Here is a 144,179-nt window from a genome sequence, read left to right on the forward strand (position 1 = left end):
AATATTGGACTCTGTTCAGTTTTCATTTAATTCAAAGCAATTAAAAATGTGGTAAATCCTTGATCAATTTTTTTTATCCTTTAAACAGGGTCAGTATTGAAGTTGTTGTCACATTTTAATGGGTTCAGGCTCAGTTTATGCAAGAGACAATCACATTTGCTTTTAAAAGCCCTATAAAACCTAAGAGCTTTTAACCTTTTGGATGCATTAATAAAATGCTAATGACATCATGGCCAAGACCACATTTGGAGGTCCCCAAAACCCCAAATGACTGTTGTGAAAAGAAAACAGAATTTTAATCAAATCATCTGTTATTTTAATGGCCACTTACAAAACAGGAGATTTATTGAGAAGCATAAAATTTGTTTGCATGAGTGAAGGCAAAGCTTTTAAGAATTACCTTCCTCTGGCTTTTCCCTCCCAGTTTTTTTTTTTTTCAACATAATACCACTAAATATTTGTGAATTGTGACTAAGGTCTGAAGTCTCCTCTCTCACAGAATATAAAAGGAGAGAAAAACACTGGTGCCAATTTGTCTGCCCAGACTCTGATTTTTGGATGGAGAATTTTTTTTTCCAGAGAAGGATTTGGTGGGAATGTTTCTCCCTTCAGGGTGAGTTATCTGATATCCATCCTGAGACCAGTCATAAGGCCATACTTTCAAGCAAAACTGTGCAAAGGGGAAAAAAGTTAAGTCTTTGGGTAAAATTCTCTCGTCTAATTTACAGCAGATCTCTACCAGTTTCCGCTGGGCAATTAAGGCTCTTTTTACCATTTCTGATTGCAAAACACTTTTTTAAAAAGTTATTTGTGATAACTTGAGAACCTTCAAAAAAAAAAAAAAACCTGCCCCCTCCCCCAATTTTTCCTTCCCTTTGAACCTCTGTTGCCCATTTTTTCCTCTCCTGGCTAGAAGTGCTATCCAATGACCCCTGGTGCTGATTAAAGTTTCTAGTGTGACCCCTGAATGCATTTTATTACATGGCTGCTCATAAAAACCTGCTTAAACTACTGGCTTATCCAAACTCCTGCCTTTCCTGTGGAAAGCCCATCGTCAGTCTAACCTCAGACAGGAAGAATACAAACAAGCAAACCAAAGGGCCCAGAAGTGTGCAAATGTCTTTGCCAACGCCAGAGAGCTTCCCAGCACACATGGGAGGGATGACAAGGCACAGGGAAGGAGACACTTGCAAGTATTGAAGAGACAGTCCATTTTTAAAACACCGTAGGTGAGAAGTGGGTCTGTGGAAACAGGAAAAATAAGAGAAATGATCCTCTTTGTTGGGCTTCAAGTTTCCCAAAAAGAAAGTGATGATATTGAAATAAGTTACAACGAATTGTGCCTTGAATCTAGAATATCTGCCAATTGCTTGATGCTAAATGAAGGCTGCATCCTCAGGGTGGAGCTACTGGGAGGTGGCTTCTGGGGGAAGGTCTTTAAGTTATTGAATATTTGCCTTTGAAGGTGATGAAGTCCCTAGTCCCATGCTCAATATCATTTGTTTTAAAAAATAAAAAATCAGTTATTTTTGTGTGTGCATGATGCATGTGTATGGGTTTGTATACCACACTGTACAGAGGTCAGAGGATAACTTTGTGGAGTTGGTTCTTTCTTTCCACCTTTTCAGGGTCCTAGGGTCTGAACTCGTGTCTCCAGACAGTACAGCAAGCATCTTTACCTGTGGAATCTCTTGCTGGCTTCCACTACCATTTTTACTTCCCAATCATGACGTGAATTTTTTTGTTCTGTCTTGTGTTCCTGCCATGATGTCTTGTGAAACCACTTGCCCAAAGCAACTGGACCAACTGATGATGGGGCTGAAATTTACAAAACTCAAAGACCAGTGAACCTTTTCTATTGATCTCTTGTGTGTTTCACTGTAGTGATAAACAGCTGACTAGATTAAAACACAAGGTAAACGTCAGGGATAGTCCATTCAAGTTAGTGCAAGATATCTCTGAAGACAACATGCTGTAATGTGACAAGTAAAAGGACCCAGTGACTGATATAGGGTTCAAGCTTCAAGCCGAACATCAGAAAAGCAAATCAACTGGCCACTAGCTCTCACCTCTAGCTCAGGCTGAAAGGGCAGATCCACACAAGAGCTCTTCACCAAGTCCCAGACTGTAACCTCTCCTCAGCATGGCTGGAGGATGAATGCCTCTACTGACTACTGAAGACCTTGCTTCTATCTTTTTCCCTCTAGTGCTGGGATTAAAGGCGTACGATCTGTTACTCCTTTAGACTGATTCAATCTCATGTATTCCTGGGTGGCCTTGAACTCAGAAAGATCATCTACCTCTTAATCCTGAATCCTAGGATTAAAGGTGAGTATCATCACCTGTGTGTCACCACTGCCTGATCTGTAGAGCTTGAGGCCAACTTTGCTTTTCTGATTCCTCAGGCAAGCTTTAATAAATAAATCATAAATAATATATTACTACAACATGTTCCCAAGATTAACCCCAGGAAAACATTTACTTGGCTTCCAGAACAATAAATTACCAGAAACACACACACACACACACACACACACACACACACACCTGGAAAACATCAATTTATTTACATGACTTAAAAGATGAAACCAATATAGTTAGCCTCAATTTTGCTGCCTATTTTCCTGGACTGCCATTTGCTGAAGGAGACAAAATCCACTATGTTCCCAGTACTTTGTGGATGGACTTTCTGAGGTAGCATAAAGGATGGTAGTGTTCACAGGGAGGACCAAAGGAATTAGTGTTTGAAGGGAAATAGATGTAACTGGTGACCAAAAAGTATTCAATCCTGGGCTTTCCTGGGGACTGGGACTGAGGGTATGTACGCATATTAAATCTAGTTTAACATTTGGAAGAAAGGGTGTTTAAAATTCAATTTTTACTCACAAAGTATGAAAATAACTCAACAGGGCCAATTTTGATCCCTGAGCTAGAGTATAATATAGGTTGAATATGTGCTAAGTGATACTGAACTGTTAGGTTTTGATGGCAAGGTATGGCCCATTGCCCCATAGGCCATAGGAAATGATCCTACGCACCAAAACACATCCTGGAAGTATCTAGCCAGCCCCAGCTAAGATTAATCGACATAAGGATTCACCTTCAGCACTTTCCTCTGGTCAGGCCCCTATTTCTGTAGCTGTAAAGCTAGCCCAATTCATACCCTTCCCAGAACTGTTGGCACCTTTCATCTCCACAGTAACAGAATCCCAGAGAGTTCAGCATTTTTTCCTTACTACCTTAGTCCATAGCCAGGATCATTCTTATATCCTGGAATTGTGAATAAAGTAATTCAGGTGCATCAAATGAACCATGACATTAGATTAAAAGAGCAGCAATAATTGTGGTAGTTACTCTTAGAATAACTTCCTTTACGTTTGGTTTTGAACTGTTTAAACTGTTTGAACTGTTTAAAAGTGATACATGAATTGAACAATTAGTCTAGAAAAGGGCCCCTATATGTGTTTCTTCCTTTTTTTTTGCTATATAAAATCAAGCATTCTGTCAAAGATACTGTTAGGAGAAGCTGCTGTCTTTGTACATTCCTAAAATGAACTGTCAGGCTAGGTTTCATTTGTTTCACTCTTAGCAATTTAATTCATTTAGGGACTCTTCAATAATGGATGAAATTAGATAACCAGTGATATTCAATGGCTATTTTAAACATCTTATCTGTAACTATTGACTATAAATGGCATATTTTTAGATGGAAATGCAGAAAAGGCTATAAAATACATGAAGGCTGAAGAAGACATATCTCACATTGGGATTTTAACAACTTGCTGCTGTTGTTGGGATATCTACTGAGTTAGGTAATTACTGATGTAAACATGTCGTTTCTTACTATAACCATATGCAGTATGCAACTATTCCCTTTTTATTGACAAGGAGACTAGGGAAGTTAAGTCTGTACTCACATACACACATTTACATGACTTTAAAGTGATAAAATTGAGAGTTTCATTCTGAACAATTGGATCCAATGTAGTACTTCGAGCTGAAAATACTCCTTAGTCAACACACGTTACTCATCCTTGTGAATTCCCAGTGTGAACACTCAGAAGAAAAAAATTCACAGGCAACAAATGAAGACAGAGTTTCTGTCCTGCCTGGTCCTGCAGCCGTTTAGTCCCAAATAAACACACAGAGGCTTATTTAATTATAAACTGTTTGGCCAATGGCTCGGTCTTCTTACTGGCTAAATCTTTCTTAATTATTAATCCATTTCTATTAATCTATGTATTTCCATGTGGTCTTGGCTTACTGGAGAATGCCCAGGCATTCTATCTTCCCACTGGCTACATGGTGTCTCTCTGGCGACTCACTCTCTACATCCCTCTTCCCAACATTCTCCTAGCCTGGTAGCCCCACCTATACTTCCTCCCTGGCTACATCCTGCCTGCCCATTGGCTGAAGCAGCCTTATTCATTAACCAATAAGAGAAACATATTCACAGCATACAGAAGGACATCCATCATCAAACAAACAAATGCACACTTGGTTGCTGTCTTAAGCTACATCACAAGGTAATTCCTTATATGAAGAGTTCCTGGATGAGTTAGCTAGTCAGATTTCTATGACTATAACAAGAGCAAGTCAAAACAAAACAACAACAAAAACTTAATAAAGAAGGTTTTTTTAGGCTCTTGTTTTCAGACCATGTCATTTTCCCATGTTACTTTGGATCTGTGACAACACGGTCCATCATGTGAGGAGCATATAGCAGAGAAGCATTCTGTTCACCTTGCAGAATGAAGAAATAAACAGCAGGAGGCTGTGGCTTCCAATACCTTCTCCATGGACCTCTTCCCAGATGTTCCACCTTCTCAAAATAGCACCATGGGCTAGAGAGCAATCTTTCAACACAATGGTCCTCAAGGACCAGTCAAAATCCAAGCCAAACACACATGCTGCTAGCCAATTCTCTGTGTAATGCATCTACTTCCATTTTTTATTTACTGTACTTTTAATTTTGAAATTTTATAGATTACATATACACATACATTTACTTGATAGCATGCAATATATCCCCTTAAAAGGAGCAATACATGTTGTAAATTTGAATTGATTTCTTAACGTATACAAATATTTATACATTTTCATGAAGTAATATACCCAAAGCGCTTGATGCACATATACGTATACAGTAATGTTTACATAAGGGTAGAGATATGCATGTCTTTAAATATTGAATATTTCTATGTGATAAAAAATTGAAATCCTTTCTTCTAGCTTTTTGAAACACACAATACTCTGCCATCATTTATAGTTGTGTTACTATGTTATGAAAGAACAGAAGCTGTCTGCTGTTTCAGCTTCATGTTCCTCCATCTACTTTTCCTATCTTTGCATTTGCTTACTCTTCCTAGCATCTAACACTACAACCCAATCTAAGCTTCCATGAGATTATATTTGGAATATACTCTTCATACAAGTAAGATCACGCAGTACTTGTCTTTTAGTGGCTGGCTTATTTCACTTAACATCATCATCACAGTTCAATCCATGATGTCACAAATGAAAATCTTTCCTTCTTTTTATAACCCAGTAACATTCCATTACATATAAATACATCACTTTTTTTATTCACTCACCAGCTGAAGGATATTTTGGTTGTTTTCAATTCTTGGCTGTTGTGAGTGGTACTATAATAAACATCAAAGTGCAGATATCTCTTTAACATACTGGTTTTATTTCCTTTGGATAAATTCCCAGGAGTGGGATTGCTGGCTCATATGGCAGTTTGAGTTTTAATTTTTGAAGACTCTCTATTATGGTTTTCTGTAATGACTACACACAGTTTACATCCTCCCCAACAGGATGCAGGAATTCTCTTTCCTTTGCAGCCAGCCCTTGCCATCTTTTGTCTTTTTTTATAATAGCTATTCAGTCTTCCAAAGATGATACCATCCCAATTGCAGCTCTGCTTTGCGTTTCCCTGATGACTTGTGATGCTGAATATGCCTTTCAGCTGTCTAGTGGTCTTCTGTGTGTCTTCAGAGAAGAATCTGTTTAGGTCCATTACCCACTGCTTAAAATTATATTAATACTTTTGTTATTGGATTTATGGAGTCTCTAAGTATTCTGAATATTAAGTTTTGTCTGATGTATATTTGAAAGTTTCTCCACTTATATAGATGCTTTTAGCTTGCTGTAATTTCTTGTGTATTTATCTTTGGTTTTATTTCTTGTTTTGAGGGTCTTATCTAAAAATATAAATCCATGTACAGTCCAGTGTCCTGAAGCATCCCTGTGTTCCTCATGCTTGTAGTTTCATAGTGTCAGGTCTCTGGTGTTTAAGACAGATCCAGGTCCACCCTTTTGCACCATTCATTGAAGGCTATGCACTTCTCTAACTCATGTCTGTAGCAACTTTGATTGAAAACAGTTGCTTACAGGTGCATGTAATAGCTTTTTCTCCTATCCAAAGATCCATACATCTGTTTCTATGCCAGCATCATGCTATACTTGCTAGACTTTCTAGTTCTGTGAAGGATTGATAGGTATTGCACTGTAAATTACTTAGAATAATATGGATACATTACTTTGTATAATATGTATCTGTACATTACTTTGAATAATATAGATAACTAGACAGTACTGTAACTTCTTTTTTATAGTTTTATATCTTCTTTGTTTCTTTTCTTTTCTTTTTTTGTTTTTGAGACACGGTTTCTCTGCATAGCTTTGTAAACCAAGCTGGCCTCAAACTCACAGAGATCCATCCGCCTGCATCTGCTTTCTGAGTTCTGGGTTTAAAAGCATGTACCACCACAACTCAGCTTAAGTACCTCTTTTGATAAAATCATACCACCTACACACAGTGCCAATTTGACTTTCCCTTTGTCAATTAGTATGACATTCATTTCTTACTCTTGCCTGGTTGCTCTGGATAGAACTTCCAGTGTTATGATGAATGAAAGTATTGAAAGTAGTGAAATCTTCTTCTAGACCTTAGGATATTCTGAGCTCTTCCCTGCTAAGAATGTTAGATGTGGGATATATGTTTCTTTAAGTAAACTTGTCACCAGTCTTCAGGCAAGTGTAAGCTAGGAATGAGTGCCTGGCCACTGGATGTTCTGGGATTCCAGTTGAAGCAAGGAAAAAGAGAAGGTACATGGGCCAAAATAAAAAAAATGATGAAAAGATTATGGTTTTATGCATTTTGTTAAATAAAATAATGACTAGGTAAGCTGGTATGAGAGATCCAAGATCATTAAAACACAAATCAAACCAATAAACACATTTTAATAAAGTCTGGAAAAATAGTACATGGACAGCTACATGCAGGAAGATATTCACAACAGCAAAGACTTGGAAACATTAGATATGTCCAAAATTAGAAAAGTGAATGCATAAATGATGACATTTACACACTACAAAATGTTCATATTATATTGGTTGGGTATCCTTAATACAAAGACCTAGAATGTAACACAATGCTTAAATATTTTCACAATTTGAAAAATTTTAAATTATGGATCTCAGATTTTCAGGTTTGGAATGCTCAATTAGCAAAAATCTATATAGATATTCCACAATTTAAAAAATCTTCAAAATTACAAAAACTACTGGTCCCAAATATTGGCAATCAAGAGCATTTAACTTTAAACAAAATGTCAAGTGAATAAATTATAACAATGTCTTTACAAGTTAGATGAAATATGTATCCAAGTAAACAAACCTGAAAAGTAATGCATAGAAACTTTCAAAGTTGCTTTGACATGTCCATATTTATTTATACATTTCTTGAGAATTTCATGAAACACTGTACTAACATTTTCCCCTCCCTCTTCACTTTCCAATAGCTGCTATATTCCTTGCCCCATTCCCTTTCAAATTTGTGGCTTCTTTTTATTTAATTATTGCTGATTTATATATATTTATGATATATATATATATATATACATATATATGTATAATTGTAGTATTATGTGTAAGTATGACCTGCTGATTCTATTTACTCTTACTTGTACATATATTTTTAGAGCCGACTACTTGGTACTGAAAAACCAGTTAGGGAGCTCATCCCTGGGGAAGACTAGTTCTCCATCTCAATAATCTTTAATTTCCTATGGGTGGAGCCTTATGAGATTTCCCATATCAACACTAGCATGTCAATTAGTGTCGTCATCATTTAGGTCTTGTTCAGTTAGCTAGATTGTTGAGATTTCATAGTGAATAAAATTTTCAATATCAAAAAGTCAACAAAGTTTGGTTAGCGTAGCATACACCTCTAGAGTCTGAGGCAGGAAGCTCAGAGCTTGAGGCCAGCCTTGGCTATGATAGTGAGACCCTATCTCCACAGGCAAATAAACCAGCAATCAATATGCAAAAAAAAAAACAAAAACAAAAACATAGCCGGGCATTGGTGGCGCAAGCCTTTAATCCCAGCACTCGGGAGGCAGAGGCAGGCAGATCTTTGTGAGTTCGAGTCCAGCCTGGTCTCCAGAGAGAGTGCCATGATAGGCTCCAAAGCTACACAGAGAAACCCTGTCTCGAAACAAAAACAACAAAAAACAACAAACAAAAAACAAGGCAAAACAAAAAAAAATCATGTATATAAAAAAACCCACTGTTACCTCACTGGATAGCAAATGAATAATTTTCCTTTAACATTAAGCAGGAAAACTCACCTTTTCTTTTTCCTTTTTTTAAAATTTAAATTGTAAACAAGCTTGTTTTAAATGCCATTCCCAGTCCCCTCTCCCTCCCCTCCTCCCCTACCCCCCATCAACCCACTATCCCATCCCCTTTTCTGCTCCACAGGGAGGGTGAGGCCTTCCATTGGGGAATCTTCAAAGTCTGTCATATCATTTGGAGCAGGGCATAGGCCCTCCCCCCTGTGTCTAGGCTGAGAGAGCTCTATGTGGAGTGGGCTCCCAAAGTCCATTCGTGTACTAGGGATAAATACTGATCCACTACCGGAGGCCTCATAGATTGCCCAGGCCTACTCACTGACACCAATGTTCAGGGGGTCTCGGTCAGTCCTATGCTGGTTTCCCAGCTATCAGTCTGGGGTCCATGAGCTCCCCTTTGTTCAGGTCAGCTGGAAAACTCACTTTTTCTACTTCCATTCAGCATACTGTTGGAAGCCCTAATTAGAGCAATGAAAAAAATCAATTAGAATGGAATAAGTAAGATTATCTCTGTTTGCAGGTGGCATGATTAGATAGGTGAGATTCCTAAACACTGTACAAAAATAAAACTAATAGAACTGACAAGTTCAGCCAAGTGTTAAGACATGAAAGAAGTACACGAAATAATCAGAAATCAAATGTTCCTCAACTCAGTGACAAGAACAATCCAAGTAGAAAGTCTAAACAGTTAAGTCCACCTGCAGTTCCGCAAGAAAGAATAAAACACTTAGAGGTGAACTAATGAAGTAAAGGAGACAGTAGAGACACCATGCTCCTGGGTTGGTAATGGTTTCTTATGTATGACACCAAGGCACAGACGTCAACTGAAGTAGACAAATTGGACTTCATGAAATTTTATGTATCTAAAGAAACTATTGACAGCAAAGGGGCAACCTACCAAACAAGAGAACATATTTAAAAATATGTGTGACAGCAGATTAATACCAGGTCTACAGTGAACTTCTAAAACTCAACAAGAAAACAGACAGCTCATTTCAAAACCCCGCAAAAAAAAACTTTGTGGTGACACACACACACACACACACACACACACACACACACACACACACACACATATAATATATATATATATATATATATATATATATATATATATGTCAATGTCAAGTGAGAACATGAAAATATGCCAACATCCAGTCACAAAAGAAGTCAAAACTACAAGGAGACACCACCTTACTCCTCTGAGTGGCTAATATACTGAACAGAACAACAAGAAAGAAAAATGGAAAAATAACAAATGTTAGAGCATCAGTTCTTAGCCTATGGGTCATGACCCTTTCGGCAAACCTCTATCTCCCAAAATATTTACATTATTATTTGTAGAAATATAATACAGTTAAAAAGTAGCAACAAAAATAACTTTATGGTTGGGGTACCACAACATGAAGAACTTACTAAAGGGTCCAAAGCATTAGGAAGGCTGAGAACGACTGTTTTAGAGGTATGTGGAGAAATTGGAAACTTGGTGCACTACTCATAAAAAAGTAAAATGGTATGGCACTAAGGAAAACAGAATGGCACTTTAAAAAATAAATAGAAATACAACTGCCACATGATGCAACAATTCCATTTCCGGGTTATGTCCCCAGAGAATTATGATCAGTGTCTTTCCAAGTTGGAAGGACATGCCTGTAATTGCAGCATTTGGGAAGATGAACAAGGGTGCTTCCAAGTTCTAGTTCAGCTTGAACATCATAGCAAGAACGTGACTACAGATAAATACTGGGCATGTCCTCAAAGAATTAAGAGCAGAGACTTACCAGGTGGAGTATCACATGCCTGTAATCCTAGATTTGGGAGGCTGAGGAGGACACTATCAAGTTCTAGTCCAGCCTGAACAAGACATTGAGAACTTGTCTATGAATAAAAGATGTCTCAAATAGTATTAGAACCCCAAACCAGAGTCTCATAGAAACATTGGGTATAGACAAAACCATGAACATAGCCCAAGTAGTATTATCAATAAACTCATAGGTGAGAAAACTGTGGTATGCACATGGTCAAATGGACATGGAAAAAATTCAGACTTTAAAAAGAAATTCTGACAGAGATGACAAAAACATTTTGCTAAGTAAAATAAGTCAGTCATACAAATGGTGTATGAGTCCTCCCATATGAAGTATTTATGATCATTAAAACAAGGCAGAACTAGGAGTGGGTAGAATCTGAGGGGAAACAATGAAGAGCTGTAGCTTACTGGATAGAGACAGACAGAGTTCAGGAGCTGGTGGGATTGCTTACCTGGCACACATTCACCAACACAGTGGCATGTGCCTATAATCCCAGATCTTAGCACCTGGGAGATAGAGGCAGGGGACTCTGAAGTTTGAAGGTCTATCTCAGTTACTTAGGGAATTTGAGGCTAGCCTGGTCTAGAGACTGCCTCAACAACAACAATAACAACATAAAAGTTTTATGGAGGATAGTGGGGATGGTTATAAGACTATGACTATAGTTAATGCCACCAAATACTTGAATGCCTACAAGTCAATTTTATGTTTTCCATAAGAATTTATCTTTTTCTCATTTTTAAGATTATTGATTTCTAGCTAGGTGTGGAGGCACATTCGGTAATCCCTGCAATCATTCTGGAGGCTAAAACAGCTGACATAGTATACATGAAGTGTGACTAAAATAGTGCCCGAGGAGGGAATGTACAAGTTTGCAGTCCCATATCAAAGAAGGAGAGGAATTTCTCAACACAATGACCCTGTCCTACCTTAAGATCCTAGATCGTAAAGAACCAAAGAAAACAAAAATGGCAGAAGAAAGAAAACAATGAAAATTAGAGTGGTAATCTATGAAACAGAAAATGAGTTAGTGAAACTAGAGGCTGATTCACCAAGATCAACAGAGCTAATAAAAGCTCTATAGACAAACTAATAACAAATACACATTACCAATAGCAAAAAAAAAAAAAAAAAAAGAGTGACTTCCTTCGAGAGCTGACTGAAAGTACCTGGTGTGAGCCCTCTCCTACAGAGGAGAAATAGAAGAGTAAACATGGCCACTTCACTGGAACATTTGAAGACCATCATTGAGTAAAGTAGGAATGAAACAGACTCTGGAACACTCACAGCAGAGTCAAGTAAAGAAGCACAGCATGGGGCTGGAGAGATGGCTCAGAGGTTAAGAGCACTGACTGTTCTTCCAGAGGCCCTGAGTTCAATTCCCAGAAACCACATGGTTGCTCACAGCCATCTATTGAGACCTGGTGCACTCTTCTGGCATACGGGCAGACATGCAGGCAGAACACTATGCATCACAAATAAATACATTTAAAAAAAAGAAAAAAAGCACAACACATGTGCTGTATCATCACTCCAGTCCATACCAGACAACCAACGACAGGCAGCAAGGCCCAAACAAATGTGATTCTATCAAATTAGAAGCTTCTATAAAAATGGAATGACAGAATAAGTAAAATGGAAGCATCTCACCTCTAGTGGATGGAAGACAGAAGGAAAAAGAGGCTAGGGCAAGTTATGTTCTTCTAAGGCAGGCCACCACTGGTCTACAACCTGACAACAAGGTCCCACCTTCTATTAGCCTATTCTTCTAGGAACTCATCAGGTGGCAAGGGTTACTGTCTGCAGGATTCAATCACCTTTCAGTAGTGTCACCACTGGAGAACAAGCCTTTCATTCACAAAGCCTTCATGTCCCCCCATGGCTTACACAGTAAAATGAAATTGTAACTATCTGTTTTGTGTGGTTAGATGCACCTGCTTTCAGCATTCTTTTTAATGTCTGATGGCTCCTGACCATTATAATGCTCACACTACTTCTTTAACCAAAGGAGTTTTTGCAAGAATCTTTACTTTAAAAAGAATAATCTGTCTTTGGAGGTTTTCTTCCTCATCAGTCCTTTTAATTTTAAGATTAGACCTTTATTTAAACACCATGAAAACCTATAATTCTGTTTTTGTCTCTTCATCCTCCTTTGCACCTTCTAGAAGTCCCATCATTCACTCAAATGACTTCTGCTTTATCTTTCAAGCTCCATATGGTATGTATTTGTGCATGTGAGTGCGTTTATGTATGTGTGTATATGTAGGTGTATGTGTGTGTGAGAATGGGGGAGAGTGTGTTTATGCTGTGTAAGGCCCTGTACGTGGCCCCATGTATGAGATACTATGATTCGATTGGAGATAATTGCCTTTTCTTGATATTCTAGACCTTTGGTTTGAGTCTCGGTGATAATCATATAATCCATCTATTAATTTACTGAACTGTTCACTTTGGAAATTACAATTTTAGACGTAAGTACTTTCAGGCTGCCTTCTTGTCCCTTGTAAAATGTCATCCATCTCCAGCAGCATTGTAAAGTTTTTTTCTCATGAGCATATTGTTTGTTATCATGAGGTATTAGTGTAGGTGTTGGAGTTGCTAAGTGTCAGGTCTGGGGGAGGTAAAGGGAATACAGTAGACCTTTACTTCTGAGAAAACAAATGGGATCCCTTTACTCTCTGAAATCCCTGCCACTTTCCTCTTGGGTCAGTGAGAACCCAGCCTGTGTTGTTCCCTCCATAAGCCATGAAGACTAGAACAGTGGGTGTCTACATCAGTACTAATACTGAATTTCTTCCAAGGATCCATGCTGTTTGGGAACAGGGAATTTTCTTTTAAGGATCCTGTTTTTCAGTCTTCATCTTAAAGATCTTCTAATCTCAGGCTCTCACAGACCACACAGAACACAGCTCCACACAGTTTCTCTTCTGGGTGCTCTGCAGCTGAACAACACTCACACATGAGTGTGAGTCTGTGGGATTTAGTTAAGCAGAAGACAGGTAAATTAGAAGGAGATAAGACAAGTTATATTTAACATTTTTTTTCTGGAAAACTCCCAGTATATTTTGAAGAAATTGTTGTAACCAGGAGAATACAGTAGAAGTGTGGTAATGATTATGAAGAGTTAGGGCACTCTATTTAAAAGTTACCCACTTTTCTCCATTTTTTTTAAATCTTAAGTCCACACCTATAAGAAATATATTTCCACTTCAGAATACTGATGATTTTCCAAATTATGTTTGACAGTACTGTATGACCCGAATCAAATATGTCTGAGGAAGGAATGTAGCTAGAAGGGTCCTAGGTTTACAATTTATAGAGTGGGTATTACTTTGGATGATGAATGACCATCTCTGACAAGGACATACTATATTGTGGTAGGCAACCCTCACCTTTCCTGTTGGACAAGGCCCATGAAGGGACAAGCATGTCCTCCACTTAATTTTGTGACATCCAAAGTTTCAAATACTCCAAACAATATGCATGGGACATTTAATGCATATTTTATGGGATGAAGAAAGAAAACCTTTGTGAACACACACAGTGTTTCAGTAAAGGAAGCAGATGATGTAGCTATTGAAAATGAGTGGATCGGACTGGGAGGGAGGTGAGTAGGAACTGTGAGGAGAAACAGAAATCAGAATATATTACGTGAAAAAAATGTATTTTCAATATAAAAGAGTATGAGGAATAAGGCATGGTGTCTTTAAAAGATAGACCCTTAAAATTGATTTCAGTGGAAGTAATAAAATGTGCATTTGTTTGCTTTCTGAGATCTCAGCTGTGTGACTTTTCTATGACAAATGGCTAGCCAGACTGTGGATCTTGTTTAATGCGAAAGCAGGAAGTTTTGTCCCAAGGATGTAAATGTGAAGATTTCATAAATGCAAAGCATTGTCTACTAAAGTCTGAGGATGAATTAAAAACATTGATTTTCATTTCGCCCTTATTTTCAATGCTTTCTAAGAGAGTCTTGCAAAGAAGGGAAAACAATGAATTCATTGTCCTGTTCTTTACAAACACAGTCTGAATATTATAATGCTGAAAAAATAACTGCCTACATTGAGAACTAAAATACGATTTCAAAGTCAGAGAAACAAGGGCCCAAATCAGGTTTTGAATTGCAAATCTACTTAGTGGTTTAACTGGACTCTGATGGATTCTTCTCCCTACTGCTGTCAGAATAGGAGTCTTAATTACAACCTGCTTTTAGTTTTCCTAGATGACATCAAGATGTGTGGGATTATGCAGACAGTGCCAGGCACACTGTGTAACAATTATAGCAAACACTGTGTTTCCTCAAGAGTAGGAGAGAATGATTTCCTGGGTCAAAATATTAGTGTCTAGATTTTCAAGGCAGCTATTATTATTCTGAAAATAAACTTGTTATTCTATGATGTCATGCACCTATTATTGAACTCAAACTATTTTACCCCCTAATTAAAATTTTTATTAATCTAAATGCTTAATTCGAAAAATAGATACCAAAATAGATTATTATGAACTATCATGAATATTATTGGGCTACTTACCAATGATAGCCATAAGAGAATATAGTAACACTACATGTTTCTTTGCAATCCATGTGCTTTCAAATAAAGAATTGGAAGTACACCACTCAGAGTCAGTGAACAAAATTCAATCAGCTCTATTTTTCTGAAAACTCAAGGCTCTACCAAGCATGTCCACAGAGTACCAAACATGGCAATTTTCTCTAGGACTGTCATAGCATTCTGCTTCCCAAGGATCTGACATCCAAAGAGCTCACAGCTGTTCTGTCATCACAAGTTTAAACTTGACACTAGTGATATCATAACTGTGGAATATAACTTTTTAAAAATATCACAGCTGAGGTTTTTGATTGCAAAGGTTGTCCTTAAGAAAAGCCCTCCATGGGGTCTGCCTTCAACTGCTAACACATAGGGGCACACAATGGAGGGAATTGACCACAAGAGTCTGCTGTCACATGCCATGCTTAGTCTTTATGTCCATTATGTCAGTCTCATAAAACAGAAGTAATAATTTCTTCTTATTTGAAGTGTCTTTCATACAATATATTTTGATCATGTTCCCACCTCCCCCAACTAATATTTCCTTTATTCTGTAAATTAGCAATGAGACTTAGAGAGGTTTGATACCTTCGCCAAGATTGCTCGACTGGCAAGGGCTGAAGGGGACTCACCTAGGACTCTCTGATTCAGAAGCATGCCTTCTTTCTGTTACATCTGGAATGCTTGGAATTCAGATTAACTTTCCTTTAGTTCTGCATTAAGGATTTTCTCTGGGCATCTCTGAGAAGCTAAATAAAATAGAATACAATGGAAGCAGTTGATTTATCAACGAACCAAACGAGGGACCAGGTCTCACTATTGGAGTACCCATGGTGGCAGTATTGAAAGTCCTGTTCTCCATCACCCCTTCTTTTAAATCACAGGATCCCCGGGTCACTACACATGCTTATGTTGTACCTTTCTATAAAAACATTGACAAAAGCTACTGTCTGGAAGATGAGAAATTTGCATATGATATAAATGCACACTCAGGTATTTTATGACTACTCGAAGAGACTTTCTTCTGAGAAGAAAGGCAGCCATGTGCAGCAGGTGATGGTGATTAGACACAGAAAGGAGCTCCAGCAAGAAAATGAAAGAATCCCCTATTTCACATACTGCTTAGGTCACGCCCTACATAGTGTTCGAGGGAAAAGGAGAAAGGGAGACTTTGGTGACCTCTTCCCCCTGGAGTCTAGATATTTGTAATGGGTTTGAAGTTTATAGAGCTGTTCTTGTCTGCCTGAAGATAACCATGTTATTTTTGCCCTATGCTAGTGTACACTGGTTATTATTTTATCATTTTAATGATCAAGCTTTGGTATCAGGGTCAATTCTGAATTAGATACTTTCATTTTGATACTACAACATATGGAAACTACACTTTAGGGGTTTCTTTTTATTCTTATATTTATCCTTTGAGCTAACAGGAACTTTGAAGTATAAATTAAGAATATGACGAAGACCAGTACTAGACAGATAATTGTACAAAAGAAAGGGGGAACTCCATGAATTATTCTCCATCATTGACTTCCCTGCTCCCTGAACAATGAAGAGTACTGTTTAAATGACTAGGGAATGTACCACAGCCTGTAAGGGTTAAAGAAGCAAATTCCTGCCCTTAGTTAGTAAAACACGGAGTTCCATTTTTAAACAAGGTTCTTAAAAAAAAAAATTACCCTGCTCTTCAGGAAGTAGTGTCGAAGGCTGTCACAATAAGACAAACCAAGGGACTTGGCAGCCATCTTGTGCACTGAAAGACGAAGTGTCTGGCCCTGAGCCAAGGAAAGCCAAAGTGATCAATATTACATTCTGAAAGCACCAATGGGCCCTTTGTCCTAAAACTAGCACTTCTGGGAGATGTGCCAGAAGATTCTCGTGTGCATATGTGCACACACCGAGAGTAACATGATGATCCAGGAAATTTAGTCATATGGGAAGATCAAAAGCACAGCAGGGTATTCCTGTGACTCTGGCATTGGTCAGCAATACTTCAATGTCCACATCCAAATATGAAGGCAGTTTAAAGAGGCTACAGATGGAAGAGAAACAGACTTGAAAAAATGTACCAATTTATTTCTCTCCTGTTGTCCTTCCACCTACCATGAGCAATCCGAGCGGACTGCCAATCACTCCCTTATACCACTTTGAAGTATGACTCTTTCCCTGAATCCTACAGAGTGGATGCCAGCCTGGCCTGAGTTCACCTCTTCAAGCATTCTTCCCTCCTGCACTCAAGTGTTCGGAACATAGATTGGGGGTTGAAGGGAATATGATCCCAGATCCAAGTCCAGACAGCTACTAGGACATGTCATGTGTCTGGCACTGAGCAAGATTGCATTGCCAATTTAAAATCAAATAAGTGACCTCAGTGTTCTTGGGAAAGAAAAAGGACATGTGCCTAGTGAGAGAACAGTGAAAAGATAATGTTCCCCTGTGCAAAATTTATTTATCTGAAAATCAAGGTCATTTTTGGGGCCAAATACATGTTTAATTCATGAATGGCATTAACAGAAGGGCCTAATCAGGCATTCTTTCTTTTCTTGTCTTTACATATAAATTTTAAGAATTCATGGAGCCAAAGAGGAAATGAATATTCAATTTAGAACTTTTTATATATTTAATATCTGCTTTTCATGATGTTTGCAATTTTGACAATCTTTGTTATGAATAGCTTCTCATCGCATTTCTGAGAGGGAAATCATTGTAATTACAACCTTATGTTATAGTGGAGCAGAAGGGAGTGACTTGGCAAAGGTCATGTGGCAATGCAATGTCCAAGACAGGAAGGGAACATATATATATATATATGGAAACCGTTGCCAGTTGTAGATTCCAGTGTGCATGGCAGAAACAGCTCAGGGTGCCCAGCCAAAGCATAGAGCTTATTCACAGTCATGCTTGGTCTATGCTGTTGCCAAGAAAAAGCAAACTCTGGTACTAATATCTTGAATAAAACCTTCTTAGAAGCTATGTCCCAATTATCACTAGTCTTGTGATGAAGCATGAGAAATATGACAGGGAAAGAATGAATTGCTCTTTCACACTGTGGGAGCTGACTCAGCATTAAAGGAGCCACACAATCTATTCTTAGCTGACAGCCTATTCTTTGCCAAGGTGTTATAATAACGCAGGTAATTATGGCAACTCTTTTCTCAGAGTCTCCAGAGAGCTTCATCCCAGTGTCCTTGTGTTGTCTACATGGCTATGTGATGAGCTAATAACTTATATTCTAGGATGCTTCTGAGCAGTATGAATTAGACATTAAATACTTTTAGAGGTGAAACATCACAAAGTTCCTAATTTCTGTGTTCCGTACGACAACTGAGCCATTTTCTCTGATGTTACCCAGACTCATTGTTTCTCCATCAAACAAAATAATAATAATAAACCATATGTCACGCTGTATTTGTCAGGCCTGCCCACCACACAGCATCAACAAGAAACATGTATTTCAGCTGCTTCACTTTACTTTTTTTTCTCAACTCCATTCTTTCTTATTTTTAATTTGTATATGTATGGGTGTCTTACCTTCAGTGGTATCTATGCACCACATGAGAGCCTTGTGCTTGTAGAGGCCGAAAGAGGGTATTATATCTACTGGGACTGGAGTTACAGGCAGTTGTGAGCAGTCATGTGGGTGCTGGGAATCAAACCAGGGACCTCTGGAAAAACCAGCTAGTGCTCCTACCAACTGAATCATCTCTCCAGCCCCACAACTCCATCTTGTTTAATGGCAGGTATACATTGCTTGTGACATTTGCCTTTGTCTCTCTCTCTCTCTTTCTTTCTTTATTTCTCTTTCTTTCTTCCTTTCTGTCTGTCTTTCATTCTTTCTTTTTTTCCCTCCCCTCCTCTCTCTCTCTCTCTCTCTCTCTCTCTCTCTCTCTCTCTCTCTTTCTCCTTAAGTCCAATCATTTATATAATATTTGAATTTGGGTATTACAGTTTGATATTCTGTGATTCCTAAAAATGTTGTCTACCAGTACATTTCGTCACCCTCTCTATTGTTTTCTTCATGGTACTTTTAGACAGCAAATGACTTGCTTCCTGTGCTCTCGCACTTCTGAAAAGCTGTATCTTTTGTTCTTCTATGGTATTTCCTATCAAATGCAAATCTCATTGACCTGGGCTTCATTCTTTGTGTGACTATTTCCATCCTTAATCATTTCATCCATGTTTTTTTATTCCTTCTCCATCACTTTTCTCTATTCCCTATCCTCCTGCTCGAATTTGAACTTTATAAACAGCCCTTTAAAAACCTAATTGTTTCATGTTACTAAGGTTTCAATGCATGAATGGGTCCAGATAATGCTCTTTGCAAAACCTGCAATCTTTGGAAATTTGACTCTAGCATAGTTTGTTTCCAGCTCATTACTATTCCCTTTTAAATGGCAATATACAGCTAGCCAATCATAGTGAGCTTTTAGTTCTTTCACTTTTACAATACCAGTCATAAGTGTAGTTCTTTTAAAACACAATCTTCTCATAAATAGATCAGATCTCTGCTCTGCTCCTTGGTTTGGGTAACATGATGGCTAGTTTTATTTGAACTTAATACTAGCCTGTTATTTGCAAAAAAGTAACCTCAACTGAGAAAATGGCCCCACTAGGCTTCCCTGTGGGCAAGGTTAGTGATTGATATTGGAGGGTCCAATCCATTGCAGGTGGTCAGGATGGCATAAGAAAGCAAGTTTAGCAAGCCAGTAAACATCATTCCCCCATGGCTTCTCCAGTTCCTGCCTCCAGGTTCCTACAAAGTTTATGCCCTGGCTTCCTTAAGTGATGGACTTACCATCTGTAAGGTAAACTAAACCTCCTCCTCCCAAGTTATTTTTGGTCATGATTTGATCAGAGCATTAGAAACCCTAACTAAGACAGGTAATTTATGATGCTGAGTTATTCAGAAGCTAGAGAATGCAAAGTCCACTATTTCCTGAGAACATTTATCTGTGGTGTCCTGAATTATCAGATTGAAAAAGCAAACCATACAGGAAGGTCCCATGGCTGCATGTAGATCACATAGTCACATGTAGTTCTAGCAGATAGCTGCCCTGATTCCTGCCTTCACTTTATGCCTGGTTAATTGTCATACATGTAGCAAACCTATAAATGATTGTGTCCTTCAGCTGTTCAAGTCACTCTGGAACCTTCCATCTGGAGCCACATACATAGTAAAGCAGAGACAGCTCCGCTAAATGTCATAAGACAATGGGCATGGCAATTCAAAGACTAGATAAATCACACCTTTAAGATGATTAGGTGAATTTATCACAGGTTACAACTCACATCCAATGTTTGGAGTATCTAAATAAATAGAACTTCCTTCCTTCCTTCCTTCCTTCCTTCCTTCCTTCCTTCCTTCCTTCCTTCCTTCCTAGCTATTTACACAGCTCAAGAGAGATAGAAGAAAAATTCATAAACAGAAGACTTCAGTGAGTGTGTTTCTAAGACTTCAGATTTTAACAATTTACTACAAAGAACACTATATCAAGTTGATGAACATAATGGCACCCATTAGATCCAAAGCAATACATAAAAATACATTATTATAATCATAGGACCTATTGTCTATCAACACCAGAATACCTAGCAAAGACCCTTAACCTATAAATGAATGGAGAGTCAACACAAATGAGCCAATATTAAGGGCATTTTTGTTCATCCTTAAGTCAGCCTCTAAAACCAGTGTGACATTATTAGCCCAGCTTTATAAATTCATTTTTAAGATTAGTATTAATTTTTCATATATATATATCACTCTCTTCTTGGAAACCTGTGATGCTATTCTTTAGCACTTTGCATAACAACTGTCAGATTTACTGTCTCCCATAAGGTGTCTCTTATTGGTGAGACTTTAAATGCCATTCCCAGCCTTGTGTTCTTCTCAGTGCTCTTCATGTGCGTGGGCTATTCTATCCCCTACAAGCTGATGACTCTCCTGTGTCTACCTCTAATTCATCTTGCTTTTGAAACTGGATACATAGTCTTCATGGGGGGAATAGCATGGACTTTCTGTCCAAGGGTGGTTTGCTGATCAGTTTGGGTGTAACCCTGACGTTTTCTATGAAAGTCAATCTTCCTAGAACATGGTAGGTAAATCAAGTCCAATATTTCATGATCTGATTCTGGACTAGACAACGTGAAGATCTAGAAAAAGGTTCTGTATCCAGTAAATCTTCAGTAATCAATGGGTTGGGGAAGGTAGAAATTTCTTTAATTGTGATTAAATTTCTCTTAGAAATGTCTCTATAGACACTTAATTGTAGTGAGAGGGGAAGAGCTTGCAAGCTTCACTTCTTCACCTGGGGATCTACAGGTGCTTTGGTGGTTGCTGAGGGCAGAAGAGACATTTTCTTCAGTAGTATAGCCACTGGAGAGGTATCCATGCTTGAATACATAAACTCTCATCCAGGCCCTTTATCCAACCCTAGTGCAATTCATTGAGGCATCACACAAAAGACATAAAAGAAGAAAATATAAATCTTTTAAAAGAATAGAAAATTAGTCTGGCAGTGGTGATGCACACCTTTAATCCTAGCACTTAGGAGGCAGAAGCAAGTGGATCTCTGTGAGTTCTAGGCCAGCCTGGTCTACAGAGCAAAGTTTCAGGACAGCAAAGGCTATACAGAGAAACCTTGTTTCAAAAAAATAAAACAGAAAATTTTGTCATTACTATTCATGATTAGGAATAGTGAATTAAAACATACAAGATGATTTTTGAGTAGTCCCTTCAGTCAGTGACATATTTTTACCTTCATCTATTCCTACTCTAATCCTTTATTACTTTGCCTAGGAACCAAATTTCTGGCGTATCATTTTCCTTCTTTTTGATGAATTTCTCTTTAACATTTCTTGCAGAACATCTACTGGCTATGAATTCCCTCAATCTGAAGGATAATTTCGTTTGGGCAGAGAGCTTGCTCTGTGGGCATGAGGGCCTGAGTTTGAATTCCCAGTGCTTTCATATTGCAAGTGGTAAGCCAATATAGTTTTTTTAATGAAATATAAGTGATTAAATATGAACTACTGATATGAAAATGCAGTGCTTTATTTTGCATGTAAAAGAAAACAGTGTGCACATGCCTTTGTAACCCTTACATAAGTGGAAAAAAAAAACCTGTGATTTAGACTTTTTTGTGGTTTTATTTTTCATCTTTCTGCCCCAAAGAAAACAAACATATACACAGCTGTTGTAGCACTTGCTTTCTGCCCCTTGAAGGGTGACTGCGGAACAGAAATAGTCAGTGCTCAAACATCCCCTAATAGATGAGCTGTGGCAAACAGTAGTCAGTCTCTGGACTCTCAGCATGAAGGCGATGAGTAAACAGAGCTGCTTCTGTATTTGTTACTGTGTTCTTCCCTCTTTCATTCTTTTTTGGCAGAATTAGACAAGTCAATCATTACACTGAATTCTATATGAATCCGTCAATTCTTTGTAGTTTAAAATTTTCTCAAGTCTATACCCATGACCAACACTTAGTAATGCTTTACACGTATTTTAAGCCCTCTGCAGATACTACCATGCTGAAAATATTCCTCTGTATATTTTATATTTAGTATCATTTTCAAAAGATATGCTGACTGATTAAGCTGTATATAAATTAGTATAGGTGTGTAGACATAAGTTAAGGAGAGACCATTTGATCCTAGCCTCTTAGCTGCCATATTGTATTCTATCATAGGAGTAAAGATGGTTTGTTTGTTTGTTTGTTTGTTTTTCTAGACAGTCTCATGTGTAGCTCACTTTGTAGCTGAAGATGACGTTGAACCCTTATCATCTTTCCTCTACCTCCCTAGACCCGGAATTATAAATATGTGCTAATAGGCTTATACATGCTGCTGGAGACTGAACCCAGAGATGTGTGCATACAAGGCAAGCATTCTACCATCTGAGCTACATCCAGTGGCTGACTAAACTGGCTTTAATCCCTTCCATTATTAACAGTCTGCTCTCTTGTTCTCTAGTCTGTTGGTGCTGTTCTGCTTTAAATGAATCATTTGTCGGTTCTACAATGCTGTACTTTTCTTTCAAATATTTTCTAACCAACTTTTACTTTTAATGATGATCTTAATGTGTGCAGTAAGTACTGTGAGTATTGGCATGTTTGGTTTCATGTTTTATATTTACTATACATCTATCTGTGGTTTGATTCCGATATCTCTATTAGTTTTTTTGATTTTTCATAATGTATTATTTTCCTTCAGTGGTTTTTAGATTGTATATTCAATTGATACTTTTTATTGGTTAACCTCAAATTTATAATACATGAACTTAATTTAACTTAATTAAAAAGTTAAAGATTAAACATTTAATTGTCTTCCTCCCAAAGAAACTAACACAAATGTCTTAAAATTATTTAAATCAATGCTCCATTCTCTGCATCATTTTCTCTAAATTTTTAGACTTTAGTTTTTAATTTTCATAATTTTCAGTTAATCATTAAAAATGACAAATGTCACAGCTAAACAATCTTAAGAGAAAGTGAGTGAATACACAAATAGTAAAATTTTACATTAAGTAATGATGTCAGTCTTAAAGATATACATTAAATAAATACATTCATAATATTAAAGATAAAATGTAATTGCAAATCATTAAGTAAAAGTAAGAATAGTACTTAAAAGAATCAATATAGATGGCCATTGAAATAAAATAATTGACTAGGTGGATTAAACAAAAGATCAGGTCCTACTAAAGACATACTGAATAAGTTAGAGAATAGATCTGAGAAAGTCATTCAAAAAGTCAAGGCAAAAAGACAGAGAAATAGAGCATATGATGGACTTTTGGGAGATGTGAAAGATGGTCATCCTATAATCAACCAATCACAGAGGCAAATAGAACACTTTGACAGTGTGTGAATTGTCTAACTTTCATAAATACAGTGGTACCCACTCACTAAGAGGCAGTCCACACTTGCTTGAAAAACAGAGACAGCCAAACACAAAACAAGTAGCACTGTGGTGCATATTATCTGTACATATTCTCTAATATTTGGCAGTATTGATTCTCTTTTCTATACACAGACATAGCATTCAAGACAATTTAGGGTTGTAATCTTTATCGGTGTGACAATATTTTGCTGTTCAATTTTGGGTCACTGTTCTTTCAGAAGCCTATAGACGAATTGAGTTGACTTGATGCTTCTATGAGAAAGGGCAGAATAGTGTCATCTGGGCACAGTAAGATGTATGTATCATTAGTGAATCACCAAAACCATTACCTGGAACGTCAGTGCATGGCCCTTTGTTCCTAGGCTGTTTCTTTGTTATTGTTGTTCTCCCAAGTCTTTTCTAAAATATTCCATGAGAGTAACAATGTTTGATTTCTATTGATTTTAGGATGATAGAGCAACTGCCTTTTTGTTTGTTTGTTTGATCTTCTGTAATCAGTTGACAGATTTTTTTCATTTCTCAATTGACTTTGTGTGTGTGTGTGTGTGTGTGTGTGTGTGTGTGTGTGTGTGTGTGTGTGTGTGTGTGTGTGTGTGTGTATGTGTATGTGTATGTGTGTGTGTGTTGCTGGGGATTGGACCCAGGGCCTTATGAATGTTAGGTAAGCATTCTATCACTAATGCTGTAGACCCAGCAATCTCTAACTTTTTATTTTGGGACAGAGTCTTACTAAGTTGCCCAGTCTGGCCTATGATTCACTCTGTAATCCAGACAGCCTTTGAGTTTGTGATCCTCCTCCCTCAGCCACTGAGTAGCTGTGTCACTATGCCTAGCTTAAATCTTCATGACTTCTTAAAATGGAGTCCACATCTCAGACATTTGCACAAAAAACCTGTGTTCTGTCACTGAAAGCTCTAAGAAATCTTAACAGGAAGGAACTTATTTGCATATCCTACACCAGATTATCAGAGAGAAAACAATTCCAGCAATTCAATTAACTCTGTTTCTGGTTGTCTATGCTGTGTCATATGCTACTTTTTTGCTGTTTCCATTGTGGTTTATAAACTTACAATGAGATAATGTATCTTAAAAGTGTAACAGAAGCGGGGAGAATGGTTCAGTCTACAAAGTGCCTGTCTTACAAGCATGAGAACCTGAGATTGATCATTAAAACTCACATGAAGATATTGGGCATAATGGTATTCTGGGGTAGCAGAGACCAGATACCAGAGAATTTCTGGGACTAGCTGATCAGCCAGTTTAGCCAAGTTGGTGAGCACTGAGCTAATAATAGACCCTGTCTCGAAGGAAGTGAATGGCATTCCTAAGAGAGTCTTCTGAACTCCACACATACCTGCACTTGATACATACAACCTGCACATACACATATGTAAACATGCAAAAACAGTATCAAACAAAATCCAAATCTACATGTGCAATTTTAAGTACAAGATATGACAAATAGGTCAAAATACAGTAAATCCTATAATGTACACTTTTTAAAAAAACTTATGTACATGAAACTAGTTATTCAGAAATAGACATCTGCATAAAGGTGGAAAGTAAAAACAGAAAAGAAAGCAGCTGAGAACTCAACAATTGACCGAACATGGGATGGACTTTGAATCATATTTTTATGATTACATTCCTAGAAGGCAAGCATTGGGAAAAACAAAACACATTTCTAATTTTTAAGCCCCTATATATCATTAGGAATTAGGACATACTATTTCAATATCAGCTTTCCAATAGCAGAGAAATTTCACAAAACATAAATTGTGTCTGTACAGATGAGGGTGACACTGCCTCACCAGCCAACTGAACTGAAAAAGGGGGAGAGAGGAGGAGTGAATGTTTAGCCTCAGACATTCTCTTTACAGGGTGTCCTGCCAATTCCAAGGTCTTTTCAAAAACCCTCTTTCCATTCAGATCTTTGAAAAGTCATGGCCTTACAGAACTCTATCCTGAATCACAATAGAGTTGGTGGGAAGAGCTGGCTTGTTTATGAGTCCTGAGTTACCTATGAATGACTTCCTCATCTCCAGAGTATGAGAAAGACCCAGAATTTTGCATTCTCTGTGGTGCAGAATGAGGTTAGGGGTGTAAGGAAGACAGCTAGGCTGAGCTATTAGACCTGCATGGTGTGTTTGTGGGAGGAGTTAGGAGACCTGCAAAGATCTGGTTGCAGGGAAGCAGAACCCAGCTGGCTGAGACTGAGCAGTTCTGGATAAGATTTACCAACAAGCCTGAATATTAAGAGAGAATTTGAAACACTCCTTAATCAATAAAATTGTCAAAGAGGAGTCCAGGAATTGAGTCCCCAAAAGCATCTTGTCACAGAGGATCTAAAAGTCAACACAGAACTTTCATATATGAATCTTAGATTTACTCCTCCAGTCCCTGTGAGACTTGAGACACCCTCCACAATAGTCTAAAATGCCATCCTAGAGGAAGTCAAAAGGAAGCAAGCAAAGGAAGAAACTGCCAGGAGACAACGGACATAACATTAAGTTACCTTTGAAATACTTCAGTGTCTCGGAGTCTGAGGTACCATGAGATATCCATATAGGCTTTCCTTTGGTACTGCACACAGAAAATCTAGAATAGGTCAATTATAGAAATTGTAGACATCGCTTCTCTTTTCTTTAAACTTGAGAAGTAGAACATTCAATTATCAGCCCTGCAACATAAATCATTTTACAAATACCAGTTTGTTTTTGTCTCTCAGCAGTGAGTACACTGTGGGCAATCAGATTTCTTTACTTCCTAGGGACAGGGGATATGCATACTAAATGCCAAAAAGGTCTGAGGAGTTGTTTCTAAAGTCCATATGTTGAGGGTTACAGACAAACCAGCATGAGAAGTACACTGAAGAAAGGGCAGGTATCTTGCTCAGAATGAAGCTGTGGATACTCAAAATCAGCAAATAGAGAGAAATCAGGCCTGTCATTTTTGTGCAAGCTGATTCTTTCTGAGCTTTAATCTCAAATATCATTAAAAGCAATATATGCAATAAAGGACTCTGGAACTTCCAGTGCCGCCTCACTCAGTAGTTATACTTTTTAATTTGATCTTCAATAAAGCCCTCTTTTTTCTGATACATGAGTAATGGGTTCAAGGTTTTATTAGCTCCTGTGCTGCAGCAGGGAGCAGTAGCTCAAATTCTTCTTCAGCCTGTGGAAGTACAGATTTATTTCGAAATTGTAGCTATTATCTCCAAAAGAACACATTTCACCAGGCCAGCACAGAGGCAGTCATGATAACAGGTCTCCCCTCTGGGCAAGAACAGGCAGCTGCCTCCTGGATGCTGAGGCTCCTGACTAAGATGTGTGCCCTTTCAAACAGAGGGTAAGGAAAAGATGCAGGGGAGCATGGTCAGGTGTCCTCTGACTTATAGGTCAGTGTATGTTTTGCAATCCCTTTAATCTGTTTTACCCCCAAATTCCCAGCAAATCTAAATGTTGTCCTCTCCTCCTTTATTCTGACTGTAAGAGAAGGAACCAGACAAGTTCTGAAGCATTCCTTGGATCTTTTGTTGACATAAATACAGGTATCAGTGTTATTTTGCTCTTGATATTTGGTTTATTTTTGTGTTCCTGTGTGTGTGTGTGGTGTGTGTGTGTGTGTGTGTGTGTGTGTGTGTGTGTGTGTGTGTGTGTGTATGTGTGTGTTTTCCTAGAGCAGTGGGACTCAAAAGGAATGGGCTCAGGAAGGGAAACAGCAACTCTCCAGGACAAATGTATTCGGATCTTACACTTACAGTTTCACGTCCCTGGATGAGTACTTCTTTACATTGTAAATGCATTAATTCCCGTGTAGCACTTCAACTGGTGTTTCAAATCATGGGACTGATCATCAGTGAGGAACAGATTTTAATCATGGCCTGATGACTGGCCTGGGGAATCTGCTTGGTTTTGTTTTTAAATCTGTAAAAGAGAATAAAACTTCCATTATGTGACTATTGAGAAGACCATGTAAAAGAGTAGGTAAAAAAGCATCTAATGTGTTGTTTGACACACTGCTCACACTCATATAAAGATGACAAAGTGCAGTTACTGAGTTATGGAATTGAGAGCAGTGTGAACAACTGTACACCTGGTAGAAAATTATCATGAGCACTTGTATTTTAGACATCTGGGTACAGTGTAATCTTCTTGGTATGTGTCCTAGTTAGGGTCTCTATTGCTGTGATCAAAACTACATGAACAAAAACAACACAGGGAGGAAAAGGTTTAATTTTGTCTTACAACTTTTGGGTCATACCCATCTTGGGAGGAAGTCAGGACAGAAACTCAAGGCAGAAACCTGGAGGCAGAAACTGAAGCAAAAGCCATGGGAAAATGCTGCTTACTGGCTTGCTCCCTATAGCTTACTCAGCCTGCTTTCATATACCACCCAGAGAAACAAGTTAGGGGTGGAACTACTGCCCACAGTGAGCTATGGCCTCCCATATCAACCACTAATTAAGGAAATATCCCCAAAGACTTTCCTACGAGCCAGCCTTCTGGAAGAATTTTCTCAGTATTCTCTCTTCCCAGGCACATCTAGGTTTGTGTCAAGTTGACAAGTATCAACCAGCACAATGTGTTATTTCACTGGGCACAGAAAAGCATGGCTAAAATCCTTCCTATTCAGTATTGGACTGCAACTTACAAAAAAATTTGCTACTCATTAGACCATTTATCATTATGCTATAAACATTTTATTCTTGCTTCAATTCACTCATATGGAAATCTTCTATGGTAGATAAATGGTATCTTGATAGAAAAGTAAACCTTGGCCTTTAATTTCCTGCTTGAATTATCATTTCTATGAGATGTGTGATATGAGATCTTTTTGGTTGAGGAAAAGAATAGGCAAAGAAACAGATTTTTCATTCTAAATAAATGATATGTAAACTTAATGCTGTCCATGACTGCTGTTTTTCAAATACTATCTTTGAGAAAATTGTTCCTATTATTGCTAATATTCCATTTAATTAGTATACAAATTTTCTGTCTATAATACTGATTTGGGGCATTTATGGATTTGGGTATTTGTTCGCTTGCTTGGTTGGGTTTTGTTTTAAATATAGGTTTTTGTTCCGTAGCCCAGGGTAGCCTTGAATTCATCATCTTCCTAATGCTTAGATTATAAGCATATACTGTTGTTTTTAAGCCCATCTATTTCTGTTCTATATCTACTTAGGAATAGAATATTTGGGTCATAGCATGTATTTGATAATATCTTTCCAAAGTTGTATCTGTGTGTATTCCCCTGTGTGTTACAGATACAGTTATGTGTACTAATTTCCCAGCAGGGCATGAGTGCTCTAGAGCATGAGAGTGCAGTTCCTATTGTTCTGCATTTCTGGATATACCAGTTTAGCTAACCATTTTGGTAAATGTATTATGTTATCTTAATGTTACTTTAGAATAGGTATATTACTCTGCTCTTTCACACAAAGAGAACTTTCAGAACTTTCCTGTCCATTATATTTTTCATCTTATTGCACAGCCTGTACCTTCAGACAAGGTTATATAGAAATATTAGTTGTAGGTTCCGTTAGAGAATGCTTTGAGTGCCTATGTTTCAATAGGCTTTTCATAACTCCTTTTGATCAGACCAAAGAAATTGTTTCCTATTCCAACTTTGTTAAAAAAAAAAAAAGTGTATGTGTCTGAGCCGAACTCCTGGAATCCAGTTGCAGAGAGGGAGGAGTGATGAGCAATGGTCAAGACCAGGCTAGAGAAATCCACAGAAACAGCTGACCTGAACAAGGGGGAGCTCATGGAACCCAGACTGATAGCTGGGAAACCAGCATAGGACTGACTGATCCAGACCCTCTGAACATGGGTGTCAGTTTGGAGGACTGGGCAGTCTACAGGCCTCTGGCAGTAGATCAGTATTTATCCCTAGTATATGAATGGACTTTGGGAGCCCATTGAACATAGAGGGATACTCTCTCTGCCTACACACACCGGGGAGGGCCTAGGCCCTGTCTCAAATGATGATAGCCTTTGAAGATTCCCCATAGAAGGCCTCACCCTTCTTGGGGAGCAGAAAGAGGATGGGAATAGGGGAGTGGGGGCGGGCAGGGGAGGGAGAGGGAACTGGGATTGACATGTAAACAAGCTTGTTTCTAATTTAAATAAAAATATATTAGTATGATTCAGATAAAACAATATTTTTAAAAAGCGTGCACACGTGTGTGTGTGTGTGTGTGTGTCTGTGTGTCTGTGTGTGTGTGTGTCTGTGTGTGTGTGTCTGTGTGTGTGTGTGTCTGTGTGTGTGTGTCTGTGTGTGTGTGTCTGTGTGTGTGTCTGTGTGTGTGTGTGTCTGTGTGTGTGTCTGTGTGTGTGTGTCTGTGTGTGTGTGTGTGTGTGTGTGTGTGTGTGTCTGTGTGTGTGTCTGTGTGTGTGTGTGTCTGTGTGTGTGTGTCTGTGTGTGTGTGTCTGTGTGTGTGTGTCTGTGTGTGTGTGTCTGTGTCTGTGTGTGTGAGTGTCTGTGTGTGTGTGTGTGTGTGTGTGTGTGTGTGTGTGTGTGTGTATGCACATATGTAGGCTGGAAGTTTGAAAAGATCTTCACCAATCCTACATCTGACAGAGGACTGGTTTCCAAAATGTGCAAAGAACTCAAGAAGCTAGTCACCAAAACACCAAACAACTCAATTAAAAAGTGGGGTTCAGAACTAAATAGAGAATTCTCAATAGAGGAATCTAAAATGGTTGAAAGGCACTTAAAATACCATCTTACACTGACCAAAATGACTAAAATCAAAAACACCAATGACAGTCTATGCTGGAGAGGATGTGGAGAAAAATGAGCACTCCTTCGTTGCTGGTGGGAGTTCAAACTTGTGCGGTCACTTTGGAAATCAGTATGGCAGTTTCTCAGGAAAGTGGGAATCAATCTACCTCATGATCCAGCAATTCCACTCTTGAGCATATACCCAAAGGTTGCACATTCATACAACAAGGACATATGTTCAACTATGTTCATAGCAGTGTTGTTTGTAATAGCCAGAACCTGGAAGCAATCTAGATGCCCCTCAGCTGAAGAATGGCTAAAGAAAATGTGGTACATTTACACAATGGAGTACTACTCAGTGGGGAAAAAAACACAATGAAATCTTGAAATTTGCAGGCAAATGGATGGAACTGGAAGAAATCACCCTGATTACCTGTGAGGCAACCCAATCACAGAAAGACAAGCATGGGATGTACTCTTTCCTAAATGGATATTAGACATAGAGCAAAGGACTACCAGCCTACAATCGACACCACCAGAGAAACTGGGAAACAAGGAGGACCCTAAGAGAAAAATGCATGGTCCCCAGAAGAAAGGGAAAGGGACAGATCTCCGGAGCAAATTGGGAGCATGGAGAGGAAGGTAGGAAAAAGAGAAGGGGAGAAGAGAAGTGGGGAGGAGAACAAGATGGATCAGGAAGACTGAGATGGGGAGGAATAGAGGAGAGCAAGAAAGGAAATACCTTAATAAAGGGAGCCAGTATAGGTTTAAAGAGAAATCTGGCACTAGGGAAATGTTCAGAGATCCACAAAGATGACCCCACCTAAGAATACAGGCAGTAGTAGAGAGGCCACCTTTGATGCCCTTCCCCTATAATGAGATTGATGACTACCTTAATTGCCATCCTAGATTCTTCATCCCGTAGCTGATGGAAAGTAGAGGCAGGCACCCACAGCTAAATACTAAGCCATACTCCTAGAATCCAGTTGTAGATAGGGAGGAGGGATGAGCAAAGGAGTCAAGACCTTGCTGGAGAAACCTACAGAACCAGCTGACCTGACCTAGTGAGAGCGCACGGACTCTGGTATAAAGCTGGGGAACCAGCATTGGACTGAACCAAACCCTTTGTATGTGGGCGCCAGTTAGGAGGCCTGGGCAGTCTATGGGACCTCTAACAGTGGAACCAGTATTTATCCCTAGTGCACAAATGGACTTCCAGAGCCCATTCCCTATGGAGGGATACTATTTCAGCCCATATACATAGAGGAGGGCCTAAGCCCTCCCCCAAATTATGTGACAGACTTTGATGATCCTCCATGGAAGGCCTCACCATCTTTGAGGAGTGGGTAGGGGGGTGGGTTGTTGGGTTTGGTAGGGGGATTGGGAGGTAGAGGGAATGCCCCCCCGGGGGAATTGATATGTAAAATGATTGTTTCTAAAAAAAAAACATGTAAAAAAAAAGAAGCATTTCCTCTTTATTCTTCACTAGTGATGTTACCATCATTAGTTTGTTTTTTTACATTATTGGAAGAATTCACTTAATGACAGCTGAACCTGAAGATCTCTTTGTGGAGAAAATTCCACACTCATTTTCTTTAAAAGGTGCAAATTTACTCATACTTTCTAATTATTTTTATGCCAATTTTGGTGAATTATGTTTACTTATGGGACTTTCATGTCCTCTGAATTTTCAATTTTATTGTAATCAAAGATTCATAATGTTACATTCAGACAGAGCAGGGATTCATTTCAATGTCACAATGCTTGCCTGGCATATATGCGCCATAGTTGTGACTTCCAACATCACTACATTCTTTAAATGTTTACTGTAGGGGATTCATAGCTCTGTTCCCAGCATCAGCAATTTCTCCTTCTTTACAATTCTTTCTTATCCTTGCTATGGGCTTTTCATAGTCTAATAAGGTATCTGCTTTTATCTTTGTGGATTTTTATTATACTTTTCTACTTTATCAATTTTGTTTTGTTTTGGTTCTTTTTGAGACAGCGTCTCTCTCCATAACTCTGGTTTTCCTGAAATTCAATATGTAGGCAAGGCAGGCCTCAAACTCACAAAGATCCACCTGCCTCCAGAGTACTGGAAATAAAGGTGTATTCTGTCATCCCCAGCTTCAAATACCCCTATATGCTGGATACATATGTGTTATATGAGTTATATGATCCAAATTGTTTGTAATTTGCATTTTAATTTCTTCCTTGCTGAACAGTCTATAGGACTGAATAGCTTAATTGCTAATTATTTAGAGATCTTCTGGTTACCTTTTTTATTGTTGAACAGGTTAATCTCATTTGAATTCTATCTAACTTGAAGATTTAATTGGCTTGTTTCAATGTTGTCAGTAAGTTTGAGACTTGATTAAAAGCTCAGATTTCTAGAAATCCTGACATATACTTGAATGTGTTTTATGCACTTTCTTCCTCAGCAAATCATAAACAACAATGATCTTCTTGGAACTCTCAAGTCATCAAAATATGTGCTCTGATTTTTATCTACTTAGTAGACTGTAGCCCCTTACCTGTGCTTCTTTATTGGGAAATACCTTTAGGGGAAATTGGTGGGAGAACTATTCTCCTTTGCCTCAGCTTCTATTCTCTTTGAGTTCAGAATCATAATCTCTATTTTGTCTTTCTCCAAGACCATACAGTTGTATATATCTGTACTGTATTCTCCTTGTCTTGATAAGCACTTACTTTCTTGCAGTTTCTTGTTATATACTGAAATGTTGGGGATAAACCAAGGATTAAAATAGAAGGAAGGGAGTTAAATTAACTTCAGAGTATCTTTTTCTGGAATACTGTTGCTCAAGTCTTGGATTCCTCTTGATATTTGAGGAGATGACAAGAACACAAATATTTCAGGTATTTTGTTTGCTCTTGGAGAGAGCATTGCTGGTCTGGTCCAAACAACTACATCATAGCCAAATGTGGAGGGTGAACTAACCTTTATTGACTATTTACCATGTTCTAGGCACTGTTTTAGATGTTCCACCTGTTATTTTACGTTTTCCAAAGTAGCCTGAATGTTGGAGTTGGAGATTGAGAGGGACTAAGTAACTTGTTTAAAGTTGCTTTAAGATGGCAGAACCAAGTGTATTTAACACCATTTTCTCTCCTCCAACCTGGGCTGTACACAGCCAGAGCATGTCTAGTAGTGGTTATAAAAATTAATGGTTAGTTTGTACTTGATATCATTTGGTACAAAGCATATAAAAAAGTCTTAGACAATAACCTAATAGAGACAGAGACAACTAAATAATAATGAATATTAGAGACATCACTGAATTAATTACCTTCAAATTTTAATTACCTTCAAATTTTGTGTTTGAGGTTTTTGTTTTTGTTATTTGAAACAAAAATATCTCTGTATATCCCAAACTGGCCTAAAGTTCAGGATGTTCTGTCCTCATTCTTCCAAGTTTTTAGATATCAGGCATCTACCATCATACCTGGTGTCACAGTTGGGATCTGGGATGTCACCAAACACTCTTATGTGGAAAACTTGATCCCCAGTGCAACAATATGTGAGTGTGGGGTTTGGAAAAATAATGAATTCCCTAGTAGCTCTAGGTATTAAAATAATACATTATTCAGATTTTTCAAATTCAGATGCCTCACCTCCACACTTCAAAGCTTCCTGCTTATTTGTGGTGTAAAAGGTAAGGCAGGGATGTTAGGGAAAGTAACTGATAGTGATGCTAACTCAACTGATCTTATACACAGTTGTGACTTCTACCCCAAATTACATATACATTGCCCATAGCATCTGTTGGAGCCAGGCAAAGAAAAAAAAGTCTCTGAATTTTTTTAACCACTGTGTAATCTGTGGCAGAGATTGAAGTAAGACAGATCAGAGTGTGTCTAACAGGAGAAAAATGTAACGAAGTGATGGTAAAATATATATATATATATAATATATATATATATACATATATATATATATTTAACCTAGCATATGAAATAAAAGGAGAAATTTCAACCCTTCAGCATTACAGGAAAAGTGGAGAGCCGGGGAAAAGGAGATAAGGAAGACTAAAATAATTAGAAATTTGTGAGAGTACTCAGGGGGAAGAAAAAAGGGGTGAGAGGAGGCCTGGGGTTGGCTCCAGATTTCTGGGGGCAACAAGACAAGGGAGGTTACCCACAACATACCCAGAGATATTGTATAAATCAACACTGAAGTCAGTTGAAGAGTCTTACTGGTTTCTGATCAGTCAAATTCATCCAGGAACAAAGCATTTTGGACTTTACCAATATAAGTCTATGTCATCTGGGCCTGGTCCACACACAAATATGTGACCCAAAAGTTAGGGATCTTGTAGAGGCCTCAATTCTCAGTACACACGTCCTGTGTAAGGCCACGAATCCAATGTGCATGCAGATTCTTGGATTCTCAGAATGGGGCACCCCTCTCTCGCTACCAAGCATTAGCTTTCTTCCTTCTAGGGACTGAAGGGCCAGTAATGGCTTTCTCGGTAGCTCTATGTGCAATCACTGCCTATTAGTCTTAATGTTAACTTCATAATTACACACACTTGCCATCTTTAAAGGATATTTTTTTTAATGCAGGGGTAACAAGAATTGAGTCACTTAGTATTCAGTGACATGTAGAAGCCTGGGCCATTCAGTTATGAGGAAAGAGACAAAAATATATCTATTGGATGTGACCATGATAAGATAAGTCCTCTTGATTTTTTGTCTTAATCCTGCCCATCTGTGGTCCATCTGAAATGGCATGATGAGTAATGTTGTGGGAATTCATTCTGCCAATAGCTTTGGGGTAATGGCCTTAGGGGGTGGCTTCTTGTTTGCAGATGAGATCTCTTAAAAGGAGAGAGACAGAGGTCTTTCGCTCTCTTGGGTTGTGAAGACCAGGTCAGGCAGTGTAAAGCAGTGTGTGGTTCTTATGACAGATAAAGGCTTGGGTTCCTCCAAAGAGGCATCTACACACACACAGTAGAAGATTTCTCTCCTGCCCACCAGTTCCCAAATAACGACACTGAGGTTTAATATTAACTACAAACTGTCTTATTAGCTCAGGCTTATTATTATCTCTTACAACTTAAATTAACCATTTCTATTATTCTATCACATTTTGCTTCTCCTGCAGCTGTTGACATCTACCTGACTCCACCTTTTTTCTCCTTGTATCTTTGTTTGGATTTCCCACCTGGCTCTATTCTGCCTTGCTATTGGTCAAATCAGCTTCTTTATTAATTAATAATAATAAAGCATATTCACAGAATACAGAAGGGCATCCCACATCACATATTTTTCTGAGACTATTTGGCCGGGAAACTTGACTACAGACTATATCATGTTTACACAATATAAACACACCCAAATATCACACCTACAAATTTTCATGTATCTTTTCTTATTCTCTCCATTATTACTTAACCTTCCTCCATTTCAATCCACCAGAATATGGTGATTATTTTGTGTCAATACTATAGATTGCTATATAAAACTGGTAGACCCTCTAAAATGTCTTTAAGTTTTCTTTATGTGTATGGGTATTTTGCCTGCCTGTATGTCTGTGCACCATATGTATGTCTGTGCCTGTAGAGGCCAGAAGACAGCATCAGATCCCTGAAAATGGTGTTACAAATAGTTGTAAGCCATCATGTGGGTGCTTGGAATGGAACCCAGGTCCTCCAGAGGAACAGCAAGTGCTCATAACCACTGAGCCATCAACTCCCCAGCCCTAAAATTGGTAGATACTACTAATTACTTGGAGAAGCTAGGGGTGCTATCTGGGATGGAGGAAGCTGAAATAACTAATTTTCTACTGAGGGAAGAGGATCCATATGGGGAGAGGATGATGAGTCAAACTTTGGAGATGCTAAGTTTCACTTTCCTCAGTGAGCATGTGTGATCATCAGGGAGAAGGCTTTCTTCTTATTTTCAATACTTACTATATGACAAGTACTGCACACAATGGGTTGCATACCTGGCCATTTAATGTTTAAAATACATGTGGTAGAAGCCGTATTAGCCCAGTTTACCTTATTTTAACAACTTTTGAGCTCCGACCTGGTGGTATACCATTGTATCCCAAGAACTCAGGAGGCTGAGGAAGAAAGACTCCTAGTGTGAGGTCAGCCTGGGCTATTCCATGGAATTCTATCTTAAAAACAAACAAAAATAAGAAAAGCATGGATTTTAGACTTGCTGGTAAACAAGGGCTGGTTGTGATATTTCTCAATAGTAATTTATGCTGAACAAACAGGGTAGGGATGTGTCAGAAGATCAAGGGTGGTTTGGGTAAACAAGTAGCAGTTAATCTATGTGTATGTTCAAAATCTAAGAACAGCCTCTTTATTGTGAAGAGCAGTAAAAATGATAGACAGAGCTCAGGAAAACATCAGTATTTAAGAGGGAGAGAAATTCTCTAGAAGACCGAGGGAAGCAGCCAGAGACATGGATAGAGGACTAGTAAGAAGTCCCAAGTGTCCCAAGTACAGTACTCTGCATTGTCAATTACAGCAGAGGCTTCTAGTAGTGCAAGGCCTGAGAGGTGCTCACTTGTATTCCCAACATGCAGGTGCCTTTGATTAAAATCACCCCTGTGGTATACGCAGCTAGTTGATGATAGCGAAGCAGATACAGTAAAACTAGGTCCCTGAATATACTGGCCTCACATTCTACAGTAGAATGGTTCATATCAATTTACTTCCAGCAAGTGTGTCTTTGGTCTTACTTTCTTTAATTACTGCAAAGTTTTAAAATCTTTCAAAGGGAATATTGGACAGAGTTGGGGGTAAGTAGGAAACATCCACTCAAGACAGGGGGGATTTTCCTAATATGCCACTTAGAGTTACAGGGAACTAGGATTAGAGGAGCATAAAAGAGTCTGGCATAAAAGCTCCATAGAAATATTAAAATATGGGCACCCTGCAGAATCCAGCTAGCACTTCTCCCCCAACCCCTATTTCTCTATTAATGAATATGTACCAGATTGTCAGTCATAGTCAGGGAAGCAGTTCCACCCCTGACATGTTGTTTTCATGAGAGTAATACTGTGTTCTTTATGTGTCAAGGAACCTGTGACTTTTCATGTGTGATTATCATGTCATCAAATTAAGATGCCAGAGAGCACAACTCCTGGCTTGTAACTCAGAGGGGAAGCTACTTAAGGTGGGAAACCTACTGCTAGCCAGATGAGGCAATGTGCCAGCTTCTAGTGCCAGGGAAACGCTGGACAATAACCACTACCAAGCCTATGCAGGACCACCCAAGACTACATGGCTGTCAACCAAAAGTCCTTCTTACCTTGGTCTAGTCTCTTGGCAACTCTCTTCCCTGGTTCCAGATTTACACCCACTGAGGTGGGGGAGGAGGAATCTGAAAACAGGAATTCTTTAAAGGGGCTAGACCAGAAAGAATGGGTGGAAAGACATTGTCAGGTGCTGGGTGGATTATTATGAAGAGAGCTCTGTAAGTTACATCATCCAAAGTTACAGATTGTAATAAATAAAGATTGATGAATAGGAGTCAAAGCTAAAGGCAAGGGAAAGCCTACATATGCTCCAACCTTCCTACAAGGAAGTCACTTGGGAAAAAAAATAGTGATTAAAGAATGGCAAAGGCAAATCAAGGCCACTTTCCTCTAGGACCTTCTAAATGCTCAGGCCAGTCCAGCACCCTGCCAGGGAGATGACTGCATGCTGGTAGCCATAGCCTCCCTAAATAGCCCCTCCTGGCATATTTCTGCCAGATGGTCATTCTGTTCTGGAATTCTGAAAGTGCTTGGCTCTCCTGGTAATTGCAACCTGAGCCCAGAGAACTTGGTTCAACATTCTTCTCCTTGCTCCACCCCTGCAGCCAATAAGCCATCCTAGAGCCTGGACATAGAGGAGATAGGAGGCAAAAACCTTCCTATCCCTGAGCTGAGTGTCTTGGTAGAGCAGTAATAGTGCTGTTTCCATTGGAATCTGGAAACACCTTCTCCTGCCCAAACACAGGCTCTGATGTAAATGCTGTTTGCCATGTCTTGAATTTCCCCTTAAGGCTATTCCACAGTTTTTAATTGCAATCCAGAATCTCAACAAATCACAAATGCCATATGTAAACACAATCAGGATGTAGATCCAATCCGATTGTAATTGCAGAGAGAGAGAGACAGAGAGAGACACACACACAGAGAGAGAGAGAGAGAGAGAGAGAGAGAGAGAGAGAGAGAGAGAGAGAGAGAGAGTCAGTCGGTGGAATGGGAGACAGTTCTGCAGGTTTCCTAGAGGGTTTGCTTCAGAGGGGATTCTCTCAGAGCAGCCAACCTTCCCCCTGACTGCAGGGGTCACATTCTAAGTTCCCTGAACAAACAAAGGGGCTTAAAAGCATGCAGCTGAAGTCTAGAAGGCTTTCTAGGAAGTGTGCAGGGTCCCAGGAGGCTTTTGAGCTAGCATAGCCTCTAAGGACTCTAAACCCAGTTGGGAGGTAGCCCAGCCAGCCTTGCCCTCCCCAGGCACTAAAGGATGCAGCTTTCTCTAGGACTCTACTCCTGAGTTCCAGTTTAGAGGACCTGAGTACACTCTGTGCCCACAGATTTCAAAGGGCACTCTTCTAGTATGCCTTTCCTTGCTTCTGGATTCTACAGTAGAGGTGGAAGCAATGCCGGAGGCCGGCAAGCAGCATAGTTGGTTTGCATTTGCACCTTAGGAAAATATCACAGGTTTGAATTTGCTATATTCTAGGTGCTATATTTGTTACTTTATAAACAAATTTGGCACACAAATGTTTAGGTATGTATCCAAAGTTCCTGTAGAAACCATTAGTACCCTAGCTGATACTGTTGTGACCAGTGGTTGATATGTACATGGGTAACACTAAGGCGATTTTCAAGCCTGTCTCTGCCTCTAGAGAGAAGGGGGGCATCTGATTGTACTTCTGGGGATGGTCTGTGATCTCTCTTCCTTGTCAATATCCCGAGGTCATCAACCATACTGGCTGCATACAGAAATAAGGCTACTTCTCTGGGGCGATGTCACAAATGGCAATTCTCGAGTCCGAAAGAAAAAGAAATCCAATTATATAAGTAAAGAGTGTGAGACTCCAGTTCTGGGGTGATTTGGGGGAGACTGATGTTGTGGGGACTTATGCTGGCCTTAGGGAAGAAAAAAGGGGTGGCTGCTTTCACCTAAGAGAGTGAGCTCAGGAGACGCTGGTGGGAACCTGTCACTTTAACCTGCCCATTTAGTGGCTTCCACTCCAGGGAATGGCACAGATGGCTTGGGCTCCCAAGGCCTCATCGTTAGCATCTCCAAAGACACCCCGGGATACACAGTCACACTCTGCACAGCCCACCCACGCACAAGTTCCCAGCGCAAGAACTAACTAGCTTTCCCGGCTCAGGCGCTGGCAGACAAATATTCCTCTCTCAGAGCCTGGGCTGCGGAGCCTGAAGGACTATCGTGCGCTGGTGGGGCTGGGGGGCTGCCGGACGGGGGCACGAGTGGCTGGAGGGAGGCGAGGGGGTGGAAAAAGGAGGGGCAGCGGGTGGACTAATGATGAAAAAGTCTCCTCCATCCTGGCTCCTTAATTAAATGCATGGAAAGAACCGAGGCGCGCACATCTGGTTTCAATCTACAACCCTTTGATGGCATCAAATGTTCTTTTCCCAGATCAGGGCTGGAAGTTCTGGGCTAACTATGGCCGTTTGGAGCCCAGAAACCATTTACACACACTGGGACCCTTCCTCCTTTTCAATTCAACCTCATAGCTACGGGGGGGGGGGGAGGGAATCTAGCAATCAAGGGAATGAGGGGAAACGTATGTATGCGTGTGTTTAAAGAACATAAAACCCCACAAATAAGCACTTACTATTTTACTTACTGGCCATATAGTAACTCATTCCTAATGAGACTATTAAAGCTGTTACCAGATTCCAACAGGTCATGAAAACACCGCCAGCACTTCTCTGTCCTCTGTCAAGCCTGGTCCATAGACTTGGACCCCGGCGTCCTCGGACTCTGTCTTCCAGGACCGCACCCGGCTGGACACAGATTAGCACAGAGCCTACCCCCCAGCTCCCCCAGCTCTCTCAGCCAGGGTGCTCCTGTCTGCTCCGAATTTGGACAGCCTCTGTGCTAACCTTCGTCTCCTGGGAAAGCGACCTCGGCCACACCTAAGAAATTTCACCCGTTGGAAGGGTAGGGGAACGACCAGGACGGGTTTTCCTTCTGTTTAATAAGTATGTAAGTTTTCTGCGGTCCGAAGCCTGGAGATTTCTGGTGGCAGCGAAAGTCTCGAATCCATTCGAAGCTGAAGACTTCTGGATCTCTCCAAGCTGCCTTTAGAACGTAGAGCGCCTCCAGTTATTATCGCTCTTGTTATTTTATTACATTATTTAATAGGCTGTCTCTACAGAGCCAAACGAGCTTTAATGGGCTTGCTCTTTTGCTTTTCTGTCTCAGTCTCTCCCTGTGCTCTTCGCCAAAACAAATCTGCAGGAAAAGTTGCCGGGGGCGGGGCAGCAGAAGAAGGTTTGATTGTTATAGATGTGCATTCTCCCCCCCCCCAACAAGTTTGCCCTCAGCTGTTATCAAAGCATGCAAATGAGATTTTCCAACAGGATCTCAAACAAATCCGGAGGAGTTAATACCCAAACAAAATAATCAGCCCGTTTAAAGTGACTGTGGGTCTTGGTTCCTTTCTCTCTGTGATACTACTGCAAGGGAATGATAATTAGACCTTTATTTTAAAAATCCAAAGGGGCTCTCTCTGCTTCCCTCCCTCTCTCACCCTCCTTCCTCCCTTCCCCCTCCCTCCCTCTCTCTTGCTCCCTCCCTCTCTCTTTCTCTCAAAGGGGGTTTTCTTAATCAGGCTGTTTTTTCGGTCCCAGGGAAAGGAGGAAGGAGGTTGTGATGGAGAAAGGGGGTCTGTAAAACGTCAGGCGCCGCACAAAGGCTTTGCCACGTAATTACAGGCTCCTATTAAGTGGAGATCTGCCCTCCCAGGGGTCTCCAATTTTCTTGTATTCCCTACAAAGCCTCCTCTCCATGCCAGTCTGTGCCTTTTGAAGTGCCAGAGAGCTTCTTGATCCGACTGAGAAGGGGAGAGGAACTCAACGCAGAGAGGGGAGAGAGAAAAGGGAAGGGGGGACCCGCCGCCCTCTGCTGACTCTTCAAGTCCTACTTCTTTATTTCTTATTTTTTTTTTGTCCTTACGAAAAGTAAAGTGAGAATCCTGCCCTCTAATACATCTGCAAGACATCACTCTCCTGAAATTCTAGTCACTCCCGAGAATCCACAGGAGTGCAGAGAGGGGAACGGCTTTCTTGAAGACATTTTAAAGCTGGAACAAGCCTCCTTCTGTTGGTGCTTGAACTTTTGCCGGGGAATAACTTTTTTAACCTTCTTCTTCTTCTTCTTCTTTTTTTTTTAACCCACTTTGATTCTTCTCCCCACCCCTTCTCTCTTCTGTTTGCCTAACTCCCCCGCCCTGCTGGCCTCCCCATTCCTCTCTCCCCCTTATTATTATTTTTAGTGTCTGCGTGTGGACGCTTCTTGAGAGTTCGAAGGGATTTTTTTTTCTTCCTGATTTAAGCATAGGATAACTTAAAAAAAAAAAAAAAAACTTTTGGTGTGGATTGTCTCTTTGGACCGAGCCGGACTTGGCTTCAGGAAAGCAACCGAGGCTGCGGCAAAGTTACTGGTGCCGAAAAGTTCTGCCCTTCAGAAGGGGGTCCTCTCTCTCTCTCTCTCTCTCTCTCTCTCTCTCTCTCTCTCTCTCTCTCTCTCTCTCTCTCTCTCTCTCTCTCTCTCTCTCCACTCCCCCCTCTTTCTTCCCCACTCGACTCCTCTCCCCCCCTTGCGCCCACAGCGTTTGGTGTTGATTCGAGCGGGAAGAGGGGGGTGGGTGGGATTGGAGGGGAGACCATGACCTCCAGCTACGGGCACGTTCTGGAGCGGCAACCGGCGCTGGGCGGCCGCTTGGACAGCCCGGGCAACCTCGACACCCTGCAGGCGAAAAAGAACTTCTCCGTCAGTCACCTGCTAGACCTGGAGGAGGCCGGGGACATGGTGGCGGCACAGGCGGACGAAAGTGTGGGCGAGACGGGCCGGAGCCTGCTGGAGTCACCAGGACTGACCAGTGGCAGCGACACCCCTCAGCAGGACAGTGAGTGAGGGGCGCGTGCTCCGGGAAGGGGACGGCGGGTGGGGCCCCGGGAATGGTGACTGCGAGCTTGTTCTAGGCTTAGGTTTCTGGAAGAGGTGAAGGTGAGGAAGTTACGAGTCCTGGGAAAAGTGCTGGTGGCATAAAGTCGGGTGAGAAAAAGAGGTACCCTCCAAGGGTGTAAGCCAAGCAGACGCTGGAGACAGACCGGGAGGCCCAGCTTTGGCCAGGACTGTCTCCAGCAGCCTCGGCTGCATCTCGGTTTCGGGTGAGAGCGGCGGCCAGAAATCCCGCAGGCTGAGCGTCAGCGCTGGGGTAGGAGCGGTCTGGCCAGAGCGCAGACTGCACAGCCACCTCCGATAGAGAAAACAGCAGACAGAGATGCTGGGTGGGCCTGGGAGTGCTTCTTCCGAGGGGTTGAGGAGAAAGCCCTGTGCTCAAGGGAATCTATCTGGTAGAAGCCGCTCAAGTTGCACACCCCGGTGCTTGTGACCCAGGCCTGGAAAAGGCCGAGGGCAGTGCGGGAATGCCCAGTTCTAGTTGCCTAGGCTTGCTCTCTGACCCCTGATGTCAATTCTACCTGAGAATCGGTTTTGAGACGGAGCTAAAAGCCCATGCATTAGAGCAAACCTTGATGAGGCTAGAATGTTTTTTAGTTGCAAAATCCAAAATTCTGCCCAGCTTCATCTAGTACCGTAAGTGTACCTGGGATTGCGGGTTGCAGGCCCAAGTCCTTGTGCAGCTCGGCCTATTGGCCCCTAGACCTCCAGAAATGTCTATGTACAAGCTTCCTTACCCACCCTCACTCATTGTCGACCTCCTCCCCATGAAATGTTCATCTCGGAGTTATTAACTTCACCCTTAAAAAAAGACTGACGGCGAGCATATGTCATGGTTTCTGAGAATGTAATACACTTGTCACCTGGTTCATGCCAAGTGGCCTCTGGTCAGATGCACACAGATACTTTCTTTGCTCCTGGAGGTTGAGGAGTTTGGACCAGGCAGAAAGTTCTAAAATGCCCTCTTTAATTATCTTTATATGCTGGTCCCTCTTTGTCGTTTGGAGGCCTTTAGACATTCTATGATTCTCTCAAGACATTACCCATCTTAGACTTCCAAATAATAATTTTAAAAAGGCATTCAAAGCAAACTGGCATCAGAAACAGCTGGAAATGGTACCTGGGCACAGTGGTAGGGTGCCAAGCTCACTGAAGCAGGCCACTGGAGAGCCCTATTCTTGAAGGCACTGGCCCCTAGCTTTGTAGCCTTAAATTCTGCAGTCTGCTAGGATTGAACTAGTTCAGATGGCAGCAACCTGAGGGACAATTAACTCTGGATTGGACCCACTGACTGCCACAAGAGCTGGATATAGAGGTTTGAAGCAGACATTTGAATTATAGAAATTAGTCCAAACCACACCCAGGAAGAATCAGTGTTCCCAAACCCTGGGTATGGACTAGGCTTGGAGCTATAGTTGTTCTGTTGTAGTGTTTTGGGGAAGCTGATCCTGGTATACACGCCAGCATCTCAAGAATGAAGTATCTGAAGCTCTAACAAAAAAGGACTATGAAATTCTACAATTATCTAAAAACCTTCACTAGGGAGATTATAAAACAAAGACAGGAAGGTTCTACCTGGAGCCCCAGCGGCAGCTGCTTTGTGACTGTCAGAGAAGTTTCCATATGACTTATTATTGATCCCAACAGTTATCACTGTTGGAAGAACTGGATGTTGGGACCTCACACCACTACACACATACACACTACCCCAACAGAAAACAAGCTTTATAGAAACAGATGTGTAGAAGACCAAGGTGGGCAGGAGAGAGGGGGTAGTATTGCTTTGCTCCAAGAGAAGGCTAGAGCATAGGAAAAACAGGACCAAGGCTGGCCTCAGAAAGTGAGAGCCTCAAAGTGGCAGTCAGCATCAGAAACTGTGAGGCTGGAAGAGAACAGAAAGCACTGCTTTTGTTTTGTTTACTTCTTTGAGGAGACCATAGAAGAACGGAGCTGGAGGATTGTCATGGTCTCATAGTGGGCATATAGAAAAGCCAGGCTAAGGAAGCCATTGTGGAGCTGATTTGGAGGGGCTGTACTGAAGATGGTTGAAACTGTGGAGTAGTTTTTATGAGACTAGCACCACCAAGGTCACAGTATGCATATGAATCCCCTGGACAAGCTTAAGGTTTCTACCTGAGCTGGGGGACTTTTGTCCCCAGAGAAAGAAACAGGACCCCATAAATCTGCCTGCATCGAACTCAGCCTCACCTCATACTTGTAGTGAATAGAGAAGTGGATGGAGAGAGGACCCAGAGAAGAAACCTAGCCTCTTAAGGCTAGTCTGGGGAAAGGATGCACCAAACAGGACAGTCGCTAGTCAACACAATGCAGAGTAAAGTAGTGGGTATAAGTGATCAGCACCTAGGACTGAGAAAGAATTCAGGGAAACATAACACATAGACATACAGGCCAGGGCTGACTTTGCCTTCGCTGGGATATGACCCACAGACAGGGCTGTACTAAGAAACTGTTGCTTTTAGAAGCAAAGTTTTCTCAACCTTCTTCTTCTCCATGGGGTGTGTGTGTGGGGGGGGTGATAACAGGACCCTCTAGTCTGGTCAGACAAGCAGCCCCATTCTTATTCTTGGGCTTTGGGTAGAATGCAGAGGAAGTTGTGGTCTACTTGGAAGTCAAGATCTGTGGGGTGACACTGGTTCTTCAGCTTGTAGGAGACAGTAAAGCTTAGATTACAGGCAGAGAAGTGGGGAGTCTGGGATAGATGGGAGCTACTGCAGAGATCTGGCTATAAGGACTTTAGGGGTCACAATAGAGGTCATAGGGATGGAGAAGTTCACAAGGCATCAGGTGCTCAGGTAGGAAAGGAAAATACTCCTCAAAGAGATGCGAACAACAAGCAGATGCTTTGGCTTGCCAGGTGTATGGAAATCTGGCCTCTCTAATTACCTATCTGGAGAAACTAGCTTGTAGGTTCTACAGATGCACTCAACATTAGATTCTTAATTATGCAAAATTTGCGTTTCAACCTGGTCAATTATAGTAAAAAGTGAAGAGTGCTCTTTGGCCTTTTCTACCCTAAGTCAACAATCCTGTCCTCCGACCCCTCCCCTGGGTCTGGGCTGATGCTCCATTTTCCCGTTTGTGGAAGGACTGTTTTGATTATTGATTCTCCCAGCCCAGTGTATTTTTCTCAATCTTTTTGGTTCCTTTAGCACTGTTGAAAATCTACTCTCTGGCTAATGTAGTGGGGGAACGTTTGGTGTATGGATGCCGGTGGGGGCAGAGCAGGGATAAGTAGGGAGGGAGAGGAAGGAATCGTAAAAACAAGCAGACCTACTCTTGGGAGGACAGTTCATCCCGCTGTCAACTTCTTAATTTCAACTTCTGCAAACTCTTTAAAAAAAAAAAAAAACACGCCTGCCTTCCACATTCCCAACCTCTAAATTAGTGAAACCAGATTGTCCTAATAAGACCTTTTGTTGGAAACACATGTAGTCATAAAAAGGTAGACGGAAAGTCAATTAGACACGCGCGCGCACGCGCGCACACGCACACATTCACCAGCCAGCGCTAAGTGAGCACCCGGGCACAGCTGGGTCCCGGGCGATGGTGGATGCAAATGTGGAACAGGGGCGCAGGAAATCGATTTGTCACAAAGGGAGAGGTGTAAAGGCAGGCAAGCAATCACCCTCCTGATCTACCAACTCCACTCTGGCTGGCCCCGCTCCCCAATTCCTCTACGCCAGAGCAACGCCCAGGAGAGGGGGACATTCTCTCTAGGGCGCTCCCCAGTTGGAATCCTCATCAAAATAATATCAATTCCCTCTCTCCCTGCAGCGTCTCATTTCGCAATAGTTATGGCGCCAGAAGTGTCTTTCGCGGCACCACCCTGGGATTTATGCCCGGCGCTGGTACTCTGAATTTGAACCCAGGCCTTAGTGATCTTAATTCAAGATAGAGATAATGAAACAAGTCTTTAAAAGGATGGCCTGGAAAACTCTCTCTTCATGGGAGCAAGGAATGAAATTCAGGAGCAAGGGAGTCTCAAAAGCATTAAGCCTAATGCAAAGGCTGGCGGTGAATTGCTTATTTTACACACAAGGGGCTGAGAGCCTGGTGGCCTCCACTTAAAATTTTCAGATAAAAAGACAATCCAGTAACTTCGAAGTTTGGGGACCCAGGACAACTTGGCGTTTGAAGTTGTTAGGGAATTGGGTCCGTAGGAGCCAAGGACCCAGGCTGAGCAAAGACTCTTTGAGGATCCAGAAAAGCAACTCTAGGCATCGCTGTCCGCATTTCAAACTCCACGAAACCCTTCCCAATACCCTGTAGCATGCTACTCTTAGCCTTTGCTCTGCACTGGTGACCTTTCTTAAGACGCCCTCAAGGCAGAGCGCTGGGCAGCAGGGCAGGCCGGTAGTGGATCACACCAAGGTCAGTAAGTAGTTTCTTTGTCTTCCCAAGACAATCATTTTAGATTTTACAGCAGGAGCGAATAAATCATCCCCAAACCAACAAATGCCACCAGTGCCCTCCGTGAAGCAGTCTATTCCAAAGCAGCGGGTACTTTTCTCTAGTATGGATTCCAGGACCCAGTTTTTGTATTACTTCTAGCCAGGACCGAATTTTGAAGAGCTTTGCCCGCTGCTCCAGGCCGCGCATGGAGCCTGGTGCACTCAATGACAGCTGTAGATCTTTAACTATGGGTGTTACTAGACCAAGTGGATGTTTTATTTTAAAGAATTCACAATTCTCTCCCTACGTTCGTGGGCTCACTGCAGAGATAAGGGAGCCTCCTCCGTCAAATCAGACCCCAAAACCTTTTCCCTAGTGGGGAAAGAACTAGAGCTGCTGCTACCCAGTTGTTACAAACTTTTGTGCCTGTGGGTCTTGCACTGCGACCCCAGGGAGCCGCCAGCTTAAGGCTCCATCCTCTTTGTATGCTGTGGAATGTTCATTTTATTAGCCCTGTAGAAGAGCCACATGAGGAACCACTTTGAAACTATAAGGGGGATTTATAGAAAAGGAGATAGGTTTTGCATTGCGTTGGGGGTGGGCAAGAAGAGATTTTTAGTCGGACAGTATTCTCCCCTAAAAGTAAAAGTAAAGTATGTGTCTCGACGTACTCGTATCCAAGTCTTGGTAAGTTTAACCACCTGGACCTTAAGAGCTAGAAATATTTATTAAAAATTATTGTTTTTATTGTCAAGTGCCCAACTCTCTATGGCCATTTTGTGTCCCCAAAATTAGAGAACTACCTGCTTCCAGAGCATTACTATATGACTGGCCATTTCTTGTCTATTTCCCCGATTTGCTATGATGCTCTAAGGTACCCCCTCCCATGTGTTTCTTATACTGTAACTCCCTTTATCAAGAGGGAGTTAATGTATGTCTTTGATAATGGTATTGATTCACTAGAATTTGGATTCTTGGAATAATCAAAGACCTTGGTGTGCAGGCTAACAACACTCAAGTGAAAAATCAATATTCTCAAATGATGGTGAAAATATCAGCAAAGCATCATGACTTCCTTTTTTCTAAGTGTGGCTTCTGGGTTACTCGGGTATAGATGAAGGTATAGATCAGAGAAAGGGCAGCAGGACAGCCATGGGTGTTTCTAAGTAAGTTAGCCAGTTTATTTTCCCAGAAAGATGTCTCTACTGGAGACCGAATATTTGTAGATTCTTGGCATCAGTAGACAGAAGTCTCAAAGAAGTGTTCATACAGAGAACTCTATGACATATCAATTTTGCACGAAAATTTAAAAAATAGAGTATTTCATTAGCACCAAAATCATGTAACTAAAAGCTGAGAAGCTGATTAAGAGGGTGACGGCCTTGGTACTTAGAGAAGTGGCGTAGCCTGTGTTGGTAACCGCTTCAGGATGGTTGGTGAAAGAAACAACCATCATATCGATAAATAAAATTCACAGTCACCATTTAGAAGAGTCTGAGGACAGTCAAAATCTTAGAATTCTGTCACATCTGGGCTGCTCAAATATAAGGACAAATGGCTGAGTTGTGACCAGAGACATTCTTGGTTCCTGGGTGCCTAAAACCCTCTGCTACACATCAGAGTGGGGGAATCTCAATTCCCCAGAAGTCTAGACTCCTTTTTATTTTTTTTTTTTGACTATTGGTTCCATTAGGCTCAACTTCAAATAAGGAATGAATTTGGAATGTGTGTGAGAAGTTATAGTATTTTGGTGTGTGTGTGTGTGTGTGTGTGTGTGTGTGTGTGTGTGTGTGTGTGTTAGGTAAAGAGGAATTAATTGAACAAACATTTTTAATTTTTAAACACAGCCTTCAGTGTCTTTGGTTTTAATTGTTTTTGTCTCTGCCCAAGCAAAGATGCAAACCTGCCTTCACCACCTCCACTCCTTCCCAGTCCCAAAGGGTAGGACCACCAGCCTAACCTGACTGGCTGCTCCTTGCCTTTTCTTTCCAATAGGGGGTGCAATTCTCCAAAGCTGAGGTTATTCTGCCTTTAAAAACCCCCAGCTCTAGGTCAGGAGACACTAGCTGTAAGAGTATTCTACATGAATGGAAATGCACAGGAAATCTTCAAGCATGAAGATACTGCAGGGACTCTGTGAATATATTCCACACAGATGTGTTTTGACAGAAACATGGAGATAGCTGCTGGGGAAGTGATCTACTTTCCTCAATTCCTTTGAAATGACTCTGATCAAGATTCCAGGGTAAGAAGGAAGAGGTAGAAGGAGGGGGGCCAGAAGACTGGCCCTTCAGTTATAGCTTCTAGAACTGGTGCCTAGGTTCTGTGGAGGGGTGGGGGTTGACCCTGCAGATGGGAGTGTAAGTGTGTGTGTGTGTGTGTGTGTGTGTGTGTGCATATATGCATGGGTGTCCAAATGCTCTAGAGGTTTTAAAGGAAGAGGTGGAGCCTTGGCTGGTATAAGCAAGATGTTTCAGACTGCAATAGAAATCCTTAGAGTACCTGGAGTCTTCAACTAGGGCAGGAAATCTGCTCCCCACACCCCGCCCCCACGAGTGAGGGTAGCCTTTTTCCATGAAAGAAAGGTGGAAACTGCCCCAAAACTTGTGTGACACTGAAATCTGAACACTGGAAACCACTTCCAGTCCCTAGGTCTGACCCTTTATGGTCAAGCTTGAAGGACTTATGGATAAATTCTTTACCTTCTCTGTAAATTTTGCAGTTCTTTTAATTATCTTCTTTACCTAAGGGTGACTGGAGCAAGATGAGGCGACTCTGGGGTCAGCATAATGGCTGGATGAAGATGCTGTTTTCTTAACATAGATGGCAACAAATACAAACTTTTCCAGATAATCTGACCTGAGATGTTCATTAGGAGTAGAAGCAGGAGGCCAGAACTGTGCGGGAGATTACTTTCCCACAATCCTGTGTCAGAGAGTGAGAACATTCATCTCATTCAGCTATTTTCTCCTCATTACTCATGTCATTATATTTTAAAGGACCTCACAGTGCTGGAAGGAGGTGCAGTTATAAATAAGCATAAAAACAGATGGGTGCTCTCTCAATTATATTCTGAGTACACACAAGGAGGCCAAATCTTTTCAAAGGAGACTCAGAAATACAACTTCAAGGCCAAAGGGCCCAACTCAATCAAAACCCTGTGCCAGAATGTGCTACGGTCAATCTGCTTGGCTATGGGCAAACTGGAGGGCCTGGCCAGCAGTAGACACATGCAAAGAACCACTCTTCCTCATGTTTCCTTGCAATCTTTTTATACAAATCCAGTGCCAGTCTGCCAAGAGCTTGGTATGATTGGCCTGGGACTGGTGGGTGGTGAGAGTATCAGGTTCTAGCATCCTGACCCTCTTTTTTTTTTTCTTCTTTGTGTATCCTCTGCCTCAACAATTTTGGTGCTGGAACTTAAAACATTCCTTAAATATTATGTTCTGGAATCTTCTGAAAGAGAGGGGTGTTGAGTATATATACTGTGCCAGATAGCTATCTATATTTTTCCTCTCTGCTAATTTAGTTTATTGTTTCATTTTTAATTTGGGGGTATTTGAGTCAGGGTCTCACCATGTAACCCTGGGTATCTGGGAACTCTTTACATAGATTAGACTAGCTTTGATTCTAGTCTAGATTCAAACTTATGATTCTAACTTGCAGGGGTATCATTGTAAGTTCACTAGACTAGCTTTGAACTTACAATGATACTCCTGCAAGTTAAAATCATAGGCATGTACTACCATACTGGGCCTCTCCCCAGTCAGGGACCTGCTGGTGATTGCAGACTGCTTGTTGTTTCTGTTTCTTTTCAGGGTCATTGATTAGTCACAGAACTGAAGGTTCTCATGGAAAATGTACTGGTTCTAAGTCTTCTCACCTTGTCATTTTCATGCATCACAATGAATCCAGACCAGGAAGTGGCACTAAATAACTATGCACATGCTGACCCCCCTTTCCACTTCCTATCAGTTTCTTCCACAAATACTACCATAGCTCCTAGTATGTAGTAAACAGCTGTCAAGAGGTCATCTGTGCTCTCCTGCTTAGTGCTTAGTAAGCACTTTCTTTTCATTATGCATACAACATTTTGCCTTCATGTATGTCTGCATGTCAGAAGAGGACACCAGATCTCATTATAGATAGTTGTGAGCCACCAGGTGGGTGCTGGGAATTGAACTCAGGGCCTATGGAAGAGCAGCCAGTGCTCTTAACTTCTGAGCCATCTCTCATTAAGCACTTTCTAACAAAGGCCTTTCTTATGGAGTGAAAGTACTCAGCATGCTAGTTTCTCCTTCCCACTTCCTGCCTTTTGTCCAGGTCCATCGTGGCAACAGCCATTTGGAGAGTATTATTCCCTCTTCGTAGCTCTATGACTCTATGTATGCAGCCACCTACTTGATGTTGCTCTTCCAATGTCACAAAAGAGCTTTGACTTTAGAAGTAACCGAGCCTGGGACTCCCTTCTTTTGATTCTCAGGCAGATTTTCCTGTTTCCCTTGGTGAAGGTTGTCACACCCATCCTTGATGTTCTTTCCTTCTGCTTTTGCCGGCTCCATCCCTAATTCCCTTGAGTTTACCTTTAAAATCTACCTAAACCCACCTCCTTTAAAATGCTTAGCATGTCTGCTGCACCTCCTCTTCCTTTCCTATCAGTTTTCCCCCAAAGCAACCTTGTCTTTCCTTACAAGCAGGCAAGGAAATGAGCAGTGTGGACTAAATCCTTAAAGCCCATTCAGAGAGTTCTGCTGATGGCTTCTCCCACAAATACATTCTTTAAAAATCCTAGCTTCTACCCTTCATTAGAATGCACGATTGCTTTTCAACCTTTGCCACGTTAAGGATGGATGACTTATCCTGATTTTTTTTCTCTTAAACCCATTCTCTATAGCCTTTATTTCTATCCTGCTCCAGCAACTTGCACTGTTCATAAGCCTAAATCCTGACAGAAGCTGTCTGGCTGCTGTGCCCTTGGATGCTAGCTAGGCAAGTGTATTCTTGTGTGCTAGCCTCACTTCTGTCTCTGGGCTTCTTATGTAGAAGAATTTGCACCATACATGCTACCTTCCAAGGTTCTATTTCCACAACACTTTGTGATACCTCTGCTCAATTCCAGTCCCTCCCTTCTTGTCAATGCCTTTCTTCCGTGCATGTTCTAGAAATACTCAATGCTTCCACATGGATTTTTTTTTAAAACTTATTTTCTAAATATTTTAGGGTTGTGAATGCGCCTTAAGAATTTTCTTAAGACTAGACACTGTGGGGTGGAGCATATTCTCTCAAATATTGTATAGACACATCTGCCTGGAGGCATTCTACTGACTGTGTGCTTTCTACCTACAAGGTTTTATTTGCTTGTTTGTCTTGCTATAAGTTAAAAGCCAATAATTGCACATATGTATTTTAGAAAACTATATCTATTTTAAAATTTCAAATGAAAACGTCAAGTTGCCATTATTTCACTACCCTGAGGAAAATGGAGTTAATATTTTGACACTGGAGTATTTTCTGTATAGTTTTGTTCATACAACTTTTGATTATATGGTACTAGCATCCTTGATGACTGACTGTTCTTTAATCAGAGGAGTTTTTAAGCCCATTTTTAAATATCCTGTTTCCTTTAAACAAGAAAACACATAAACATTTATCCCACTTGTTTTCATCAGGAAAGTTAAACAAATAAACATGCAAACAGCAAACAATCATCTCCTGATGATTATGCAAGCCTTGGCCATCACAGTGCGTTTCTCAGCATTGTCAGCTTCCACTGGAGGCATCTCCAGCCCCAAGTCTTTCAGAATATATCATTTCGTTTTCTTTTCTGCCTGTTCTAGTTGGGAACCTTCCCTAGACATGAGCACACATTTCCTGAAGTTGGAAAAGTCTGCCTCATATCTAAAGGATGCTCCTAGACCATGCTTAGAAAGGGGATTTCCACGGGATTAATTCTTGACCTAACTGGTAAAGAGTGGTCACCAAGTGGCACAAAGTGGAGACCCAACATGGTTTCTTTTATTGTAGGTTCTTGGATCTTGTGTTCCCTTTTATTAAGTGTTGGAAGAGTCATACATTCTTTTCCTCTCTGTAGAATGATAGTCACAGCGGCAGATTCAGGACCCAGTGAAACATTTTGACAAAGAAAGAAGCATTAAAAACAAAACAAAACAAAACAAAACAAATAAAAGTAATTAATTTTATCCAGACATAAGCTTTTGTTTCAAGTGATAATTATATGAAAGACATAAAGTTGTTATTATGAGGTAGGTCTATTTAAAAATCATTCCAAGGCAGATTGTCATTAAAATATTTGCCCTATGAACACAAACATTTTATTGAAGGGAAAAATTAACAGGGAGTATAACACCATGCTGAATAAAAACTTTTAGCTTACGGATTAGATGTATTTTTATATATATTAATAGTTACTCTTTCTCTTCCTCATTAGAGAAAATAGAGTAAGCACCATTTTTGAGAATTAGAAAACCACACTTACCCAATAAAAGTTTCTGCATCTCCCCACATTGCCTTCTTCTAAAGGAGGGAAGAAAGAACACCCAGAGAGCAGGCTGCCTGCAACCAGATGTGCCTTCCAGCGCCCTAATCCTCAAGACCCAGGGAAGGACCACAGGATGAATCCCCAACACATTTAAGAAATAAAACATAATTTAGTTCATTCATCATGGAACTGAATTCTGCAGTTCAGCTAGACATATTTCAAAGACTGAATCCCTTCTGACAAGAGGAACAGAAAATAATATCTCTGCACACTCGACTCCTACAATCTTTTCTCAACCGCCCTCAGGGAAGGAGCAATTTTCCTGAGTGTGATAATTTCCAGGGCCTTTGTTTAAATGTTTATCTTCATCTTCCCCCTTCCTTTACCTCCATTGCTCTGCTTTCTTGAGAGGTGCAAATATTTGTTTTCTGCCCTGTTTGAGGTTTGTTTGTTTGTTTTGAAGGTTAGACTCTATTTTGAGCAGAGAGGAAATTTAGCCTATGTTGGTTTAGGCCTGCAAGTGGCATTATTTCAACTGACCAAATTTACTTACACTTCTGGCTTATTTCATTCATGTCCTTAATTACTTGCATGACTTGCTTTGCCGGAAGGTATTGAAAATATTAATATGTGGAAGATAAAGCGATATAAAGTATAAATTTACTTCATAAATATTAAAAACACACACTTGCTGTTCTAATAATTTTTTCAGCTAATTCTGAGAAGTAGATGGAGCTAGGGTAATTGTTTTCAGTTTCTGGGGAGGAGTTCTGCTTGTGTATATAATCTTAGTGCATTGCTATTGTGAAGTGACTCACTCTCCTGATCCCATTTTACTTTCTTAAAATTCGACATCACGTTTGATGTCAACCAAACTATTTTACTTGCATTACTCTCTTAGAAAACAATGTAAATTATGGATGAGGAAACAAGCAAACTACTTTACATTATGTCCCCAAGCTGTATTAATATTTTAAAAGTAATCATATTGTTTACTAGAAAGCCATTGTTCTGCCTGCCTCTTTCATGGGAATGCAGTAAGCCAAGGAGAAATTGTGCTTCTCAAAAATGAAAAATAAACTGCGCAGTGGTGACTCACACCTTTAGTCTCAGCACTCAGGAGGCAGAGGTAAGGAGATCTCTGTGAGTTCAAGGCCAGCCTTGTCTACATAGTGAGTTCCAGGACAGTCAGCACTACATAGTGAGACTTTGCTTCAACAAACAAACAAACAAACATCATAAAATAAAATAAAGAGCCAATCATATGTGCATTAATGGACTGTAAGAGATAGAATACAAAATTCAAATTAAGTTATCAAAAAAGATAAAAAATGAAACATGCAATTCATTAGATTTATGCCAAGCTCTCAAAATGTGAAGAATCTTTGGGATTAGCAATATAGGTGACTAGGAGAGCATGTGCTTATTAATACATGTGAGAACATGGATTCAGTCCCTGGAGCTAGAGCTTATTTATACACACAAAACTGAGAAATATTTTATCTGGGTTTTAGGGGCATTAGGAATTTCTATGTATTTATTGTGGATTCAGAGAGTTGTCTTTTTAGTTATGATTCCACTTATAACTTGATTTTGTACAACTCTCTGGGTCTCAGTATCTTTGTCTATAAAAGGGCTGTATGAATATGGATAACCGAGGTTCACTGCTCAGAGGGAGCTAATGAACACAAAGTGATCAGTCCTCCACTGCACTTCCTGTTGTAGGCATAAAGAAATGCTTGCCTTTTTCTATTCTGCACTTCCACAAACATCTCTGACAAGCATCGTTGCTTCCCAGCTTGGCTATATATTCAGTGTGGTTTCCCAGTCAATGCTGGAGGCCATTTAGTACTACTGAAATTAGAATATTCCCATACTCTGAAAGTCACACTCTTCCGGCATGTCATTTACTGAGTGACTAAGTAGACATCCGTTTTTAATCCACAGTTAGAAACTGATGCCTCATGTCTTTTTGTGACGCTCACAGGGCTCCACCACAAATGCCACCACGAATGCTAGGCGTGTGTCTGCCTTAGAACTTTCTGGATAAGATACTCCCTTTCAGGCCATGCTTCTTCCCCTCTTTGTGGTAAACAGCCATACTGACCCTGAAGTGCCTCAGGGGACACCAGCATTCTTAACCCCCACCTGCTTCGGCCATCACCACGAACTTCACAGGCTGGGAGGCAAAACCCCCTTTTTTTTTCTATTGAGCTTCTGTCCTGTAGATTATAATACATACCTAGGACACAAAGTATCAAGAGTGTTAAACCAAGACCTGATTTAGTAAGTTCCCAGGGACCCACCATGCAACATGCTTCCCATATCCTTGGAAGTGGGAAGCACTTCCAAGGCAGCACTGACTGACTACTCCATTGCCATTTCTGTGGGGCATATTAAGTTTTTGTGCAGACATAATACCATGTTAACTGTGACTACACATAAGTTTGCCCTTCTCGTCTCCAGCTTCAGTTTCCTAATGAGTTGCATAATGTAAACATTCTACCCTCCATCTGATATGTGACCTGTTTTCTTACATTCCTCTTTGAAATCTAGGAAGCCTAGAATATGTACAAACTACATTTCTATATCATGAAGTATCTAAGACTTCATTTTTTTTTTTTGGCCAAGCCATTAACAATCAAATTTCCCTGGCATTTTCAAGCAGTGGCTCTGTATTGCTCACAGCTGTGGCACATGTGGAGAAAACCAGTCTCCATGGGTGAGGCACTCTGAGAACAGTTTATTGCAAGGCTGGTGTGCCTTCCCTCGTGTGGTCCAAGGAAGCAGCTGCCATTTGCTATTCTTTTTTTTTTTTTTTCTTTTTTTTTTACAAGTGAGGCAGATTATGTCCCAAACAATCTCAGCGAATTTGAGGCAAAGATTAGGTAGATCTTCTGAGAAAAAAAATGACAGTCTTAATCTGAGAAGCATTGGCACATGCTAAGCAACATTTTATGACCTGTGTAGTTTGTGTTACTCACTGACTATACACATCTAGTAGCCAAGAAGTACAGAAAGCCCAGAACGTCTATGGGTGCTCCTTTTGGCTTCCAATCCCTGATCCACCTGTCCTCCAGTGGGGTACACAGATAATTCTGGGTTACCAATCTCCTTCAAAGGTCATGAAGTCCTTCCTTATCCAGAAAGCCCTTCTTTTCATAATCAATGTTTTATTTATGCTATTGCAATGCTGATAATTTCTACTGATTTGCAGGAAAGGAAATCAAGGGAAATACGAGATCATCTGTTTCTTTCTCTAACACGCTCACATTCCTTCCTGTACAAACCTGGTTCACTGGCATCAAAATGATCTAAAGGACACATGTAGGACTCCGTCATATGCAGTGAGTGAGGCTCTCCAAAATGCGCACATTTGAAATCTCACAGATGAATTTTTATGTGGCACCAAGTTTAAAAGCCCTAACTTAGATCACTTTGATCCACAGCTATTGGTATCGAGTCACAGAATAAGATATTTCTTGTGACAGAGGCTGAATATTTTGTGTTCCATTGTCACTTAAACTCTAAGTGCCAATCTTTTGTCTTTATCCAGGTACATGCAGTTTGAAAGACATGGAAAGAGACACAGATGGTTTTTAGCTAGCTCAGAGGACCTGCCATGGTGCTTTTCCTAGTACAGGTTGCTTTAAAGTGGCTATTGAATAAATCAATATCTGCACAAACCAACAAGAAATAAAAAGCATGCACGTAGCACTTATAGGCACATAGCACTGTTCTAGAAGGACAAGAAGTACAGCATGGAGAAATATACAACCCCTGAGTATAAGCTTAGGTGACTGTTGTCTCAGCACTTAGCCACAAGGAAGCACACATTTGAAAAGTGACATCCTGTCACACAGATAGTTGCATTTGCAGTTTAGTTTCAAGTCTAAGTAATTCATATGAAAGTGTTCTGCCTTGGGGAAGCTGGCACTCATCCTCTTCCTTTTAAAAAATAAAGTATTTCCTTACTTCCAGATAGTTGATAAGGCACAGATTTTGCAATACTTTGAAATCTGGTTACTTTAATTTGGTTTGATAAATTATCCCCCTTTAGATGTGTATGTATGAGAAGACTTTATATGAAATTTCACCATAACTTTCCCAAATGTAGCTTGTTTAATTGTCACTGAATTTTTTTGCATTAGTGACATACTTGAACTTGGCATGTATTAGGGCTAGATCTTCAATGTCCCCTTTAAAGTATGCTGCAAGGATCTTGTCCCACATGGATGTTTTATTAATACCAAGCATACTTTCTAATGAAGTGTATATCAGAGAAGACTGGTCTCCAAATGGTCTATTTGTTGGCCTATGTCAACTGATAGAATGTTGGACTGATTAGAAGGCACTACTCTTAGAAAAACAGAGCGAGCTTGACTTCAGAAAGTTTAAAGTAAAGGAACAAGAAAGGTGGACCCTTTCGGAAATGAGATGAGCCAAAATCAGGAGCAGAGGCCTTCCTGGGTCCAGGTCTGTAGCAGGCTACACTACAGAGTTATAGGCCTCTAAGCCCATCTGGGATCTTTTGGTGACACAAACTTTGCTCTGGTGGTCTATGACATCACTGGAACCCCGTTGGTGGAATTACAACCCCATAATTCACAGCTCACTCTTGTTTATTTTACATTTAATCATTTGTGAGCACACTGGCTGCCTACCCAGGGGAGCTATGTGGTTATGCCTCTGCAAATCTCTTGGTTACATAATCAAGTATATCAGAAGTCATCCACCAAGTGTCATGACATCCCATGTCTCAGGCCCTGCAGATATCGATCTTATTTACGACTGCCCTGAAGTTATCTTGGCTGACTTACCTTCTCAAGGAATCTTTCAATTTGGGGTAGGTAGTTATTAAAGACAGCTCCCAGCTTAAATGCAGTTTGTCGAGTAACAAGCATGTTTCCATAGACAAATAATGTGATCCTAACTTCTACAAGGCAACTGAGAAACAAGATTCCATTCTTGTTAATCCACAGATGCATAATTGATATCAATGAGATAGAAAAGAAGGCTTCTGGACTTACCTGAGTGTTTCTTTATGTTTGTCTCTGAGTTCAGAAATGATTGTACTTAACTAGTGCCTTTGGATTTCTCATTGGGACAAGAGTACTATAGGAAAGAAAATGAGATTTATTGAGCGCTTATCATGGAGCAGACAGTTTGCTGGGTGATTTTTACTAATTAAGTTGATTTCATTTTCATAGCAAGGCTAAATGGTAGATAATTGTTATCCCTAATATATCTATATATATCCCTAATATATATATATATATCCCTAATATCTATATCTATATCTATATCTATATCTATATCTATATTATTACACACACACACACACACACACACACACACACACACACACACACACACACAAGGCTCTAATACTCAGTGGAGGCTGAACCTCTTGCCTGGAGCCTTGAAGCTAATTATTGACAAAGATCAGAACTAGTCTTGACCCTTCAGGTACATTATACTCCATTACCCTCCAGTACCCTTTCCTGTATCTTCTAGTAGCCAGAAAAGTAGCAGAACAGGACCCATTTTCTTTGTGGCATTTATTCAGTAGAATAGTTAGCGGAAACTGTAGGAGCAGTTATGCCCTGGGATTACACATTTAAAAATTTGAAGAATCCTTTAAAAACTAATGCCTTTGCCAAGAAAATCCCCTAACGATGACAGACACTTTTATGTCAGTTAAGTAGAAAATCTGAGATTAATCACAGGGATCAGTAACTTAGATGAAGGTGTTGAGTTGGAGGTGAGTTCTAGAGAAGCTGAGGTGAGCCAGAGAGACTTGACTTTGACCGTTAATCTTTGACCATGACAAACACATGGCTTTGCATATGTCATCAAGCCCCTTTGGGCTCTAGGTCTATGAAAGAGGAATGGCAGAACATCTTCTTGACAAGTCTATTGGAGGTTAAACAAGATGCCCATGGACCTACCTATCACATAAGTATGAAATCGAGCTCTTCATTTGTGTCAGGTCTAATGTTGAACTGTAGAACATTATAAGAGGGAAAAAGACACTTAAAATTTCTGGATATGTCCTCTTTTAAGGTAGCAATGAGATTTTTTAAAACTGTAGAATAGAGTTTACTTGAAAGATTCTCATAGTGACCTCTAACTTGACTGTTCAGATTTGGAAATTCATTTGTTCAATTGTGATGTTCTAAAGTAGTTTCCCAGGAAGCCTAAAACAGTTAGTAAATGTATGATGATGTTGAACTGTAGTGTTGGTGGCGGCAGCCAGAATGCTGCCGTCTTGGAAGGAAGTGATTTTGTGACTCCATAGTGAGGAAGAAAGGGGTGAATTTTTCCTTCTCTTTGGTGTAGGACCCATGCTAGGCTGAACTTAGAATATACTGAGTTTAATCTCTGGACTGCCTTATTCAATAGTCATCTTCCAAATCTCCTATGCTGTCATAGCACCCTTTACAGAACTGCCACAACACACTTTTTCCTGAAGCATGCAGTACATTTTAGTGTCTCAGTCTTCCTACTGATTCTTTCAGAGTTCCCTGTGAGGAAAATAAACACACAGAAGAGTAACTCAGTGACAAATAATATATTGAACAATCAGTATTTTGACAAACAGCCTATAAACCGTGGTTATCCGGGTTTGTAAGATTTGCTGATTGAACCAAGTAGGAGGTCTGGAACCGACTCAGTAATAACTGACAACTCCTACTCCAGTCTTGCTTCCTTGCCTCAAGAGCAAGCAGAAAAAAGTCTTTTTCTCATAAACTTGCATGTTCCTGGGAAGGAAAAAGCAATAAACAAGTAAATGAGCAAACACCCAGGTAAATAATTTAGTTACAACTACAAGTGAGTTCTAGAAAACAACAACAACAAAACAAAACCGAAACAGGCTTATTTGAGCAAAGATATGAATGAAAAAAAAGGAGGTAACTGTGAGAAGAGGGAAGGGACAGATATAAAGACTCTGAAGTTGGACCAAATGTGAGCATCCAGGGCCTGGAAGGAAGGTCAGGGTGGTCAGAAGACAGTGAGTGATGGGGACTTTAGACAAGGTAAGAAGTCTATGACAGCAAGGTGTCAGAGATGAGTATGCTAAAGGGGTTAGGTCTGTTTTCTAAGGATAGTGGCAATAGGAAGCCATTGGACAGATATAAGTTGTGGGATTTTATAATGAAGATTTTGATCTTTAAAAGAACAACTTGACCATTTTACAAGAATAGACATTAGAGAAGGAACAAAAATCAGTTTAAAAAGTTATTGCAAAGGCAAAGAAAGAGATGATGGCGTCTTGAAGCAGCCATGAGGATGAGGTCTTGAAAAGTCAGACAGGGCAGCCAAGTGTGTGAGCTGCAGTGGCTCAGGAGGATGTGGGGTGGGGGTGGAGGGGGGCTGACTAAGATTAGCAGATGAAAGAAATAGAGGGGCATTATCAGGGAGGCTGTGCAGCCTGGCCTGCAGGATCATTTTCTTAGCTCCACCTTTTCTTCATTTTTGTACCTGGATGGTCTCTTCAACTTCTAGGTTCCCTGTGAGCAGTTGAAATAGGAGAAAGTTACTGTATACAATAGGGTGTGAAATGGGAACAGTTTCTTTCTGGAGTTCATTATCTGAATAATTAGCAGATAACATTGCCAAATACTATAATGAAGCTACATGAAGATTTTTGTAACTGAAATTTCCCAAGAAGTTACTTATTTCCTGGTTCTGAGCCCCTCCTCATTAAGGGGTATGCATTAGTGGAACCAAAGGTCATAAATCAGTCAGATATTTTTTTCCCCAAAACAAAACTGAAATCATACATTAGATGGGCTGAAACCAGCAAACTTGGCTACCAGTGGTCATTCCATTAGCAAGCATTTATTGTGTTAAGCACCACATGAAGCACTTGGAACAACATTGAAGAACTATCTGACGTGTTCTCTTGCCCAAGGGACATATCTAGTACAATACCTCTGGTAGCTCATATTTAGCCTGACTTTAACATGTCTGATCCTGAGCTCATTGATGCTCTGCCCAGTTCTTCTTATCCCTACCACTCAATGATATCAAGACTTCAGCTAGACACAGCTCAGAGCCTTCACACTCCCACAATCGTTGTGCTGTCTTCATTTTGAATGCTCGTGTAGCCTCCTTCTTCCAGGGCAGACATCTGTCTCACAGAAGGCTTGCTCAATAGTATAGTTTTCTATAGTACTTTCCATGAGTCTGATATAAGTCCAAACTATGTCAATTCCAAATTTGTAAGAAGCCATTAATTTGGAATCATCAGAAGAAAATGGTATAGCTTTTGCAGAATATTTTATACCCCAGCAGCTTTCTTTAGCACTCTGCCTCTTAGAGCATCTCAATAGAGAATGCCACCCTAGCCCTTCTTTCTCAGATTCTGAATCTTCTAACATACTCCATGACTTTCAAAATATGTTCATTGCTCAGCACAGGAAATTTAATCTATATTTTGCCTAAGGCTGAAAGATCAGCTTTTCATCATGTCTTGTTTATTTGAGGTTCATATCTGCAAACTCTGAGCCTTCACAGATGGCTTCATTCTGAAAAATAAAAGGGGAAATTGGGTCAGGACAAGCTAGTTTGCACCTACTGTGGCTGGACCAACCAACACTGTTCATCTCGTGACACCAGAGGACATGGGGTGATGTGAGGGGGGTTAAGCCTGTAGCCTGAGCTTGGGATATACTGTCCAAGGACAACTCCATCCTGGACCAGCAGCTGGCTAGGGCCAGAAGATGGACTGGAATCCAGGCTTTCTGCAAGACAAACTTAGAGAGTATGAGTTAGGAATGAAAGTGTCTTCACCCACTCTTGGCCCATTCATTTTGATAGGCAGAGATGAAAGAGTTTGGAATTTGGAGTCAGAAAAATTTAGATTTCCACTTCCATATCTGCCTAAGTGTACCACTGCTGGCCTCTCCTGCATAGTAAGAAAATGAAATGGATAATGCTTGCTTGAGTTTGTTTCAACCAAGAGGCCTATGTATGGTTTGAGGTCTGATGGAAATTTCTGTACAAGTAATAAATCTTACAGGCTGAGAGGGGGACTCTTTGATATCTACCAGAGACACAGAAGGAAGGCATTTTTCGAGTGGGTATTTGAATGAGGCTTGAGTACAGTACAAAGTTGTTTTTTCTAACAAGTCCGAAGATTGAGATAAGAGTAATATTAACACCAAGCAAGCAAATTTAGTTGGTGTTCAGTCCCACAAGGACTCTTCCAGGAATGACAGTTTTCTCATGGGTCTCCTTCGTAGTAGCTGACATTGTACTATTTTGTCAAACTAGAAATGTAGACCCTTTGCCTACCAGGCTTTAAGTCTGGCTCTTTTCACCAGTGCTAAACTCACTTAAAAGTGGTATAAAGTAAATCTGGAGAGTGACTAACTCCATGAGCATCTGCACACACACACACACACACACACACACACACACACACACACACACACACAATTAAGAAATCTTTTTAAAAGACTGGAAAAACTCATTAATAAATATTGGCATATTTTTAGTTAAAAGCACACAAAAAATCACAACCTATTTTTTTTTATGTTCTGGGTATTTTGCATTTTAAAGTATAATTTAGCAAGTAGAGAATGACAGCTTGGAAAACTTTTGGCCTGAGAGACAAAGAACCTAAGAAAGCAAAAGCAGGCAGCTCTGCTTTATAGCTCACCTTTTCTTTAGAAGGAGCCATGGTGGCTTGAAGAGAGGAAGGGACAGGCAGGAAGAATGGACCTCAAGAAAAAGATTTCTCCTTCAGATAATCCTGTGCTTTCAGCAAGGTCAAAAGTCTGAGAGTCCTGTAGTGCCTTGGGTAGTGGGCTAGCAAAGACGCTTAGCCATTTTTGACACTTACTTGAATTCTAGCCTTACAGAGCAGGGGGAGCTATCTGATGAGGTCAGGGGAAGAGGTGGCAGGGATGGATGACATTTCACATGTGTAGATGACGACAGCAAGCTGCAGCAGCCTGTGCAGTGGATTCTTTGAGAGACATTCCAGTACAGAGCCACCTCTTAATTGCCTGCATATGGATTTCCCACCTCATGAATTCTTTGGCTAATCTACGGTAGTAGACACTTCTCCCTCTTGTGCATATTTCATAATTTCTTTATCTCATTATCCGCCTACATTTTGATAATTCAAAACCATGTGGATATACACCAAGGCAAGACTAATCAGAAGTGCAAACATTTGCAGATAAATACAATTAATTTAAGTGAAGAAACTAGAATGTTTTCCAAGTACAAACACAGAACGTTTTTGACTAATGTTTATTTTGGGTAATGGAGCCAGCATTCACTGAGCTCCTCGGAAATAATGCCTTGTTTTTTGTTTTTTGTTTTTTTTGTTTTTTTTGCTTGAGTAGAAAAACGAAATATCAATGGAACAGTGTCCTACCTCATCTCAAAAGCAAATCATTGAAGTTTTCTTGCTAATAATTGTTTTTTTCCACTATCAAAATGTTAAATAAAAAGCATAGTTCCTATGAAAAGAGCTTCAAAAAGTAAAAGATCATCTTGACCACTTGATGTCTTTTTTTTTTTTTCAGAATAAGCCAGAATATTATGAGTGAAGAACAATATAAATATTCAACAGGAAAATTTCAGGACCTCACATGTAACAGCTGTTTTCAAACAATAAAAACACATTGCCCTCAGGCCTTCAGGGCCTTTGAATTAGTATTTGGTGAACATATCTATTGATGTTACTAGTTGAAACTGTAGGATTTTTGTCTTCCCTGCTTCCTATGACAGCCTCTTTAGATACTTAGGGATGCCTCTAGATTTTTGGAAATACTCTTCAGTTCTCTGAGAGAGTTGCAGCACACAGATGCAGAATGAGGACCTGGACCAGCACCCTTTTCTCCATCTTGTTTGTTTTGAGCCTTCTTCCCTTTGCTCTAAAAGGAAGATTATAATACCACCTCCCACCCATAGAGTGTTTTGTGAACACTGAATGAGATAATGTATTAATATGGTATGTACAGTGCTTGTCATGTAGTGAGTCCTTGTCAAATCAAAGATTTTTTTTATAATAACTGCTTGGAGCTCATTTTACAACAGAACAGACACTGTGGAGTCCTTTATCACTCAACCATAAAAACTATGTGGATATTTCCTTGAAATATTTGTAAACATCTGGAAACAATTTAGTGTGAGGACACTTTAGGTAACTAAAGGGGCTCATTCTCAAAATGAATATATAGTCTCAGAAGACTCTGAGGTCAAAGGGCAAGTGACCAAATACTTCTGCTCAATCCAAAAAGCTTTGTGGTAAGAGAAGAGGCAAAAAGAAAGGAGAAAGGAAGGGACTTTGGAAATTGATTTTGCATAAAGTTAAGCCTCACAAACAGTTTAATGAGAACTTGCTGCCTTCCTGTAAACAGAAGTCCAGACACGTGGGCACTACACCCGTTCACTGGTGTGACCTTTGAGTTCATTGTTAAATTTTCCAACAATTGTTGTTGCCTCTTTGGAGGCAAAATAAATCCTAGACCTCCCTGTGGTCTTTGAATGCACAAAGTAAGGTAAAAGAGGAACTTAGGGAAACACTAGAACACTCAAAATAGAACATGGGTTGAAAAACTGTGCTTTGTATAATGTTAACATTCTTTTCTGGAATTGGAGCACAGTGAGCTGAAAATTAAACTCACTGATTCTCTGCTCTCCATTTTTCTTTAAAAAATTCTTTGATTTCACTAATCCCTTTGAAAAAAGCAATTGGATGCTTTATGCTTGCTTCTAAAGATTGCCTAAAGTCAGATATTTCCAATGCTTCCCAACTTCGAATTTTCCTTGAAAATTAATTTTATATCCAAACTCAAGCTTACCCAGAATTTAGAAATCTATGTACAAATAAAATTTTATTTTTTGAACCTGGGAACTGCTTATGTAGATTTGTGGGAATATTTAAATAAATCTACAATCAGTTACTTTATAAAACAAATGACTTTAGTGCACCAAAATAATAGTAAATTTACTTTCAAAATATGAGAAATGTTTTTTCTATCAAAAGCTACACGGCCTTAGGTTAGATAACACAAGCATGGATACAGTTTGCTAGATAAGCAAGGCTTTGAGACTTGGAGTACGTTGGGGAAGGCAGCTCAGGGACTGGAGAGTGTTCATGTTATTATTTAAAGATGTGAGGGGGAACAAGGTTGGCTTCTGAAGCAGATTTATATTTGAATCTTGTTTGTGACCATATGTCTATATCAGAAAACATGACTTTTTGGAAACACTTTCAGCATATGGTTTCAAGGTCCGGATATTTATCACCTTGAAAAAATCGTTTTCAGCCACACATGGTAGTCCATGCCTGCAATCCCTCTGCTTGTGTGTGGGGAGGGGGAGGTAGTGAGAGGGGGTTCAGGAGTTCAAGGTCATCCTTGGTTACCATAGCAAATTCGAGGCCAGCATGGACTAAATGAGAAATAATCTCAAAAACAGAAGAAATAAAAATTACTTTTATGTTTCGTTCTCTTAGGTATTTTTCTTGCTTTTGGGCACCAGGTGGCGACATGAGGTGAGCTGTGAGATGCATGGGGGTTGGCAGTTTAGATTATGGCCTAAATTAAAAAGGAAGCCCCCCTGAGACGTGTGTGTGTGTGTGTGTGTGTGTGTGTGTGTGTGTGTGTGTGTGTGTGTGTATGTGTGCCCGCATGCATGTGGGTTTGAGGGACAAAACCTTGCGAAGATTTGGTTATATTTTGACTAAGAAACACTAGGTAAGCATCACTAATCTGAATGAAATAGTTTTGTTTTGTTTTTGTTTTAGTAGATTCCATACAATATTTTTTTTTGCAAAATATAGGAGCTAATGGACTTGTAGATAGCCATTTGGACTAGCATTTCATTGTATAGAAGGTCTCAACTGCTTCCCTCCCACCCACAATGGCCCACACAGTGAAGTAAGCTCCAGAAATACCATTGTAGATGCTCTCTGGTGCCTGCTGCCTGGGAACTAGATATATAAGCCTTAAATTGGCTGCATTTTATGGAATGGAAAATGAAGTTAAAGTCAAGGCAAGGCTTACAAAGGGGAGCTGTCAATCTAATGGGTAAAGAAACAAATACCAAGATAGATATAAACCTGAAGTTGAACACTGGAAGATGAGTAGATGTGTATTAAGGAAATTATTATAATACATGACTTTGTCCCCCTGAGCTGTTCAGAGCTGGCCGGGCCTAAGCATTTGTATATAGTCAATCTTGTAAGAACAACCAGAGTTAATATTAATAGTATAGTTATTTGTTTGCTTGCTTACATGCTTTTTGTTTGTTTTTATTTTGTCTTGTTTTTTTGAAACAAAGTCTCATGTAGTAGCTCAGGCTAGCCTTGAATTTACTATGTAGCCCAGGCTGATCTCAAACTCCCTTCTCAGCCTCCCAAATGCTAGAACTACAGACTTACATCATGTCTAGCAGTAGTGTAGGCTTTGCATGAGAAAATATGAGCAAACACAGACTTGATGAAACTTAATTTCCTCATTTATCTTCATATATGAGAGCTTTAGAACAGCTCCAGTTATGGGATCAATGAGGCTTTAATATTCAAACAGCTTATTGGGTCAGAGAGATTAAATATGGGAGTCTGGACAATGCGCCAGAAAGGTGTTACAAGGGTGACTGTGGGAAGAAAATAAAATGAAAATTTGAAGCTACTCAAAGGGTTATACATTTCATAAAACGAGAGGTTAAAGAGGAAATCAGTAGACAGCTTGAGCCAGACAGTGCCAGGGTCAGAAAAAGGAAATGACAAATGGTTTGTCATTAGTCCATTCAGAATAATTTGGTTCCAGAGAAAAACTACTTAGTAAAATTCAGATGTGTGTAATAATATGTCCAGTTTGAGTTTAGGGACAGCAGAGAGAGCAGGGCAAAGCTTTCAAGCAAAGCTTACCACTCCCCACTGACCTTCTAGTGCTGTGCAAAGGACTAGAAACTGTGGCTCACAAAGTATTGATTAGCCTTGAGTGAATGCTTGAAGTATAAGAGATGTATTGGTTGCCAGCAAACAAACATGAATTGGATGAAAGTATTTATTAGGACTCTAGGGGCCAAATATAAAGTATTGACTTTTAGGAACCACTGATAGGGAAGCATAAATAATGGAAATGAACTTGTTTTTATAGAATTGCCCTTTACATGAATCTTGACATCATTAAGAAAAATGTCTTCTACCCTCTCTTTCCCTCCCTCCCTTCCTTTCTCAATAAACAGGGATAACCTTCCTTGATTTGTTCTTGTATTTTATTTTAGAATGTAGCTAACTTTCCCTTGGAAAGGATCACCTTACATTATTATTAAATCACCAGGCATATTTGAAGACCAGTTGAAGCTGTATTTTATTTTAGATCACGGGAGTTCTCTTACTATTTAATAATTGGATTGGTCCTAGCTACAGGATCTTATTTTTTTTCCCTAGAAGTGATAATCTATGACAAGTATTGGGAATTAAGACAGGTTCGCTGAATAACATTCATGGAAACAAGAGAAACCCTTTGTTTCTCTCTCTCTCTCTCTCTCTCTCTCTCTCTCTCTCTCTCTCTCTCTCCCATCCCCCACTACCACAACTACATTTTTCTGCAACTAAGACTTTTGGAATTTTTATAACATCAAGAATGCTTACCTTCTGCAGAAAGTCCTTGACCCAGAGGTACCTTGGGAAATTTTAGGAGCTGGCCTAATCCTATATATATTCCAGGCAAATTTTGACAGGCTTATTGCTTTTCATCATTAAGTGATTCTGGAACTTTTCCTAAATAGTCAGGCATGTTAACACTAGTGTCTTGATCCAGTTCCAACACAACCTTCAATTTATTCCATTTAGGCTAGTCATAGCATTTTCCCCTAGTCTGTCTGTGACCTAAGCTATTCCAGGAGACCTCTGTGTGTGCTGGTAATATTTGTAGAGTTCTCAGGGGACAGAAGCTCCAGAAAAGCTACATAACATGGTTTTGTCATCATTACTAATCACAGGGCCCTACCTCAAAGGAATGAAGGCAAGAAGAGATGAAAAAAACCATTGATAAATGACTTGCAAAATAGAATATGCTGTAAAAAGGTTCTAAGTCTACTATAAAAAGTGGAGACAGTGTACAAATGTGATTAGGGAGACAAGGTCAGAAGACAAGTGCTGGAATATGGTGCACTTAGGGTCAGGGTGACCCAATTCCACTATGATGTAATTCTTGCACATACCAATCTCAGAAGCAGGCTTCGGGAGGCAGGCTGTTCAACGTGGCAGTACTGCCCTGCTTTGGAGGGGTCAAGAGAAGAACACCATTTTGCTTTCTTGCTGGGCTGGGATCCTACTTTTCCTGCAACCGACTGCCACTAAGTTCAACTCTCACCATCACGTAAAATGTCAAAATAATGTGTGTTAAGTAAAACCCACTCAGCCAGCCTCCTGAAAGAAAACATTTCACAGCAACAGATTTCCTACTGCAGATAGTATTAAGGGCAGTGGGTAACTCGTTTAGCATGGCACTTTATTACTTATGGTTTCTTCAGAAATTTAAATAAAAAAAGATGAAAGGCTTAGTTAGACCTTGAATCAGCCTAGGTTTACAAGATGGGATGAAAGATAAAGGAAATATATTCTCTGAGAAATCTGATCCAAGGGGGAGTGGAGAGATGTAGCAAGCTACAAAGGCTCTGCAGCCTGTGATGTTCAGGTGGGTTTTGTGCTCACAAAGCAACAATGGTTGGGGACAATACTTCCATCTTATTTATACCCATCTGAGTCCTACTTTTCAGGCTCCTTGCCCATAGGGAGTGAAAACACTATTTTTCACCACACGGGGAATTCCAAGAAACAAATACAATGTTAATTTTTGGAAGCCTTTGTAGTTCGTGGCCGAAAGCTGCTGCACGGAGGGACATTATTAGCACACACTCTGGTTTCCAGGTGCGAGTGGGATCAGACCCCAGGTGCGAGGCTATGGAAATTTCAACACCATACATTTTCAGTTTCTCACTTGCATTTGCTGTAGTACCTGCCACCACACGGAAGGCGGGAGAAAGGCTGGATCCGTTCTTAAAGTGAAATTAGGAACCACATGTGACTTACAGAATTGTTAGTGTCAAAACTGAAACTTGTAAGTAATCAAGCAAAACCTATTCTGGAAGCTGGACTTCCTTCTCTCACATTCTTGGCAGACATAATCCAGCCTTGTGTGAAGATTTTCACAAAGCGCACTAGCTCACAGAGCACTTGTTTCCTTCAGAGGGTGCGACTCTTGTTAGAAAATTATATGAGAATCCTAGGTACGCACATGCATAATCTGTATGCCCAACTAGGAAAGGCGTAGTCCCACAAAGCTGTATTTTCTTACTCAAAAGCTGGTCCTGGGGCTGAGAAGCACAGCCATACATCTGGGGAAAATAAGACCAAAGTGAGATAGTGCTTAAACCTGGGAAGCATGCCCACAGCCTTTACTGTCGTTTTAAGGAGACATACTTATGCTGTTAGTACCAAGCACATCTTTTTATTGATTCAGAATGTCTACCATTTTACAGTGAGAGTAGATTATAAATAAAACTTTACTGGCTTTCTTTTTCTTTTTTTCTTGTAGCCACCAAATGCTTTCCGCCACTGGAGTTTAATGAGTAACAGCTGTGCTTGAAAGGGTCCTACAGATAAAAATCAAAAGTATGTTAGCATCTTAGGATTTGTTGTTGTTGTTGTTAGAATAAGAGCAGACTTAGGAATTAGGAGTGGGCAAGAGGCATCAATTCTTCTAATTTGTCCCTTAGTTTCTCCATGAAATTTGTTATGGAAGAGAATGCCAAGGTTCTCCGACCTGATTTGTTATCACTGAACTTGCTGTGGCTGAATATCTCTCCCCTGGTAATGGTGGGAGAAGCTCACTGAATGTCTTTGGAGGCCTGAGATGGGAGATATCAGATGTTAGTATGACCCAAAGCAGCAACTGTAGCCATAGACTACTAGAGGGAAAAGGAGCCAGAGATGGTGACCCTCCAAAACGCTTACTTGCAAACTGAGCAAAAGGAAGTAAGTGACTTGCACACAGTCAGTTTGCTAGCTTGAACAACAGATACTGGAAACTGAGTCCCTGTTTACTGCCCATTGTAGCCCATCAATGGCTTTAGCACAGCTGTGTTATGTTACAGCCATTCGGTATTTTGGATCCCATTAGATGCTAAATGCTCAACACTACATAGCTAAATGTTCAATATGATTATAGACTTTTTTCTCCTTCTACCAAAACCACAATGGAGCTGATGTAGAGCTGGTTGAAGGTGTAAATGTCTAGGTTGGACCATTAATTCTTTTATGTTGGGGGACTTATGAGATTCTCAGCAATAGTCAGAGGGAAGTGTTTTCTGCCTTAGAATCAAGACTAAGAATATATATATCACCAGCATTGGGACCTTGTCACTTGAACATAAGACACCCAGTTTGTTATGTTTCCAACATCTTCCCAATCAATAGGAAACCCAAACGCAGCACACTTTCTCACATGCAATCCCTTGTTTGAAACATAACTTTGTCCTCCTTCCCCACACGCCTCCACCTCTCCTTTCCCTTCTCTTGGCTAAATTCTTTTGCTCGGTTCTCTAGGACCTCCGTTGAAGTCAAAGTACACGTGCGGAGAAACAGTGGGTGACTTTTCCGAGATGATCTAGATGCTCAGTGGGAAGAAATAAAATACGAGAGACTTTTCTTCAAACTACATGAAGACTATGACACTTTAGTTTCTTTTGTGTATAGCTGTGGATGTGTCCAAAACTCAGTACAGACACAGGGCACGGGGGACACATATAAGCTTCACACCTGCACAGGTCACTCATTCGACAGAGGGTGACACCAAGAGCCTCAGGGTAATATGTGAGGTAGTAAGGTGAACCAGGCATATTGGTTTTAGCTGTTCAAAAACTCAGTGGTTCTTACCCGGACATTGAAAGCACAGCGGTAAACCCATTATTAGCTGAGATGAGCTGAATTAGAGAAAACGGGGTAGCTGTGACTCTTAATTTCCTATTTTCTGTTTTATCCTGGCTGTTCTTTAGTGTGCAGATCTCAGAGAGGAATGTATCACCGTATTCCAGCAGTTATGAAAAGATAACATAAGATGCAGCTGGAGGTCCAGAAGGGATATGGTTAAGACTTGTGGAGCTCTTTAAAGCCACTTATAAGTAAAAATCCCTCCCTCAATGACTCTTAGGAACACAATTTTCTGGTTAAGAAAAAGTGATGAACTTATTCAGCCATTCATGCTAGAGGTCAGTGTCCTTTCATTTATATGCAAATTAGTCTAAAAGCTAGGAAAACCTATAAAGTTTTAAATATTCCACACCAGGGGCTTACACTAAGAGTCTTTGTCAAATAAAATGAGTTCTCACAGATCTGCTTGGAGCTACTTTGCCTCTAAGCACAGTCTCTCTCAGAGGAAGGAAACAGTAAAGTTCTCACACAGAGAGAGAACGTTTACCACTCAGTAAAAATCCCTGGGCCTTGCTCTATGAAAGCTTTAATTTAGCTCAGCTCCCTGCTCCATGAGGTAATTTAGAGTGCCAATAAAAGGAGATTATTTTTGGACTGCGAATCTGCCTGGCACATTCTTTGAACTTAATGGAGCTAAATAAAGCTATCCAAACTCGCGTGATTTTTGGAGAAGGTCATCCACACAGGATATTCCTGTGATAGTTGGTATGCACACAGCAGAGAAAAATGAAAGGGAGAGATTAGGGGCCATACACAGGAATAGACCCACGACTTAAACGTACGTTAACTGGAAAAGATAGGAATGCAAAGGAGCCAGTAGATTCGAGAGCACCCACACAGGCAGCTGGGAGATCTACAAAGGGAATGACATAGGCCCCAGCACAGAACAACTGGGCCTTAGCTTTGCCTGTGCAGCAGAGCTGGCTTCTCCTGAGCTGGCTAACCACTTCACCTCCTTAAGCCTCAGTCACTTTGCTGCAATGGAAACTGTCTTCCCTGAAGGCTTGTAATTGAGTCTGAGCCCATTAGCAAGTGTTAAAGCTTTCTAAAAACCCATCATAAGAGGCTAATATGTTAGTCTGGCTGATGTTCCTTGCCAATATTGACCGTTTCTATTTTCTTCTTATCATAACTGTGGACTTTGAGCTTACTATGGAAAACTAGAGAATAGAGAAAAGGACAAAAGAGAATATCCATTCTTGTTTCACTCAGAGGCGAATACTTTTAATACATTGATTTATTTCCTTACAGGCTTTCTGCTGGATATTGTTTTATGTAGTTAAGAATATGCATACATGTAACTTGGAATATATATAGATATCTATATCTATATCTATATCTATATCTATATCTATATCTATATCTATATATCACAGTGTCCCTTCATAGTATTAAAAGCATTCCTGAAGATAACTTTTAACACTACATACTCCCCCTACCCCCCACCACATGCTATGCTCACCTTTACCTTTGTCTCTGTCATCTACATTATCATGTCCCCAATATCCCTGGAACACTGTGTGTCAAACTGCACAGAAGTGGTTTACATACATTGTGCTCCTTCAGTTCATCCTCAGGCATTACGGATGTTGCTATACTTAGAGAAATATCAAAATGAGCAAAAACATCAAGGAGAAGTATAGTTCAGCTGTCAGCCTCATTCCTGTGAGAGATACTTCAGGGCCATAGAGAATAATGGACCTGCAGCCAATGTGTCAGAAACCCTGCCTGTGGTCTTGGGCTACTTAGGGAAGTGAAGCTAAGTAGGGATATCCATCTCTTTGTCTGTCTGTTGTTTATCTGTGCTCTCTGAGCAAAAGCCTATTACCATTATATAACCACTTGAGGAAAAAAGACAGAGTTTAAAAAGCTAAAAGACTAGAAAGCCAACTATTTCTTTACTTTTCTATTCTGAAGGCTTTACTAAATCATTTTAAGGTGGGTTAGGCCATGCCTTGATAGACAGGCACCACTCAGGAGCTGAGAAGTTAATGAGAATCAATCTCAGTAGAGACCTTTTCTTTATTTGAATCAGCTGTTTTCTCTATTTAGCCTCTTGGAGAATTAGCATGCTATTATCTCACTAACTTCCAGAAACCAATCTTGTACTTTTTATTTACATCAGCAGAATCCATTCAGAGCAGAACCACAGGAAAGTTGCTGGGGACAGGATTCAGCCAGTACCCGCATAAGATGTTGCTAGAGCAGTGTTCTCCTCTTTGCTGGGCTCCCAGCATCAGCTAACCCAAGGTAAAGAGACAGAGAGAACCTGAGAGTCTCTCACAGCTGTAGGGGGAGATTGTAATGGAAGGGCCAAAGGGTCTCTAGAGGAAGGGACCCTTTCAAATCCTCCCCTCAGCGAGGCCCAGGCTGCCAAGACTGTGTGATTCCTTGTGCTGTGTTGATGGTCCATAATCCTTTGTCAGGGTAATTGACAGCGAAGTCTGCACTTTTGCAGCTAATGATAAATAGGGCTTTTAAAGGTTGTAATTTCTTGTTTAACCAATGCCAGTTGCAAATACTTTGTGCTGAGAAATAATTCCTCTCTGCCAAATAAAATACAGTGGACGTCTGTGGTGTGTTTTCCAGCTTATTGTTAGTCACAGACCGCCTGACAGAGCACTTTCTACGCAGGAGATAAATGCCAGGCCGACGGGCTGCCAATTTCAGCACAGAAAAGACTTTTCTTATGGAAGGAAAAGACAGCTTTGTTTCCCTAGAAAACGTTAATAAAGTTTCTTCCCACTTATATTTTTAACCTTTAACAAAACCCTTTTAGAAGTCAATGGTTTTCTGAAACGAGAAGTCTTTGAGAATCGACATGGGCTTTTCTCCATTCCCTCTTCTGTTCAGAGGCTCCAGTTTGCACAAAGATCCTCCACATAAAAACCAAGAAGACAACGCCGTAGTCACTTCACAGGGATATGGGGTGTCATGGAGGATAGCACTAGGCAAAGATTTCCCCAAGGGTCTGCCTACCTCTAGAAAGACTAGAAAGTGACAAGGAATGGAAGATAAACGGGAGAGTCAGGCTCCCTTTGGCTCAAAAGTAAAAGAAAGGGCTTGTTTATAATTAAATTGATATTACTACTCCCCCATATTCTGAGACATGCCAGCATGCCTCACAATACAAATAGATGAATTTTAAGGGCTTTTGCACACATGTCTGTGATGATATTTGAATGTCGGTGGAGCTGGCAGCTTAAAAACATCCTGTGGTCATTTTTTTAAAAAAGGAAGTGAATTGCCATATCTGATTTTATGGTTTTGGAAGTTTTTTGCTTTTTATGAATCAGATTGCTTACAGTGAGGCGCTCAAGGAGCCCAGGAAGTTCAGTAGGTCTCAGGTGAAATCTTAGAGGGCAAGGCATGTCCAGCTGGGTTAGAGCCATGATGACTTGTGTGACTGTTGCTTATAGAACTGAACACGAGTCTTTAGGAGATGTATCTGGACCATTTAGAAAACCTTTCAGATCTCTTTTATCTAAAAAAAAATGTACATGTGCTTTGAGTCTTGAATCCATACTTTGCATTTTAGTGACTTAGATTCAGATACACTTCATAGGCTGGGAAACAATATGATTTTGGAGATTTAGAAAGAAAGCAGGACAGAGAAGAAAGTGGGAGATGATAGGCAGGTAGATGTTTGGGAATCAGAGAGGCTCGTGCATACTAACCATTAAAGTAGCAGGACAAAGCATATTCTTAGAAACAGATTTCTTCCAAGTCTTAGGACAGAGCCATTTGTCTCATCCCCAGACAAACCTGAACTCTGCTAGTCACCAAGATCTAGCAGGGAAGGCAAACGTGCTCGGGTGACTACACCTCTCCTCTGCTAGAACCCCATTACTGACTTCCCTGCCCTAAAATCCTAAAAGCCAGAGAATGCTGTAAAGGGCCATTGCTGTCCACTTTCATCACCTCAACTCCATCTTTCTTCTCAGAGCTCCAAACTCGCAGTGCGCGCAACACTGGGTAACCGCCATCTTGTCTCTTACTGATACTGTGCCCTTGACAAACTTACTTCTCTGAACCTAGAATTAGAACAATGCCATTAGGGAATAAATGAGCTAAGAATACATTTTTTAGCAATGAGTCACACTTCTTTTTATCACTTTTGTTCTACTAATTATAAATAGTTTTTTTTTTCTCCCTAGTTGGTCAAAATATGTCCTTTTTTAATTTGAAAATATAATTTTCAATTATTTCCTCTTATTCTATGACTCTTTTCTATCCCTCTGACCCATAACTTTCTAGTATATACCCTCATTTAGTTTACTTAACTCCTTTGTTAAAGTTTCTTGCTGACATAAGTTGTTTTCCCCCCGTCTGCTAAACCATGAACTCCTTGTTGGGGGAGAACCCATCTTTCATAATTACCAACTAATTCTTGTTCATTAAATGTTAAGTTACAATAAGCAGAAATAAAACAAAAGATAGGAAATGTGAATTGTTATTTTTTATTGCTACTTAATTAGAATTCCATGAGTTGCAAGCTTACCGTAAAGCTTGGGGGTGAACTCAGTCTAACCTGTGGGCATCCGATTGTTTTATCTCTAATTCAGGCCAGAAACTTTGGTTACATTTCTCAAGCATCACCATTTCAGAGAGTATAAGATTTTCATCCTAAACATCTAAGAAGTAGAAGAAATTTTAAGAACCACCTAAAAAGTAGACTTATTAGACTTTTGTATATGGAGTTGGTACTGTGTATTATTTGGTGTGTTAGGAGGAAGGAGACCTGCTCATCTGCTAAATAAATGTAAATTTTTATACAAAAGAACTAAACATGGAACTATCCAGTCTAATTCCATGAGCATGGGGCTAACTGGCCTTAAGATCAAGGCTTACATCTATGATGACGTAAGGTCTTACACTTTGATTTGTTTCCCATTGTTTATCATCTACTTACTCTGTGAATGTGAACACTCCAATTATTATTATTATTATTATTATTATTATTATTATTATTATTATTATTGTTACTATCTTTTATAATTGAGATGAAGACAGTCCAATATGTCTCCCCCATACATGGCACTAAGAAAGTATTTCAAATGACTTGGGGTAGGTAGTAGATCTGTGCAATTATCCTGTATCCATTGTCTTCATGGCTATCAGATTTATGCTCCTGAATGCCTGTAATGTGAATTAGGAGAGGAGTAGAAATATAGGCTAGAACTTTGGTTCTCAAAGGTAAGCAAAATAAGTGCAAACATTATTAGAGGAATGTATGTCTTATGAAAATCATCTGATCCCACCCTGATCTGATGAAGAGGAAGGCTCATGTATGTATTTCAGTTTCTGGGTTAAAATGGCATCCAATATACTTGGGGAAATTCCTATCTACTAAAAAAAAAAAATCCTTCTTTCCCTCTGTCACTCTCTTTCCTTTTCTTCTTTTACTTTCTCTGTTTTGAGACTGGGTTTCACTGTGCAGCCCAGGCTGCTCTTGAATCTGTATCCTCTTATTTCTACCCCCCCCCCACACACACACACTGGCATTAGTGTCATATACTGCCACGCCCAACTTCTTCCATTTCTTATTAGTTCTTAGGAATGACATTTTATAACCCCCAAGTTCTTTCAAGATCATTGAGTCTTTGAATGTCAAACAGAGCAAAGCTTTTCAGAGCTTGGGTTCTTTAACCAGACTACTAGGATGTCAGCAGCATACCCTCAGCCAGGGTGCTCTAAGCTTTGGCTTTTCATATATAGAACAGATAAAGCAGTAACATGATCTCCTAGGACAAGGACAGTCGGGGAAAAAAGGAACATGTATAGCACACTAATGGGGGCTGCTAGCAAATAGAAAGTGCTCAATAGTTGTTTAGTATTAAGGTATTTATTTAGTGCTAACCTGGAAAATTATATCTACCCAACAGTACATTAGATCCTTGAGAGCATATAAGAAGGTAAAAATATTCTCTGCTTTCAAAGAGTGTACAATGATGATGTTTCATATGTGTGCATCTGTAATGTGTGTACTCATGATTTTAGAACACTTATTTGAACCTCACAAAATTACCCTTGAAAATATTTACAGTTTTTTTCATTTGTCAACTTGGACTCAAGAAGGCTACATTTGCTAAAGTAAGTAACAGATTTAGTCTGTTTCTAAGTGCTCTCTGTCTTCTAACTAGAAAGATATATGCTACAATGTGATAAATTGTTTGAATCAAATACCAACTCAGAGTTAAGGAAGAAAAAATAAAATTAATGTGGCCTAGAGGTTGGAAACAGGAAAAGAAAATTTATTATTATTGTTATTATTATTATTACTATTATTATTATTATTTATGCCTGTATGTATATCTGTGAATACATGTGTGCAGTGGCCACAGAGGCCAGGAGAGGGCATCAGATCCCCTGGCACTAGAGTTACAGGCAATTGTGAGCCATGTGTATGCTAGGAAGCAAACCTGGGTCCTCTGGAAGAACAGTCAATGCTGTTAATTGCTGAACCATCCATCTCTCCAGTGCCACCACTGCTCCTAGAAAAATTTTAATTAAAGGTAGAAATAATAAACCTACTGATTGGCTTATTTTTCCAAAATATTACTAGGTGCTACTATTTCTTGCAGTTAATTAGATGAATTTGACTTCACCAAGTTGTGTTTTAAATTAGCCCTTTTTGGTTAACATTGTATTAAGTGCTCCTTTGTTATACCAGAAACATTTGGAATATAAATGAAATAACATATGTGAGGTGTTTTACGGTCTTTGGACGAAAGTACCCACAGAAACCTGAGCTGTTAAATGCTCAGAAGTTGAGAACACAATTCCATTATGCTTTGCTGATGGAATTCTGTTCTAAACATGCTAAGAATAGAGGTGTGGGGAGTGTAGATTCCTACTTATTTTTCTGAGATTAAAAAATCTTGAGCCATGGTTAACTTTTGACTGGAGACCATAAAAAACACATTCCAAATAGTCATTATATCCATAGGTGTAGCTGGGTGCCTAAGATGTAACTGATTTATTGGCTCTGGGTCACTGCAGTGATGGTCTGGGGCTGTCTGCAAACCTTCTGAGGATGTCCCCTAGAAAGCCAGTGACACACATGTGACTCAAGTTCTTCACTCCCACATGTGATGATCTTGGAGAAGCTCACTTTCCTGATAGTCATAACTGGAAAAAATTAAGTGACAAACAGGTTTTCCTCAATAGGGCTCCTCAAGTGTCATGTTCCATGAACAAAAGTTTTCAAACATTAAGTATTAGACTTTAAAATTGAATTTGGAGAATAAACTGTTTTTCTCAGTCTTCTCTTGGAAGGGGAATCTAACAGGCCTCTATGTTGTTGTGACTGGATGCTTTATGCCATTATTTTTCCAGTTCTGACCACAAGCCCTTCTTTTTCTAAAGGGACCCATAAAGCTTACATAGTGGCTTAGCTCAGAACTTTGAAATATAGACCTCAAATATCTCCAAAGGTGCATATATCATTTGGGTTCTAGTGGGACTGGGACAGTCTCAATGTCAATGTATAAACACTCAGATTTTAATGGAAGTTTGCTTTGTTTTCTTTTTGTGATTGTCTTCAATGTCTCCATTACCAACTGTTTTTTTCCATGCTTGAATTGAATAATGATTTAAGAGCCCATTGATGTGGTGCGGGGTCATGCCAACCAGCGCAAGGTGCCAGTTGGCTTTACTTGGAACCTTACTTACTCTGCCTTGCTTTATTTAAATTTCAGGTGTCTGAAATATCTATTTAAATTTTCTTTTGTTTTGAAGCTAAGTCCAGTTGGCAGTGACACATGGCCATTATCTGGGAACTCCCATCAGCAACTAATATGTCAAAATGAGTTACCAGATACAGTTAGTGCCCACCAGGTAATGCTGAGAGACCTCAGCAGCTTTAATGGACCCTGCAGACAGCCCAGATAAATAAATCTTTCACAGTGCGAGAGTCTGGGCCTTTCCACCATAGGGCTATTGGGTCTTTTGAGTTCTTAATGTTTATAGCACTGTTGCTACTAGTTCAGCTATGAATTTCCTGAGCCCCCCCCACCACACACACACACACACACACACACACACACACACACACACACACACACACACAACACATACACTGCTGGGTCCACTTTGTGTTGCTCATCTGTCTAAAGATTTAGTGATGACTATTTGGGCTTCAATCACCTATTGAAGAGCTCAGTTAAGAGCTCATATTGTTCTTGCAGGGAACCCAAGTTCAATTCCCAACACTCACATTGGAGAGCTCACCATAGTTTGTAAATCCAGCTTTAAGGGGGATTTTCTGACACTCTTGAACTCTGCAGTCACCTGTACTCATGAACATGTACCCACTCACACACAACACTTAATTTAAAAAATGTAAATCTTTCAAAAAAATCCTTCTTTATCTGGGTAGTGGTGGTGCACGCATTTAGCCCCAACAACTCAGGAGACAAAAGCAGGTGGATCTCTGTGAGTTTGAGGCCAGCCTGGTCTACAAAGTGAGTTCCAAGACAGCCAGAACTACATAGAGAGACCCTGTCTCAAAAAATCAAAATGGAAGAAAAAAAATTTTCCTTAAACATAATTAGAAATTAAGAAAGCTTGAAAGGGATACAAAAGCTGAGAAATGACCCAGGGATGTGGAAAGGAGACTGTCTGGCATGGGAGGCCCACTGGAAACAGATGTGTGTGGGGGTGTCCCAGTGGTCACTGAAATACTGTCAACCTCTTCTACTTACCATTTTCTTTTCAACCAACAAAGCCTTTTTATTATGGCTGTCCTCTACCCTGGCTTCTTTCTGCTGTGAGCTGGGACAGCATGGCTTCCTCCTACCATCTTTCAGATGCAGGGGTGTGGTCCTATGGTCATGATGTGAGTCATAGTGACACACAGGTCATTTACAGTCTCTACTCCAGGCAGACGGATCATCGACTAACAAGGGCTTCTTTAGGATACTTAAAACCAGGGCACATGACTCAGTGGAATAAGATTATCCCACATGGAGTTTGGGAAAGTTTGCCCAAATTTAACTTTCTTTCTTTCTTTCTTTCTTTCTTTCTTTCTTTCTTTCTTTCTTTCTTTTTTTTTCATCTGACCTTAACACATCAACTTCCTTGCTAGTTAAAATACTCATGAATCCCTGGGGGAGAATTGTCATATAATTAAGGTTAGGTGTGGTTGACAGGCAGTCATGTTCCCGTATGTTAGAGAGTGAATTAGCCAGGCTTTTGCCCAAGCTTTCTTGCCTGGGAAAGGGAACAGTAAACACAGTGCCTGGAGATGACTGACTAAAAGAAAAACAATCCAAAGTACGCATTCTTTTGGAACACAGAAATGGTTTCACTGAGCCATCTTTCAGGACTTCCTTTCCCTTCATAAGACCAAACTGGTCAATAATTTCATATGTGCTGCCACTATCAGGGTCTAACATTTATTAAAGGCTACGAGGATGGTGGTGTCACACTTCATCTGCCTTTAAGGGTTCCATTGTCAACTGAGAAGAATTAACTGATCTCCTGGATAATTTCTGAGGCAAAGCCACTGGTGAGAGAGTACATCAAAGATCTGAATAAGTGATAACCCTGGACATAATGTGCTTTATTAAGGCCACAGTAAACCTTAGTCCTTCAAAAGTTTGTGTGCCAAGATTTTTCTTTTTTTTTTTTAATAGAAACTGATGCCTGAAAGAGTTGCCAGGCTCAGCAGCTAAGTGTGAATTGGCTAGGTCATACAAGGGATTTTTAGTAAGCAGTTTAATGTAGTCCTTTAGTTATTCCCAGGAAAGTTCCGAAACTGTGCTGGGTACTATTGATGGATGTCACAATGTCACACTTAGCAAGTCAGACAAAATGATTGCTTTCAAGACACAGTGCCTGAGGTAAACATCAGGCATTACAGATTGCCATACAGGTTCATAAGGGTTATTAAGAGGCATAAAATGCTGGAAGGTGGGGAAAAAAATGAAGAGAGGTCTACTGCTTCTTACAGGAAGTTCCTGAAAAGAGGTGGCAGGAAACCGAGACTTCATAGAGGAGTAAAGTGCATAGATAAAGGTAGGCCGACGATGTTTCATTAGGTCACAAGAGACGCAATAGAAGTAAAACATACCAAAAGGCACTGGTCACCATTAGTGCTACCACTGAGTAGAGAGAATGGAGCTAAACAACGCTGAAACTGAGGGAGGGTGTTGCGCTTCCAACAGGAGAGAAGGACGTTCTTGCAGGCTGTGACTCTCCCCTAGCATTTATGAGGTGTCTCAGTCCTCCTTTGCCTACTGCTGACTCTGGTGGCCATTAAGTTGACAGGATATATTTTCTCTGCTGTTACTTTTCCGTTGATGTACTTGCAGTTTTGCTTCTCACATCAGCATAAAATCCTCTGAGAGCAGACTGTAGGTTGTACTTCTCTGTATCCAGAGAGCCTGCTTTACCAGTTGGCAACAGGAAATTGATAGATATTTGGGGTGATGGTAAGAGGATGTGAAGGCTTTGACTACAGTTAGAGTCAATAATTTTGGTCTTCAGGATATAAACACTGTTTGCAGCATGAAGAATGCTCTAACTCATGGAAAGGAGGTCAAAGACAGAAGAAATGAATGTGGTATATAGTTATTACTACTTCTTTTAGTTCAGCTGGAGGACAGGGTAACTGTTAGGTTTATTCCTTGTCTAGACAATAATTGGACATAAATTACTTCTTATAAAATAACATCCATATCACTTTCAATCTGGAGATTTATCCCTATGAGATTCTTTTGGCATTCAGGTATTTGTCAATCACCCAAGATTTCCCCAGGCATGCTAATTATGGCACAACCTCATATAATTTATAATCCAGCCAATTAATTTCTTTAAAAGGAAAAAAAAAGGAACACCAAAACAGCATAGATCACCTAAATCAAACAACTACTGAATGCTTTCTATCTGGCTATGTTGTTGAAATAAAAAAAAAGAAACAATCTCATGATCCCACTGTGAGACATTGGTGGTACTTTAGGCTGACATCACAGACTTGGCCTTTAACTCCTTGAATTAGAATCCAATTCTCCTGTTTTCCAACCCATACTTATTTCCAGAATTACTAATAATAATTACTAAGACACAATATGTTTTAAAACAAAAGGCAATGGTGTGTAACTAGCCATTACAACTGAATTCCTCTAAAAAATATGTCAATTCTTTGTGTCAAAGAAACTTTCCTGAAGTAAATGCTTACTCCCGTTTCACCCCCTCCCCACCCCCATCTCCATCCCAGTTTGGGTGTTGTTGCTCTAACACTCAGTGTGACCTGTTTAAAGGTCAGGTCTTGGGGAAGTAATTTGGTTCAGATGAGGCCATGAGGGTGGAGTCCTCAAGATAGAATTGGATCCTTGTTACCCCAAGAACACACTTCCCTGTCTGTTATTTTTAAGGCCCACATTCAGGCTCTAAAATTCCCCAGTTTCCAGGCTATGAGAGATACATTTCTGTTCTGTAACTCACAGTCTATGGTATTTGATGACAGCAACCTAAACTGACTGAGATAGCAACAGAGTTTACATAAGAAAACATTGAAACCCAGAGATGTTATGGACTAGTATCCACTCCCTACCCCTAAAAAAATTCTAAGCTGTGAGAAACTACACTTTTACTTTTCTTGTTCTCTAAGGAGAATTTTAATTTCCTTTACTAAAACACTATTTTTAAATGTCAGACTTCTTATGTCGGGCATATTGGCATCCTCCTGTCTCCTGATTATTTTGGTGTCTAAGACCAGAGTAACCACCCAGAAGCACTTCATTGCCTCTTCACACTCCCTTGTTTACTGGCAGATATTAAGATGCCCGCCCTCTGTGTTCTAGCCTGATGGAGAGCTAGTGTTCTGTTCCTTATGGAGTCTCTGCCAGAAGCATCCTGCCCTTTCAACCTAAAATAAAAACATGCAAGGTAGTATAAGTCACACTATTCTAAGAGCTCAAATACATTTTAATTATAACTTTCTTTTCTTCTCTTCTTCTTCTTCTTCTTCTTCTTCTTCTTCTTCTTCTTCTTCTTCTTCTTCTTCTTCTTCTTCAATCCAAGGAGAAGAGCCTTTTAAGTTTCTTTAGTCTGGTCCTTCCAAGAGCTGAGTTTATTCATTAACCAAGGATATCTTACTCATCAGTCTACTGGGGCGGGGGAGTTGGGGTGTTTTTTAAGCCTGCTTTTACCCGATTTTAAAGTAACATTTTAAAGTGTAACAAATAAAAGGATCATCTTAAAAAATGACCTGGAGCTCAGTGGATCTGCATGGGAGTGCCAGTTCCTCCTGGCAATGTCATGACTGATGCTAAGCCTTTTGTGAGGTGGAAACAGTGCTTGCAAAGAAAGCATGTCACCAGAAGCAGCCAAAGCAGCAATCCTCACCTCACCCAGAGCTGCCTGTGGAGGGAGTAGTCACCTGGGGGTGGGGATGGGGGGACCACACACCTGGAACACCAAGACTTGGAAAGCTTTTAAAATCTGAAAATCTGATTGAGAATCTATTCTTTCCCTAGAATTTTGCCTGCCTTAGTAGTTACTTTCTTTTTAAAAATCTTTTGGAATTTCCCAAAATGCTCAGGCATAAGAAAGAAAAAGAGGAGAAAAAGAAAACTCACTGAATAAATATTGAGTAATGTGACTTTTAGTTTTTAGACATGTAGCAACCAAATTAGTTAACACAAAGCAAATGAGCTGGGAATAATTGAATTTTCATAGCCTGGGTTTCGCCTTTGGCCTTCCCCTTTTTCTTGTGTTTTCAAAAATACCAATTTCTGGTGAGGTTGCTTACAAAAGTTATAAATTCCTTACCTATTTGAGTGCTGGCATCTGCTTGATGTTTGAATATTTATTTTCCAAAGCCAGCTTTAGAAAGAAAAATCGGCTCAGTAAAAAGCCAGGAATTGACTAAGAGCAGAAGAGTGTCCCCAGTGGAGGGTCCTTGACAAGCAGTGGATTTTCTCAAGTTTTGCTAGGTCTACCACCATGTCTTTGTTCCTTCTGATTTTTAAAGCTTTTATGAATAAGACTGTTGAGCTTCCAGCCTCTTCTACACACTCACCCAACTTGATCAAGCTGTGGTCACCATATCTGAAGTGTCTGGTGACTTCCCCTGTAGCTTTTCTGAGACAGGATGGCTCCCTGCAGGCAAAGGGATCAGCCCGATGGCTCTGACTAGTTCATTTCCAAGGAGAAATCACACCGATAATGGAAGCCGCACAACCACTTACAAATGCTTTCCCTGTGCTCCATTGGCTTCCCAGGACTCATTCCTGGAGGCCCCAGGCAACCTTGAAAGGTTCTTCCTCTCTATTCTGTTGTTTTGGAAATAGGCTCAGAGAAGTGAAGCCCACAGTCCAAGATCGCAGATAACAATGGGTGGGGCAGCAGGAAAACAGGCATCTTGGTTTCTAAGCCGACATGCTTCCTGCTCTGCCCCAGCTGCATGCCCTCCATCACAGTTAGGTGGACCTCATCAAGGGTTCATAACTTGAGGGGGTTGTACACATCTCAAGCCAGATCTTTATGTCTCTATCAAAGAGCAGGCACTCTATCCAATCACTCAATAGCTAGAATGTGTTGTTAGCAGCCAGAGCAGCAGCAGCAGCAGCAGCAGCAGCAGCAGCAGCAGCAGCAGCAGCAGCAGCAGCAGTATTGTTGTTGTTATTGTTATTTGGGGGTTCTGGAGAGCAAACCTAGAACCTTATACATATTCTACACAGCTCCAGAAAAAGCTAGAGTTCTGATATTGGACTTCATAGATATGTTTGTACTGAATTCCTTTAGGAGTTCTAATCAGAAATGTCTTAAGAGACACGCCTTGAGAGTTAAAGCACATAAAAGTGATGTGGATTATGTTAACTTTTTTTTTAGCCCTGAGGAAGTACATTTGCCTTCCAGAGCCAAAGGAAGTAGAAAAGAGGAAAGATTTAGTGCAATACCAACCACATTAAAACACCTCATAGTGCTTAGTGATTTCTGTTCCCAAGGAAGGTTGGATGTAATGAGAATGCTACAATTTGAGATTGTACACAGAACTACATGCTAACCTTTTTAGTCACAACAATTAAAAATAAATTTACTAAAAGATTCAATGTGTGTGTGTGTGTGTGTGTGTGTGTGTGTGCGCGCGCGCACGCGCGCGCGCTTTCGTGTACTTGTGAGTACAGGTGCCTGTGGACGTGTGGAGGCCAGAAGATGGCGCCAAATTCCCTGGAGCCCCAGTTAAGGGTGGTTACGATGTGGATGCTGGGAACTCTGGCCCCGTGCAAGAAGAGTATGTGCTGTTAACCACAGAGCCATCTCTCCAGCCCACTTTTTCATGTCTTTAGAATGTTCTTTGCTTGAGAGAATAATTACATTTTGCATGCTTTCATATTATTCTTTAAGACTTAGACTGATGCTTAGCTAAATACATGCCAACATGATGGTAAAGGGAAGAGTACGCATGTCTAATTTCACCATACAGTGTGGGCCTGGCAGCTCTAAGGTGACTGAGCATTTACCTCCAATGACCAAATAGTTGCATATTTGTATTGCCAGAGACCTTGTCTCTCTGCACAGTGGATGAGATTTAGTGGTGAAGGACCACACAAGGACCATGCTGTTGAGAAATGGTGGGCATGCCGCTAAACCTGGCTTTGGTCATTGTAATCACGAAGCTCCATTTGCATGGCAACAGTGCCTCCAGTTAAGTGGTACCTGAGCCACTACTTATCAGGGCACATGTTAGAAGGATGCCATCCTAATTTCAGTTAAAGCTAATTGTGCCCAAGGAAACACAAATGTTATATTTCACTGCTTTTCATAGGCCTGACCATCAAAGCAAAACAGTTTTTAGTGGCTTTTGCAATTATGCTTCCTCTCAATTTTCTAAAGGTTACAGAGCCCGAACCACACAAATCCCATTAAAGTAAGTAGCTGTTGTGCAATATAAATTGCTTTGAAAACATTCTTCAATGCCCATAAAGTGATCAGCGGTCTGCATTTCAGATCCGCTTGCCTGCCATGATTTCAGCCCAGAGACAGACGACAAGCTTTGATGTGGTGGTTGCTTTCTGCTACTGAAGTTGGCATTTTATCTTCTTGCTTCAGATTTCTTCCCAAATTGATGTGACTCAGGCATAGGGAACACATTTTTACTGCGACTTTCTTCCTAAAATATAGATTTTTCTTTACTGTACCTTTAAATTACATTGGGCTGAACATTGACCTTGGACCTCAGGGGTTCCTCCTGCTGGCTGCTGCACAGCAAAAGGTCAGAGACTGCATGGGGGATGCAAGGTCTTAGTAAGTAGGGATTACCACAGCTGCCTCCTCCTGATGCTTGAAGGGATCGTTTTCTGCCTTCTTCAGTGCAATGACAGCCGTCTCAGGCAGAATGCAGAGTAAACCTTATGCTACAGCCAGGGTGAGCGTTACTTTTTTTTTTCAAGCCATGTGTGGATACACAATTTATCTTGCAAGGTTTTCTGGCCCCCTTTCCTTGTGAGGTGTTTCATCTCTGCTACTAATACTGTGACCCATTGAAAACATTACTTTTTAGCATGTCTGTCTCGTACGTATGAGTTCCTGATTACTTAAATCATTCATTCCTCTCAAAGCTGCTTTTCACATAAGAGATGAAAATGAAGGACTGAGCCGCATTTACAAAGGAACAAGACCACAGGTTTTTCCAGTCTCTAGATCTGAAGAAGACACACTATAAAAGATTTATTTTCCCTTTGTATTTAAAATCACCCAGAAACAAAGACATCTCCGGCTTAATTAGTTGCTTTGGACTATTAAAAAGAATCATGCGAATTCAGGAATCATCAAGTCCTTTAGACTCCAGGCCTCTAATTCTTTCGGTCTTGCTGCTACATGTTAGTATAGGCCTAACTCTTGCATGCTTTCCTGTCAGCTCATCCATGCTTCCTCTATCTCTTCCATAGTAATGAATGAATGCGCAACAACAGGAAAATATCCACCTGGAAAGAATTCAGTCATAATTTTTACATAGTATTTAATACAATGTTGACACATGTATGGGAATTTAGGAAGGGATAGGTCAATATGAACTGAAGTTACTGGCCAAGTCTTAACTCAGGAAGTAAAATGTAAAGTGTTTCCTAGGACACATTGATTTTAATGTGTCCTGTAAAATGCAAGAGAAGTGTACCCATGTGTTTCTGGGGAAAAGACGGAAGATAGAGGTATTCTTTTGTGTGAAAATAACGAGATACTTACCAAGGCAACAGAAAAAGAAAGCACAGAATACCCAAGCTAAACAGCCACTCAAGATGAACACGGCTTCACGGGCATTCTGGCAGGAATGGTATATGACACATTGATTCTTGTTCACAAACCCTCCTTATATTATCTTTATAACAGCTAGCATGATAAAACATTTCCCATGAATAATTTCCCTGGGTAGCACTCTATTCTTCTTGTGGATACTTTCTTGTTTTTCTCTTGCACAGCATGTATATTGCCATTTGTACATAAGAATGGAGTGAAGTAGGTGTCTTGGCTTCCAGCTCTGTCTAGAAATCTCCAATTTTCATTGTTATTTTAGGCAAATCATTTTGTTCTTCTAGGTCCCTTCCTCATCTGCAAAATGAGAGTGTTGAATTAGATAACTTCTTGGTTTTTATTTGGTGTAAATTTTTCTTTCTTTCTCTTTCTTCCTTCCTTCCTTTCTTCCTTCCTTCCTTCCTTCCTTCCTTCCTTCCTTCCTTCCTTCCTTCCTTCCTTCTTTCCTTCCTTCCTTCCTTCCTTCCTCTCTTTCTTTCTTCCTTTCTTTCTTTTTGGTTTTTTTGAGGCAGGATTTCTCTGGGTAGCCTTAGCTGTCATGGAAGTCACTCTGTAGACCAGGCTGGCCTCTTCCTCCCTAGAACTGGGATTAAAAGTATGTGCCGTTACCTCCAGCTGGTGCAAAAATTTTATGATTCATGATTCCAAGTGAGACCACACCTGTCCATAATACCAGTTTAGTTATCTCATCATGAAAGTGGCAATAACAGTAATTACATACTTGCCGTGTATTCAAACCCCAAACCTATAAAACCCATAACTTCCTTGGATTTACAAATTATTTCAATAATAGCAAATTTACTATTGCTTGTGGTAAGGTTCTAATCTCTTCAGGATGCCAAAGAATGATGTCCATCCCATCATCCCCAGTTGGATATTAGTGTCTATGGACCACAAATATTGAAATTCGCTTTCCTACCAGAAAAATGACCCTCCTGCTCTGATAAACACTCACTGCTTGCTCAACCAGAGCCCCAAGTCAGATGAATGCATTTATCACAGGTCTTCAAGTGCCCTGAATTTGTAAACTTCAGCAGTGTTTATTTATTCTTTCCTGCTGTGGAAGATACTGTACCCAGGCCTGTTCTTCAATGGTAGGGAAAACTCTCAGGCTGAGAGTAGTGAGCAAAGACAGATGAGCCAAAGGGCTGCCGCTCATGCTGCCTCTGCTGCCTATTCATTGTCTCTTTGCATTTGACTTGGGCTTTGAAGGACATTTGCCAGAGCCAGACTACTGGGACCCTTGTTATTTGCATGTCTTTTCTCACCTTCAACATGATCTGAATTGATGTTTTCATTCCTTAAAAATAGCAAGCACATTCACTGGGAAACTCTTGCTGGAATCACTTCAGATCATCATAGCTCTTTATTCCCTGTCATAAACTGTAATCCTCCATTTCCCTTCCTCCCACATCAGGGGAGTTGGTGGTTTTATAGTGGACAGTCAGTGGGATTTCAATGAACGGTGGGAGACTTCAAAGAACTACTGAGTGATTACGTGGCAGGTTGTGGCACTAAGAACAAGACATAAAATATTCTTGATCTTGATCAGAGCTTGGCAGAACAAGAAGAAACAGGATTACATAACAGAACAAATGATTTGTAGCCTGTGACTATGCAGGAGAAAGAATTTTCTTGAGTGAAGAAAAATCAGAGTATTTACTTAATCTGGGTTTTTTTTTGTATGACAAAAAATACTAACTTGTGGTCTGATTGGTCTCAAATTTAGAAGAGTAGAGAAGCTAAGGACTTTCTGCAGATCAGTGTTTAATAGAAACATGAAATTTCATGATGATGTACTGTCTCAAAGTCCCTGAAGACCCAGAGATACCTAAAGAGCTAGGCACATGGAACTATGGAACTGTGGACAAGAGATCTGCTGGGATGTGTGTGTGTGTGTGTGTGTGTGTGTGTGTGTGTGTGTGTGTGTGTGTGTGTGTGTAGGGGGGACAATAAAAATAATACAAATGTTTTCAAACAGTTGAACAGGAAGGAGATTGTCCATGCAAGAGAGCTGCTAAAAGGCATTAGATCCTATATGTTTGATTTTCAGTGTTGATGTTATTGTCAGCTAATTTTCCTAATAGGTAAAATAGTGTCAGTCATGTTAGCTGGATGTTTTAGGCCTGGAGAGACCTTAGAAATTATGATGCAAATAATGAATCATCAGAACATGACTTATTTGAGAGTTTCAGGGGAATGTGATGGAAGCTCCATCAAGGTGCCATAAGTATCAGAAACAAATAGGATTAATGGAGCTCATGTATCTCTCAGGGAATAGTGACCAGCATTCCCTTCTTGGAGAAATTGGGTAGGATCTTATACATTTTTCCCTTATAGAGACACTTCTGAGGGCAAGAGAAGTTTCAAGTTTCCCATGGGAAAAAGTTTCAGCCAGTGTTTATTGTATCTGGGTCTTTAATTGCTAAGGACAATATACAGCATCTACTCTAAGTCCTGAAGGAGCTTGAGAGGGAAGGAGTCTCAGAGTATAAAGACAGCAGTCTCAAGCATCAGGCCCCCTAGAGATCTTCCCTGCAGGAGTCCTCAGTCTAATCTGCACTTTGAACCCAAACATAAATCTAGAACAGGCTCTAATTTGTTAGTTTGTGCTAACAATAATATTACGGCTGAGGTGGATATCCATAGGGCATCTTGATTCTTGCTAGCAGCTTTGTCAAGAGTGTTGTGTGTGTGTGTTTAGTCAAAGAAAACCAAGATTAGATGTGCTAGAAAGAAAGAGATGAGAACTTTTTATTGAGGATGGAGCAAATACACAACTTCCCCTTTCCCCTCATCTTTACTCCTTGTAATTGTCTTTGGGATGAGCCTCTAAGCTGAGAAGTTACTGGACAGCACGTGCCATAAGGGAATTCCTATGAGATGAGTCATATAGGCTCTGGGAAGTCCAAGTGTCAGGACCTTGGGTTGCTGGTGGTATTAGCACAGTTGATCAACCACTTGGTTTCCACAATCAACCATTCTTGTCCTTGAGCTTCGAAGGGGTTCAGGATAGGCCCATGTTATTCTCTAGTGGAGACATCCTGTTCTCTGAATGATGAGCAAACCTAGATGGCTCTCGGGTAATTCAAAGCAAACTCAAAAGAGACCCTGGTAGGCAAAAATTCAGGGATGTAATTATCCAAAGGTTCCCCAGTCCTCAGGACCCTACTACTCAATGTAGAGTGCAACTGTTTCAGGGGACAGCTCCTCATTCTTGTGTTTTCTTAGGGTGAGCCCTAAGATAATGGTTGCTTGGGTTCCTGATATTGTTCTTGACACTAACCTTGATCTAAGCTGGCCTCCTCCAGCAACAGCATGGAGTATTTAATGATTATTGTTTTGGATCACTGCTTCAAAGAGAAAGCATGTTAAAATGGAAATTGCTGGATTTGAACAGTTTCTTTTCTGTAAGTGGCCCTGGTGACCCTGGGTCTGTGCTTTGGAGAGGATCCAGGAGGTGCCTGGTATAATCAGTGATGAAACTGTATGAATGGACATCATATTGTCTAAGGGAATAAGGTAAAATGCAATCTACTTTTATTTTTCCATCTATAATAAAATAGAGAGAATATGGACAAGCAATGAGATTTTTCCTTTAGTCCTCTTTTACAAAATAGGTTTCGAAGAGCATGAAGGTAATATTCTTCAGGCAACCATCTCAGGTCGAATCTTACATGTAGATGCAATAATGAGGCACCAGAAACTGAGGAGGATCTTGGCCCTTGCCAGGATTTGTATCAGAAAAGTAACATTTGACTTTAGTATTTTGCTAGGGATGTGAGCAAAGGAACAATCTCATTATGGACAATGGTAACTCTAGACATTGTCTAGAGACAATGGGATCTCTGGAGTGGTATTCATTCACTCCTCATCACCAATCCATTTCATTCCAGATGATCAACTGAACTCAGAGGAGAAGAAGAAGAGAAAGCAACGGAGAAACAGAACGACCTTCAACAGCAGCCAGCTGCAGGCCTTGGAGCGTGTCTTCGAGCGGACACATTACCCGGATGCTTTTGTGCGAGAAGATCTTGCACGTCGGGTGAACCTCACTGAGGCTAGAGTGCAGGTAACACATGCTTTGGGTGGCAGACACCAAGTGTCGCCTCCACTACGGACCCATCTCTGAAGACTGTTTATGAATCCAAGTTGTAGGTTTGGGACTGGAGCTGATACTGATAAGGGTTGTGCATATGAAGTATGACACCAGGTTTTGTATCTTTACTATGTTTCTTTAGGTTGAATGGTATTTTTAAAAATCAAACAGAATGCCTTTTGGAAGGATAGAATATGCTGTAACAAGGGCTATCCATTTCCCATTGTTGTGAGCCTTGTATTTGGTGTTCTATTACACCATCTACGTGAGCATTTACCTCTGCAGCCCCAGCTTTCAGTTTGAGCCCCACCTAAGCTATTAACTCCCCCTCACCTGAGTGTTCCTCTCCAGCTTAGGAGAATAAATAAACCTTCCAGTACCTTGGTCTAAGTACCCATGATTATGAATGGTGATAAAGACTGGAGATGAATATGAGAAAATAAGTTAAGAGTACACTCAAAGTATATAACTTCTTATATCTCCACTGTCTCTATGAAATAAAACAAGTCAAGGGGAGGTAGAGTAATGGTGACTCCTTCAGTTGGAAGAGGAGTGTAAGCTTTTCCACATGGGGAGGCGGGCTCCCCACCTCAAAGTTCTCACCATGAGACAAGAAAGAATTGCAGTGTCATGATGCAAAGAAAGACATCTAGGTCTCTTCTGTGGCCCTGAGGAAATTGAGACAGAATGATGAGGGTATACCTCTATGTTGGCAGTCAGGGCTCATATAGTAACAACACAGTCCTGTTCTCTCCACCTCATCATACTCACAGAACTGACATTAACTCCATTGTACACCACCCTAGGCTGCCTTCCATACCGTGCTATGAACTCTCCGTGCTTGCCTAACCATCTACATCTCCTATTTCCCCAATTTCAGCCTACAGTGAAATGAATAACTTTAAATGAGCAACACACACACACACACACACACACACACACACACACACACACACACACGCACATTCATGTGTACACATGCACAGCACACACACAAAACATGCTCTTCTCTTTGTTTTGGCATTTTATTTTTTATTGTTTTTTGTGTTTTGACTATTGTTTTTGTTTTGTTTATTTTTTGAGAGAGGGAGAGAGACAAAAAGGCAGAGAACATGAGGCTGGGTAGGTGAGGAGGTAGAGAGGATGTGGGAGGCATTGGGTGAGGGAAAAGAATATGTTGTATGTAAAAAATTAAATTAAATATACTAGTAGCCCCTAGTATCTTAGAGAACCATTTTGCCATAGTGTTCAGAATCTGAAAATGGAAACATAGAGAGATCAATGGTGAAAATTGTTTTAGAATTCAGAAGAGTAACTTTTGAGCTAGGAAATTGTCTTGTCCAATTACAATTGTTGAATGTCATGCATGTACATACATAGGCACACATATGCACATACCTGCATACACATACATGGTAGGAGAGATAGGAAAATTCCATCTGTGTATCACCTGTGTGTCTATTGTCTGTCTCTTTTCTTCCCTTCCTTTTCTACCACACTACAAACCAATGCCTTCTGCTTCTGTGAACATTTCCTAGGTGAGTGGCACAGAATTGTTCCTCTCTGACTTTATTATTCCTCTGTAAAGTCCTAGGCTTTCCCAGATTAAACCAATCCCTAACTCTGGGACTCCATATTCAGGACATTCATCATAACATGACAGGTACTATATGGAGTAATCTGTGGGCCAACTCCCCTTACTGGGTGGTGGAGTCCTCTTGTGTGGGGATAAGTTTTATTCAGCCGTGCAAAATTCATTTCTCCCCTTTTCCTCAAATGCTTATTGAACAACTATGGACTTTTTGACCTTTTTTGATTTGTTGGAAATAAATAAGACACCGGCCCTCTTCTTAAGGATGCCACAGTCTGAAACAGATGGAAAAAATGACCAAACCATCAAATGATGCTATCATGAGATGATCCCCACAGTAAAGAAACCTACAAGAATTATTGATAGAGTAGAAGAATGATCCACTCTGCCCAAGGGAAAGGAAGGGACTATGCCCTTATAAACTGTACACTGTGAACCAATTCATAACCATCTGTAAGCACGTCAGTCATTTCTAATCAACTATGGGACAAAGTAACAGACAAATTAAATAACAGTTCAATGATAAATCCCTAGTGTAGTACAGCTTGTATTGTTAGGCGATTCTCTTAGACCTTGAAGTCTATGCCTTTCACTATGACACTTCATGGAGGAAGTGATGTTACAATAAAATCTTGGATTTGATGCCTGGACAGGGAGAAAGAATACTACCAGTAGAGGAAATATCTGATGTAACTGCATATAGATGGATAGTCACTTACTTCACTGTCATTCTTTCTTTAATTTGACTAAAACATTTGCTTTGTATTATTTCAGATGTACTTACATACCTACCCTTAATAAATTTTGAGCTGCTTGGCAAAAACAGTTCTCTTCATCCCTTTCTTCCCAGCTTTTAGTACAAGGCCTGCACTCCAGTGAGCACTCCACCAAGAGTCCTTGAATGAATATAAGTGAATGAATAAAATTCCATTGAAGTATAGGAGATCTGTATGGTCATGGGTTAGACATCCTGAAGCAAAAAATTAACCAGTTACTATTTGCATAAACATTAGTATTGTAATCTCACTGGGCATGTTCCTTCACTTCAAAGTAGAAATGATAAAACCCGATATGTAGAACGTCATGCTAGGTTGAAACAGTGTGTCTAAGTCCCAGTGTAGGTTACTAGTCCTAGGTGCAGTTTAATAAGTGATGGGTTTATCATTAGCTATTGAGGATGCTGCCAGGCCACCCACATCTGTTGAGATGTACAAATAAATGTCTTCCAGTTGAATTCTCAGGCTAGTGCCTGTTCTTTTCTGTTGAGAGGTTTGTTTGTTTTTGTAGAACATAGATAGGTTTCCCTGTCTGTATCAATATATTAGAAGTGCTAGACCCTGATAGCCAGGAGTCATTGTATGGATATACCCATGGGGGCAGAGGGATCTCCTGGAACATCTATCCTCAATTAGTCTTGATCCCTGGAGTCACCATTTGATTGGGCTCTCATAGGATTGCCAATTTATTGGGTACTCTTTAGTAGTCCTTTTTCTTCTATTGTAGCCTCCTTCTCTGATGGCTTTTCCTATACCTCTTATATGAATCATTTTCTTCTGAATCCTTGCAGAAGGCTTGGGGAACTAAAGAGCTTTCTTTAAATAATAAACACCATGAAAGCAGAGGAAAATTTCACACTTTGAAGAGTTTTTTTAAATGCCCTTGGAAATCATTGTATCCATTGCCAACATCAAACAAAACCCTCATTTTATTGATTATAACTGCAGCAGGGTTTGTAAACTACATTTTGTGGTCTCGTCGATTATTCAGAGATCCCACCTCTGGATTCTTAATTACTAGAAGTATTTCGTGGTCCTTTAGCGAGGGGGGTTAAGATGGGGCTTTGTCCATGCTAAGCTCTACCCCTGAAGCGTCCGTTCCACAGACAGAGAGCTTTTACTGCGAATCACATAGCCCACAGGGGAAGGATTACATTGCAGTATTTCTGTTATTTTAGGAAGGGTTCCAGACCCATCCTGTATCTTTCTTGGGATGACATTATGTGGAAAATCAACCAAAATTTCATTCATGTAACCTGTTTTTCTTTGTTCTTCCTCTCCCTCTTTATATCTTTCTCCCCTCCCAACAACATTCCAGGTGTGGTTTCAGAACCGAAGAGCCAAGTTCCGTCGGAATGAGAGAGCCATGCTGGCCAATAAAAACGCTTCCCTCCTCAAGTCCTACTCAGGAGATGTGACTGCCGTGGAGCAGCCCATCGTACCTCGGCCTGCTCCTAGACCCACCGATTATCTCTCCTGGGGGACAGCCTCTCCATACAGGTGAATGAATGGCCCACTCTCCCTTGCTCCACTTCCACACGCTTCTCAGCCATCCACCACTCTCAAGGCTGCTTTTGCAGCTGGCTGACATTCCTTACTCGGTTAACCTCTTCAGAGACATTCAACTTGCTGGCATCCCCACATTTTTACAGGAGATTGCTGGTTGCCCCAGGAGCAGGGTTTGGGGCAGAAGAGAGAGGGGCGGCCATCAGCAATCTCCTCTTGGACTCAGGAATTCTTGCCAAGGTTGCAAAACCAGGAAAGAATATAAAAGAACAGATCCTTTGAAAACTGTGTCCAGTGCCCCTCTTGGAACCATTCTGGAACAAAACTATCCCGTTTAAGACACCTTTGCTGTGTTGCGGTTAAGTAGGGAATCAATGTGTAATGCTCCAAGTGTAGGACTAAAAGCTCTCTTCCCAATAAAACTGATTTTGAATTAAAAGGTCAGGAAGGAGGGAGGGAGGGAGAAGAAGGGAGACACAGGGAGGGAGGAGAGGAAGACTCAGCAACAAAGAAGTTCAATCACTTACATGACCTTGTTAGTGTGAAAGGCTTTCTTAAGACCCTCAAATGCCTTCCTATTCTATTTGTAATTCTTATGTATTCCAATGTTTATCCCTCCCTCTTTCTCCCCTCCTCTCTCTGTGATGTGCTTCTTTCTCTCCCACTCTGTGTGGTATGTTTTAAATAGGAAAAAAAATACACCAAACTGTTGTATTAAAAAGGAATTGTTTGAAGCAGAAAATAACAGAGGACCATTTCAGTCTCTATTTGAAGACTTTTATGTTCCATCCAGGGCGCTGTTCAGAAAGCATAGGTTGATGCAGTGGCATCCAGGATTCCTGTACTTAGTATATGATCAGGCTCCTGTGCCCTTCTTTAAACCCAGGAGACACCAGGTTAAGGCTCTATATTCTGACTGGCTGATTTCTATGGAAGGACTATGCACATGTTTGTTTTTCTATTAAAAGCATTTGTTTATCTTTTGTCGTTAAAGCTAGTTCTTGACCTAAGGAGTGGTTTAAAACTGGTTATAGGAGATTGGGCCACGCTAAAGATGTGAAATGCACATTTGGGAAACACAAGTACTTTCCCACAGTGGGTAGGTGTCATTAAATCCCAAAGCCTCATCTAAATGGTCTTTCTGGTTCAAATAATTTCTCCAGAGAAATGCCATGAATGCATTTGGGAGTTTGGGGACATTCCTTGTGAAATTAGCCTGAAGTAGTTCTGATCTCAATGGTAGATAACCCTTGTCTAGGAGAATGAGAGGGACCTATTCCTGTTCTGGATCTTCATCACCCCCAACTTGGCTGACTTTGAAAGATCATGTCTATGTTCCTGTTTAAAATTTAGATACTGCTTCTCCCATTGAACTTACTAAAAACATATATTGGAGATTGTTATGGAATAGCATATTCTTTAATATTTTAAATAAGCAGAAGGCCTGTTGTCCCTACAACTATTGATCTGATAGTCTACAGATTCAGCGAGCAGCTTAAGATATGGGTAGAATTCAGGGTCTGCTGCATTAAGATCTCTGGTTTGAATTTGGTTGCAACCAGGAAGAATTGCTCCTTTCCTTGGGATTTTTTTTACACCCAGCTATCAACAATCTACATGGCTGCCATGTGGGCCCTACCAATGGAGCCAAACACAGCATATTACACAAATGGAGATGAGATCCATCCTGAACTAGCATCGAATTAGGTCAACTTAACCAAAGATAGACAAGTTTCTGCATCCAACAGAAACTAATAACATGGCAATTTGTGTGTTCCTTTTGGGAAACATTCCATTTCAATGGAAAAAAATAGAAAAATTCTAGATACATTTCAAAAATCCACTCATAATTTCAACATCTTGACAGAACTAGTCATTTTATGACTAGAGTTCAATATTTTATATAAGGATAATCTTAGTGTATATTTTTTGTATCATGCTTTTTTCATTTAAGACTGTATAACTTAGTTCCTTTTACTCATTTCATGATATGCATTTATTTCTATTACATACAGTATTTGTAAAAATCTAAGGGAAGTGATATAGAAGCTGATTGTTTATATTTTGTATGGAGAATAAGTTAATATCCAGTATAAGAAGAAAAACAAAAGTTTAAGGCAACAGTTTAATGAATGATATGTTTCTTTGACTTAATGTTGACTCAAGTGTTTATAATTTGGTTAATTTCTGAAAGTGGCAAAGGCTATTGTGTTACTTGGGGATTTTTTTCGGCTATTTTTAGAATCAAATACATTACAATATTACTTTTGGAACCTTGCTAGAAAACATAATTGTTGTTAAGGAAATATAAAAGAAAACCAAATGATGAAAAGCAAAGGAAATGATAGTTGTTGTTGCTATTGGTACTATTATGTCAAGCTAGTTGCCTCATATGTGCTACTCATTAAAAGGCATTTCTCTTGGTTAACCTCTAGTGCATTCCTGTGTGATAGCTCTGTCCTTGCCCTGACTCAAAACAAGAGGGAACTGAACACTTCCCCAGGTTTAAGTCTTCAGCAAGCAGAATTAGGGCTGTACTTCTGGGCCCTGTTTCTGTCCAACACACAGGGATGCATAACCAACCTATTCTATTCAAATTTCATGTTACATTGCATTGGAAGTATTGAAAACTATAACATTGTGGAACTATCTAAATGCTCCTTATTGGTTCAAGCACTCTTTCTTGATCAGCAAAGCATGTCTGCGCCTGGGGTCTCTATCCTGTGGTGTGGCACCCCAGTGGAATGATCTGTGTGGTTAGATCATGAAACCCAGGGACAATGAGTAGACAATTTTGTTAGGGAGAATGGTTTTCCGACTTCTATAGGTCGTCTCTGGAAAAAGAACAGGAAACCAAGTCATAAAAGCAGCTATTTGCCTATGGTCAGAACCATAGGCTGGGAAGTAACCACCGGCCTTTCTCCTGTTTTTGCTGGATGTCTTTACTATTGAGTGTAAAGACCATAGACCATATCATCTGCACTGGGAAGGTTTTAGAATGATATTAATAATTACACTAGGACAAAGGGTAAAAACCAGGATCATCCCTGGGAAACAAGGACATTTAGTTCACTCTAATTGTAGCTCACTTTGACCTCACTCATTTTCCTGAATACACTAGATGGTGATGTTGAACAGGCAACTGAGGTACCAGAGGGAGCAAAGGATTTCCTAACATGGACACTACTTTCCTGGCAGAGGTTGTTATTGACTTATTGTAGCTAATTGAAGCAAGCTTGTCTTTGAGACATAAACCCACTTCTTACCAGAGAATTTTCTCTAAGCAAATTATGAAAATGAAAATGCACATACACACTAAAATTATCAAGCCTTACTAGCTTTGCAGTGTTATGCCTCTTGGGTAGCAAAACTCAACCAAATCCCATACTATTCTTGGAGACAAAGTAGCGAAGAAATTCTTCCCCAGATACTTCTGTTCCTCTGAGAGGTAGCTTGCAAATGGCTTGGCTCCATAGTACTTGTCCAGAGTGCCATTTATAGAGGGAGGGCTGGACTGGAAACCAGTGGCAAGGGAAAGAAAGGCTGATTACTCTTGTACAATGTCCCCCCCTCATTTGGTCTTGGTCATGGTGCTTCTGACATCTGCTCAACGCATTTGGCTCATTTCTCCCTTTCACACTTTCAAAAATAGATCTTCGTCCCTCCCAAGATGTTGTTTACACGAGGGGCTTCATAACGGATTCTAACGGAAGACACTGAAAAGGTAACTTGTCAGATGGGGATAAGGGTGGCTTCTTGGGGTAGGGCTTAAGGGGAAATTAGTTTTTGTTTTTTGTTTTTAAGAAACTGGGGACTGATGTCTTAGAAGTATAAGCAGTGGAGGTTCCCCAAGTGGGAAATTAGAAGTCAAAACTATAAGAAAGCATGCCCTTTAAGGGAGTGTGACAGTCTAGAGCAGCTTTCCTCAAACACGGTTATGTTCCGGGATCACCGGGCTGTGCCTATGAAGACTAGGATCCATTAAGTCTAGAGTGGGGCTGGGATTCTGCATCTCCCTGTTGTTCCACTCTGAAGTAATTCCCATGATGGTCATAACTGACAAACTTTGACTAGGGAGGCTTTAGATCCCCAAAGTATGAGCCAGGTATCAGACAACATTATTGTTCTGCTTCTGTTGCTTCTCAGGCCAATAACATAGCTGATTTACTATATTGAAAATTGAGCTAGACATAATTTCCTTATTGAATGTCTCACAAGGGACTTGAGAATCTAGGGATAAACAATATGGCATACTCAATATTGAAAAAGGGAAATGCAAAAGATCTGGTGGCAGTGGGAAGATCTTTCTACAAAGAGAAGTATTAGAGTGAACATTGTAGAGGGATCACAGAATGCACAGTGGAAACTAAGGCCTTACCAATCAAATGGGGTCCCACGTGTCTACTTAAAAAAACAAAAAACAAAAAAAACAAGTCTACATTTTAAAACTCAACTTCCAAATTTCAAACAGAAGCAAGAAATGATGATTTAAGTTACATAGGCACACCACCAAAGGATTTATGAAATCTCACTTTAGAAGTAAATTTCCCCAGGAAAACTGAAATTTACTTTTCTAGGGTGACATAAGCATTCCTCCATTGTTCTTTCCTTGACAAAAGAACAAACCAAAGAGATGGCCTCCAACATCTGCATTTCAGGGTTCAGAAAACTACAAACTAGAGCCTGTTAAAGATAATCTAGAGTGGGTGGAAACTTGGATGCTAAGGACCGTTCACATGCTTCTTAGGCTGTCATAATCATCTTTAGGGTGACATTTTTGTGCAGCTTCTCAACCATTATTGAAAAAAGGCTGACCACAAAATAGCATTAAAGATTGAATCAAGCATTCACATTCCTCCTTAATTGTTTTGTGATTTATAGGACTGACACTATGGGCGATTAGAAGTCAAACTATTAAGAGTATTTGCTATACCTCCTTGGTATTGGCAATTATTTCTACTCCATTTTCCTTAAGAACTACCTCTCAGAGCAAGTAGAATTGGTCACAAGTGACTTGCTGGTGGGGTGAGTTGCTGGGTTGCATCTGCTTGGAATCTCCAAATAAGGAAGTGGAAAACCTCAAGCTTCCCGAAATGTGTCAGTTCTGTGATGTCCCACTGCAGACTTGATGAGTCAGCAGATGGAAGACAAGCCTTTCTTTCTCATCCCTAGTGTCTCCATGTGCTTTATTTGGCAACTCAGTTTCTTGGTTACAGATACAAAGAGCTTTGTTGAAAATTCAGCAGAAATGATACATTAGCCAACCTTTTTAAGACTCGGTCCCAGGACTCATATGTGCTCCCTGCTTACAGGAATGAGAAATTCTTGCCAAATGGGAGACTAAGCATTTGAATGTTTGTCAGTTGACCGGGCTCTCAGTGGTTGTCCTGTGTTTAACTGATACACATCCCCAAGTTTCTGTCTTTTTTTTTTTTTTTTAATTCATTCGGTGTAGAAACAAGTGGTATTTTTACATGGGCTGGATGACCCATTCATTGGGTGAAATCAACTAATTACCTTTGCTGGTTTCTCTGTGGAAGATATTTAAGGGCTCTCTCTCTCTCTTTCTCTTTTCCTAAAGCAGAGTTTTAGACATCTCCATGTCATAGAAAACAGGCGGTCATTAATAGTCTCTCAGATTGGCAGCCATTCAAGGCTCTCCTGCATCTGTTGTCACTTAAGCAAGCAAGTCTTCCACCTTCCAATACTATGTTTAAAGCATAACTAAGCAACTCTTGGGACACCAGTAGTTAATTCTCTCTTTTCTAACTGATAAAAAGTCTTGTTTGTAGTGGTATGTCAAAAAGCTGCCCATTGCTTACCTATACTGCACATTTAGCTTGAGCTGTAAGAAGAGACCCATGTCAAACACCCAGAGAAAAATATATAAAAATGACTGGAAGTCTTATTTGTGGGATTATATATCTTAAACACTTGTTAAGAATCAGAGAACGGAGATGATGTCTGTTCTTAATAGTCTGCATATACAGCTAACAAATACTGTAATACTAGGTTTGTCCAATCTTTGAAAATTAGTGACTTTCCTAAGCATTTATCAGGTGAAACTGGTATCACTTACCAAATTTCCCAAAGGAGTGCAAATGTAATATCAACCACTTTCTTAACTTCTGACCTTGTAACTTGAGGGACATCTGTCATATAACATTGCCACAGAATCACTGCTAGGATGGTGCTGTCATCACTACAGTTCCACAAAATGCAAAGAGACATTGTTCTCTGTTGTGCTTTAGCAGGCTGTCACTTGAATACCTTGGTGAATATTCACTCTCTAGTGCAAGATGCTATCTTAATTCTTATTCATTTGGTTTTGAGTGAGAAAGTGGATCGATTCATATTACTTAATGTCAACCTACCTTAGAAAAGAAACTCAATATTTCTACAAGAGGTGCTACCATACAAAGTATTCAGGCTAGGAAATCAGATGAGATATAAATAGTAGACTATGAAATAATTCTAGTCAAAATGTGTGCTACAGCAGAATTGATACCAACACTATAGTAGACAATTCAGAAAAATGGTAACACCAAGTCAGAAAATTAACACATGCTCCCAAGGTTCTAATCCCTTCTTCCAGTAGGTTCAGTTATCAAAAAAAGGGGGAATTTCCATCAAGTAGGACCTTGCTGCCCAGGATCTCAAAGGATGGGGAATCACTCTCTTAGAAACTTGGGCCAAGTATCTAAAAGCATAATCATTCCATAACAATTTACAATGGTAATTTTTTCTTCAAGTTTTCTTATGTATATTCAGAAGTCCCTCAATTGTCTTCCCAGAATTTAACAAATAACACAGACACCCTGTGATGCCAGATTCTGCTCCAAGTGTTTAAAACAGCCATAACTGTAGACTATCTCTAGGACTTGATATTCTCACAGAAACCTGGTTGAGAAAGGCTAATTTTATTTTATAATAATCCACAATTTAGGTACACAAATTCGGTTATCTCTTTTCTTAGTATTTTGTTTGCCCTTTTTTTGTTTTTGTTTTTGAGACAGGGTTTCTTTGTTTAGCCCTGGATGTCCTGAAACTTACTTTGTAAACCAGGCTAGCCTCAACTCAGAGATCCACCCGCCTCTGCCTCCTAAGTACTGGGATTAAAGGTGTGTACTACCACATCTAGCAGCTACTAAATTTTTGAGTGTTTGGTATAGTCTAGAAATTTTTGAGCTATAAATTTTGGGTATGCATTGATTTTTAGTAGGGTGTTAGTTAGAAGCATGTAATTCATCTAGAAAGTAAATTATATCTGTTTGGCTTTTGTTTTTCCTGTGTTAGCAAATTGTTCTTGTTGTTTACTCATTCATAATTTAAGCCTGCTTTAACTGAGGACTCTTCTGCCTCTTGGATGGACAGTGATAAAAAACAGTCTGTTTTTATTAAGCTTTCATGTATTAATGTATTTTTTACTATGAAAAGATGTCTTTATAGATATAGGAATATGCAATGGTTATGCCCTCTTATGCCATATCCTTCTGACTCTTTCCTTCCATTAAGATAACAAATTTTACAGAAAGAACTAGTCCTCAAGAATAAATGAATTCCTTTTTGAGAGCACTACAGCAGGATAATAGAGGTCAGGGATGCTGAGCACAGGTCAGTTTAATCATTCTATAGCTAGTTATGGCTGTTTGTTCAGTAAACGGTTTACTGAACACCAAGTATGTGCTGGATGTGTTGTCAGTTCTACCTGAAGACACGGTGATGAGGAAAGCAGATGTGGTGGTCTATGCAGCTTATAGAAAACAATCATAGACCCTGAACAAGTTATTAATTAAATATGAAGTAAATGAGTAAAGCAAAAATACAGGGTATTACAGGAGAACCTAGCCTTGCCTGGGGAGGGAGGCTTAGGACCCAGAAATTGATCAGGAAGAGGGAAGAGCTAGAAAAATGAAATGTAAGAATGTAGAATTCTTTTGTAACTCGAGTATTGTACCTTTTGTTGTAATGTAGACTTTATCCTCACAATGACTTATACCTATGTAATAAAGCTTTTAAAAGATTTGTTTTATAGAATGATTAAGTGATCCAAAACTGTATATTTCTTTAACTCATTTTTTTCTTGGTAAATGCTAGAATCTGAAATAGACTACTGTGAGTCTTAACTCTAATCTTGACTCTGTGCTGCCCCAGATAAATGCTGATGGTCTATTCTCTCTAGCTTTAGTTTTCCTTCTTTCTGATCTTGTCATCCGATCCCAGAACCACAAACTCCTGTGTGGCTGACAAAATTTCACTGTGATGCAGGAGGCACAGAAGCACATGTCACTCCATTTGTAAATCTCATCTCAGCTCAGTTGAGAGGGATCTTACTCATCTCAGAAACAGCTAGAAGCATTCTACTTAGTCCAGTAAGTCTCATTTGAGATCTTTTACACAGAGAAAGAGGTAGTTTGCATCCACATTTATACACCCCTTTCTTTTCCTTTAAAAGAGATTCGTGGATGCAATGAATAGAAACCCACCAATGATGAGTTCTTGCCTAGGTCTTAATTATAGTCTATGACAATAAAAATTAGCTTCACATTTCTCTCAGTAACATAGACAGGGAGAAACAGTTATGTCTGAAATCAAGAGTGGCAAAACTATAACTTGGGAAGTTTATTTTGAAATTTTAAATATTTCCAAAGTGACTCACCCCAAAGGTGGTGTGTGCTAGTCACTTTGGAGAAGTTATAAAAATCAAGACCCATTGACAGGAAAGTCTTGATTTGACAATGTCTGTTACTATTGTCTAGTGAACACAATGTCAGAGGAGGAAGTTGGGTTGTTTAACCAATTCTACAATCACATCATTTCTTATAGTATTATTGAGTGAAGAAGTAAAATTCTTTCAGTCTAGTGTTACTGACCTCCTTCACTGGTTCCACAGGCTGTCTGATATGGGTAGGAAAGCTTAGACTGTGTTTAAGTAGCTGATGAAACTCCTGCTATTTGACTTGAGCAGAATCTCCTTTTCCTTCAGAAACAAATCATTACTCACTGTATCCAACACAGCAAATACCTCTTCCTACCCTATTTCATTTCCTCTGCTTCCTCAATGTCCTATAAAAGATGACCACCCTTTTCCAAGGACCTTAGACTAATTGAAAGCTGGGGCTGTAAGAGACCCCAGAGGTCCTCTATCCACCCTACTGCCCTGCCTGCCCCTGTCCTGAGAGTATATCCACCCAGGGCATGGACTTGCAGCTTTATGACACTAATGCCTGTTGTTCTCCCTGCTCTCTCCTTTGTCCCTACAGCGCCATGGCTACTTATTCTGCCACATGTGCCAACAATAGCCCTGCACAGGGTATCAACATGGCCAACAGCATTGCCAACCTGAGACTGAAGGCCAAGGAATATAGTTTACAGAGGAACCAGGTGCCAACAGTCAACTGAGGAAAAAAATAATTAAACAGGCCTAAGAAGAAATCAAAAACCATAAGAGACCTATCCTGTTCTGTCATTTCTTCATCTGCTGGAAAAAATCAAATCAAACAAACAAACAAAGCCAGAACTAAAATATTGGGACCATGGCGGAGAAAAGCAGGAGAGGAACAAAACGAAAATTAGTTAACAGTGGTTCCTTCTTCCTCTCGGATACCATCACCATTTGCTTCTGTGTGCGTTCATTTTGTTTTCCTTCTATCCGTGCTTTGCTAATTATACTCCAAGCTTCTTCAGTTAGGCTCAACCCACCCATTCCTGTAATTGTATGAGAATTAAAAAAAAAAAAACTTCAGCAGCCAAAGAAACACACACACATATATATGCACACATATATACATATATATACACATATATGTATATATACATATATATACACACACACTTGAGTGTGTGTGTGTGTGTGTGTGTGTGTGTGTATGTGTGTGTGTGTAAGATTATGTCTCAGTAACCTGTTTGACCTCAGTGCCTTATTCTGTCTCCCAAGTATCTCTAGGAGATTTTTGAAAATCCAAAGTATTTCTGAGGAATCTGTATGTTGTCTCCATGTCTGTTGGTCATGGTAAGGTTTTTCTATCAGCTTCACGAAAAAGAAATGTACACATGTTCTGGTGTTTGACCTGTCTGATTGATGTGGTTGGCCATGTCTGGTGAACTCTGAGCTCTAAGGTCTTGAGCGAATCTGTGGACTTAAGCTCTAAGTGCTAGGTTATAATGTTATCAACACCATCCCTCATCTAAACCAAACAATAAACCATCCTAAGTTAAAGATATTTGTTGTTTTTGAACATTTTGAACAATTGCTGTCATTTGCTCTTTGGTAGAAGAAATACTTTTGGCTTTAGAGATGGAGAGAAAGTTTTGTAGGAAATTTTGTAGGATTTTTTTTTTTTTTTTTAGGAAAACAAATACTGAATTGTGAAAGGTATAGCCTTTATCTCTTTGGTGCCTTAGGGGTGGTCAGATGCACACCCACACACCCACACACACCCACACACCCACACCCACACACCCCACACCCACACCCACACACACACACACACACACACACACACACACACACACATATATATATATATATATATATATATATATATCCTGTGTATATTTATATATATTATATATAAAATATTGCAAGCTTGAGTTTGCAGTTTCTGAAACACTATAAAAACAAACTTTACACAGTCATCATTGTCCTTTTCTACACAGCAATGATATATTAATGTGGCATCTTTTTTTTCCATACTCTGCATAAAATTCTCATTAAGGTCAGAGATCAATTTTCTAGGAAACTGTTTGAGAACAGCTTTCATTTTCACTTTAAGGCTTTAAAGGGGTTAGGAATTATTTGACAATATAAGAATGATCTTGAGTTTGGAGCCTGAGCTTAAGCGGAAAGTCTGTATCATCTGACATATCATAGGAAATACACACAGAAAGCAGGGGTGGGGTAGTTAGCCATCTGCTCTTTTCCCACTCCACAGAAAGATGAAAAACAATTAACGTATTTAACTGAAGTTCTTAATACTTTCTCTGAATCCCCCCCAAAAAATTAAGGGCAATCATACTTTTATATTTTAGTATTTTTGAAATGAGGTTTAGTATGTAGGGTGGGATGCGGGGCAGGTATTTTTTGTTTCTCTTTGTTCCCAGCTATGCTTTGTCAACTTTCCTGGTGGACTTGACTGAACCATGTTACCATGCTGTGTCAAGTTTACCTATTTATAAAATTTGTGTAACAACTCTTACATACCTCACAGGGATGCTGTGAGGCTATGCCTGTTTGTTCCCTCCCCCCCTCCTCCCTTCCCTCTCCCCTCCCCCTTCCCTCCCTTCTTTCCTTCCTTCCTTCCTTCCTTCCTTCCTTCCTTCCTTCCTTCCGTCCTCGTTCTTTGTTTATCCAGCACTTTGGAGCTATGGGAGGGAAGGGAGCATATAATGTTCATGGACTAGAAGCTTTGTTTTCAAGCAGGAAATGGTATCTGGCTGTACATACATATAACCTTGTATTTGGAAATGATAAATAGGTTTATATTTTCAGATATCTCAATGATCACATCATTTGACCAAAGAATAATTTAAGGCACAAAGTATAGAGATATTTTTTAACTTATATTCTCATCAATAGCTTGGCAACCATAGTTCTCAGTGAATAAAATGCTTCAGATTGATTTTGGCCAAATATGTCAACTTTGTAATATGAGTGACAGACAAAATATTTGGGGTATAAGATGTACTTTCAGCACACACTTGTATTTCCCTTGGCATATCTAATCAAGCTAATGGTGATTTTTTTCAGTCTAACAGCCACTGATCTGAAAATATATTTAAGTGGTTTTGTACTTTGTTTAGTAATGAGAAGGAAGACCATCTTGTGTCCTTTAAGCTCATGAAGTGAATCCTTCTCAATAACACCTATTAAAACATTTCTTTCAGAATAGTTCATATGGTCTGTCTTAACACACATTACTTGTTTTTAAGGAGTCTTTCCACTCATGTATCCGTCCCGTTGATTGCTGTGTATCATCAAGTTTCAAAGGAACAGTGCATCCTTTTTGTAAAAACTTCCTTGGATTTGTAAAGTGAGTACAAGTCCAACAGATTGGTAAACTTTGGGGATTTCAAGTTTGCAGAGAATAGCTAAAAGATTTGGGTTATAATCAAGGAACAAAATTTAGAAATGAGGTTTTGCTAAGGAGGGTAGAATCGTGGAAGAGAATCATACAAGAAAGTTGTTTGAATCCTTCATCCCGACTCTATTTCCAGTGGCCATCAAAAGAGCCTGATCTATAAACTCAAAGGAGAAAGTGGGAGGCTTTACCTGATGCTTCCAATCAGCAGTTTCTAGGAATTCATAGAATAACCTATGCTAGTTAGTCACAGGAATGCCTGTTCCTGGTGGACCCACACCACAACATCTTTATCTGAGCACTTATCTGGATATGTCTCTGAAATACTAGCACTCAATTTTGTTCATTTATGATCCACTTTTAAATTCAACATAAGTTTAACAAGTGATTTGGAGGATTAGATTTCTAGCTTATAAGTTAATTGCCAGAGGAGTGTCTCAGTGCCACAGACTCAAGGCATATACGCGTTGCTCTCCCCCAACATATACCCAGATGAAGGCATGAAACTGTCATTGTCCTCAATCCCTTCCCAAACAAGAGGCTAATTAGTAGAGTACTTGGCAGGTTAAATTAAACCAGAAGTAATGACCTAAGTAAATGACATATGGTAATAAAGATCTCATAAGAAATGTAATATGTAAATTATATCTTGCTTTATGATGTAAAATATACATTGTTTGTGCTAGAATAGAAATGATTTCTTTTCAATAAAATGGAAGACGGACACTACAATGTCTTTTGTTATAATACACTGGACTCGGATGATTATTTTTACTTTGAACTTCCAAAATGCAGAGGTGCTTGGATTCAAGATGGCCATGAGAATAGTGAAGGTAAGAATGGTTTATAAGCAAGAGAAAATTTTATCAAGTTATGATATTGTATCCAGTAAAAGGCAAATAAATGTATTCTTCAAAAGAAAAAGTAGTAGTGGGAGGAAGAAAGACTATCTGTATGTATAGTGGGAAGTTGAGGGCAGACCTTCTGATGAAAATTTAGCAATTTTACCTATGCTTTTAGCATCCACAATTTGACACACAATAAGACAAATAGTCTTCACATAAGGCACAAGCTTTTATTTTAGTATTGTCAAAATCAAGCATTTTAAGCAACCATTATATACAGAGTGGGTGGGTGACAATAAAGAAAACAGAAAAACCACATCATGAGGAACAAGTTGTTTTTATACTAATTAAAATCTGGTAAAAAAAAAAAAAGGCGACTTGAGAATTAAGAAATTTATGCAACAATTCGAGACAATCAGTTCATAGTTGTTAAACAAATAGAGTGCATAGAATAATTTCAGAAGAAGAAAGAAAACATTGAGCTGGAGTGGGACAAGAGGAGAGAGGAAGAAGCAAAGGGAGACAGGAAGGGACAAGGCAGGGGTGCAGCCTTGAAGGATCTGGACTCAGGAATCATGGCAAGATGGGGAGTTTATTTTAAAACTAAGTAGAAAAAACTCTGAAGTTTGATGTTGACATTTAACTTTCAGATAAAAGACATGAACTTTTCTTCGGGCCATAGAGACCCATAAAAGGGTTTTAAGCAAGAATGGCTTCTAAGCAAGAGGAAAAAAAAATAAAAAACCTTGCCATTTTGGCAGAACACTTCTTGCAAACAGGCAAAGATGAGCTAGAGCAGGGCAAGCACTGGAAGACAGATGTGACATATGGGGAATGGGGAATAGGGAAAGTCTTCCAAGGAAACAATCAATAGGACTGCCTAGCAAGAAGAAAAGAGTTGAAGATATCACTGACCAAACCCTGGTGACTCAGGAAGTCATCAGTAAAATTCATCAAAATCAACCAAAGAGGAGAGGCTCAGCCATTCACTGGGAAGGATGATGCAGTCTTAGATTGTTGAAGCTGCCAACACCAAGTGGAAGCTCCTGGTAAGCCAGGGCATGCAAAGCAGGGGCTGGCCAGGGGCATAGTCAGAAGTTTAAAAATGACAATTTGGCATATAAGTGTGAATGTGTTTTTCAAGATGAGAAACTGCCCTGTAACACAGAAATAATTTTAATAACTAGTTTTTGGAAGTAGTTTCAACAAAGGAATACGTACTGAGCTTTGAAGAGCAGGTACAGCCAGGAAGAGGGCTATGGAGGGCTGCTTCTAAGAATCTGGGGAAGAGGCAAATCCAGCCTGGCTATTATCTCAGAGTTAAGGCATGTTTTAACCCTTGACCAGCAGGAAACTATGTGGAGGCACCACCTCCTCTCAGTGACAAGAAAATAAGTGATGGCTGCTGATGAGACTCCTTGGTGGGGAGTGTGGAAATCAGTATGGATTCTTCTCAAAAAAAATGAAAAAGTGAACTTGTATATCACCTGCAGTAAACATGTAATTTAAAGTAACTAAGATGTGGAATCAGCCTGAATGCTCACTGGTAGAAGAATGAATTTTAAAAATGTGATATTTAAAAATGTGTACATAGTGGTGTTTTAATCATCTATAAGGAAGGATGAAATCTTGTCATTTGCAGGAAACTAGGTGGAACTGATGACTATTTAAAACAAAACAATATTGCATATTTTCTTTTATAAATTGTGTCACCATTCTAGAGATGGTGGGACCTGGGAGAAAGGAACTGATAAATGAGGTGAACTAAAGTCTCATGCAATAGTCAACTTTATTTATTTATTTATTTATTTATTTATTTATTTATTCATTCATTCAGAGCCCCAGAAAATTTATACTCTGAGGGTTAAGAAAGGTCACCTGAGTGATGCTCTCATGAGTTCTAGCTGCATACAGTAACAAGGACAAGCTGCACGCAGTAAAATCATGTTTTTCCATAGAGGCAAATAAACATTTAATTGAATAACAGCAGCAAGCAATAATGAGTAATCTGAAGTAAACGCACTCCTATCCAATACACTTGGGAGGGGCATGTAAACACGGCTAAGAACAGTTCTGTGTCTTGAAGAAACTGAGGTCACAATTCTCTTTTCTTGAGTGCTCTCATGAGAACTCAGTATTCTCCTCACAATACTTCATTCCAGGACCCTTCTCCCACAATATGGAATCTAGATTTAAAAAAAAAAAGACAACAAAAAACAATATAGGACATATTATTGACATGTATTTATGCTTATCTTGTGAATATGTATGTTCATTTTGATTTTTCCTGAGGGTGAAACACAGTCTCTTATTGGATGCCAGTAATACTGGTATAAATTACAAATGGTGTGATTTCACAGTGTGATATAATATGCTTATGTTTCATATCTATGTGAATTACCGTGTCAAATAATATCTCACATTGCATTCTAAAATAGTGATTATGAGGAAACCGGAAATCATTCAAAAGATGTAAAAATCAAAAGATAGACCTCATAATATAAATTATGAAAGCCAGAAGATACATCCATAGACTAACTTCAAATGATTCTACTAAAATGTATTCTACTAAAGATTCCAAGTCTGATTGGTTGGAGACCTACAATAAGGACTAGGCATTGGATTCTCTCCAAGTGAGTCTCATAAATCTGAGTGAAGAAATAGTAACTCCCCTTTATGCTAGTCTCTTAGTTTCTCAAAGCCAGGGAGACATCAAGGCAGCATGAGCAGATCCCCAGCTTCTCGTCACCTTAGTATAGTAGGTACACTGTGGACTTTGTAACTCTCAAATTTCTTTAAATTTTTAAATCTTTTCATGGAAAAAATCAAACTTGGAAAAAAAAAAGAGGAAGAAAAGAGGAAAAGAAGAGCCAACTGTCCTGCTTGCTGGATAATCCTGTCTCAAAGAGCTGAGAAGGAGAATGGTGGTGAATTTCCCTAATCATGCTTAAGAGTCTGACCTAAGGTCTTAGAGTGGCTTCACGCTGGGCTGCCTAGCTCAACTCTTAAAAAACAAGCATTCCCTGATTTTGCCAAGGAAAATAAATCTATTTTCCTACTTCCTGTGCTGTATTAGGGTAAAACCATAAAAAGAAGCCAAAATCCCTCCACAGTAGGCTTGCAGACCTAAGGAGACCATTATTTCCAGTGCAGGAAAGCAAATAATCTGTCTTGAACCCATGTTCTTGCTAACCACGTTGAGCATTGAGAAATCAGAGAAAGATTTCTTGAAGAAATAGAATTGATTGGGAAACTTGGCCTGAGAAAACAGGAAGTGGCTTTCAATTGCTGCAGACGGCAAAGAAAGGTGTGTGGGTGTGAGTGTGTAACCCCTGGAGACAGTGACTACGGTTATACTTATCTAAACCAAAGCAAGGTTCCTCACATAAAGACAAAGCCAGCCTAACACCAATGGACTCTCTGAAGTTTCACTCTTTTCAAGGCAGAGGAGTTCAATACTATTAAGAGGTCTTTAGTGCAAACACATTCCATCCTTTAGGGTAATGTTTTCCTCAGGCTTGTCCAGGAATAACTCCTAACCTTCTCTCCTTAAGATCCCAAGGACACAGCTGATTTGTTTTCAGTTGGGGGCAATGAAATGTTGAAATGGGAAACATATGTCTCTTTAGTCTGGAGGGGACATGTTAGGAAGCCTCTTGTTTTCCAGGCCTCCACTCAGCAGTGACCTGACAGCCACAGAAAGTCTAAACAAGCAACTTGCAATTAACTCCTAGTAATAATTCTTTCTAGGGTCAGGATGAATTTTAATTCTGTGTAAAATATTCATTATCTAGAACAAGCTTCCAAAATGTTCTTTAGTTTGAAAAGAAGAGAGGGCTCTTCAAACTCTTATTTAATTGTTGCTTTCCTTTTTCTTGGAACACAAATAATTTGACCTAACTGCTCCACCCAAATGCCCATGAGCCAATGATGTCCATTTTAGCTATTGTTTCCCTGTGGGTTTTTCTTTCCAGCATTAAAAAAGGAAGTTATTCTGATTTTTCTTTTAATCTTGAATCCTAAGTAAAATCTTTAGAGAGAACCAAACTTAATAAAGAGAAGTTGCCAAGTTAAAGGATCTCAGGAAGCGGTGACATTGAAGAGTCTGAGACTCCTTTACATACCCCGACTGGAGGTCGTGAAGTGGGAAGGGATAACAGTGCCAGCTCTGCCTGTAGCTGCTGCCATGGTCCCAATGTGTGTCCATGGCCCCATGTGAAGCTCGAAACTCAGTCTTGTAAATAAAGTAAAAACTAGCAAGTTTAATCATATATTGTGTCATTTTCTCTGAGTAGTATCTCAAGAAATGACAATCTGGAAGCAAAACTGATCCTTAAATTGTTTACACCAGCATGTGATTATCTGTACTGGTGTTATTCATGTTAGATGACAGGAATACCAGAGTCCTTCAAAATACCAAATACTGCTCCCTGGCGTCTCTGGTGTTTCTACATTAGTTATGGACTGCAGACTTTTTATGATATGCAAAACACATTCACAGTCTTATTAATGAATATTGATAATAAATACAATCTATTAATAAAATATTTTAGATAATTATAATAACAAGCCAACAGTATACAAGAGGTCCAAAGTGAATTAAGAATTACTCAAGACATCAGATTTCTGAGAGTTCCCAGTTTTGATGTCATGTTCTCTAAATCCCTAAGATTAACACTTTTTCATTTGAAGCAGCAGTAGTCCTGGGTGAATTTAGAAACACCATTCTCAAATGGAACACTAGGACCCAGATGTTCAGTGCACAAGCAAAGAAGAGTGAAAATATCTTGAATTTAGAAACAGAGGAGTTAGAGATAGGCCTCCCAGGTGGTCTTGGAGGTCCACTGGGCTTAGGAGACTCTTTCACAAAGCAGAAATGCTAACACTTGCCGGATTGCTGTTAAGATCAAATTAAGGTTAACCTTTATACCATTTACACCATTTTTTTTTATTATTTGTGTCTTTTACATCATGCATTTCTATCCCATTCATTTCCCCATCTCTTCGTATCTACCCTCTGCCCTTGTGACCTCCCCTCTCCAAAAAATCAAATGAAGTTTAAGAGAAAAAAGGAGAAACAAGACAAGGAAAAAAATCAATCTTGTCATTGAAGCTGTAGTGTGATCCAGTGAGCCACACAATAAACCCTTTTATCCATATATCTTTACTTGCAAGTGTTCACTGCAGAGAGTCATTGGTCTGGTTTGAGGCCTCTGGTTTCTGCACTACTGATGCTGGGCCCTCACTGGGACTTCTCTCAGATAGCCTGTTGTTGCCCTGTGTTGTGGAGATGCTGCAGCTTTGGGTCTGCAGAACGGTCCAGTCCCTGCACATGTTCCAGAAGATCACAGATGGGGTGGATGTTGGGGTGGGCCAACACATAAACCTGGTTCTGGGCCTGGGTAGTTGCAGGGTTGGTCAGCCTGCCATCTCTTCCTTGTCCTCACCACCAATTTGAGTGATCCCTCCATTGTCCTGGTGAGTTCATCCCTTGCAGCAACCACGCAAGTAGGGGGGGGGGTTCTCCTCCTTTCATGCCCTCAGAGTCAGATCCCCCACAGCTACATCTTCAGGATCTGCTCAACTGTGTTGCCCGGAAATGGCATCGGGGCCACATTCCTGAGTGCTGCCACTGATGAGGGGCAGGGCCAGCTTTCTCACCTGCCTTGGGTATTGATGCTGGGGTGGCTTCTCTCCCCTGGCCATGTCTCCACATGACAGATGAGTAATGGAAACAGCTCTCCCATGTGAACAACTACAGGGGTTGGCTCACCCACACCTCCAACATGATTGGCTCTGTTGGGCTTCCCAGGCAAGGTGCAGGGCCTGCTCATGTGCTTGTGGCAGCTGGTGGGGTACAGGGCCAGCCCTCCCCACCCCCACTCATGCTGCCACAAGATAGAAGAACCATTTTCACCATTTAATACACTCTCAATAAATAAGGAATACCAATCCTGAGACTAACCATAAATAATATTTACTAAATTTTGTGTGCTCATGTATAATTTTGAGAATAGTAATTGGGGGTAAACAGTAAAAACTATGTATCAAACAAGCAATGTTAAATACCTGCACCAATAAACAGCTTAAAAAATGTTGGAAGTGCCAAAGACTGCCTGGGATCAGCTTTGTGGTTGGTTACCAGCATTCTGCCTAGGCTACAGAACAGGATCAGGAGACTGTGCTGGGAAGAGGGGATGGAGTTTTAGATCTGAGAGACTTTCCAGGTCTGCTTTAAGCTGGGCTCCAGATCTGGTGGCTTTTTTTTGTTGTTGTTGTTTAAATCAAAGTTCTACTTACTAAACAAGCAAAACAGGAAAAGGAGATCAACTAGAACAGAAAGGACAGGTCAGGTGTGCCCAAGGATGCTACCAAATATTCAGGGTCATCAGGACACTCTAACCATCCAGTATTCCCAGTGTTTCCCAACTTCAGTCATTTAAGTACCATTTTGTACTTTGTGCAACATCTGCCTACCACCTGGACTCTTATTTACTTAATATTTTCTTCAATTTGGCCTATTTTGTAACTTAGCCTTGTCCTAAACAATAATAAACATAAAATTATTGATTGATGTGCAAATTATATTTCCCTAAGGCACATTTACATAACTATTACACATATCATAACACATTGGTACATAACTACGACACTAAACAAATGCCCATATGTGTGCCATCGAGCATCATCCCACTCGCTGCTGGACCACCCTTTCTGAAATTGTAAAAAGGTTCTTTGCACTGAGTTCACTAAGTCAGGAGGGAAGGCATCTTGCCTAAGATGAGTGAAGGCAGGCAGACCTGTGCAGCCACACATGGCCCCGTGCTCAGAGGGCCTCAGGCTTGCTTTAATGCTCAGCTGTCACCTTCCTGAAATTCTGAATAAGTTTTGAACAAGTGGTTCCACATTTTCGTTTTCATCAGCTTTTGCAAACTCTAGAGCCAGTCCTGAGAAGGCACAGGAATGGAAAAGGCTGGCAATGAGTAAGTTTCAGTGGTGATACAGAAAAGTTTTTCAAGAACTCTTTACAATGAATCATTTAAAAGCTGATAAGGAAACTTCTGCCCAAACACTATCCAAGACAAACATGGGGGATCAAACAAACAAACAAATAAACATAAGTTCTAGGTATTTGTTAGCTAATAATAGAGCTTACTAGATTGAGGGGTCTAATCATTATTCATAAAGTAACTAGACATAGTCCGCACTTAAATTTCATAAAGTGGGTCATAAATGGAATAATAGTTTGGAAAAGGAAGATCTCTCGAAGGGCGGGAACAGCTGGGGAAAGTGGGAAAAGGAAGAACTTGAGCCATCAAATAGCTTATGTATCTCCTTTGAGAATTTATCTGCCAAATCCACATGAGCCCCTCCAGAATCTCATCCATGCCAACTTCTCCTACTCCACCTCTGATCAGCCTCCCCAAATATACAACTGCCCCTAACATTTACAGAACCCCGTAGAGAGTACCAATGGAGGTCTACTCACTTTCATTTATATACTGCTATGCTGTAAAACAAGGTGACAAACTGTGACATAATTGCATAATATCACTCTGTATTAATTATCCTGCCTTTATAACAGCCTGCAAAGCTCTATTCCAGTTTATAAATCATGGGTTCTGGGATTGGGGTGCCGATGTCTGGCTCCTAATACCAGGCCTGTCATCTGCTGGCCCCCTCTCCCTGCTACCAGTTCAGTCTGTGGGGTGAGGGGCCTCCAGCTCACACACCCATCCTCACTTGAAGCTCACAAACAGCTGCCCCTTGGTGTGCACAGCAGCAGCATCTTCCGATGGGAGTAGAGATTGAGAAATGGCCTCTGCAGGTATTCAAGGAGGCCAAAGTTTTAAGGAAATGCTAGAGCCCTAGAACCAGGTGTGGCCTGCAAAGACAGGGTTGGACCCAGGACAAGCTGTCATTTTTGTTCCTGAGGTTTTTGTTTCTTGGAAGACATGCAACTAAGGGAGACCGAAGCCTGACCTTCTAAGACACAGACTGCAGACAGATATTGCCAACATACTTGTGTTTTGTTCTGTCTCAATTCCTCCTTTTACTTTTGAGTGTCTGAGAGTCCCTTTGTCCTTATATAAATCATACCCTCTTCCACTGAGAACATCTACCCCCACTCTGTTTAAGCATGTAGTCTTGGTCAAATAACACCTTATCTTTGGAGCTCTGAAAACTCTTGGTGTTCATCTGTGCATTGAATTCCTTTGTCCTCTTGTTTGGGCTTCCATTATACACTGCTTTGCTTTTCCCACTAGGCTGTGAGTTCTTTGTGTGTGTTTGGTCTGTTGTATGAAAAGAGTCAGTAGTCACATGTACTTCCTTTTACAAATGTTACCCAGAGAAGAAATAAATGAAATATGCTCTTGTGTTCCCTTTTGCAGCATGCTATCTAAAACTGTAAGTACCTTGCAATATTGTTGCTCTTAAATGGTAGATGTATGAATCTGCATGACACCATGCTAGTGAGAACTGGAAACACTCAGTCATCCAGATGTTTGGTGTCATGTGGATAAATCCCCAGATGATTGACTGAATTTTTCAGTTTTCATTGGAATGATTGGCATCGTGTGTACATGGCCTTGTGTTATCAACTCTCAGACCCCCATTGCAGTGGGTTCAAAAAGTTACTTTCATGGACTCAAGTATTCAGAAAGCTGCTAATGGGACGCAGCATTCTTCATCATGTGCTACTCATGGGAAAGCTGACAACTTCAGTGCCAAAGGCGATTTCAGTTCATCAGTCCTCATTGTCATTATCAACTAGCAATTATTATGCACTCACATGTGGGAAGCACATTTTCAAATGAAAGACACCATGACAAACATTAGCTGATGAGAGGGGCTTTTATTTTAAGCCACGGAATCAGCTTTCTGGCTTCATGCTAGGCTGTTTTATAAGAATTTTACCTAAGGAGAGTTCAAAGCAAGTGCCACATGTTGACCATGGAAATTTCACTCACCCTATGGAAGACATTTCTTTCTTTAGTGTCCCGCTTTGCCACACCATTGTCATTTATCCCAAACTGCATTTACTGGGCATGTATTTAGTTGTGCTATTTTGATGCTCTGCTTGGGTACCTGAAGAACAGTAGAAACTGAGGGCACTGAGAATTGAAGTCCCACCTTGAAATAAGAGGGAAACCATTTTACCTCTCCAAGGCTTGGCTTCTTAATTCATAGTTACCAATGAATGTGTTAAGAGAGCCTAGCATCTCGACAGGCAGCTTGTGACAGGGTGGGGTGGGGGTCTCATGTAATCAAGCAGTTTACCAGAAGCTGAGATAAGAGGTTAGCTGGAGGGGGAGATCTGCACAAACAGGCAATATAAAAGAAGCTAAGTTAGCTAAGGGCATCACAACCTTGGGTTCCTAGAATAGATTTGGATAATATCCCATGGGATTTTCTATCATGATCAAATTCTAGTTAAACCTGAAATGGCCTAAGCAAGAACACAAGATGGAGGAACCTCTGCACTGTCTTGCCCCATCACACACACCTTTCAGAACTGTGAGCATGAATCAGATAATGTAAGAAAGGGGACTCTGGAAATGCATAAGCACAAAAATGTTCAGTGCTATTACTATTTGTCTTATGTATGGCTTTATATTTTATTTGAGTGGTGTCCTCAATCTTAGACGGTATCTGAGCATTGTCATATACAGTGTCCAGATGTTAAACATTGAAAAATCAATAAAAGCTTAATAATCCCTTAGGACAACGACAAAGGTAAGCTTTTAAAGCATAAATGAAATATCTGAGGGCTGAAAATTCCCAGAGATTTGAAAGAAGATTCCAGAACTTCAATGAAAATTCCAACACTCCGTGTGCTCCTTCTCTTGCACTGTCCTCCCCTCCCATTCCTTTTGGGGAATTACAAAGTGAGACCCATTTTTTTATGTGCTTTTATGTGGCTCTCATGATGGAAGAGCTGGAGATCATCAAAGAACCCGTTCCAGGGATATTATCCCATATGCAGGACACAGTGTCTCTCCTGAAGGTTGTCTGTGACTCAACTTTGCTTTCCCATGTAATGAGGTGATAGAAGGTATCCAGGCAGCAGTCAACAAATACAAAATCGTCCCTCTTCCTCAAACATGGGAGAATGTACCCTACTGGCTTTTCTAAACAAATTTATTTGGCCAGTCATTTCTGGAGAAATTTGAGATGTAGAAAAGACCCACTTAAGTGGGGATAGGCAAGCAAAGACTATGGAATCAACACAATATGGGTCAGGAAAGAGTTTTATGTTAGAACTGGTAAAGGTCAGATTTCTAAGGGAAGCAGTTACTTTAGTAGCACAACAATACCACAAGGTGCATGGGGGAAGAACTGCCTGAAGCCTGAGACTTCTAAGGAGACATTTCTTCTCCCTGCAGCTTGCTCTAAGGCATTGTTTGAGTTTCTCAAACACAAGCAATGTCAGTAACAGAGTGTTTTCTGCATATCAGAAAGTTTCTTAAATGTTTCAAAGAAACATTTGAAATAGTGTTTTATGACACTTTCTTTCATGGTCCCCAAGGTAGACGAGAAATTGGAGCACTGGTAATTTCCCACTCAGTTGCTCCCTGTTTTGAGTATAAAGAATACTGGAAGGATTGCTATTCTAGACTTCAAGATATATTGCAGAGCTATAGAATAAAACCAGTATGGTACCAGTACACACAAAGAAAATGGACACATAGACCAATGGAATAAGATAGAAGACCCAAGCATGCATACTATAAACAACAGCCTTCTGATATTTTACAAAGAAGCAAAAACAAAACAAAACAAAACCCATGCACACTGAGAAAATACAGCATCTTCTTTCAATAAATGTTGCTGGGAAAATTGGGTGCCATAGAAGAATAAAATTAGACCCCAATATCTATCACCCTACAACAAATTTTAGTTCAAATCGATCAAAGACCTCAATTTGAAACTCCTTTACCCATGTAATGGGCCACAGCAATCCAAAAGTCTTCTCCATGAGTTCTGTGAATTTGTTGTCAGAGGTGGGATGAGAGTTGGACTGATATTCAACAATTAACTCATTTTGTTGGAACTCTGATTTATGTTGCACTGGCCCAAATATCAAACACAGCTTCTTCCCTCTCTGGGCTGAGAAGAGTGAGGCATCAAGACTTCAGGTCTAGGAAAATGGAGAAATGGTGTTGATGCCTAACAGAGACAAGAAGAACAGTGGCAGAATCAAGTTTTGGCGTATATACGAATTACTCTTTTATTGCTGTGATAAAATATTCTGATTAAAAGTAATTTACAGAAGATGCAGTTTATTTTTAATTTATAGTTCAGAAGGGACATCAGTTCTGACCACGGAGGCAGTAAATGGTGACAAGAGCAGCAAGCAGGCCGATCACATTTTATCCACACACAGGAATCATCCCCGACATTCCGATTATTTACATGATGACATTCTGCTGTCATTCTAAGATCTGACAGAATGTTTTGTCACCTACCTGCCTACCTTCATATCCTGCTTACCTGCTGTGCAACTCATCCTCAGGGATTTCAGATGAGAACACAACCATTGCATCCTTCTGAGCTCCAGTCCCTGCCTCGGCCTGGGATCTTGCCCCTCACAATGGAATCAATGTGAAAACAAACCGATTGGTAACACTGCTTAATTGCACATGCAGCCTGTTTTATAAAGCCTTTTGCTAAACATATATATATATATATTATATATATATATATATATATATATATCAAAACAGCACAGGAATAAAAAACAAAGTGTGTATATTTACATATATATATATGTATGTATATATATATATATGTATGTATGTACACACACACACACACACACACACACACACACACACACACACACATATGTGTGTGTTACTTTCTCATTGATGTGACAAAATATCCTAAAAAAGTAACTTCGGGAAGGAAGCATTTACTTTGACCCACAGGTTGAGCATTGAAGGCCTGGCAGCAGGAATGAAAGATAACTGCTCACACTGCATCTACAATCAAGAAGCACAAAGAAACCAATGCTGGCAATCAGCTTGCTTTATCTTTATCCAGTTTGTGACCCAAGCCTCTGGGATGGATCTGCTCCATCCATTCTAGAAACTCTCTTATAGACACACCCACAAGTTTGTCTCCTAGGTAATGCTAGACCCCATCAGGTTGACAGTCCATATTAGCTACCACAATATATGCATGGAAATGTAAATTGAACATTTATTAGAATTATTATTTGCATATCCATTCCTCAAGATTTTAATTTCCTTTAGGATATGGATTATGTTTTAGTTGAAATAAACAAAATAATCTTAAAATAAAAATAAAGATCCATTTTGTTTTATCGGTGATCAACAAGCCTTTGTTGACTTAATCAATGGATGCAAGAATGACCTAAGGGTCCCTGTGCAGACAATATCTTGCTGAATGTTTTATTGAATTTTTAAAGGTAAATATATATCAATGAAAACTGTATCCTTGTAAGGGCTCTCATTCAAAAAGCTTCCCTGTTGAAATGGAAACTGTGTGCAGAGCAAGAACAAATGGAATTTTACAAGAATCAAGAAAGAAGACAGGTATGGAGTAATGGAAGGAGACACAGACAATGGTCAGTAACTCAGACCTAGGACCTAGTTATTCACCGGCTTGGTTCATAACTTCTGCCACCAAAAACACCCTTGAACATTTATGTGAAATGAGGCATTGAGATAATATGACCTAAGGTCCCTCCCAAGGTTAACACTTCATGATTCTAAAATACTACAAAATGGTCAGATGGCTGTCAGACTCAAGATCAAACTGCCAAGGAGAGCCACTTGTGAATTTCTGGCTTGGTAATAACATTGAGTGGACACTGTAACTGTTTACCAGGGAGTGCAGCAAATTGTAATCCTTCTCTTCCCTTTCTAAGGCAAAATGATTGGTTCTGCAAATCACGTACTACTCTTAGCTCAAAATCCCAGGCAAGCTTTAGGCTCAGATCCACATCAGAGGACAAGGATAGGTGCCCGGAGTCTTCAGTCTAGATGGAAAATGTGTGTCTGACCCAGTTTTAAGGGCCCATGTAAGTATACATATTCTTAAATCTAAATGGAAAATGTGACATAGTTCAGATTGGGTTCCAACCAACGTACAGAGAATCACTTCTGAAACCATGAAAAAGAGGGGAAAAAAATGACCCTGCATCACTTCAACCAAATTGGAATTGATATTTGTTGCAGAGCCTGGAGACTCGCCTCTTGGCAGAAGAAAATTTTTTCCCAGTTGGTTACAAGTCTAATGATATAAAACAACAGCTGGTGTTGTAATGCCTAATAGACTGCATCTGCCCTGATATTTGAGAATGACCACGACAACATTCCCACTGGGGAACTCACCCAGCCTCAGATAATGCTCCCATTCCTTTTTTAAAAAGAGAAATTATGAATTGTCCTTTGTGTCTGCAGCACTGTGCCCAGGTTTGAAGAATCAGAGATTCACAGTGAAGGCACAGAAGAAACAAGAGCAAGCTTTAAATTATTTAAAGCCAAAATTAAATGTCTTACAATTCTACTTATTGGTCCGTGACTGATTGTGGTTTTTCCATTGCTATAAAAGGGGTGATGTAGCATAATGGAAAAACCATGGTGTTTGGCAGCAGGTGGCTCTGAGCTTAACTAGTAGCTCCTCAATTTACTGGCTAAGTGGTTTTATGGAAGTCACTTAATAGTTCTCAGTCTGTTTGTTCCTCCGCAAAATAAAATCATTTATTGCTATTGCACAGAACTGGAGACATCATAGTGGCTAAAACGCATGAGTAGCGCGCGCGCGCGCGCGTGTGTGTGTGTGTGTGTGTGTTTGCCTGTGTACATATTTATGTTTAGGTACATATGCATATATGTACTTACGTATGTGGAGGCAAGAAGACAACCTCAGGTGTCTGTTTTCAATTGATCACCACTTTATTTTTTGAGACGGAGTCTCTCAATAAACCTAGAGCTCACACATTAGCTAAAATAGCCAGCAAACCCTGGGGATACTCCTGTTTCTGCCTTCCTAGTACTGCATTATAGGGATATATCACCACGGTAAGCTTTCTATGTAGTTGCTGGGGACTCAGGTCCTATGCTTTCATGGCAGGCATTTAACCCAGCAAGCAACCTCTCTAATATATAAATATTTCCTAAATTCTCTTTTGGATTATGAATATTCTGTGGTAGGGTAATGTGAGTGAGTACTTCTATCCTAAACAATAAAGTTGTCTTAAAATGGGAAATACAATTTTTAATCCTGCATACTTTAGCAGCATTGTTCTCAAGATGGTATCAGTTGCAGACAAAGTGATAGCTGGAAATCATCATCTGATAAGGCTATTTCTGAGGGGTCTCAGCCACACCAGCTTCACAGACATGCTCCCTGGGCAAAGGGATATGTGCTGAGGAAGTGTCACGCTTGATCTAATGTCCTGTTGTCACTAACTTTTGAGCAAGGTCCTTGCATTTTCATTTTCCACCAGACCCTACAACTCACAAGGCAGTCCTGAGATTCAGGAAAGAGTTCAATTTTACCTGCATTCTTGCCCAAGTTTATAAAAAAAAGAAAGACACTTCACATAAATGGTATCACTCTACCTCATGACAAGAATAGATACAAGCATTTTGGGGTTTTGCTTTAATGATAAAGTTAATTCTGAGTTGGTTTTGTAGAATGTAAATGGACCTGATTACATATTTGTATGTAAACAAAATAAGGAATAAAGTCAAAGGAGGCTATAAAAACATTACAGACAACTAGGTGGTAGTGAACCATAGCAGTTAGAAGAACTCTGCAAGCAAACAGTTGGGGTTGAAGCTCAGTGCTGCTTACTAACTGTGTGTGTCCCAGGAAGTTACTAAACCTTCATGTGCCTGTTACCATGGTTAAAATTGGATACCAGAAATTTCACTGAACTGCTATAAAGACTCAACAACATTACCCAGAAAGCTCTTAGCACATTGACGGGCATAGGCGAGTGATTAATAAGCATAACTGACTAGTATCCCCTCCAGAGAAGAACCAACAAAGTTCCACCTTCATTTAGAAATAATATATATATTATATATATATATTAGAAATAAAATATATATATTAGAAATAATATATATTAGAAAATATATATATATATATATATATATATATATATATATATATGCAAACAGATGGAGGGACAGAGGAAAGTGCTATCCCTGAGCACCTAGGGAAGGGAGGCGCTTCAAGAAACAGGGGATCACCCAGATATCCAAGTGTACAGTAACACCAAGGAAGAGAAGGGGTGAGAGACAGTGCTCACTAAAATGCTAACAAGAGGCTGCTGCTCTTGGTAAGATAGCTGCTGTGGGGTAGGAAGCCACCATGTGCCTCCTTGAAGAATGAGGACGAGCAAGGAAGACAAGAAGACTCCTGTGAATAAGGTGGGGGGTACCTAAAGCTGAACCCGAGAGCACATTCTGCCAAGAGAACTTACATCATCCACAGCCCTAGGAAAATAAAGGGGATATGTGGTCTAATGACTGAAGACAGATTCTAGATCAATGAAGAAGCTTAAAGGAACTGATAAGAAAAGAGAAAACACAGTGAGGCCCTTGCAAGTGTAGAGCACAGCTGACGTCACTAAGTCTTTCTGGAAGGCCTCATCCTCAGTGAGAAATCATGGGAAAAAATCTCTGGAAGAACTGTGGGTCAGAGAACTAGATACTCAGAGTCCAGAGGAAAGGAGTTAGATTACATGCAGAGCAGACTTTGGGAAGGAAGGAGATACTTGGAGAACAAGGCCTCGTGATCAAGACAGAGAAGAAATGATGTCTGTCTCCCAGTTCCAACTGAACCATCTCTAATTGTCCACTCTATTCTTTGTTCCCTTTGTCTCCTTTCACTGTCTTCTGATGTTTTTAGCAATGTGTCTTTTGTTGGTTTATTTACTTCAATTTTACTTTTTATCCTAGTAGCAGCTTTGGGGTTGGCAGACCACATCTCTATGTGGTCACAGCTAACTTTGAAATGTCCTTACAGTATATACACTGCATATATACTGTAAAGTCCTTATCACAGTATTTTTTTTTGTATCTCTCTGTCTTTCTGACACTGTAACACATTTCACTTCCACAGATAGCATACACTCTGAAACATGATTGATTTTAAGTTTTTATTAAAATTACCTCAGGAGAATTAGAAAGTAGGGATGATTCCAGCTTTATCCACACACTTACCACTTTCCAAAGCACGTCCTTCTTTTTGACAACATATGTTTCTGTTTTGCATCATTCGCCTCTGTCTGAAACAGGGCCTTCAGTATTTTTCTGCAGTGTGGGTTCTCTAGCTTTGGCCTAGCTAGGGACTTCTTTCTTGTTTTAAATGAGGCCACTGATTTTACTATATCATGTAGCATTCCAGTGTGACACCTTTTTCTCACAGTACTTTGGAGGTGTTGTTGAGTGCCCCCGCCCAGTTCCTAGTGCTCTGACCATCGGTATCTGTTGTTTCATCTGTAATGTTTCTTCCTTCTTAGGATGCTTTAATGCCTTTAACAGCACCGTCTGTTTTTCCGATGGTTTTGAGTAAATGGATTCTCGTGTGCATCTGTGTAATTTTGATGATCTATTATCTGTGGGTCTTCAGTCTTTATGGAAATCAGAATCTTATTGGCAATTGTTTCTTTAAATATATTTTTGTGACCCATTTAAATGGGATTTTGATTATATAAACTTAGGTCATTTAATCTTTTTCCCACAATGCACTGATGGCCTTTAATTTTGTAATCATTTTCCCCTGTGGTTTGTATAAGAATTTTTATTGTTATGATTTCGAGATCACTGTTATTCTCTCTTGTTGTGCCTCACTATGTGATTGATGTCTTATTCTGTCATGTATTTCATCTGAGACTAGTTTCCATTTCTAGAAGTTTTATCATGTATGTTATACCTATATTTCTGGTTAACATGTTTAATGTATGTATGTTATAATAATTGTTAGTAATTTTTTTGAGACAGGGTTTCTCTGTATTGCTTTGGAGGCTGTCCTGCAACTCGCTCTCTAGACCAGGCTGGCCTTGAATACACAGAGATCTGCCTGCTTCTGCCTCCTGAGGGCTGGGATTAAAGGCATGTGCCACCAATGCCTGGCTCTAGTAATTTTAATATATCTTTACTGTTGGTTTATATGTTCATTCTAAAAGTCATACATTCCTCATTCTTCGTGTCATTGACAGTTTCTTTAATTATGATATTCCAGACCTTGTGAATGCCAGCTTGTTAGCTGCTACAAATGTTTGCTTCTTCAAATAGTTTCTTCTGAAATACAGTTGCATTATAGAAAAAGAGTTTAAACTTGTGGCATGTTGTTTTTCAGATGTGTTAGATGGAATTGCAGAAGCAATTCCTAGGACTGATACAGGTCTCTTCTGTGCATTTTCCAGTCTGCTTGTGGGAGGAGCACTATTTTCAGCCCTTGACATGTTACCATGGACTGTAGCTTTAATTCTCTGGATAGATATTTCCCAGCATTGAGTAATTATATGGCTCATTATATGAGGGGGGAAAGTGTAGCTTTACCTCTGAGCAGCCTAGTCACTTGACCTGAACACTGTCTGCTTTGTTCTCTTTGGAGTTTCATCTTCTGCTTATTTTGAAGGAAAGACCTAAACGCTGCCTAGACTCCTACTTCTGAAACAGGGTCTGGACACTCTTCAGGAAACAAACTTTGAGCATGCAGGATCCAGCCTGTTTATTTCCCGTGTTGTGAGAAACACTATCCCTTGTTGTCTTCTATCCAAAGCCTTGGAAATTGTTCCATATAGATTGTCCAATGTGTTTTTGATTGTTTCCAGCAAGATGGCAAATCTGGTCCCTGTTAGTTGACTTGGGCAGAAAAACTAAAGCTCATCCTTTCAGAGCACATTTCCTGGTTGTCCTCACTTAGGCTGACTTCAGGAACGCCTTCCTATTAAAAGCAAAGGACTTGGTATCCGGAGTTTTGTTCCAGCTAAATTCCTTACTAACACAATAAGGATAGTTTGCAAAAGTGGTCGATTGGGGGGTCTTGGTTTGGAAAAATGTTTTCTTATCCTGGACCACTTTTCATTTTTTTTTAATAACAGGAAACAAGAATTCAAGGTCTAAGAGAGATGTGTCAGACTGAAGGGATTTCATGGGCCAAACCACCACTAGAAGGGATTTCTCTATGAAAGTGTATTGTGAAATGGGTGAACAGATGTAAAGGGCAACTATATACCTGTTTAAAAACATGGACTATGGTTTCTTTCTCATTGACTAAATAATATTTTCTACATACACTTATAAATACAGCAATTATAATTGAAGAAAATACCTAACATTTTTCAACTCTGTGAAAAAATTGTTGAGTGTGGTAAGGATTACCAGGTCTACAAAAAAATCACTTAAAATAATAAGTAAAATTCATGTATTCAGCCAGGTGGAGGTGGCATACACCTTTAATCCCAGCACTCAAGAGGCAGAGGCAAGTAGATCTCTGTGGGTTTGAGCCAGCCTGTTCTACAGAGTGAGTTCCAGGACAGCGAAGGCTACACAGAGAAACCCTGTCTTGAAAAAAAAATTAATATATTCACATGGATCCACAATTTACTTTCCAGCTATATTAATTTTAAAAAGAAAGCATTACAAATGGAAATTTCAACTCTAATAATCTTAATCAAGTGCTCAAACTGGAATCACCCTAATCAGGACAGTCTGACTTTTTGTGTCACTTGGCGTGACGCAACACAAAATGCATTGCATCCTCTATCAAATCTCCATATTCAGCATCTTTAACCTGAAGCTGGTTATTTCTTTATACTGAGCTCCCAGTTTACAGGAACAGAAGATAAAAGAAACAAGGAGAATGGCATCCAGATGGAAGCAATCAGTCCAGGGAATTCAGGTTGCAGAACTCTGGGAGTCTGGCCTGGTTGTTCCAAAACGTCAGTATTATTAAAAAGAAAAAAAAGATATTGAAACTGTTCTCAATTATGAGAGACTAAAAGATTTAACAACTAACACAGTAGGGTCACTCTAATTGCAGTTTTGTTCAGGGAAATAAGAAATAAAGCGATAGTTGGTAGACAATTGGGAGATATTTAATATGGGCTCATCATACCCCAAGGATTTAGATTTAATTTTCTTTACAGCAATGATAATGCTACCATTATTTATTGTTAGAAACAGGTGAAATATGGGGGAATTTTTATTTTCAGCAATGGTTATGGTGTCTGCAACCCACCTTGAAGAGGATGGAGAGTTGTTCCATCTAAAACTTAATTCCTGAGATGCATTTTATTACTCTTTCTATGTGTGGTGCACAGTTAAATTTTCACATGATAATTGGATATCTAGAATACCATCCTAAGTAATTAATCATGAATGGTTGCAAAATTTTAACCACCAGAAAGCTCCTAATGAAATAACTTTAATTTTATAATAACTACATATAATATTTATATGTAAATAAATTAATTCATAAAAATATACTTACATAGAAATAAATAGATCATTATATATAAATAATGAACTTTATAGGTTTAAAATTGTGGAAAGATAAATGATCTGTATTGATCTTATCAAGAGTAACAGATTAATTTCAACATGTTTTTCTTAAGATTGATTCTAAAATGTATGTAGACCATTAGAGAGCAAAGATAAAAGACCAGTCTATTCATTTCTGAAGAGGCAGAGAGGAAGTAACAGTTAGTGATCAAGACATGAAGGGTTTTTTTTTTTTTTCTGTTTCAGAGTTAGAAAGTGTGTCAAGGGATGGACTATTGATACAGCGAAACAGAGCACTCACATAACCCTGGCATTTGATGCCTGACATAAGGAACGTGGGAGATGACTGGGAAGTAAGGTACTAGTTAATAGATTGCAGCAGGAACAATTGTAACCTTCATGGGGAAAATGAAATTGGAGCTCTATCTCAAGTCAGATATAAGAAACAATAGCTGGAGGACAGCATCAGAATGGGAGATGTGCTCTTTGTTTTGAACAATAGGTGAAATGCAAACTTCACAAAAGCATCTACTGGAGATGAAGACTTAGAAAAAATAAAGGGGTGCCCTGAGCAAGTGGGCCAAACAGGGCATGCTCAGTTCTTTTCTTTTCTTTTCTTTTCCTTTCGTTTCTTTTCTTTTCTTGAGTGCAGGGAGTAACTAATAAAGAGAAGGAACTGGCTTAGGTATAAGTACAGAAATTGCTTCTGGGATGGGAGGCGATGGGTTCTTTTCAAAAGAATATTTTGTAATCTTTAAAATTTGCTCATACATACAATGTATTTTTATTGGATCTGCCCCTGCCCACCCTGTCCCTTTCCAATTTTGTATTCTTTAAAATTTGCTCATATATAAATGTATTTTTATTGGATCTCCCCTGCCCTCCCTGTCCCTTTCCTGCTCCACTGGGGCTCCTTCCCATCACTTCTCAGCTTCATGTCCTCCTTTTAGAACATTGTTTACTTATTTCTTCATCTTGAACTCACTGAGTCTAATTAGTGCTGCCCGTATGCACATGGTGATGCTGCCCCCCAATGAATGGAAAACCTACCAGTGGCCACATCCCCCAAATAAAAATGACTCCTCCTCCTCTTCCCCCAGTAGCCGTCACTTGTCAATAGCTCCTCATCGAGGAGGGAAGCTTGAGCGGTCCTTTCTCCATCCATGTTGGAATTTTGGCTGGTTTGATCTTACTTAGGTAACCACACCTGTTGCATGTTTGTGTGTACAACAACCACACCATGTCCAGAAGACAGTATTTCATAGCCTTCCTTCCCATCCCCTGACTCTTACATTCTTTCTGCCCCTCTTCTCAGATATTCTCTAGCTTTGTTAGGGGAGGATTGCTATAGATGCACCATCCACAGCTGAGCACTCACAATTTCTTATCCTCAACACTTCGAAAAGTCATGAGTCAAAGCTGTATTGACCACCGTACACGCCCATATGAAGCTTCTCTTACCAAGCTTGGAAGTTGCACAAAACTTTTAAAAGGGGTGGCCAGTTAGCTCAGTTGGTGAGAGCCTGATGCTAGTAGAAGGCAGTTTGACAAGACGAACACTCAGAAAAACAACATTAATATATCCTCCCCCGAGGACCAATGGCCTTCTGAGTCATGGATTTTGACAGACAGGTTTGAAAGTGAAGGTAACCTTTCCTTACTTGGTTCTGTGACTTTTCCTTTCAGGCTTCAGAAACATGCCTTAAGCTAGGAGAAAATTCTGCATGACTACAAGACCAACACAAATTCCTCAAACCTAAAGGGCATAGAAATCATACATAGATAACAGATAACGTGTCCTGTATGCCAAAAGGTTATTTTAGCGAGACTTCATTAATGGATATCATTTGCTTGCTTGCATACTGCTGACGTCACTGTTTTTCTTCCCCTAAACCTCCGCACTAATGCACCCCCTTGGAAGATAGGTATCTCACATGACAAAAAGTGGCATGTACCAGATACGGAAGGAAGAAAGTTCTCAAGCTGCACCATCTGGATTAGTGTTCTGCTTACAGTGAGGTGAAGCCTAGCTCAAGTTATCTGGAGCTTTAGCTGCTTCAGTCAGGTAAAGGTTCTATTCATTTACATTCCTTTGATTGCAAATACTGGAAAATGACTGTGGCAAATGAGAACAGGTCCTCACAGAGAGAATGCAGTGCAGCCCACAAATCACAGAAAGCTGAAGGACTGTGCTTATCTGAATGAGAATGAGTGCAGTTCTAGACATCTCAGGAGGGAAGGATGAGTAGTTTCCCAGGATTCTGGCCTCTGGGTGGATAAGAAGCTTTTGCCTGTTGTTGATATGCTTGAGATTTGAGATTCAAATTCTATAAGGTTTTTTTTTTCTCAAACAGCCTAATTTGGTTTCTTTTTTCTTTTCTCTCTCTCTCTCTCTCTCTCTCTCTCTCTCTCTCTCTCTCTTTTTTGTTTTTTTGAGAGACAAGGTTTCTCTGTGTAGCTTTGGAGCCTATCCTGGCACTTGCTCTGGAGACCAGGCTGGCCTCGAACTCACAGAGATCCACCTGCCTCTGCCTCCCTAGTGCTGGGATTAAAAGCATGTGCCACCAATGCTCGGCAGTTTCTTATATTTTATCCAGAGCAACATGGGCCATCATGATTCTCCAAGCTATAGAGGAGCCTTGTTAGGAAGGAAGAGGATGTGGGGTAATTGCTACGTGAAAACACAAGTGTGTATGTGCTCTGTGCCTTTGGTGATCCACGAGTCCCCATTGTTTATCCCTATACTTCAGTCTTCAGCAATGCTTTGGCCTAAAGAAATAGAACTTTCCATAAACAAGAAAAATACATTTCTCTTCTCTTCAGAGATGGACAACCCTAAATTATAGTCATTTCAAGTCCAAATTTCTAAGTAATATATCCACGTGCCTTAACTCCCTTGCCAGCCTGTCTCTGGGATCTGTTGCCAGTGTCTTTCAGCAAAACCTCACAGCACAGATCATCATGGGTTTCTGCTACAGAATAGGGTGTTCACATCTGCATCGATGTGTCTCCAAGATCCCCAGGGGACAAACATGGAAAGTGAGATCCGGAGCAGTGATATACTTTATCCAGAGCAACCAACAGCTGGGTAGTCAGGCCACAGTTAGAACCACAGTTTGTCTATTCTGGAGCCATCTGTTTCTGTTCCTTCTCTGGGGAGTTAAAGTGGCATCAAGTAAATATCCCTCTAGGGGAATCTTAGCAGCCATCAATGCTTTCAGGCATGACAGGAGAGTGCTGAACAGTTCTAAGTTGTGGAAAGCAAAGGATGGGAAGCTTAGGAGTATAGAGTTATGGGTAGTGGGTGAGAGGTATATTTATTTAACTTTCCTACCTTTAAAGACATATCCCTACAATGTAACAATTATTGATGACTTTTTATCCAACCATCTTTATACCAATGTAGTTGCTTCCATTGATTGACATAGTTAATGGATCACGTTGATATCTGATGATCTTACTACTGGAGATATAGATTATCATTCAGTAGAGATGTGATGATGGTTAAATTACTATTTCAGGAAAATGTTCAGGTTCTTGCCTTATGACAGAAGACAAAATCAAATTGGAGAGAAGGCTCACAGTTAAGAATTCATGCTGCTCTTGCACAGGACCTGAGTTCAATTCCCAGCACCTATATTGGGCAGTTTTCAATCGCCTGTTACTTCAATTCCAGGGGATCTATTTCTTTCAACCTCTGAGGGCACCTGAATTCATATGTACCTAACCACACCCACATATGTACACATAAATAAAAAAATAATAAAAGTAGGTATATTTTTAAAAAGAAAATTCTACATACATTAAAGAGTTTGTTTAAAAACAAACAGGAAGATTAAGTTAAAAAGATTAAGTTAGAAGAAAACATGGAAAGTTAGAGAACAGAAAACTAAAGACAATGGAATGTCCCTACTGTCGGGAGCACAGGCATGCTCGGGTGTTGCCCAGGCTTTTGTGATTGGGAATGAGTGGTAATAAGACATGTTCATAAGGTGGTGCTACAGTTAGCATCCACAAACACGGGCTTCTCTTGAAAACTTTCAAAGAGTGAGTACCCTGCCCCTGTTTCTTTATACCCAAAGAAACAGTGCCAGATTTTTTTTTATCCTGCTAAGATTTATTCCCAATTTAAATCTTGGAAACTGCACACAGGCATAATTATTTTGGTCAATCAAGGAGAAAGCTTATTCTGTTTCAAAACAAGTCATGCAAGGAAAGATTTAAGGAATTTCATTTTAGCCTGAAGAAGTGAAATTCAAACTTCCACTAAAGGACACTGGGGGGAATGTTTAGAGAAAGTCGTGGTGTTGGCTGCAGTCTTTCTCAGTGACTTATTCTGATGTCAGGTATGTGGTGAGGTTTAGTAAGAGCCTCGCATTTGGCACAGCCTAGGTTCTCACAGTGTCAAATAACAAGCTGGCCATACTTGAATTTTATTTTCTTTGAAGTGTTTACATTGCATTGCACTGCTGGCTTGGTTACCATTCTTCAATGTACACTTTAAAGATTTATCTGTGGGTAGGCCCAGAAGTCAACAGAGAATATTTTTTCTTTGTTTTTAAGTTTTTGGTCAGAAGATTTAGAACATGTTAAGTTCCAAGAGAAACAAACTGAGATCTAAGCTCATGGCTCTAGTCACTGCTACAGAATTCAATCCCCGTGTGTCATCTCTGACTGTAATTTTTAAATTAGTGCTCACACGGTGTCACACAACATGAGGGCTTCTGCCAAGCAAAGCAGAAGTAAAAGATAATGTCACAGTGCAGCATTCTGCCAATCAAGCCAATGAGCCGTAAGCAGTAAAGAATGAGCCCAGGGTGGGAAAATTCACTTGTAGAATCCCAAGACATTGATCAGTTCTGTCATATCTGTCCCATCCAGTGCGTCTTCATCTTATTTGAAAATGACATACAACTTGGCTATGTCTGTCAGCACAACCTAAAATCAGATTATAAAATAAAATCAGGGCCTGAGGAGATGCCTCATTAGATAAACCACTTGCCCTGGAAGCATGAGGACTGGAATTTGGATTTCTAGGACCCCATAGGTATGGCAGTTCTCTCTAATTCTAGTACATGGGAAGCAGAGAGAGGGAATCCTTAGGCAGGTTGGTTATGTCTACTACTCAGAACTGGTAATTCCTGGGTTCAACAAGAGACCCCAATTCAGTAAGTAAAGTAGAGAGAAATCCAAGAAGATTTTCAACAGCAATTTTGGACCTTCTTACATATGCTGACACATGTCCACATGCACACGTGCATGCACACACACACACACACACACACACACACACACACGCACACCTCATGTGCCTCACCCTCACCCCATGGGGAGGGGAGAGAGAGCATAAACATAAGTGTACCAATACTTTGGTCAAAAGAAGTCTTAGGAATGTCTCCAAGTGACATATATAAGTAGACATAAATATCACTGGAGAATGAATGGGTCAGAGTTGTAAAGGAAGGGACATGGGTAAATTACAAGTTTAATTTTGGGAGCAAAATAGTATGTCAGATCTCGATTCCATGCTGTTATCAACCAGGACATTTGGGTTATAGAAACCATCCATAAATTACACTAGATGGAAAATCCTATCAGCGTCTGAAAGAGCATATGAGTTTTAGGAAAGGAATAGGGGCCTTCATGATGTGTTGTATTACAGGTCCGAACATTGGTGTTGGGAGCATTATTGATGAGCAGAGATACAAGTAGGTGATAAAGTATGTACAAAATCAGGAATGATTTGAACAATGAGTGAGTCAAGTTTCTTCCTCATTCCACCATAATTCAAGAAGGATGTGGCTAAGAATACATAAAACTTTCAAAGTATCCAGTGTCTCGGAAGGAGAAAGATGGAGGGTTTCAGTGCAATAGAGTCAAGATAATTATTAGGAAAACTTTATGGCAGTCTTGGTTTATGTGGAGAGAAACTTCTCCACATAAAACAGTGTGACAGACAGACAGACTTGTGAGAATTCCTTGGACTTACTGTCCTCAGTAGCAGTCATAAATGTAAATGGGTTAAACTCTAATTCCTACAGTAACTCTGATTTTTGTCCTTCTCATAATTGTAGCATGTGATTTCTGTATGTTCAACTATTTCTTGATTCCCTGTGTGACAGAAACTTAGGTTCCCTAGATGAGTGTGATAATTTACTTACCTTCTCATAGAGTCTTTAGGAGAACAGATCTGCCCACCACTTATGATCTTATAATATATGTTCCTTTATAATATTCTCTTTATCAGACATCTTTGGCCATGCAAATCAGGTTAAATATAGCCTAATCTGCCGCAACACTCAACTATACAGAGTGTAACTAGAGTTATAGGTACATAGGGAACCATAAGACACATAGTCTTCTTGTACTTTACTGGGAAGAAAGAGATATAGGGAAAATGTAAAAATGAATGAATTATTTATATATTGTCTGTGTCCATTAAGTCAGCAAACATTCACTGCTTGCTCATGTCAGAGTGGCTATGTGGCTTGAAAATTTGGAGCACATGCAATGAATGAAACACCAATCTAGACATTGAAGAATTAATGTTTCATGAGAATGTGCACACTTGACAATCTTGATGTACACTGACATGTAATATGATGCTATGGTAAAGACTATAGTAAACGAAAGCCAAGACAACAAATAGCATCATATTTCCAAGGTCATCATAGCATCCCTGACTTATATTGTTGTAGTCTTCACCTAATGGAGAAATGGGGTTTACAATTAAATTAAAATTCATACTCTTTTGAATGGTCTAAATGTATTAAGATCTCCCCATTCGTTTTGTTCCCTTATACATGTAATTCTTATAATTTACAATCTATTTATTAGAATGAGCTTCCTTTTTATGATTCTAGGTTTGTCTCTTTCATAGACACTTGATATTATATGCATTTTGTGGCTTCTGTCTTAGTGAGTCGAGAATAGAGTCTACTCCATCTCTTTCAGATTCCATGGCCTTCACCTTCAGAGGCTCTTTCAAGTGCCTGCCACTCAGGTTTCTTTCATTAATGTTGAATATGTTCTCTGTAGCCATATTTTGTTTGTAATCTAACAAATTAAGCTTGCCAGAAGATCAGAGTTCAAAGCTAAGCCACTCGTTAGGCACACACCTAAGCCACTAGCTGGCTATAGAGGACAGGCAGTGGTGGCCACACCTTTAATCTCAGCACTCAGGAGACAGAGGCAGATGGATCTCTGTGAGTTCAAGGCTACCCTGAGCTACATGAGAGTGAATCAGTCTAAAAGAGAAACAGAGCTCACACCTCTAATCCTAGTATGAGGGATGACACACCTTTAATTCCAGCACTAGAGAGGAACATAAGGCAGGAGCTCAGTGCAGTCTCAGGGAGTCTGAGGTTTGGTGAGGAGCAGTGCAGCTGGGAGCAGTTTGAAGTTCAGTGGATTGTCTCACTTTGGTCTGAGCTTTGGTAGAAGTAAGAACTCTCTACTGGCTTGGCTGCTTTGCTTTTTCTGATCTTCAGCTTGAACCCCAATATCTGTCTCTGGGTTTTTATTATTCATGCTACAGTTCTCCTTTGTTTCATTGGTCTAACAAACAAATGTTAATTCCTTCATCAATCCTACAAACTATTATTCCAGTTGCTAACAGTTCTCCTGAGACTTTTACAATTATGTTCTGTCTTGCATATCTATAATTCATTCTCCAATATTTAGAATTCTTAAAACATTAACAATGTCAGAGCTTTGTCCAATGTCAGTGTCTTCCCATCATGTAAAATAATTTGCTTCACGGGGTGGTGGTGGTGCATGCCTTTAATACCACCACTTGGGAGGCAGAGGCAGGTGGATCTCTTTGAGTTTGAGGCCAACCTGGTCCGCAAACCTTGTTCCAGGACAGCCAGAGCTGTTACACAGAGAAAAACTGTCTTGAAAAAAGAAGATGGTTCTTTAAGATGTGATAAAGCAATGAGGATTATGCTTTCTTCATTAACCCATTCTACCCTCCATCACTGAAGAAGTTGGTTGTTATAAATTCATGAGCTTGGCCTCCATTTCGCCTCTCATTTACCTTCTCTTGCACCACTGTCATGGGTGAAACACCAAGAAGGTTCTTAGTTAGTCTCTTGTTCTGGAACTTCTTAACCTTCAGAACTATGAACACTACATTTCTGCTCATTATAAGCTACCAGTGTATGTTATTCTGTTATACAAATATAAAATGGTGTAAGATGCTCTGATGTGCATTTAAAAACAATTTTTAGTTGATCTTTTTAGGTTAGCATACAATATAATGTGTTTCGGTATTGGGCCTCACACACGTATGTCATTATGCCCTGGTATGTTCTCAAGTCCCTCTCATATTCTCTTTGCTCACTGCATTCAATCCATGTGGCTTTGTTTCTCTTCCTACCGCCACAGTAACTTTGCATTTGCTTTTCCTTTTGATTGAAGTGTTTGTCCAGCTATTTTCTTGGATGGCTTCTTTTGTCATCCAGGTCTCAGCTGAATGGTCTTTCAACTGCTCAGAGTAGAAAGAGGAAAGGAAACATACCTTGGTAACAGCCTTCAATTGCAGCTTTGAGGAAAATATAATAACTGATTATGAGAGAAAGGGTTGGTGGCATTCATTTTATTTCTCATTACTATGGAGAGGGAGGGTGCTAATTATGGAATTTAAAAGTAATCTTTTGAATTGTGTCTCCAATTATCTTTTTGTTGTATGTAATTGGCTTGGAATAAAGAAACCTAATCCTCTATCATTTTAAATACACTCTAAATAACACAAATCCTACTGAGATCTAACCCATATTTGAGGAAGCATATCTATGCCTTATTTCCAGAACTCTACTGTCTTACAACACAGCGTGGTGCCATGTGTGTGCTATTTCCAAAAGTCATCTAGCTGCAAATGGTTGTGACCTCTTGAACTATGGAAGCATAACATATGTTTGTGTTAACACAATGAAAGTGATTTACCTAATATGCTGAAATGTCCATAATACAATATAATGACAATTAATGAGTAAAAAAAATGGTCACTTAAGAGATGTATGTTGCATTTTTAGGAAAAGTATTTGAAAACATACATGTAGAAACATTTTTTGCTGTTGGGTTAATTGTGGCCCTTCGTCCTCTTTACTTCCTCATCATCTCATTTCCTTCTCTTTTCTAGATGAATTGTCTATAGCCACACTCAGCTATATACATGTAACCATAATGAGCTAGGAACTATGAATAAAAGAAAAATAAACACCAAAAATCTAAACTGCCAATCAACAAATAGGCTAATGCAATAGAGAGAATTCTCAAAAGAATAAACATAAATGGTCAGTAAGTATTTTCAAAAACATCCAACATCCTCAGCCATCAAGGAAATGCAAATGAAAACTGTTTTGAGATTCCATTTCACACTAGTTATAATGATTACCATCAAGAAAATAGACAGCAAACCCTTGTGAGGATGTGGGGAAAGAGGAACCCTTATTCACTGCTAGTCAAAGTGTGAACAGAAACAACTATTATGGAAATCAATCTGGAGATTTTCCAAAAAGTTAAAAATTAAAAATAGAATCACCATACATCCTAGCTATGCTACTGAAAGGACTCTGCATGCCTGGAAATACTTGCACATCCATGTTTGTTTCTGTGTTATCCATAATGGCAAGAGAAGGGAACTAACCTAAAGGCCTATCAACAAAAGACAAATAATGAAAATATGATATATGTGTGTTGTGAACTTTATTTATTGTTAAGAAAAATGGAATTTAGAGGAAAATGTATACATCTGGAAAGTGTTATATTAAACCAGACTATCCAGCCTTAGAGGCTTGGGGAATTTAAGAAACTTATTCAAATGGCAAAGGTGGGATTCAAACAGGGTTTTCTATGACAATTCTGTCTTTGAATGTGATTTTTTGCAGCGTTGAGTTTCACTGACATTGTGACTTTACTCAGTGTCTGTTTTATCTTTATTAAAGCCAGCACACAGAGAAAGCTAGGAGACAGGCAAACTTTACCAGCACTGGCAGAGAAGTGGCAACTGGTCACACGGAGGTGAATTCCAAGCCTTTCCTAATAGTTTGCTAGAAATAGCAATTGGAATTACAAGATTTGGATTTAAATTGAGAGACTAGGGATTCCTTTGGTAAGTGGCTTTGAGCTTAATCTTCTTGTTGTAGATTTGATGACACTAATATTGTCTTCTCTGAGAGGCTTTGGGAAACTGTACTGGGGTAGGAGGTTAAGGGGAAGTCCAAATGACTGACAAACTGATATAAGAATTCTACAAGAAATTTATTTAATGGGTGCCTTGGAATCTTCTTGGGTGTCTGAAGTGGAAAGATAACACACACACACACACACACACACACACACACACACACACACACACAATCTTTGTGTATAGAAATGAAAAGCAGAGCCTTCTGGAAGAAAATTCATATTTAATTAATATGGTGAGGTAACAAAAATTTAATTATTGAAAGATAGAAAAATATGGAGTTGTCTGTCAAATGAAATTGTTTTCCAAGAGATGTTTTCTAAGCTGTTTGTGGAACTTTATGAGGCAGGAATGTGATGTGTTATTTTATATTCTCTCAAAAGTCATATATTGAAGCCATGATTCAGTACCTCCTAACTTAGCTATCTTCAAAGATAAAGTTTTTATAGAGATGATTAGGATAATACAAGGTCTTCATACTGTGTCTTAACCCAATCTGAATGGTGACCCTATAAGAAGCAATTGGGACATACAGAGAGGCCAGGGGTGTGCACATAGAAAACTATGTCAAGATGTAGCAAGAAAGCAGCCATCTACATGTCAAGGAAAAAGGCTTCAGGAGAAGCCAACATTGCCAAGACTTTGGTATAGAACTCTACCTCCTTCAACTAATTGTGAAACTAAATTTTCATTTTTTAATTCACTTACTATGAGATATACTATTACAGCAAGTTTTGCAAACTAATACACACTGATAATTTAAAGATTGAGTTGAAAATTTAAATGGTACTTCATGGAGTAATATGATTTTTTGGATTAGATACAAAACTTATTGGGCCCCTCAGGGGAACTAAACCATAACTTTAGTGTTATAATTTATATCAAAAATCATCTGCAAAAACATTTTAGTTAAGAAATAGCTTCATCCAGGCATGGTGTCATTTGTCTGTAACCCTAGCACTGATGAGGCTGAGGCAAAAGGATCTTAAGTTGCAGGGCAGCATCGGCTATATTGCAGGTCTCTAGCTTCAAAATCTAAGGTCCAAGAATACAACTCGGTAATAGAATGCTTACACAGCATACACAACAGCCCAGGTTCAATTCTCAGCATTCTCCCTAAATATATACACACTCTATGTAATTAGATAACAACATCATTCGGTGATAGCTAAAGAATGCCTTCTACATTTTAAACCAATTTTCTTAGCAAAAGGAATTTGTTCCTTTCCATGTATCTACAAAGTCAATACAATCTATATTTACTGTCCAAAGAATAATGCTTTCTCAAAACTGATTGAAATGAAAAATACTATTCTTACACATAAAATTCAATTTTAATCACAAAAAGATGTGGTTTTGAGTCTTAAGTCCACTTGTCTCAGAGTTTAGGTTCATCAGTCTGGCATGTAAAGTCAGTCATTTCAATTAGAGATTGCTATACCAAACCTAACCTGTGACCTCTCTGCTGTCCCCAACAGAATAAGACAAAGCAATTGCATTGGTGTCTCTTGCTTGAAGTCTTGAGTGTCAGCTATGGCTCTCCCATGAGTAATTGATTACAAATTCCCCTGCACAAGAGCAAGCCATAACGGTAGCACAGTATAGTTCATTCTTGGGAACAGCCAAGCAGTGAAATGCTGTGTTAAAAACATTTGTATATAAATAGTTCTTAAAAATACACTAGCTTTGATCGTATGAGTCCAGTGCTCAAAGTATGTGGGGCTCTTTGACAGTAGGAGCTTATGTCTCATCTTTGAGGGGTAACCAAGGCAACAGCAATAGCCTATATTGCTTGGACTACCATAACAAATAACTTGAATGGAGGTTTCTCATGCCTTGATACTGAGGTTTTTGTTAAATAGTTTATGACTCTTCTGGAGAACTTTGTCAGCCTAAGTGATAAAATTTATTTAAGATTACATACATACATACATACATACATACATACATACATACACACACACACACACACACACACACACACACACACACACATACACACCTCAAACTGAAAACCAGAGAGTCTGCATGGGATGGACCTAGGCCCTCTGCAAATATGTGAGAGTTGTGTAGCTTGGTCTACTTGCAGGACTCCAAACAGTGGGAGCAGGGGCTGTCCCTAATGCTTTGGCTGGCTTTTGAGAACCCATTCCTCATAGTGGGCTGCCTTGCCCTAATAGAAGGGGAGGAGCTTAGTCCTACCTCCACTTGATATGTCATGTTTTGTTGTTTTATTGCTATCCCAAGGGAGGCTTGACCCTTTCTAGACAGAAATGGAGAAGGAATGGATGGGGGATTAAAAGTGGGAGAGAATGGAAGGATAGAAGGGAGGGGAAACTGCAGTTGGGATGTAAAATAAATAAATGAATTTAAAAATATCTCACAATACTCTTTTATGTATATGAATGTAGGTAAATATAAAATAGTGTAATTCTTTGAGGCTTTTTCAAGCATTCTTGGTGTTTTTCCCTCTTCCCTTCCTCTCCTTTCTGTTCCCCAATTAAAAACCCCTTTATTGTCCCATTTCCCCTTCATATCATCTGTTTACATATTTATGCATTTATACACACATGTCATCAATTTCAAAGGAAGGAGGGATGGGAGGTATTGAAGGAAGGACAGGGAAGTGGGAAAGTGATGCAATTTTATTTTAATTTTTAAAATCTTAATAAAAATACCACCCACTGACCCTAACAAACAGTATTTAATTCCCTCAGTTGGTCAAGAATTTAATGCAACTTTCATCAAATTTCTAACATGCTGTTTTAAAAAAATCAGTAATTTCATGCTAAAATTTATGTGTAAATGAAAAAGGTTTAGAATACCAACATAATTTTGCAAAAAAAAAAAAAAAGAAAGTTGGAGGAGTCACACCACACTAAATCGAAGACTAACATGTGGCAACAATCATATTTTCAGATCAATACACAGAATGGTGGAATAGAATAGGGAGGACAGAAAAAGACCAACCAAATTCTTGACAATTGGGTCTTCACCAAACAATTGGGCATTTGAGTGGCAAATAAACACATGAAAAAGTGTTCATCATCTTCAGTCACTCCATGGAAAGATGGTTGTATACAGCTGGCAAGCATGCAGAACAACTGAACCACACACACACACACACACGCACGCACGCACGCACGCACGCACGTCCTGGTAATGCAAAATGGCAACCTGTTTTGGAAAACAGGTTAGACATTATTATGAAGTGAGACACACAGTCTTGTCCCTGAAGTTCTACTCTTAGGCACTTATTTTAGAGAAATAAAAATATGTGCACATAAAAACCTTCACAGGAATGTTTATAGCATCTTAGCCCCTGCCAAAGAAAAAACAGAAAACTAGAAATGACTCAATTGTCCTAAAAGAACAGAATGGATGAAGAAATAGGTGCTCTGTTGAATGGCTGTTAGACCCCTGAAAATTCAAGTATCTGGGGTCCCAGGCCAGGTTCGCGGTCACCCCAATCACCAGGCGGATTCGAGAGCTTGCTGCAAACTGCACGAGGCTTTATTGTAATTTAACGAGCTAACTCCATGTTAGCTCGGGTCATTCACCCACCCGCCATGGCGGATAGCTAGAAAAGACCGCTTGAAGCTGCTGCGCATAGATCTTTATAGGGCAGTGTAAGGGGAGTGTCTAGGGGTACGCACAGGCTCACGATTGGTGTGCCTCCAGGCTTGGAGGGCTTGCCCTGTGTTGATTGGTCAACTGGTTGTTATGGCCCATAGGCCCTCCCAGGGTGGTTGCTATGCTCTCTACGTCATTGCTGTGCGCTTGTCCGTAAAGCACACCCAGGGTCGTAAAGCATAGCGCCACCAGCTGACTTCTGATTGGCTCCTTGTCACGAGACAGGCATCTGACCTCTAAGTGACCAAGGCAGGTTTATGGCAAGCACGTGTTCGGCTGTTATGGCTGCCAAAAGGGAAGCCGGTTCCTTCAGGCATATTACTAACTCACGTGGAGAAATGGACTAGTGACTCAATTATTGAAAGAGGGGCTAGAACATAGTTCATTTGGCAAAATGCTTGCTATGGAAGTGTGAGAACCCAAGCTTGATCTTCAGAATGTCAGTCATGGTGGTGCACGCTTGTAACCCCAGAGTTGGGATGGCAGAGCTAAGCAGATGCTTGTTGGCCAGCTAGCCTACTTAGCAACCTCTAGTCCATAAAGCAAGAAGATACATAGAGCCCAAGGGATGATACCCAAGGGTGTCCTCTGTGCTCCATGTGCACCTGTATGTGATACAACATTAACCTGCGTACACACAAATAGTTGAATGAATCTCAGAGGCACTGTATCATTGCACAATGTTGTTCTTGAAAAGAGAGGTATAATGACATCTAATTAATGGTGACTGGTGGGAGGGGAAAGTAAGGAGTGATGGTAAAGAGTCTCATGAGAATTATTTGGGATGATGTGACAATTCTATGTCCTGATCACATCGGTGTTCACATGACTCTATGTATGCGTTAATCCACAGAACTCTACATTAGAAAGACCAATTTTACTATGTGTTGATGAAAATGATCTTGAGGTCACCCCCCTCACAGTCTTTGGGTCATAAAAGTACAAGCCCCATTCTTGCATCCTGTTGTCTCATCATCATCATTTCAAATGTGAGCCTCATCCCCTCTACCTCCTCCCCAGCCTCTGCCAGTTGTTCTTTGTTTCATTGAAAAACACTCATGATTTCTATTCTCCTATCCAAGGATTTGCCTAACAAACTGGTCTCACTCTGCCATGCCTGGACTCCTATAACTCTCTATATATCCTTCTTGGCATGTATCCTAACACTTAGATTATTCGAACAATTTTTCAGGTGCATATATTGGTCTGTCATAACCAGAATGCCTTTTCCTCCAAAAGCATGCAGATAGAGAACAAACCCAGACTTGCTGGAGCCAGCGTAATCAAAATGTTATGTCAAAAAAAGCCAATCTTATTTCTTTGAGTGTGAGACTTTAGAGAGGATGTCACGGGATGAACCAGCAGTGCGCATGGAATTCCAACAGTCTATAATCACAAAATTTCGGTAGAGAATACACATATATAAAACTGCACATGCACACACATGCAAGCCCAAACACAGAAGTCCCTGTGTTGAGCTTATAATTACCATTCAAATCAACTAGCTATGATGATATCAAAGTAGTTTTCATTTCATATTGGAAATGCTCACAAAGACTCCTTTTTATATACTTCATGTGGCCATCTTCTAATTTGACTGTCATGATAATCTTCAATCATTTGTATTTTTGCAATGAAGAACTGGAAAGGGCCAGGATGTTTTGACACTGGGAAAGTTTTGACACTGGCAAAGGTTGTCCTCCAAACATTCCATATTCATCCAGAGTTGCTGCGGTTTTCTCTGTTGGGGGTCCTCATTCCACATTCCTCCAATAAACACTGACTGACTCGAGTGCTTACTGTGTGCCAAGCACTGTGCCAGAGACTGTGAACAGAATAATGAATACAGCAGGCATTGCCTTTGCATTGGAAGTCCACACATTAGTACTTGCATGCAGAAAAGAAGTCAACATTTGTAGGACCAATGGCATTATGTGTCAGGCGTGGAAACACAAAGGAGGGGTTCTTTGACCCAGGCAAAGATAGGCAGAGATACCTCC

The 144,179-nt window shown here is 39.9% G+C and overlaps 1 protein-coding gene and 1 long non-coding RNA gene across 7 annotated transcripts; one reads left to right on the forward strand and one right to left on the reverse strand.

The window, feature by feature from the left end:
• Window positions 1-8,828: 8,828 nt before the first annotated feature.
• Window positions 8,829-41,349, reverse strand: LOC103162288. 4 transcript variants are annotated; one of them, XR_003485653.2, is made up of 5 exons: window positions 40,736-41,349; window positions 27,659-27,824; window positions 26,414-26,578; window positions 15,633-15,749; window positions 8,829-9,097 (listed from the first exon to the last, which is right to left on the reverse strand). It is a non-coding gene; the product is annotated as an uncharacterized LOC103162288 (long non-coding RNA). The 4 variants fall into 4 exon arrangements; XR_004770369.1 differs by lacking the exon at window positions 40,736-41,349 and adding an exon at window positions 40,523-40,639; XR_004770368.1 differs by lacking the exon at window positions 40,736-41,349 and adding an exon at window positions 40,477-40,618.
• On the forward strand, window positions 40,703-108,745 carry Prrx1 (paired related homeobox 1). Of its 3 annotated transcripts, none has more exons than XM_035445924.1 (5): window positions 40,703-40,838; window positions 42,609-42,762; window positions 91,858-92,033; window positions 95,746-95,927; window positions 105,197-108,742. In XM_035445924.1, exons 2-5 carry the CDS (start codon window positions 42,663-42,665, stop codon window positions 105,333-105,335), a joined length of 597 nt encoding a protein of 198 aa, XP_035301815.1. In that variant the 5' UTR covers window positions 40,703-40,838; window positions 42,609-42,662; the 3' UTR covers window positions 105,336-108,742. The 3 variants fall into 3 exon arrangements, with proteins under 3 accessions (XP_035301815.1, XP_027272989.1, XP_027272990.1); XM_027417189.2 differs by lacking the exon at window positions 40,703-40,838 and adding an exon at window positions 99,586-99,657 and having other exon boundaries at window positions 42,315-42,762; window positions 105,197-105,334; XM_027417188.2 differs by lacking the exon at window positions 40,703-40,838 and having other exon boundaries at window positions 40,907-42,762; window positions 105,197-108,745.
• The last annotated feature ends 35,434 nt before the right edge of the window (window positions 108,746-144,179 follow it).

The sequence above is a fragment of the Cricetulus griseus genome, chromosome 5 (genome assembly GCF_003668045.3).
Source record: "Cricetulus griseus strain 17A/GY chromosome 5, alternate assembly CriGri-PICRH-1.0, whole genome shotgun sequence".
NCBI lineage: Eukaryota > Metazoa > Chordata > Mammalia > Rodentia > Cricetidae > Cricetulus > Cricetulus griseus.

Bases quoted from the DNA above. Each gene is read 5' to 3' on its own strand.
- Prrx1 (XM_027417188.2), top strand. From the start codon at position 42,522: ATGACCTCCAGCTACGGGCACGTTCTGGAGCGGCAACCGGCGCTGGGC. The intron at 92,034-95,745 runs GTAACACATGCT...ACAACATTCCAG, and splicing joins TCACTGAGGCTAGAGTGCAG to GTGTGGTTTCAGAACCGAAG. The intron at 95,928-105,196 runs GTGAATGAATGG...TTGTCCCTACAG, and splicing joins GGGACAGCCTCTCCATACAG to CGCCATGGCTACTTATTCTG.